The sequence below is a fragment of the Diplotaxodon limnothrissa genome, linkage group LG7, assembly GCF_057381915.1.
Source record: "Diplotaxodon limnothrissa isolate DT_005_m linkage group LG7, D_limnothrissa_male_GT1.1, whole genome shotgun sequence".
NCBI lineage: Eukaryota > Metazoa > Chordata > Actinopteri > Cichliformes > Cichlidae > Diplotaxodon > Diplotaxodon limnothrissa.
In genome coordinates, this window is record NC_140602.1 from 17,854,569 (window position 1) to 17,977,732 (window position 123,164).

Sequence of the window (123,164 nt, forward strand, 5' to 3'; positions counted from 1 at the left end):
ACACAAAAACTGCTATAAATGAAGGATTTTGTGTCAGCCTAAGAAGCCATTTTATCTAAGTCTGTGCATTTAAATGAACCCTCAGTTCTTTTCTCTAAGCCAGAAAGACTAGCAATTAGTTACTGGGCACAGGCTGTATGACGTTAGTGAGCTTTGGGAAACCCTGCAGGCCAGATTACAGCTTTATTATTACTAAAATGGGGGCTTTGGTTTTCAGTTGATTGATCTAGCTGAACAGTTGATTGTAGATTATAAGCTTTGGCAACCTTTTACAAGAACTATGATTTTATCTGTGATGCTGGAAACTCTAATTACCTTTTAAATGCACAGGAATGCCCCGCCTCTGAAGTTCAAAGAAACCTGTTTGTAGATTGCGTTTCCCACTGGATCTCTTTATCTGTTTTCAATGAAACTACAATAACAGCATAGGGAAACACGAGGAGTCAAACATGTTTGAATAATTTAATGAGAGAGAAAAAATTGCACTCTTCTTCCTCTATTTAATAACAAATGTATCTGTCCAGTACAGAGCCAGTAATTACAAATATTATTCATTATAGTAATTATTAGTTGGAAAAAAGTAATTAAAAGGCTAATGGCATTTTTTTTTCTTTGGCAACTGAAAACCAACGTCATGCCAGGCTAATTGCTGAAATATAAACCACTGCGCACTGCAAAGCTGTCCTGTGACCAGTAAGTGTTGTGCAGTGAATAGCGTTTTAGAAGCACGGAATAATTCTGTGGAAACCTTTATAAATTAAAACCGACACATCTGACATAAGCTAGATAAAGCAGACAAGGTACAGTAAGCAGAATAAGACAAAGTTTAAGTCCAAATTCAGAGATCAGGGAGGGAAAAGTGAGAGTCAGAGGGAGCGAGCAGGAGTCTGCCTGAGGAGGAGGGAGGCTGAGAAAGAAAAAGAGGAGAGCAGAGAGGCAGGCTTTGCCTTTTCTGGTAGTTGTAGTCACTGCAAAGACAAGCAGGAATTCTTTTTGCGCTGCAGAAGGACTGAGATATAAACCAGACTGTGGGAGCTGATATATGACAGGAGAGGAGTCTCTGTTGTCCGTGGACTAAACTTTCGCTATTGCTAAGGTATTGTAAACCAGCAGACAGAAGTTTTTATTGATTTTTTCATATGTTAAAAAAAGTTTGGGTGGGCCCTTTGTCATATTGCAATGTGTGTCTGTTAATCTGGACCCTACAAGCTGCTGTTAATTGAGTTTAAACTTTTTTTTTACATGTGCATTAAAAAGTAAATGTCCATTTCATTTAACTTAGGATACTCATGCTGACATTATATTTGTGTCTTTTAGTGAGAAAGCAAGGAGAACCTTTTGGCCACCATGGATGACGACTTTGACCGCCGCATGGAGCTGAGGAGGCAAAGGAGAGAGCAGATGCGCCTTGAAGCTGAAAAGTGAGTAATCCTGTAAAACCTGCGCAAAACAACACATGCACACACACACAAAAGACACAGTCCTGAGCATGCAGACTTAAAATTACAAGTGAAACTCACAAAAAAAGGGTGAATGCACTGTGAATATCAGAACATCTTACACCACATCATCTTAAATTAAAGCCTCATTAGCATTGTTAGCATGCAAAGTATTTGTGTCGGCTCACAAAACAAACCGGATAGATTTTATATTTGATTAGCAGGGCCGACTCACCCACTCCGAAACACACACACACACACACACACACACACACACACACACACACACACACACACACACACTTTTTTTTTTAGTTTTTAAACAGCAGCTGTTTCCCAGTCACATCTGTGGTGACACTTTTAAACCCTTGGGTGCAGTGAGCCATTCTGAAAACATTAAACAAGATGTTCCTCTTCTGATCGGTCTTCTGTGCCCTCCGATGATTGGTTCGTCTCATGGACACATGCTCAGTGAGCAGGCCTTTCTATATATGCATACTATATGTTGTTTGATGTATGGAAGGATGCATGATGGAGTTTTTTGTCTCCACACGGAGCAGAAGGAAGAGCCGATAATGGCCCAATGATCTCCACACTATCCTGAGCTCATTAAGGGGACCGTCATCTGTGCTGCTGTTTGGGTTTACCTTTCATTCTCTGTTGTTTCATTCAGTCTCTTTCATGTGCTCAGTAAATTAAACAATAATGTTTAAAAGATGGTGCTGATATCCACCCCAGTGGTGTAAAGTAGAAGGTTTGTACTTGCTGTGACCTCAGGTGGAGTAGAAACAAAGTGAGAGATGCTGACACTTAAAGATGTCAGAAGTGTTTAATCGCAGAGCTAATTAAACTGATGATCAAACACTGCGGTCACTGCATTTTACTCTCTGAATGGATTTGAAAAGATTATGATCACTTTAATCCTTTATGTGATCATATAATCAAGATGTCCAAACATAGCCCAGCATGTTGTGCTTTTTCCAGTCGGGTGCTGTCATATCAGATGTGCCATCAGTGCCCAAGCAACGAAGAGCATTCCTTGCAATTTTCTCACAGCCGGCCATGCCAAACCAGCCTGCCCTTCCTTTTATGCCTTCCAGTTCCTCTCCAAACGCTGCCGACACTGGAATGTTTTGACTGTCATTTTTATTCCAGTGCATAATAGCCTGCTCCGAGGGCTTCAGACTTACACTGCTTGAGCTGAGCTTTTTAGCCTCTTTCCTTCATTTCACTCAGCACCTCTGTTAGCCAAGTAGCTCCCATCATATTTCCCCTCATTTATTATGCTTCGTGTCCCTCGGGCTGGTTGTCTGGAAATGTAACTGTGACATTTTGACAGCACTCAGTCAGGAAGCTTCAAGCTTTGGCTGGGGTTCTCTCTAATTGGATTGCTTCCTCACTGATTTCTCTAGGTGATCCGTGCCACTTGGAGAAATCTTTGCCTGTGGATTTATTGGCTTTCCGCCTCATTTGGGTCTTTGTTGCTGTTTTAAAGACAGAAAGGATTCTTGCGGTTGCCTTCCACCTCTCGCAACATCTGTAAAAGATTGCCTCGCAGATTCAGGAAGAGCAGAGGGAAATAATACCCATGTGCTATCAATGGACCATTTCAAGCTCCCTCTCTGTCTCATAAAGCCTGGTAATACTTAAAAAGATACTCCCAGGCATGTTGAAAGATTAACTGTGGAAGCATTCAAAGCTGACAGGAGATATGGGGTTGATGGAGAGGAACAGCATTGTTCTGCATCCCTATTCTGTTGCTTTTTCTCCCTTTTTCATATATTACATGTTGTAGTATTAAGTCCCAAGTGAGCCAGTCTTTTGAAGTACACGCATCTTCTTGGATGTGACATTTGCATGTGTAGCACGTGTGTTTATAATTATTTCTTATAGACTATTTTCCTCTCAGTTGTGGTATCTCAAATCTTCATCGTGTCTTTTAAAATCAGCTTTAGATGGTATGGCTTTAGCTTCTCATGTGGTCAACATAAAAATGTCACATATCACATATTTCTTTTGGAGGAAATTGTGTTTTTGATTTATGTGAAGTTTTTTAAATTTTTATCAGGAAAAACACTTGTTTTGTCACTTTAGGTTTCTTAAAAACATAAAATAAAATGTGTATGGGAAACTCCACTCTACACTAAAGCCTTACATAACATGTCATAGTGTGTCACAAGTAAAGTAGGCACAACCACGAGGTCCATGGAGCTCAAAGCATTTACAGTTAGGTCCATAATTTGTTTTCATCTGTTCATCTATACAGCGTCAAAGTGAATTTGCAGTCAGCTTTTAATACTAGTACAAATACTAGAAGAGGAAAGTACCATTGGGAACGATCCAGCATTCTCACGTAGGCAAACGTGTAGTAAAAAGACAGAGACAGGAAGTTAAACTAATAGGCATACACAAGCAAAGTGATAGGCAAAAAACAAAAAACAAAACATGAGCCGAAACTATATCACAAACTCCAAACCAAGGCATTTACAGATTCAATAAAGGACTAGATGTTACAATCTCTGATAATGCATTGCTTCAAATGAAGAAAGTCTTGAGGGATGGCTACTATGAAGAAAGGCAGCCTGAAAGCTTTACCAGCGGGACACATCATCAGTTGTGGCTTAACTTCACAGGGTGTTTCGGGCCTTTTATCACAAATTATACCAATTTTATTTTCTGCTTCTTTTAACTTCCTTGGTTAGGTTTAGGGATTAGAAATCTGATCTAGAGTATAATTTTTAAAGACAGCTCATCAATAGTGGACCTTGGATTCATTGGGTGTTTTAGCCATTAACACTAGACAGTGATATTTTAGCACAAAAGCTGCCATTAAGCCAAAGTAGCTTTCACGTGGATTGACGTGTTTTCATGGTTTAACCCAAAAAACTAAAATGCATTTTAAACAAAAGACTGTAATTCTGCACATGTGCTCTTTCAGAACAGGTAACACCAATGATGATGATGAGGAAGAGGCTCGGGAGCGAAGGAGACGCGCAAGGGAGGAGAGAAAGAAGATGAAAGACTCAGAGGAATCTGGTACGACTGAGGTGATCGACAATAACAGGTAAGATGTGTAGCCATCATCTAGAATGAGGTTAAATAAGTAACTTCCCATTAGGGGTTTTCTTAATGAAAAAAACTTTTTTTTGACGTATGAAAAATAAATTTACACACAAGTTGAATTGTTGTGTATAAAAGCAGCACATTTTATTACCTTGGCCTATTGCACAAATTAACTGTGTCACAAAAAACAAAAAAGTGTTTTTTCATTTAATTTTATTCAAATGCTTTTTTGTTCCTGCGTAAGCGTCACTGAGAGAGAGAAAAAGAAAAACGCAGCAGCTCTACAGCCTATCTAAGTGTTTGGTATTGATAAAGCCCTCCAGCCTTAATATTTGGAAAGCTCCAGCGGTTGTGAGGTTCTTGGATTGATGTTTTCGCTGGTTAGCCACAGGAGAAAATTCCACTCAGAAAGACTTGTGGGTTCATCACACTTGATCAGACCAAAACATTTGATAGCAGCCAAGATTTTGAGGTTCGACTTTGATTGAATTTAATCTTTGGTGTTTTGTTTTTGTTCTTTAATTTTTCAGCGTGACAGAGACAGAGTCCTCCACGGCCGTAAACGAAGGGGCAGATGATGATCAAGCTTTGCTGGAGCGCCTCGCCAGAAGGGAGGAACGCAGGCAAAAGAGGATGAAGGAGGCCATGGAGAGACAGAAGGAGCTCGATCCCACAATTGGCACCACCAATGGCACAGACGTCACATTGGAAGAGCAGACTTTCATCAGCATCAGCAGGCAACAAAATACAGAGGAGGAGGAGGAGGAGGAGAAGGAGGAGGAATCTGCCCAGGAGGAGGTGACGAGAACTGATACTAACTCTTGGAGGAAAGAAGAAGAAGACACAAAGGAGGACGAGAAGGTAAGATGTGTTTCAGCCTTTTTGTTTGTTTTATAAATTATAATGTATTTACTGGGGAAAAAAGTTTTTATATTGTGATTTTTTTTATTGATTAATTGATTTATTTTTGTTGTGATTGTCAGGAATCTGTTGAAGAATCAAGAACACAAACAACAGAAAATGAGGTAGAGTTTTATGTCTTTTTACCTCTTTTAGACTCATTAATCCAACTCCATAAAACTGACGGGAAGTAAATTTAATTTGTTTTTGTAGGAAGAGACTGAGGAGAAGGCTGCAGCAACAGAGGTGGACACTGAGGAGCCAGGTTTAGAAAATAAAGATGCTGAAGATGAGCCTGCGCCTGGTGTTGACAATGAAGAAGAAGAAGAAAAGAAGAGGCAAGAAGAAGAAGAAAAGCATCAAAAGGAAATGGAAGAAAAGCGGAGGATAGAAGAGGAAGAAAGACAAAAAAGGGAAATGGAGGAAAAACTCCAGAAGGAGGAGGAAGAAAAGACACTAAGGGAGGAGGAGGAAAGGAGAAAGAAGGAAGAAGAGGAAAAACAACAGAAGGAAACTGAGGAGAGGCTTAAACAAGAGGAAGAGGAAAAACAAAAACAAGAGATGGAGGAACAAATGAAAAAAGAAGAGGAGGAAAGACAGAAAAGAGAGCTGGAAGAGAGACAAAAGAAAGAAGAGGAAGAGAAGCAGAACACCGAGGTGGAAGAGAGACTGAGAAAAGAGGAAGAGGAAAGGCAAAAAAAGGAGCTGGAGGAAAAGAAGAAGAAAGAGGAAGAGGAAAAACTGAAAAGGGAAATGGAAGAAAAGAAAAAGAAAGCAGAAGAGGAAAAACGAAAGAAGGAAATGGAAGAGAAGAAGAAAAAGGAGGAAGAGGAGAAACAAAGGAAGAAAGAAGAGGAGGAGAGACGAAAAAGGGAAGTGGAAGAGAAGAAGAAAGTAGAGGAGGAAAAAAGGAAAAAGGAGGCTGAAGAGAAGAAGAAAAAAGAGGAAGAGGATAAGCGCAAAAAGAGAGAGATGGAAGAGAAGAAGAAGAAAGAGGAGGTATTGATGGGATTTGTGGGACTTTTGTGTTAATGTAACTATTTGCAAAGTAAAAAAACACTCTTTATTTATGTGGGTTTGTTCTTGCTTTGCTGTGTGATGTGGTTTTGTGGTTTGGTCACAGATCACAGTGCAGTCGCAGTGTTTTGCTGGAGGTGGTGATATCAAGGATGCTGCAGTGTCATAGCTCTTTAGCTTACATCTGCTTTGCATTCACTACCAGTACTCCACTATTGTTTGATGGCCTTTGTCCTGTGTGTGTGTGTGTGTGTGTGTGTGTGTGTGTGTGTGTGTGTGTGTGTGTGTGTGTGTGTGTGTGTGTGTGTAACACTGGATGCTTGCTGATCTTTTCTTTCTCTCTTATTTTCACATCTTCGTGTGAAGGAGGAGAAGCCGAAGAGATTTGGGTTTAAGGAGAAGGTAAAACAATACTAGCTGTCAATATTCAATATGTGTTTATTTTTCTTTTATGGAAGAAAAACTTTTCTTTTCCCGTCTTTTTTGAAAGATTGAACCAACCAAACAGAATGGAGCTGTCATTGAAAGTAAATTAAAGAAAACAGAAAAGACATCAAGGTACATCTTGGCAAACTGTCTCCACAATGTAATGGGACCACTGCTTATAGACAGTCAATGATTTTGATCACTGTTAAGTCTAATCTGCATATTTTAACATGTGAATTAAATAAACTGTGCCTGTTTGCGAGCAGGGACAATCCGCCCTCCACTAAAGCAGAAGACCTGGAGCGACAGGAGGCTGAGCGAAAACTGCAAGAGCTGAAGCGCAGACGAAACAATGCGGAAAGTGAGGAGTTTGAGAAGATGAAGCAGAAGCAGCAGGGTGCCGAGGCAGAGCTGGAGGAGCTGAAGAGGAAGAGAGAGGAGAGGAAGAAGATCCTCGAGGAAGAGGAGAGGCAAAGGAAACAGGCGCTAGAGGAAAAGAAAGCCAAGGAGCAGGCGAGGATGTGTTATTTGACATTCAGGGGTTAAATATACCAATTTAAGACAGTGCATGGGTTTGGATATGTGCTATTTATCATATGTGTGGCTACAGAAATGTGACAGCAAAATGGGGCTTTTGTAACAGGAGGAGAGAAAGAGGATGAAGGAAGAAATAGAGAAAAGGAGGGCGGAGGCTGCAGAGAAGAAGAAACAGATGGAGGAGGGGTCTACAAAACCAACCTTTACTATCAGTCCCAAAGGCTCCTCTAAGGTGAGTGTCTGAGAATTGGTTCGTACGGCTTAGTTGTCACACAAGGTTCACTGAGTTGAGTTTACACACACAGTCTCGGTTGTATTTGCCCAGATCCTGCAAAGCCAGCTAAACATATGGCCACTTATCCACAGTAGAAACAAAAAGTGTCTGTGTATCTTTTTAGAGTAATTTAAATAAATGCTTTATTATACTTTGAGCACTATAATAATAACAAACTTTGAAGTCATAGCCAGATATCTGAAAACCCAGCTGAATAGAGAAAAATGCTTTTATTATAACTTGTGTGAGTAAACTCTTGAAAATAGTGACACTGTAATAGTACAGGCTGTAAAATATAGCTGTCTTGTATAAATAATGTATCTGGTTTTTATAAACTTTTATGTAATTGAAAGAAATTCCTTGAGTTTTTTTTTTTTGTCACCATGAGGTTGGAAGGCAACCAGAGACTCAACGACATGTACTAAGCAAATAACACACTGTTTCATTTTCAAATCTAGGTTTTCTCACATACTGTGAGATGATTTGGAGTGCTGCCTGGTTCATTTTGTTACTTGATGACAGAGCCAGCCAACCTGTTTCCCCCTGTTTCCATGCTTTGTGCGAAGTGGAGCACAGATATTGTTGTTCTCCCTTTATGGTCAAACATTTTTTCCTGACTACTGTTTTTGTTCATTTGGCATTCCCTTATCAAGTTCTGGTTTTAATTCCACTGATATAAGCTGTATGCTATTGATTAAAAAAAATAATGACACCTTGTGGTGCAACGCTACCATAGCTTTTTTTGTAGAGTGTGTCTTTTGTCGTGTCCCCCCACCTCACAGCACTGACCGGTCATGGCAGATTGCTGCCCCTTCCTGACTGTTCTTCTGATTTGGCGCTATATAAATAGAATTGAATTGAGTTGCAGAATGTGATTTGTGGCTTTGAAACGCTACTTGGTGTAAAAATCCACATTGTTTTGTGCAGATTGGGGAGAAGGCAGAATTCCTCAGTAAATCAGCCCAGAAAAGGTAAGCCACAAAAAAGATTTTTTTCCAGTACAAGAGAAAACGATAAATAAGTGGTTGGTGGCTTTTACTAATGCCCAGTGCCTGGTTCATCTGTGCAGCACCACAGCCAGAGTGTCACACACTCCTATTGTCTCCAAGATTGGCAACAGAATGGAACAATACACTTCTGCCATCCAGGTGAGAGCTGATCTCTATGTTAAATATTAATCACCATCCTTAATAAAGGTAGCAGTAATAGTCATGTTTTATTTGAACATATATTCTTTTAAGTTGCAACCAATGCAACAACCTTAAGATGGTCCATTTGAAGTCAGAGTATGATGCATCAGCTACACGAGAAACACATTTTTCTGGTGTAAATGGTTTAAATGGAGCAAGTCTCACATCTTATGTATGGTTAAGTGTCATCGACTCATCTCTATTAATGGGTCAAACCAGGCTGAGAGGTGAAGTGTAGTGTTAGTTCAGTCAGATGACACAGTCAAGCTCAACCCACGGTTCATAATGACTCACATTCAGCACATCCAGTAGACCTATTTCATATGAAATAGAAGGTAAACACAGGTATTATTAATCACACCAATTAAGATTCTCCACCTCCATGCACATAGATGGGTGGGTAGGTCCCAGAACAGAGCAATACTTCCAAATATAGGTTGTAGATGGAAAGAATAATTATTTTTAACTAATGTGAGTCTGACTAAAATGGTAATGGAAAAAAAAGCTGGACAGTAAATATTTGTTAAGACTGAGGAGCCATCAAGATTTAAATTTAGATAAGATTTAAAATCTTATCTAAGTAAATGTAGCAGATAAAATGTTCAATGTTAGCCTGCGAATTTGAAATATACACATATGAAGGGTGTATATTTCAAATTAAATATGTGTAGATTAAATTTTTTTTTTTTTAAAGCTGTATTTTCTTCACTTGGTACTAAATGATTAAAAGTTACAGTTAGTTATATTTGTATTGCAACATGGACCTAATGTCAAAGCTCTGAAAAGTGCCGATCATCATTTTGAGGCTTTTTATCTCAGTAAATAGTAGAATAAAATTGATAAATTGAAATGAAGCACAGTTATCTTAAAATTGTGCTTAAGTACATTAATGTTCTTGGGTAAATTTAAATCTATGTTGTTATTTGTGTCCCTGAGCTTGCTCCTGTGTTTGCCCATGTAAATGTAACTAAATACATCTTTGGGTGCCTAGAAAAGCGCTATATAAATGCAGTCCATTATTATTATTATTATCTTTTTACAGGGAAACAAAGATGTAAAATCTCCCAAGTCTCCAGTGGCAGATATTCCTACGGGGGGAACACGCAGCATCAAAAGTATGTGGGAGAAAGGCAACGTGGGCAGCACCTCTGAAAGTCCCTCACCTGCAAACAAGGTAACGGAGAATGAGACAGAAAGAGGCTTAGTGTGGTTTAGTGTGTGATTGCATATTTAAAGTGTTTCTTCAGCAGGATGTGGCCGGTATCAAAGGAAGTGTGACCGGACGTGTCAACAGTTGGACAGGAAAGCCGGCAGAAGGCGAGAAGACAGTAGCGCCAGCACCTGCAGCAGCAGCACCGGCACCAGCGCCATCAGCAGCTGCAAAGCCAGCACCAGCAGCAGCAGCAAAGCCCGCAGTAAGACCTGATAAATCCTTGCCGTGATCACACATCCACACACTATTGTAAATCAGACGCCAGTCTTCAGCAGAGTAATCCCTTGATATTCTGCACATGCTGATGTGCTCATTTGCACATCAACATGCCTGTCCTTTGTTGGCTGCAGCCTTTGGGTCTGCACTCCAGGGCTGGACGGTGCTGCTGTCTTAAGTCTAGCAGCACCACATGGAGAGTTTACTGAACAGCATATGCTGTCATGGCTTTCTCTGAGTTCTTGTACACATGATGGGAAAAGCTTCAATTAATTTATTTGACCAGGAACCCATGAGAAATCTTTGTACAGAAGCAAAAAAAAGTATTTATCTATTGCAGACAACAGAAGAGCCATGAAACACCTTTCCTTTTAACATAATTTATTTTGTATTTAAATCCTATATTCCAGAAAACTGCAGTATTTTCAAACAGAAATCTCAGTTTGCATTTAACTCTCCCTGAAATGCATGTTTTAGTCCTACTGATGAGTCCATACTTTGAGTGTCCTTTGGAAAAGGAGGAAAGGGTCATATCTATTCATAGCTATCACATATTATGACATGTCACAACAAGTAGATGGAAACTTAATGATTTAATTTGTTCTCTTTATGGTCATATAGCATAAATAAATGTGTACTAGGGTAGTCAGTGAGCACTGTGTCCTCTTCTTAAAGTCAGACACCAGCTGCTAGTAAAAACTGTCTGGAGACACATTCATGGGGAGTAAGGTTGGTAGATGACGTGTGACATTGTTCTTAAGCAAAATTTATGAGCAAGATAACTTTGGTATCAAATATCTTGGCCAGAGAAGTGCTGTAACCTTGCTGTTACTCTTGCAGTAACACTTCCCCCTGATGGGTTGAAGCTGTACCGCAGTCTGGTGCATGTGTGGATATTAGCATTAAATCTTTACTGTGTCTTTACTGTGCTAGTGGTATTTTTCAGCCTTTCTGTCCTCTTTAATTGTGCTCTTTCCTTCAGCTATCCTCACTCAAGCTTTTCCTGCTGCTTTTTGTCTGCTCGTCAAACTGGTAAAGGTTTTGCATATACTTCACCAATATCACCAGTAATAACCAGAAGCCTAATAAATATGTTTGGGAACTGTATTTGCATCCATTGAAGGGAAATCATTTGGTACATTTACTCCCTGGACATTGATGACTTCATACTTCATGTGATGTTAGTTTTTAGTTCTCCTTTGCTTAAATATGTCACTTAAACCCTTTACTAAGGAATCACTGTCTTCTCAGGATGAAAGCAGTTCTATAAAGCCCTTCAAATCTGTTAGAGGACCGATAAGGAAAGCTCTCCAATGTTTTACAGACAGTCCAAGTTATTGCTACTTTTTCTCATTCCTCACCATAAAAATGGTCACACTTTCAGTTATCTGATTTAATTTAAAGTAGGTTGAGGAGAACATTTGAGACAATTTACTCATAGTACCTCTGTGCTTTCTGCTGAGAAATTTCTTTGGATAAAAGCTTCTTCTTTTCTATACTTTTTGCTTAAGTAGCTGATCTAAATATTTCTTCTGGCACTTCCCAGGGCTAACAATCTTTTTGTGCATTTTGTTTGTGACAGGATGTGAAACCAGCTGATGTGGGCAATAAGCGTGGCATGTGGGAAGCAAAGAAGGGCTCTACGCCTGGAAAGGTAAAGACACAGACACTGTTCTTTGAAGGGGCAATGTTAGTGTTTTAAAGGATTTACAATGATGTGGTAATAGTTGTTATTCTTGATGTAGTCTACCTAATACATGAGTGAAAGTGGTCATTTGTGAAAATGTGACTCCAAGCTGATGTTACTTATTTGGAATCTTAAGTAAAAACATAAGATACACGGCTGCTCCAGTAATTCACTCGTTCCACATTTTGTCATGTTATAGTCTTATTTGTGTTTCACCTCAAAGTTCTACACACGATACACCATAATGACGAAGTGAAAAAAGATTGCTTGAAATTCTTGCAAATTTATTACAAAATATAATAAATAAATAAAAATACTCAAAACTGAGCTCAGATGCATCCTGAGCATCTGTCACATCTTTCTACAACTTAACTGGAGTTCACCTGTGGTAGATTCAGTTGATTTGACATGATTTGGAAAGGCACACACTTGTCTATATAAGGTCCCATACTAGACAGTGCACAAACCAAGCCATGAAGTCTAAGGCATTGAGCACAGATCTGGGGAAAAGTGCAGAAATTTCTCTGGCCACTGATGGAGGCCACTGTGCTCCCTGGGAGCACAGTGGCCTCCATCACCTGTAAATGAAGAACTTTGGACTCTTGGTAAAGTTGGCTGCCCGGCCAATCTGAGAAATTAGGGTAGAATGGCCCGAGTCAGCGACTTGACCAAGAACTCGATGGTGACTTTGATAAAGACAGGAGAACCTTCCAGAAGGACAACTATTTCTACAGCACTCCAGCAATCAGGCCTGTATGAGTGGCAAGATGGAAGCCAATCCTCAGCAAAAGGAATATGACAGCCCACCTGGAGTTTGCCATATGCTTACCTGAAGGACTTTCAGACCACAACAAACAAAATTCTCTGTTCTGATGAAACAAAGATCGAACTCTTTGGCCTGAATGCCAAGAGTAATGTCTGGAGGAAACCAGACAGTGCTCATGGCCGGGCCAGTGCCATTCCTATAGTGAAGCATGGTGGTGGCAGCATCATCCTTTTGGATGTTTTTCAGCAGCAGGAACTGGGAGACTAGTCAGGGTCAGAGAAAAGATGAATGCAACAATTTACAGAGATGTACTTGATGATAAGCTGCACAAAAGCACTCTGGACTAGGGCGAAGGTTCATTTTCCACCAGGACTATGACCCAAACCTCTAAGATCATATTGAAAAAGACTTGAAGCTGTAACTGCTGCCAAAGGTGCTTCAATAAAGTGTTGAGCAAAGGCTGTAAATCCTTATGTACATGTTATTTTTTTTATTTTTAATACATGTCAGAGAATGTATCAAGCTTTTTTTTTTCACCTTCACCTTCATTATGGAGCACTGTATGAAGAACTTTGAGGTGAAAAATTAATTTGATCCATCTGGAACAAAATATGGAAAAAAGAAAGCACTGTGAATACTTAGATGATAATTTGCCTGAATACCAGTAGATGATTTGTCTTCCCTCATTTATTTTGTTTCCTTTATTCCTTCTGCTTGCACAGGTGGCTGTGGGAGGCAAGTTTTCTCGTTAATGGTAAGCTTCTGAAGTGACTGTATGCAGTGGTCAAATGTAACTAAGTACCCTTACTCAATACTGAACATTTATCATTGCACAAGTAAAAATAAATAGTCTAACATACAGTAACACTTGTGCATAACTATAATATACCACTAAAAGAGTTTAATAGTTGTTCCTTGTTTAATGTCAGAGAAAAGGTTTAACAAATACTAAACAGATAGACTCTCTTATGGTAGAGTTAATATGAAGTGACACCTAGCTAGCTTACAGAGATGGGAAATTAGGGCAAACAACCGATCATTTAAAAAACAATAGTTCAAAGTTCAAACTTATTTATATAGCAGTTTTAAAACAACAGGTGTTGACCAAAGTACTGTCCAATAACATGGACAAGGCAATAAATATAAAAAAAAAACAGAATAGTATTTTAGAAGAGAATAAAATCATAAAAAGAGAATAAAATCATAAAAAGAGAATAAAATCATAAAAAAGAATAATAGTAACAAACTCATGATGAATCAAAAGCCAGAGAATAAAAACGGGTCTTTAGACGACTTTTAAAAGTATCCAGTGTTGGGGAGGATCTGATAATCAAAGGCAATGTATTCCAAAGTTTGGGGGCAGTCACAGCAAATGCCCGGTCTCCTCTGTGTTTTAATCTGGACCTAGGGATAACCAAAAGCATTTGGTCTGCAGACCTCAAGGATCTTGGGGGAGAATACCAGGTTAGGAGATCAGCAAGATATGTAGGGGCTTTCTTTGCAAGCTCCTTTGACAGCAAGATATGTAGGGGCTAGTCTATGCAACGACTTAAAAACAAGTGTTAAGATCTTAAAGTCAATTCAAAAGCTGACTGGCAGCCAGTGTAGTGATGCAAGTATAGGAGATATATGATCTCGCTTGTGTGTGCCAGTTAGGAGCTAGCTGCAGTCGGCCAGTTGATGAAGAGGTGACACCAGACTAGAGACTATTACAGAAGTCGAGGCGAGATGAGATGAAGGCATGGATCGCTTTCTCAAAATCTCTGAAACAGAGAAAGATAAGATAAGATAAGATAAGATAACCTTTATTAGTCCCACATGTGGGAAATTTGTTTTGTCACAGCAGGAGTGGACAGTGCAAAAGTTATGAGGCAAAAATTAGAATACAATAAGAATAAATACAGTACACAACTGTACAGAATAGAATAAAATAAAATACTATATACAGTAGAATAAAATAAAATAAATATACAATAAGATAAAAATAGAATACAAATACAAATACTATATACAACTGAGTAAAAATACAACGATGACAGAAAGGATTATTGCACTTAGTATTATTGCATATGTATGGATGTGTGTGCTTGATCAGTTAAAGTCTTTATTATGGAGTCTGACAGCAGTGGGGAGGAAAGACCTGCGAAATCTCTCCGTCCCACACCGTGGGTGCCGCAGTCTCCCACTGAAGGAGCTGCTCAGTGCTGTCACAGTCTGCTGCATGGGGTGGGAGATGTTGTCCATCAGGGATGACAGCTTAGCCGCCGTTCTCCTGTCACTCACCACCTCCACTGGGTCCAGAGGGCATCCTAGAACAGAGCTGGCCCTTCGGATCACCCTGTTCAGTCTCTTCCTGTCCCCAGCAGAGATGCTGCCGCCCCAGCAGACCACACCATAAAAGACAGCAGAAGCCACCACAGAGTCATAGAATTTCTTCAGGAGTGGGCCCTCCACTCCAAACGACCTGAGTCTCCGCAGCAGGTACAGCCTGCTCTGCCCTTTCCTGTAGAGGGCGTCTGAGTTATGAGTCCAGTCCAGTCTATTGTTCAGATGAACACCAAGGTACCTGTAGCTGTCCACAGCCTCAATGTCCATACCTTGGATGTTCAGTGGTTGCAGTGGAGAATGCTTGTGCCTGCGGAAGTCTACCACCAGTTCCTTGGTTTTACTGGCGTTGATCTGGAGGTAGTTCAGCTGGCACCAGTCCACAAAGTCTTGGGTCAGACCTCTGTACTCCTTGTCGTCCCCATCAGTGATGAGGCCGACTATTGCAGAGTCATCAGAGAACTTCTGCAGGAAGCACTGGGTGGAATTGTGGGAGAAGTCTGCAGTGTAGATGGTGAAGAGGAACGGAGCCAGAACCGTTCCCTGTGGGGCCCCCGTACTGCAGACGACCCTGTCCGACACACAGCCCTGAGTCCTCACATACTGTGGTCGGTCGGTGAGGTAGTCCAGGATCCAGGTAGTGAGGTGATGGTCCACTCCAGAGTTCACCAGCTTGTCCTTTAGAACCGAGGGAAGAATAGTGTTGAAGGCACTGGAGAAATCAAAGAACATGATTCTCACAGTGCTTCCAGCGGTCTCCAGGTGAGCGAGGGAACGATGTAGGAGGTGAATGACGGCATCATCCGCTCCAATGCCAGGCTGGTAGGCAAACTGAAGTGGGTCCAGTGATGAGCTTATTAGGCGCCGAAGCTGAGCCAGGACCAACCGCTCCAGGGTCTTCATCAGGTGGGATGTCAGAGCCACCGGCCTGTAGCTGTTGAGGTCCTTGGGGCATGAAGTCTTTGGCACTGGTACAACACAGGAGGTTTTCCAGAGCTGTGGGACTCTTCCCAGCCTCAGGCTCAGGTTGAAGAGGTGCTCCATCACCCCACACAGTTGGTCCGCGCAGGACCTGACGACCCTCGAGCTGATGCCATCTGGACCCGCTGCCTTCTTGCCATTAATCCTCCTCAGTTCCCTCCTAACCTGGGTGGTTGAGAGAGACAGGCTGGAGCCTTGTGTTGAGTGTGTATTGGATACTGCAGTTGGGGGTGGGGGGGAGTGAGCAGGGTGAATAGAGGAGGTGTGAAGTGTCTGGGCTTAACTTTTGTAATTAGGTGAAGATGAAGGAAACTGGTTATGACTACATTATTTATCTGTTTATGAAATGTTAAATTGCTGTCAAAAATCACCCCTAAATTTCTTGCAAATGGTTTTTTATCACTTTCTAAGGGGCCATGGTCATAATGGTCAGAAGGACCAAAGACAATGACCTCAGTTTTCTGTTCATTTAGATTTAGAAAATTTAGAGCCATCCATGCCTTGACATCTTCTAGACAATCAAACAGTCCCTTCAGAGGATTCACAGATTTTCATTTTAGTGGAATCTGAGAATCATCTGCGTAACAGTGAAACGAAATTCCATATTTTTTAAAAATAGATCCCAACGGGAGCATATAAATTGAAAAAAGGACTGGACCAAGGATAGAGCCCTGGGGGACCCCGCAAAAAAGGGTCGTCTTTGGAGACAATGTGTCTCTGAATCTAACAGAGAAAGTACGATTAGATAAGTAGGATTTAAACCATTCCAAAGCAAGCCCTTTAATTCCGGCACATTGTTCCAGTCAAGAGATAAGAATCCTGTGATCTACTGTGTCAAAAGCAGCACTGAGGTCTAATAATATTAAAATAACAGAATCTCCCGAGTTGGTAAAAGTTAAAAGGTCATTAGAAACTTTAAAAGAAAATAAATCTGCGTGTGATTTCAAGTGGGTTAAATTCTAGACTATTTGTCTTTATCCAGTGACTTCCTGTTCATGGAGTCTCCAATGACCAGAACCCCTTTGGTAACCAAACCAACTGCTAGCTGTAGCTTTCTTCCTTCCTTTCTTCCTTCACAGACATAGCTGTAGCTTTGTATTTACAAACTTAAGTGTGGTATAGGTCACCACTTCCTTTATCAGAAATAGACAGCCTAGAATAAAGTAAAGGGCGAATGACAACACACATTTCCTAAAATATCAAATTAGTCCTTTTGCTGGAGATATTTTTAGTGTCTCTACATTGGGGTTAGCTCTACTTTCACTCGGGCAAAGTGAATACTTCTTTTAACACTGCAAAGCTGAACATCGTACATGTTAAACCAGGGCTTTATGTTGGTCAGTCCTGGGGGAAGCAAACTTGAGATGAAGTGTGTCTGCTCTTCAAAACATGTACTGGACAAGTACAATAAGCCTTGACTGATTTATAGCCCAGCAGGAGCTCGTAACTACTACTACCCACCAACTTCTCTTTCTACCAGCGTAGCTGCTCACTGTAAATCAAATCTGCTGCTGGAGATTTTTGGGCACGGGCTCAGCTCTGTGGCACTGCGATCTATATTTAAAAAAACCCTCACCCTGACCTTGTTTCCCAGTATAAAGAAAGTTCCAGACTCCTGGGATGACTGTCATGTTTTTGCTGTGGGCTGTTCCCCAAGTTCCACCTGGACTTGGGGAACCGTGCGGAGTGTCAGAGAGCTGTCAGGCATACCAGAGTGCAGCTGCTTGATTGTAACATTACAACTGACTGCTGAAAAGGATTACTAGCCATTTAAGAAGCAAATCGGGCTCGATCACCAGGCTTATTCACTCAGCGCTAATGATAAAAACCTAAGATGAGCTACCACAGCTACATAGGACAAGTTAAAATGTTTGACTTTACAACATAAATCATGAAAAAGATATTGACTTTGGCATAATAAAGCTGCCTTGCTTCTTCGTGTTCAAATATCACGTTTCTTCTGACATGAAGGCATCAGTGCTTGGGCCAAAGTGTGAACAATAGGAGTGGAAAAGTGTTTGTCGAGTGTCAACTTCAACTCTAAATAGCACTCCTTGCTTGTAGCCTTCCAACTTCTTCATCAGAAATAGACGGCTGAGCAATGAAGTAAAGGGCAAATGACCAAGTTACAGCTTTCAGTCACAAAGCAAAGTGTCCTAACTCTGAACAACAACAACAGCGGCACTGAACATGCATTATATTGTATTTATAGAGAACAATGGTCGTGAAAGCATTGATTAATGATGCTGAGGCTAGTGGCTGATGATCTTTATGTTTTAAAGTTGACACACTTGAAGGAAAATATGCACAGTTTTAAGCTGCTTTCCCCTCTTGTATCTGTGGAAGCATTGTCTGTTAAATTGTCTGTTAAAATGTTTGAGGCCCATATCAAACATGGCCAAGTATGTCCTCCTTCATTTCTTAGTTTTTTGCATATTTGGTACACTTTCATGTTTCAGATATTCAAATAAATTTTAACAATAAGCATAAATACAAAATGCAGCTTTTAAATGAAAATTTCATTTATTAAGGGAAAAGGTTAACCAAACCAACCTGGACCTGTGTGAAACAGTAAGTGCTCCCTAAAACTAATGATTGGTTGTGTGACCACTGGCAGCAGGAACTGCAATTAAGTGTTTGTGATACCTGGCAATGAGTCTTTCACATTGCTGTGGAGCAGTTTTGGTTCACTTCTCTTTGCAGAATCGTTTTAGTTCAGCCACACTGGATGGAAACGGCCTGCTTAAGATAATGCCAAAGCATCTCAATCTGATTTAAGTCCAGACTACTCAAAACCTTCATTTTGTTTGTATTTTTATTTTGGGGGGCAATTCAGAGGTGGACTTGGTGGTGTGTTTCTTATCATTGTCTTATTGCATAACTTAAGTGAGCTTGAGCTTCAGGCCATGAACTTATGGCCTGACATTCTCCTTCAGGATTTCTGCTAGACAGCAGAATTTATGGTTCGTCAAGGTCCTGAAGTATGATCCGCTGGTATGATCTGTTTATGAAATGCTGTGTTAGTTTTATGCCAGATGTAATAGGACTCAAACCTTCCAAAAAGTTCAACCTTTGTCTATTCAGTCCACAGAATATTTTCCCAAATGTCATCAAGATGTTTTTTGGCAAATGTGAGGCGAGCTTTTGTGTTCTTTTTGGTCAGCAGTGGTTTTCTCCTTGGAACTCTGTATTGTTGAATCATGACCTTAATCTAACGAGTAAAGTCTTCTGTTCTTTAGATAGTGTTCTGGGTTCTTTTGTGACCTCCTGGATGACTTGTAGATGCATTCTCAGAGTAATTTTCGTGGACGATCACCCCTGGGAAGGTTTATCACTGCTCCAAGGTTTCTCCATTTGTGGATAAAGGCCTTCGTCATGGTTCACTGGAGTCCCAAAGCCTTAGAAATGGCTTTGTAAGCATTTCCAGACTGATAGATGTCAGTGACTTTGTTTCTCATTGTTTTTAAGTTTCTTTCTTTCTTTAAGATCTTTTAGGCTCCTTCATTTTGTGGAAGGTTGTTGACAGGTTCTGTTTGATTGACTTAACAGATCTGCCAAGAATCAGGCCTAAGTGTGGCAAGCTAAAGTGAACACAGCTTTCCAAAAAAAGTGTAAAAAAATTGTTCGATTGAGGATCTGAAAGATGTAAGTGTGACAATATGCAAAAAAGAAAATAAAAGAAAAAAGAAGAAATCTGAAAGGGGCAAATACTTTTTCACAGCATTGTAGAAATTGCTTCAGGTTGCTCTATAAAACACACCACTAAGGCAGAGTATACGAAAATAACGATTATGACCGTGACTCGTGCACCGTTACTTCAGTACAGTGTAAGCATGAAGCGTGGTGTTGGAAACAAGAAAAGCATTTTTTAGTTTTGTAATCTCAATGATTTTACTAAAGTTTGTTTTAATACCATTTAGAGGCTGATATATATAAAATAGTTTATACCTTAAAAACATGGCATTTTTTCTACTTTTCTCTATTTTAAAATATTTTTTTATTCATTAAGGGATAAAAGTAGATTTCCAACATCAAAGAAGATTTTTGTACCAACAAAATAAAATTTACAACATTTGGAATTTATTCATTGTTCAGATTTATGTATTGGTTATTGGTTATTATGCACATTGTTGTCTATTTCGATAAAATTTTAGAAACTTGCAGAAGAAATAGTAAATTTTTGTATGTAATGTAAATAATATTGTGGGATTTTATCAAGGTGATATCTGTTCTGTTTATATTCACATATTCACCTGTGGTGTCTCACCTTACTCTAACAGTGACTTTATCAGCAATGGACACAATGAGAAACTGATCTTTAATGTCTTTCTGTTTCTTTTATAGCAGGAGTGAGACCCTAACCATTGACATCCCAGTTACACCTGTTCAAACTCACACTTCTGCTGCTCTACGTTCACACCTGTTCCTCTTCAGCACGCCCGTATTTTGCATGAGGTTCGCATCACAATGAGGGAGAAGGGAATGACATAATGGGATTCCTGTGTCAAAGTCTTCCAGCTCTAGCTTTACAGTATCAGTACCTTTGCACTGCCACCTATTTTGACTTAGCCATGCTTCAAGAGTTTCATCAAAAATGAAAAGATGATGGCTTGACTTGATATGTGACTATAAGAAATTTAAAAGAATATTACACTTTCTAATTGTTTTTACATGGTTAATACTCAGTAGTAAACTAAAACTGTCCATTAGCTGTTGCTGTCACTATTTTTCATTCAAGCATTCTGCAAGTTATTTTGCTTTCAGCTCTCATTAGCAGGTCTATAATTCATATGGTGCATTTGGGCTTTGACATTATGTCATATAGCTTATACCCAGTAATTAGTATTCTTGCTTTATAGTGATACATGCACACTGCTTTTTGTGATGAAAGTTATGGTTTTGATTCCATAGAAAGTATACTGTACTCCACAGCTGGATATTGGATGAAAAGCTTGTATATAATTTACTTGTTTTGTAGGTTTTAGTTTCTACTAAGGCATCCATCATAAAGGGTTTCTGACGTATTTAATAAGGCCTTTGCATGTACTTAATATAGATCAGTTAGACGTAATTAACAAGTCTGTGGTTGTGAAGCAATAAAGAAATCTCTTTGGCTAATGTTTACAATTTTGATAAAAGTTTTTAATATTTTTTTTAACAATAATAAGTTGTGCACAAACACTCATAAATAAACCATTAAATGAATGACTTTGATGTTCGCAAAGGATGGCAAAACTATCCGAGTGATTCAGCTCTTCAAGAGAGAAATATATCAACATCTATGTAGGGGTGGGGAACGCCAGGCCTCAAGGGCCAGTGTCCTACAGGTTTTCTAAAACCTTCAAGATACCGGCCCTTGAGGCCTGGATTCCCCAACCCCTGGTCTACTGGATGGATTAATCTATTAGACATTCATGTTCTGTTAGTCATTTTTAAATACCTTGTCATGCAAACGTACTCACTAAAAATGGAAGACGTGATAAATATTTTTACCTGCTGAACATTGTAGTTTCTATTCCTATTGTGAGCATGGCATCAGTGTGACTCTTCGGATGTAGTATGAAGAGCACACAGAGAAAACACAGACTATCTGATCACTCACCTCGTGATTAACTTCAAAAGGCAACTGGCTCTTAGTTCATTCACTCGTCATTTAGTCAAATTTACAACTCCAAAATGGATGATGCACGATAATAGTTAGAAAGCCGATAAGCCTTGATAAAGGCGCTCTTATTAAAATTCTAATTAAAAAACACACAAGGATCCACACCTCAAATCATAAGTTAACACTGGCACATCCTGCCTAGGCCTGCTACAGCTGCGTGAAACATTTTCACGAATAACATCCAGCTTTGTTACTGTTATGGCTTTTTTTTTTTTGCAAAAAAAAGTCTATGAATACTTGTGTATGCAAGTATCTACTGTAACAACAGTTCAGTGAACAAATCTTATTGTATTCAACAAACAGGTTATAGTCTGGCTGCTTTGCTTATCTATTGTGCATTTACATGCCACCTACTTCAGCTTTTTATGCGTTGCAGAAACATTAGAGACCTGCAAGACAATCGCAACATGCACTCTGTTTAAAAAAAGCCTGTAATTAACAGTGAATGTAACCCGGTGTTCCTGTCAGCAGTGCACATACGTTCAATTCTGCCTAAATGTATTGTGACACTTTCAGCATTTTTTTTATTGATTGCCTTGTTTGAGTTGTTTACAAATATTGTATGTATGGCTTCAGCAATAAAAAAAAATGGAGGAAAAAAAGTTCTGGTTCTGTTTTAATTTTAACCAATGAAAGGAAATGCTGTCATTTGTAACCATTTGTGAAATTATGGTGTGTTGAAAACACAGTGGAGGGTGACGAGGCAGGAATCTACCTGCAAAACATGTAGCACGTATGAGTGTGTGTGTGTGTGTGTGTGTGTGTGTGTGTGTGTGTGTGTGTGTGTGTGTGTGTGTGTGTTAGTATCTAGTTCCTTGTGTGTCTGTAATGTCCAGCTCTCTAACAATAGACTGATCAGCCATAGGGTGTTGCAATCACATGAGTCAGAAGGGCTGGACTATGTATCCTTGATGCTTAACCTGTTTGTTAAGTTCAAGGAGCTGGAGTCTGTCACTCGCCTCTGAGCTCCTCTGTCTGGGTCACAGGTAAGAGCACGCATGCTCTGTGTGGGGAAATGTTACCAAATAAATCTTGTTTAACCTTAAATATTGAACTGAATTAATCGATCAGTTAGTTTATCACTGAATGAAATCTGGTCTTGGATTGTTTTCGCAGCATGCTGAAATCTCTTTAAGCCACATTACAAATCCAACAAAACTGTCTCCATGGCATCTTTATAACATCTTCTGTGACTGTACAGCAGCTTGAACATGTACGCACACAGACACTATTGATAAATTCATCATTTTTGCTTACTTTTACATTTTGTTATAATAAAAACTTGTTATTGGCAGAATAATAAGCAGATAATAATAAGTAGACAATAACACATTCTATACATGAGTAGAATTTCAATGTTTTACTTCAAACTTAACTGGAGATATTAACTTTACATTTGAAGCCGTTCTGCCTACAGCATCACCATCTGCACAGTAATAAAACACTTTTTTATAGTTGTCGTCAGTAATTTCAAACTTGTGACAGGACTTTGATCACATTTAGTTGAATAACTATGTGTGTACCCTTTAAATACGCATACAGAAGTGTTTTATTTGGGCATATTGAGTAGGAGTGTTTTCCAGTTATTGTGTTGCTGCTGTTGTCCAGTTAAAGATCAGAATAGACATCTTCAACTCTGGCCAGGCTAAGATATCTGATCCAACGCTGACCCTCATTGTAAACTGTGTGAACGGTTGCTATCTCAGGATCTACTATGCTGCTTAATGATCAGAAATAGTTGTTGGTGTAAATATAGGCTAATAGGGTGTCCATTTTGCAGAGCTCACCCTTAACAAAATGTCTGACACAAAAGAAGTCGGGGAGGAAGAAGTTCAGTATGTGATCAATTTTACACTTTTTTTTTATCTTCATGTTATTATGAGTGCAACATTTCTTTATTGTGTAATTAAGAGGACATTTTTAATTGTGGCAATGTTTCTGCTCTCTTCCAGGGAAGAAGATGGTAAGAAAATTGCATCTACCCATTATTTTATACACCTGATTTCATTCCCAGTTTACTAATCATGTGTGCTCCTGGTCATCAGCACAAGATGACTCAAAGACCAAGCCTAAGTACGTTTCTTAACTTCCCTTACGTTGAGCAGTTTAAACCTCACTTAGGACGAATCATTCAACGATAAACTGTTCACACCTGCAGGTTTATGGCAAACATTTCGGCCCCGAAGATCCCTGATGGTGAAAAGGTGGACTTTGATGTGAGTCAGCCTCATCAAACGTCTCTCTGTTTGAAACTGACCAGACACATTTCTCACAATGTTTGGTTTTTTGACGCAGGATATCTACAGGAAACGTCAGGAGAAGGATCTAGCTGAGCTGCAGTCTCTGATCGAGGCTCACTTCGTCCAGAGGAAGAAAGAGGAAGAAGAACTCATTGCCCTCGTTAATAGAATTGTGAGTTGGTTGCAGAGCAGTCACAGTGTCTGTACCCGGCTGAAGTTCACCGTGACTGCGCGCACCTTTGTGTGTTTCTTGGTTGTTGTTTTTTTTTAGGAGAAGCGTCGTTCTGAGAGAGCCGAGCAGCAAAGGATCAGGGCGGAGAGAGAAAAGGAGAGACAGAACAGACTTGCGGTACGGACGTGGATTTACACCTTCAGTCTACTGTTTATTATTCCACCTGCAGCTAAAACAGTATTGAATGATTGGCTTGTGCTGCATGCAGGAGGAGAAGGAGCGTAAGGAGCAGGAGGAACAAAGGAAGAAGATGGATGAGGACGCAAAGAAGAAGAAGGCCCTCTCAAACATGTCTCAGCAGTACGGTGGTGGACAGAAGGTCTCTCAGTTTCCTGTGAATGACAGAATTAGAATAGTATGAAGCAGACATCTGCTTGCTTGACTTAATAAGAATGGATCACTTGAGTGGATAGTCCACTGTGATGCTCCAACTGCAGTAGCTTTGCATGATTTACAGTTAAAAGTACTGGGCCCCTCAGTTTACCCACAAAGCTGGTTTTATCTACTCCACCTTTACGACTCTTCTCCCATTAAGCTCTCTCTTTTGATTGGCTGTCTTTGATAAACAGAAGCCTTGAAGGTGGAAAACAATGTCTGAAACTGAGCATTCCCAGCTCTCTGAAGACTTCAGGATTACTTGTACATATGCTGGAATGCAGTTTAAAATAAGTTAATAATAATAATACATAGAGAATGTTGAGGCGGATTCATGCTCATTCTTTATGTTATGTTAAGCAGAGTGACACCAGAAGAGGCAAGAAAACAACTGAGAGAGAGAAGAAGAAGAAGATACTGGCTGAACGCAAGAAACCTCTTAACGTTGATCACCTGAGCGAGGATAAACTCAAGTATGACAACACTATGCAGGGCTTCTTCAGTATTCATAGTTCATTATGTTTCTAAATATTGGCCACAGATAACTCGTGTTAATACTGCAACATATTTAATAGTAACAGGTAATTTGATAAGTTTTTGGTATGAATTTCTACTTTAGGGATAAAGCCAAAGAACTGTGGGAGTCACTCATGGGGCTGGAGGCTGAGAAGTTCAACCTCAGTGAGAAACTCAAAAGACAGAAATATGATGTAAGTCATGAACTATTAATCCGTTCTGTGATATTACTGTCATTATTTAAAAAGACAAAATAGAACATTGAGTGTATTTATGACCAACAGCACGAGAAACACCTGAAGGCAACCATCCTGCATTTATCATTTATTGATATTTGTTGGTGTGGTTTGCTAGTTTCACGATTCACGTTAGACCCCGTTGTGTAAGATTATCAGCCTTTTTATTTCGAAACACTGAGGAGATGTTTATGTGCCGTTGCAGATCAACCTGCTTCTCTCTCGTGTTCAGGATCACCAGAGGTAAGCACACAGCTCCCCCGCTGGATCTCTTCCTATTTTGATGACCTTCTAAGGTTTCTTGTCTTACATAAAGCTTCTGTTTCTCCATTTCACACTTTTCTAAGATACGATTTCACCACTCACAATCAGAAAATAGATCAGAGACCGCAGTTATGAGTGTATTATGTTCTAAAAAACAGTGTCACTCAGCTCAGCGGATACTCGAGAAATCTATCATCTGTGACATTATTAGAAAAACACATCACGTACCCTGTTCTTATAGTTTGAATTTATTTTCTGTTAAACAAACAGCATGCAGCTTGACAGCATACCCCCATGAAGTCAAAAGCCTTAAATGTTTGCGGTTAAAATTTCTGCACTTAAAATATTACCAACTTAATCATTTCCACATCATCTCATGACTCCCACAGTCTTTGTATTTCCGTCTTTAACATCTGTACCCTGGGTAATGGCATGTCGAATTGCTAAATAATGAAACTATATGATATCCGTGTTTATTAAACTCATTGGTATCCTGAACCTTTTCAGTGCCAAAGGTCGTGGAAAAGGCAAGATGGGCCGTGTGAGATAAAGCTGCTACAAGATAGAGTCGAGGCAAACGGTGACACCAGCGATGGACCCTGGTGTCTATTGTCCATGTGTTCATTCTTCTATTGTGTAAGGTTATGTGTCAGTTGCTATGGTCATAAAAGTACAAAACAAGTGTTTCTGTGTAAATTTGTCCACTATAACAACTCTTACACAAAAATTCACACTGAACAGCAAATGTGTCTAATTTTGCATTGTTCTTGTGTCGCTTTAAAAATAAAGAAATAAAGAAATAATGAATGTATGATGTATTGGTATGGGGTATGTTAACAATTACAAAAAAGTGCATTTCTTTTGCAGTGCACAAATTACTTCAAAATCCAATAAAGAGGGCATATACATGGTGTCACATGAGTTTTCATTTGTAGCTTTAATCAAAATCTACAGTTGGAGCGCATATTCCTCAGCAAGGCCCCACATAGTCGTGATGTATAATATTATTTATGTACTGTTTTACTTACATTAAGAAAAATATAATAATCTAGGACAGAAGTATACGTGATGCCGATGGCGAGTGACTAAAATGTACTTCCCCTGATTATTACTTCCTTGCTGTACATTAAAACTATGTTTCCATATACACATATCCACACCAGTGCATTTCTGAGTTGTCTCTACAGCCTGAGCTGCTGCATGACTCGACAGGGAGGTGGGATGGTCCACATGAAGACAGTGAGGGTCCCCACAAGGATGAAGAGAGCTTGCTGAAGATTGCTCATCCTCACCACAGGTGGGTTTCTCGGATCTCTGCTATCACCTGGCTGGCTTTCTGCAACGCCTAGACACAGAGATGAGAAGACAGATGTAATCTAATAACTGATTTTAATGTCGTCATCACACCGCATTAGGATCATACTGGGATGTACAGTTTCTCCATCAAGTCACACAAGAGAATCATAAGTCTGATTTACTGCGGTAAGTAGAGGGATTTTTATGCTAAAAAGATTTGAAAAATCATCTGCTAGATTGATTCATTTCTCGTGCCTCATATTGGCTTCAAACAAATGTCTAAATGAACGTTTGTACAGAAAGATGCTGTGTTCACAGAACAGTCAGTGCAACAATAACTTCAGAGCACTGAGGAACCATGTATATCTCTAATGTTGCAATAACAAAGCATGCTAAATAGTTAAGGCTTTTCCTAATTCATAAGACATTTCTTTGTCTTTGGAAAAAGAAGTTATATATTGTGGCATGCAGAGGAATCTTCACAAGGAAGCTCCACACACAGATTGAGCTTGCTGTTTGACCCCAAGCTGGTAGGGGGAGCTCTTTATTAAACACTTGCTGGTGCTACACTGTGCTTCGAGGGTCAATAACAGCGTAACAGAACTCATTTATGGTACTGCATTCTTTCTATAAAACAATAACTGTCAGTGACTTTGTACCGCAGTACAAACACAACATTTAAGATAATAGTTAAAAGTAACGTAACCATAAACAATAAAACAAGAACATCTAAACAGCAGCACGTCCTAGGGCATGATGAGAGAGAACTAGCTGCTCCCTCAACACGCCACAATATTATATTTACTGGATAAAATATAACTTTGTATGACATTGGCTCATGCTTTTTTGTGATGAATCTGTCACCTTGAGCATGTCAGCAGCCTCGTTGCGTCTTTGAGCCATGTCCTCGGACTCTGTCAGCAGGTCGCTCAGCAGCGTCGTCTTATATAACTGACCCACCAGCTCACTCTGCAGGCAGTCCTTCACATGGTTCACCAGGAAGTGCATCACTGCCTTTGGTACACTGAGGCCAAACGCAGTAAAACGTATAGTAAGGATTAACGATGTTAACGTTTACTCTGTTGCAGATGAAAAACCGTGAATCCTTACCTGTCTTGGATGTTTTTCCGAACAATGAGGAAATAAGACTTGATGAGTCTCTCGATGACCTCACAGTCTCTCTGCTCCCGAGCAGACAACTTTCTTGATACTGGAACAGGCTGACAATGAAATAAGAGAAACTCTAATAGCTATAATATTCGGCAGATTAGTGCACTTACAATACATCTACAGAACATTTTACCAATACCAGATATTGCCATCGAGCAAAAACAATTTTTTAAACCTGCTTATACAAATGCAGAGTTCTCACCACATCTAATAGGTTGACAGCATAGCCCTTCTGGGGACTTGCAGTGATAAGAGGCTGGGGCATGGCCCTGTCACCAGCTGGAATCTCCTCGCCCTTTCTCACCATGCTCCTCCAGTTGCCCGTGCCACTGTCTGTCTGGTCACTGACAGAAGAGCTCTGAGAAACACTGGCTGCTCCCTACAGAGGGGAGAGATATAAGAGGTAATGAAAACAAGTAAAATCATCAGCTGATCCAACATTAAAAAAAACCCAAAAAAACAGAGCACATCCAGAAGGAATTTCCTGATAATTTTTGACATGCTTCAAATATCAGCATGCCATAGGTCTTCTTTGACTTCAGTACAAAGACGTTCATCCAGATTGGTGCTCATTGTCCTGACTGTGAACTGAGCAAGCAAAGGGAATGTGTGGATAAAATGACAGGCAGTGTGTGACTGGGTGAAGCAATCATGACACAAAGGCTTTTTAAAGTTATTTAACTATATAAAATTTGATATAAATCCTGAGTGTAATGGCTCTTGGCACAAAATGTAACAGATTTACCTAAACCAGATCTTGAATATCTTTCTTTGGAGTGAATATATAATAAAATTACAAAGAGTGTCCATATCATATAGTCTACCAGTGCTAGTAAGGTTTTCTTCAATTCCCCATTAAAAGAAACCCCAAAACAAACAAAAACCTCATGTCATTTCAGTTGAGCTGGGAATTGTGCTTTTTCTATCCGTGCAACCAGCATGCAGAAAATAGGGTTAGATGCAAATCAAAGTGTAAGAGCCAAAGAAACACAGTTTGGCTGATTTTAAAGGAATCAAAGAAAGTCTGGGGGTGGGCAGATGTAGACACAGGCAGGGGAAATGAACAAGACACACCTTAGTGACCTCGCCCTCATGGGCAGAAGTTTCGGTGGGGGAGAGAGACTGCCCCCCAGGACCTCTAAGGGACTAAAGAAAGACATGAGGAAGAAAGGAGAGGAGCATGGACAGGAGCTATAAGCGGAAGGTGTGCATGAGCCTTACATACAGTAAGATAGAAGAAATGCCCGACATACAAGTTGGGCAGCTTCAGGTTAAGCAGACTGAAAGCACATAATTTTTTTATTTGTATATTTTATTATATTCTTATAACTTTATATATGCATGTATACGTGAACAGCTGGTTTTGCCCTGACTAAATAAATCTACATATGCAGGAAAGAAGAAGTTAAAGTGCGTTACCACAAAGCAGTTACTCTCAGACAGACAAACTGTACCTTATCTCTGGGAACGGCAGAGGGCAGATCTCTCAGTCTATTCCGTCTCTGCTCCTACAAAAACAAAATTTTGAAAAATATCACAAGCAGAAGAAGAGAAAATTCTCCCTTTTCTGGAAAAGAAAAATCATAATTAAAAACAATCAGTGTGAGGTGACAAAAGAGGATTACACAAACACTGCATTAAATAAATGTAAATGAAAGTAGTGGCCAATCTCTTACTTCGATGTTGTTGTTCATAAGGCCACTGGCATCAGCAAAGTCGGGGTGTTTGGTGTTGATATACGCCAGCTCAATGGCAACCAAGTTATGTACCTGAAAATCGATTCAGAAAATAGGTTTTTCAGATTAGGGGCTGTTTGTTAACTTCCTTTATAAATACCACAAGTGTGAGGAGTTCCTGACCATTTCATTTGTGACTGGGAGCCTTTTTCTGAGAAGGGATGTGACCACCTCTACTATAGCATCATGAAGCTTTGGAAACCTCAGTAACTCCTGCAGAGATGATGAACAATCAATCAAAATGAAAGCCTAATGTTACAACCTTCGGCAATTACAGCACACCTCTGTGCTTTAGTCGCTGGTGAGGGCGTGTCTGACCTGCGTGCTGTAGTTACTGCAGTGCTGGATGATCCTCTGCATCTCCTCGTGAACGAGCTCCACGCAGCGCAGGCTGGGCTCTTCCAGACGCTTGACCTGCCGCTTCACGAGCAACTCAAACGAAACCTCGGGCACAAACAGAGCCGGCCTCGGGCCCTGACAAAGGCAATTAAAGTGTAAGCTTTGAAAAAAGTGCCTTTTAAGACTATCAAATCAACGGATGTCACAGAAACCAACCGTTGCATTTCTGATTGCAGTGAGCACGTCAATGGTTGTCAGACCACCCAGAGGATCGACTGACTCCAACGTGCGACCGAACGTCTCGTGGAATATATAACAAATCCGTGCTCCACCACACCTGAGGAGGAGAAAGGACCACATTAAAGCACACTCAGATGCAGAATGGGCTTTCATTAAGGAAAGTATGATGCTAGCGCCCCTTGGTGGCATAACAAAGTAAATGCAGTTTAGAGTTGTGTAACTCACAGTTCAGCTGTCTCGATGTACTTGGCCGTGCCCTCTATTGTGTTGCAGTACTCTGCAGCAAACTTGGTGATAATCTGCAGCAACGTGGCACTCTTATCCTCGACAGGTTCACCGTAACTGTTGAGTAAAGACTGATACTGCGCTGCCAGCACATTGATCCTCGTCTTCAGCTCAGGGAGACAGTCTCTGATGTGGTGCATCAGTAACCTGTGGTAATAAGAAAGGAAGTCGGCAGGCTTGTTACGGACTAGTGTAGCCAGTGCTGTTTCATCTTGTCAGGAAGGGACTAAAACTCAAACAATTAGGCTAAAAAAAAGGTCAATATTTCAAATTTAAATACATACATAATGTATCACTTTCATACCTGTTCAATGTTCTAGCCAGATATTTGGTTCCATTTCTGTTTGCGAGGGAGGGGTACTTCTTTTGTAAGAATGCATGTTCATCTCGAATAGAATCTGCCACCAGCTTCTTCTGATTGATATCCAACTGGCTCCTGATCAAGTGCACAAACAAAAATAACTATGAGGCTGAGTTGAACTTAAAAGGCGCAGTTTTGCCTTGTGTGACCACTCACTGCACCGATACCTGTTTACTACTCCAATAATGCCCAGTTTAACAGGGATGACTCTGCCCATCAGGACATCCATGGCGTCCGTACCAGCATCCATCAGGTCAAGCTTGGTTATCACTGCTAGCGTCCTCCTACCTAAACACAGAACGCACAAACCCAATGTTAAAAAAACCACTGCTGAGGAAAGAAAAGCAAAGAGCACGTGTGAGGGAGAAATGAAAATAAATGCTTGTGCTGATTTAACTAAAAACAACCAGGAGAGAAGAGGAAACCAAAGCAAAACAGGGATGCCATTTACCATCAGGGTCAACCTCACGGGCCACCTTGAGAGCCTCTGATGTCGCCATATCTGTGTTGGCAGCAGTCACAGCCAAGATGATTGAATTGGGGTTGGAGATATACTTTAAAATCAGCTCTCTGATCTGGATCTCTATGTCTTTTGGCTGATCGCCCACTGGTACCTGTTTTAACAAATACAAGTAGACTTTATCCATGGCAGATGACCACAGCTGATTAATAAATAGCAGTGGGGTATTAAAGCCTACAACCACATAACTACTCATGTAAGCACATTTATTTAACACTTATCAGTCCTTTCAAGCTACATGTAACTAGCTTTCATCTGAATAATCAATGAATGTGACCTGGACAGAGATACATGAGCAAGGAGAAAGAAAAAATCATTAAATCAGCTAATGTACAATATGGATCAATATGCTTCCTAGTTCCTGTTATAAAACGTACAAATAGCTTAGCAAACTTGTCTTACCTTGGTGATGCCAGGAAGATCCACTAATGTGAGATTCACAACTTGTGGAGAGAAGATTTTTAGGTGAATGGGTTCATCGCTAATTCCCTGCAAACATAATAAAGCACCTTTCAGGTTGGTGTGGACATTTAAAGCTCATCCATTTTCTCCATTCATGTTTGACACTCACTTTGTTACTGCCAGAAATTCGTTCCGTTTCTGTCTCGATTTCGTGTCTGATTTCCTCAAAATCTGCGTAGATCTGAAAAGATGATTTAACCATGAATATTAAGGGGGTAAGAATGAGCAACATTAATTTTAAAAAGCATTTGTTGACACTGAAAAGACAAGGACAGCCGGGAGGAGCAGAAAGTACATGACAGGGAACACTTACAAAGAAATCCTGAGAAAATCCAATTGATATCACGAGGCTCTCAGCACCTCATAAGAGCTTATTTGTTCAAACATGAAGAACTACAGTAAATGAAACTCAGAAAAAGACACAATGTAGCTTTGGAGGACATTAGCCCTGTGGCCAAAAAGATATTTTTAGCAGCTGAAAGGGTGTGTGTGCCTGATCCTGTAACATGTTTTACATTTGAGGCATGCCGCAAAACCAGAAAATGTCGTCCTGTTCAATGCATATGTGTCAAAGTAAATATGGGGCAAAGAACAAAGATGTGTCTTTTTTCACCTTTGTATTTGAAATATTCAGATGTTTCTAATACACAGTACAGCATGGGCATGAGAGTGTTAACCTTGTGGAGAATAGGCTGAAAAGTCTACCTTGTTTTTGGTGTGTAGGAATTTGCCCCATTCTTCTCCATCGATGCCTGCAGAAATACAAAGTCGAGGACAGATGTTTTAGATACAGATTACGTGATAGATGTGGCCTTGAGACAAACGTTACTATTATTACATCCCTGATTTAAATGTGTTTTCTGCCGGCAAGGATGTGAAAGATAAACTCTTCAGAGGAGAAGGCGCCACAGCTGAAGAGCTGTTCTCACATAACAGTAAAGGAAGTAAATAACCTAAAGCAAAAATAAAGTGCATTCTGGAAAGCAGAAACCTAGAAAGGCTATTTAAAAAACAAAACAAATCAAAGTAAGCTGATTTTTGATGCAATAATCAACAGGTTGGGGTCTGTTGTTCATCTGAAGGAAGCTGCTCTATGAGGCCCTTATAATTATTTTCAACACAATTGTATATTTTTTGACCAGAATATGCCAACTCTCTCTAACAAACTTCAAATGACAGACACCAGCCTATTTGGGCGGAAGGGCATGAGATGAAGCCACATGGTTTTGCAGTTTTGGAAAAGCTATACAAATACAAAGCAAGATGGGGACAAATACAGAAAAGAGATGGGTGGTGGGGAGCGTTGGATTCGGTGGGGGGGCTGATTACATAAGATACAAACACAGTGGGATACAGAACATGGGAAAAGGAGACCTTTGTAAAGGCGTCCGTTTTTCTTGGATTCTGCAGTTAAAGAGAGACGACAGGAGAGAAAAGAGTTAACTCGGCAATCTGCAGCCCTTGCATGAGACTCTGCAGTAATGCAGAGTCACTCTGCAGTCATTCCCAGAGGGCAGGACAAACTACACGCAGGATCTTGGCACATTTCAGTTCCTTGTTTTTGTTTTTTACTGAGAAGCGGGTGGCATCTGTTCTCAATCAGAGATAATAACACCATCAATACGAAGTCACTCTAACTGCTCTAACAATAAAAAGCAATTAAGAATCTGTTTAAAGAGCTCCCTTTATTTTACATTTTATTAAAGCTGTAAATTTTGTCAGAAAATTGGAAGCATAGTGGACTAATCCAACTACTAAACAAATGCCAGTCTGAAAAATGCGTTAGAAAACACCAAAGGCTGAAAATGTGTAAAAAGTTGACTTTAAAACTAACTATTTAGAAAAATATAAATGTTCATTTTCGACATAAAAATTAGAAGAGGGGACAGTTATGTTACCATTCTCTTCTGTGGGTTTTCTGCGGTCTTCTTGGTCGATGTGCACTAGCTGGAGGACGAGAGGCCGGCGTGTGACAACACCAGTCCCTCGTGGCAGAATATCCCTGCCAACCAGGCTCTCCAAAACCGAACTCTTCCCGCTGCTCTGTAGAAAGTAACAACAACAAGATCATAAACAACAAAACTCCCCCCAAAGGGCGTAATCTTGACCCGATTTTCACCAAAATTAAATCAGCTCGAGCTTTTATTGGTATCTACCACCATGCAAAATTTAAACACAGTACTTAGAAAACTGGACACCAGACTGGTAACAAACAGTCAAACAAACCCAATTACACACTCCCTCCTTTTGGGTGGAGAACAAAATCACCTCATATAAAAGGCTCAAGTATGAATGACTCATTCATTGGCCAGAAAAAGTTGTTTTCAGCATACAGAAAAAAAACCTCTTAACTGACACAGAGTTTTACGTTCACAGACGAGATTTTGGTGCCCCACACAAAAGAAAAACCTCCCGACCATAATAAATGTATTTTACCGGTGTGGTTAATCAGGGCTTCATTTAATCGAACATCATTTTTAATTACATGGTCAGAAACAGCAAAAAGCATCACTTTGGTCTGATTCTATTTGCTGTACATGAACCAATACTCTCACACAGGAAGCCCCATGAGAGGTTAGCATTACACTATTTTTTAAAGCCCATTTTCGCTGAACAAATGTTTTCAGGCATTAGTAGAGGAACTAGTATTAATTTAGGAACTAAAGTTTGGAGTTCTGACAAACATTCAAGTTTTTTAACCTGTGCACTATTTTTGTCTACACAGGAGGGAAGCGCTATAATGCATTAACACCAGTATAAGGGATGGTGTTTCCATTGATACAGGACTGTGTGAAAGTCTCAAGCCACCCCTCATACATGGAAAGAGGGAAATAAATGCAACGATTATTTAAACCTGCAAAAATATATGGAAACACAGTACATAAGGCAGAAACAGAATTTGTAAAATTCTAATGAGCTTTAAAGTCAAACTTTCATATGACCACCTTTATTCTTCTTCACAGCCTGAACTCTCTAAGGCAAACTTTCTTGCAATTTCTTTAAGTAGTCTTCAGGAGTAGGATTTGAATGATTTGAAATTGAAGACCTGCTGATTTTCAGTTCAGTTTTTGTGTAATGTTGGCATAGCTCAGCCTTTCTACCTTTTTCAGTTCCTTAAGAAATGCTTCTTGACAGCCACCATTTCTGATTGGTGAACACTAGATGTATCAACTGAAGAGCCAGATGCATCTCTCAGGTCACTGCTGGACTTTTACCCTATTTCTTAAGGACATGACTTTCAGATACTGTGCATCTGCTACAGGTAGGTTTTTAGGCCTGTGACGATTTCTTTTATTCTCCACTTGCCCAGATTCTTCAATATTTAAGGAGACACTTGCATAGCGCTGTAGGCTTGATTCAGTTTGTAGTTGAGTCATCTCTAACGAAACTGTGTGTAAAGTGAAATACTTCACATAGCTAGCAAAATGCACATAAACGGCCAGGTAATCTTCCACAGTAGGAGCAGCAGCTGTAGCAGTAAACCTAAAGTTGATCTGACTGCTATAAGTCGGTCTAATGATGGACAAGACACACACACAAAAAACAATTATTAAAACCTTCAGTGTAATCTCTGAGCTGCTCTTAACTGAAGCAGAGCATTGACAAGGACAAAGATTAAAAGAACAGACACAAGCACGTTGCATCCGGTCTTAATGGGTCAAAAACATCCTTTGGCTTGCCTGGTTTTACTCTAACACCCTCACATCCCTGCCAATACGTCTGAGACAGTCACATCCCATTAGCCTTAGGCAAAACCTCCCACTTTAAACCACTTAGGCTTCAATGTCTCACTACTCCACAAGGTAGTGAGAAACTGTATTATAGATGTTGACTTCATGTCAGTAATAGTTTTTGTGGTGCTGCTAAATTGCACTTGGGTACAGTAGGGTGAAAGACGTTTTTAATTAATTGTTCACCGCTGTAATATTAACAAAGATGCGATAAATATAACTAATAGTATATTAAATCTCTAAAGAATTGGCAGATAAAATACTGATGGGATGCACTAGTTGTAGATAGGTGTTCTTCAGAAATTGGCAAACTTAAATTTAGTCTAGGTTATTCATAAAGTCGTAAGTACAAATTGTGTTTTCCATAAAAACGACAGACGGCTGGTCAAATTGTTTATGTAACTAGATTAAGAAAAACAGCACTTGATTTTGTTTTCTGGAGACTAACCACAAGGCTAGAACATGTGGATAAACACTACTGTAAACTGTCAACCGTAACCCTGCTTAGTTTACTATGGCAGTAAACTAAAACAATTAAAAATCCACGTTATGCTTTTATGGACAGTTAATAGTACTGTGTCTGCGTGAAAGTGAAAGAAAAACTGCGGTGAAAACAAAGAGTCAAAACAATAAGTTGCTGCAGGCTAACTAAAAGTTAGCTTTCAAGCAAAGTGACGTCTCTCACCTGTGTTCCCACAACAACTATCTGCGGCAGTTGGATTGTGTCTGCGCCGACAGTTGTAAATACGTCTTGCAGCTTGTTTATGACAGGTATAAGTGCCTCCATTAGCGCCGATTCTAAACCTGTCAAACAGAGAACTTTCTTAACGCACACGGGTACAAAGTCATTCAATGTCCCGCAGCTAAAAGCTACTGGTTTGTCTTCGGATCGGACATCTACGCACGTAGTTAGTCACAGTTGCATTATGGGACTTGACGTTCACGACAGTCAAACGCAGCTACGCCTCTTTCTCGGGATTCGATTGTTGCCGAACTACATTTCCTAGAGGCTACATCGTGAGCCGTACTCCCACAATAATAATTATTTTCCCGCAACGCAACAGTAACCACGGTGAGCGTCAAAATATTTATAGGAACACAGACAAAAATTTTATTCTAATTCAAAGTTTTGTCTGGACATTTTATTATGCCCTGGCTATTGCTTATTTTACTACATTATAGCAGAGTGTCAAGTGCACTTCATACAGGAGTGAACTAATGAGGAATATTAACAGTGTTAAACTCAACCAGCACTGATGCTTGTAGTACACAAGAGGCATTAAAAGCCTATATGCTTCCGAGGTAGTTCAGTTTTAACAGTCCTTCCACAATTTACTTTACACATACCCTAACACAACAACACGTTTTTAATGGAAATAACACAACCAGACTGATGCAACATTGACAATTTATTTTTAAGCAATAAGGAAGCGTTTTAATTTATGACAACTCAAATAAAAAAAAAATGAGTATGTTAAGTTCAGCATACTAGCGTTTGCTGATACTATTGTGCTGACTTCTTTAAATATAAACTTTAGTTATTAATGATTAATGAATATTGGAGGCAATACATTGTTGTGGTATGTTGTGTAATACATGTCAGAAACATTGTGGGTCTCAGTGAATCAGAGAACCACTGCTAGGCCTGCAAAACCTTTGTGAAACATATTTTATTTGAATCAACATAATTTGTATCTGACAAATTATCTTGAGGCTAGATGAAGCAATTTCCACTTAAATCCAAGTCCCAAACAATCCTCTCTTACTTGTATTTTTGGCTTTCCAGCTATCAACCAATTTCTTTCATGTTGAACTGGCTGTAATTTCATGATCATAGTGTTCATAAAAGGTCCAGCATTGTAGAGTACAAGAATATTTTATTATTTCAAGTAAAAACTCCAAAACACAAGTTAGACAAACCAACATGTGGAGGTTTACAAGTTTTTTGTTTCTGCTCATTTGACAGCTGCAAGCAAAACACTGCTGGCTGCCACTGTTTCTGCCAGTATATGTGATTGTGGAGTTAAAATAACAAACCCTTTACAAAGAACCTGTACAAAATAGTGGTAGGCGAACTCGTAACACATACATTTCTGTGCAATATTGAGCAACATATATTTTTTTCTTAAATTTTATGTTATTTATTTTTCCACAATTGTAACAAGATAATGTTTTTAAACTTCATTATCAAAAGAAGGTGCTTGGAAAAAATACTGACAAAACTGCTTACTTCACCACTAAGCAAAAAACTACAACAATCACTCACAAGTGAAAATATGCTGGAAATATGTTGGAAAAAGATAGCTTATTTCATTTTAAAACTAAGCTAAATTGCCTGTTTATTCAGTGCCTGTCATTCCTGAATGTCAGTGCTTAACACAAATGTTCACGCTTCACAGTATTTTGAACCAACTGGCTTTCTTCAACTTGAAAAATACAAATATGTTGTATGCTTTTAAGGCATTTTTTTAAGCCATTTACATTGCACCCTATGATGCAGTGCAGTCTGTGTAAGTAGTTACCATATTACCTCTGCGTTGCGTTACTGTTCTACAGTGCTGTTTCGACGTACCATGAAACCGGTTTTCAGTCTGTTTGGTGTGTCTGTCAAAAGTAAACATTCTCTCAATATCATCAAACATATCATTGATAACCCCGGCTCCAAAACCACCTTGAAAGTGTCTTTTATGTCTGCTGTGGGACCTGGAGTGTTCATCAAAGTGTCTTCGGTGACGGGCGTGTCTGTTCTGGCTGTAGATGTCAAAGTCCTTAAATATGTCATTAAAACTGAAGGTGAAAGGTTGGTGGGCACCTTGTCTGTGTTTGCCTTGCGTCTCCCCATCGAAGTACGCGTCAGTGTCCCCGAACTGATCATACTCGCTTCTTCTTGCCTCATCTGATAAAGTTTCATAAGCTGCACAGAAATACAGAAACACAAAATTCAGTCAAAGTGAGGGAGTTTTATTATCTCAACATTAAAAAAGGTGTGGCTGAAAAAGCCCCGACTAAAGGCATGACTAACCAAACTGTAATATAGGTAATTGGTGATCAATTAAAGGACAAACTTATCCATTGGATCAACATGTGCCACCAAGAAAACCCCAACATGCATCAGTGTTCCTTATCATTAATTATTATTAGTAGTAGTAGTAATATCAGATTCACACATTGTACTGTTCACATTTCATTTGTCACTCATAAATATAAATTTTAACAGTCTAAATATCAATTTTCCTGTTTGATAGTGAATTAAAACGCTACATTACAATAACAATCATATCCAAGACATGCCAGATAACTACTAATTTTCCCAAAATACGCCAAAATAAACAAATCAGCTGTACCTCCAGCAATTTCCCTAAATCTCACTTCAGCATCAGGGCTCTTGTTCTTATCTGGGTGATATTTCTTTGCAAGCTTGTGGAAAGCCTTCTTTATCTGGCGCTCTGTGGCCCCTTTAGGCACTCCCAGTATGTCATAGTAGTCCTTCTTGGCAAGTATCAGCTCTGTTATCACGAGGACGCACACTGCAAACGTTAGCACAGACTGTGCAGCTGCCATGGCTCCAGTGTCCTGTCATTCAAGAGAGAAAAGTACAGCACAAATAGTGAGTTTCAAGCCAGACAGCACGGTGTAACTGGTAGTATCACATGTCCTAGCCTCTGAAGAACCACCGCCTTTTAAACGCAACATCTGTCTTAACCTACATTTGGAGAATGAAAACTTAGCCAATAAGAAAAGAACTGGTACAGGCTACTGCTGTTTGAATTAGAATTTATCTTTTAAAATTTTACATTTTTAAACGGCGGCACCAACCTCTCTTAATACTAGCCTGCCGTGGCTAACACATGCTAGCGGTCCCCATCACAGTCTACTCAGGCTCCGACTCAATCAATTACCTGTCTGGGTGTCGTCTGCCGCTTCCTTTCTACACAAGCGGTCATTAACCGTTTAACCAACACCAAACATCATGGTATTAAGTTGTTATTAGTAGGTGTTATAGACGAGTAGTGTGAAATGAGACTAGTTCCATGTCTTCTTCGCTAGTTTTGCGGTATCTCTTTAGACCTGACGAATTCTATCTTATCTGCCCTCTGTCGGTCAATGCCGTAAATATTCCTTCTTAAAATGTCCATAATTAGTGTTGTGAGTCCCACAGACACTCGCATTAGTTACTAAACTCGCTATAACTATTTGAATACGCACAAGTGGTTTTATTTAATTTTGATGCAAAAGATTTTGCTGTTTATGTGATTGAACTATTTGGGTAGCATCTCTTTAATTCCACCTGCAGCGCTTCAATTTTTAACAGCAAATCCCGAGTTTCAAAAAACGTGTGGGGACAATTTCTTCATAGAAAATGCTGACTCCGCTTCCCCTGGACACATTCGGCATACACCGTAAAGCATATTAAGTGTACCCTATGCAGCCGTCAACGGTGGGGAGAATCTGCTTAACCAATCAACAGAAACTATTTAGAGGACCAAAGGACAACTGGCCAATCGCAGCGAAGATGGAGGATCATGTGACCATTGTTTTTCTTTCGACTGTTGATGTCACATCACTCTAGAAATTAGGTATCGGGTCGAGCAACCTATTACACTCCCGTAAGGTGTTATTCTTTTGTGTTATGGTTAATCAAGGATGACCGTTTAATAGAAGGATTAAGTGAATCTGGTCTCTCGTGAAACAGCAAAACAAAGGACTGGTATGCCTTGTTGTTTTGTGTGCGGCCTGTATAAAAGCTAGCGTTTAGCGGTACTCTGTTAGCTAGTTGCTGATGTTGACATAGTTAACAGTGAACCTGTTGTCCTCTCACCTGTGACAGTTAATGAAATAGTGTGCTTGTTAAAAGTTGAGCGATACTCAAACACCAGATTAACAAGAACTCTTTTGGTATTTTTTTCTGTTATGCAATTGTTAAAAATAATTTTTCTCGTTTTTATTTTTAAATCGATTCATTCCAAAGGGCTTTATTGACTTGCAAATTTAAGTCAACAATTTACCATAAACAGTGTGAGATACAATGATAGATTTGATATAGCATTACGCTCTGTGGTTATTAATTCTATACAGTGTTTCCCTTATTGGGTGTATGTAGTGGTGATGTAAACTTTTTTTTTCATTACCAGGTTAATGAATGGGGAAAGCACGGGTGTACTCTTGATATTTCTTCGAATGGGTTAAACCCTTGTGGACTGAAAGAATATGAATCACAGATGGGCTTCAAATACCTGGGTGAAAATAAGTAGAGCATTGCTTATATGGCAGTCCCATGGTCACAAACCAGCAGCATCATTGCCTTTGTGTGGTGTGTTTCACTGTAAGAGTCATGCACAGCAGCCCGTTTTCCATAAGGAATGCTATCTCAGCTGGAGGCACATTCACCACCTGAGGGCCAAGGGTCGCAAGGTGGGGTTCTTTAAAGGTAACCAAGTTAGACATCGGCTTGGCCTCCACACCAGCACCCTGTATTTGAACACTTCAGCTTCAAAGTGGTCTGCTGGCCTGAGCCGACATATGTCTCGTGTCAGGAACACGCTGGACACAGTTTCCAAAGCTGTGAGTGGGACACATACAGAGCTGATGTCAAAGATCTCCAGACTCAAACCTAATGCTTTAAAGGCTGATAAAAATGCTGAAGCCAGTGTTGAGACAAGGCCCAAACCTGATGAGAATACAGTCACATCCACTTACAATCCTTCTAGTGCTGCTCTCTCTCTAGCATCAACTGCTCAGAAATCTGTTGTTCAGAGATCTTCTGCCAATCCGTCCCTTTCCACTTCTGCCACATGTGATACAAGTTCCATTACCTCCACTCATGCTCAGACTTCTACCCAAGAGACTGTCACTGCTATAGTCCCAACTGTAACGGAACCGAGGGAGAAAAAACTGAGACGTATTGCTCCTGGCGTCAAAGCTACTTGTTCCAGGAGGCAAGAGGAGCTCCAGCCTTCGCTGAATGATTTGGAGAGCAAGAGCACAATGCCCAAACAATCCACAGACCTCTTCCATCCGAGCACCTTTTCAGTGAACCTGGGTGAGACTTACACCTATGTAGCAAATCACGTCAACTCATACTTTGGCAGCAGCATAAACACTCAGGACAAGAAAGAAGAGCATCTTGAAAGCTCTTCCACTTACTCTCAGGATCAACAAACCTCAGACCTCATGCCGGTGTCTAATAAGAAAGACCCTGCTCCCCCAAAGAGGGGTTTAGGACAGTACCTGTCTTATTCAGCTCCAACTGTGCAGGCATTTGTTGGGAACTACATAGCACCTTTTGTTCCTAAGTTCAGAACAGGAGAGTCCACGAGCGCTGTACTGGAGGAAAAGAAATCAGAGGACGTGTCAGTGAAACAGGCTGAGGTTAGTAACGAGCAGAAGGCTGCGGAGGAGAAAGCCAAGAAACTTCTGCACCAAAGGGAAAAGGTAGGGCTTACAGCACAGCAGTATTTCTTTCATAAATTTTTCCTTTTGTAGTAAGCCATATATTTTTAATAACCTGTTCCTTGAGAATCCTACGGGCATGTTATAGGACTTTCTGCTTTCATTCTACTCAATATAAACTTTTTTTCAATAGTCCCAGATTTTGTGGGTTACGCTTTTTGTCTGTGTTTGAGTGAAACATTATATGCATATTAAAATGATCCAGTATAGTATAGTGTAATACAACAGAGTGTCCACAATTAAAACTCAGACCAGCGCACTTGTTATTCTATATGTCTATTGGAAGGATGTTGACTTGCTGTTCTGGGAGTTCTGGGAAGCTACATTCAAAAATAACCCCCTTGAAAAGTTACAGGGCCACAGAGAGAGGGCGCTTTATAGGCTTACGGGGGCCTTTATGTTGTGGAGATCTAAGCAAGTCTGACATCTAGTTTGTGGCAATGCTGGATTGACTTAAATGTGCATAACATACATGGTCTTAGATATTATTATAACATATTAAATAATATATCAAGCACATACATAATATTCACAGCAACCACCATACCTGCCTAGTGAGGAATAAATGTACTGTATTTTTTATTTATTTATTTATTTTTGCTTTTATGTCACAGATTATTGCAAGAGTGAGTGTGGACAATCGAACCCGGGCACTGGTTCAGGCTCTCCACAGGGCATCAGATGTAAAGGTTTATATCAACAGGGTGGAGGACTTAAGTTACCACCTCTTGGAGTTTCCAGAGACTCGTGGCGTTGCAGTGAAGGTGAGAAATGTAGCAGTATGTGGCGAGGTGTGGTCTGTGGCTCAGCTGCAGGGGAGGGGTGGTGCAGTGGGTTTATGGGGCAGTGCCAGGGGAGACTGACCAACACAGCTGGAGATCATGCCTCCCCTATTTGGGCGGCACGCCAGGATCCGAGAGGATGAGGGAACTGAAAGCAGACAGTTGCGGGCGCGCAATTGTCGCAGCAACTGTGCGAACCAGCCAGCAACAACAACCTGAAAAGGCAAAACTGTAAATAAAGAGCTGAAAACACAGAAACACTGTGTGGGTGTGTGCGGCGTACACGAAGCCAATTGCGTTACACAGTAAAGATGGTTTTTCTTGTTCATTTTCCAGCAGATTAACATCCACACGTGGGTGATGTTTTTTTATAGAGAGCTGACGGAGTTGTCAAAACAGTTTTCAGCAGCATGTTTCTTTTTATTTACATGTTAATTTCCACGTTATGTATGTACGGTCTGCATATGCTGTGTGGTCAGTTGCTGAGCTTCTGCAGCATTAGCATGAGAATCATATACATTATGCTTTCTGATTGTATTTGAGAATTCTCCGATGCTTGCAAAATGTCAGTCTGTGAGCTGCGCTCAGCAGGTTACACACAGCTCTAAATGCAGACTGCACACTGTTACATAGATTTATGTCACATCAGTGATACCACAAATACTAATCTAGAGTATTTTAAACCAAGGTTGTTTTTCTCTGTAAATTCAGTTTTTGGTTTCTCATATTGTTGAGAGCCTCACTTTGCAAGTGGCTACAGAAATAAATGTAATGATATTTAAGTTTTCATGCACTCATGCTGTGAGGGGGGGAAAAGAATCTCTTCAGACATCTTCGGCATTTATTTCGGTCACATTGCTCAGTCTGTTTGCAGTACCTTTAGATGTCATATTTTATTTATGATCAAGGTTTTACAGATGTGCAGTGGTCACACCAGTATCGACCCCCATCCATTTTTAACCATGACAACGAAGGTCAACATTAATTTCTCATTGCAAATTGATTGCACTGTGTATTTTTTGCTAAATTCAGTCTGAATAAATAATGACCGGTGAACGAGCGAAACTGGTTTCAGCCTTTTTCATGGAAACCGTGGGGATGACCTCTGATTCAGTAAGCGTCGATAGTTTGTGCCCTGGTTTATGTAACTATGTGCTGACTGATATCAGGCAGCAGAATTAGATGGGATGCAGGGTGAGAAATACAAGGAAAGAGTAAATCTAACAGGAAGTAATCATGATGCATTATCAAAACAAGGAGAATATAATGCACAATCAAAAAGAAGACTGTTTATTCATGCATGCCTGAACTTTGCTTGTTTTCATATTTGTTCACCTGTTATGATGTTGAAGTTTTGGTTTTGAGAGCGCAGCTACGTCTCGTAACAGAGAGACGGTTCACCTCTACATTCCTACTATCTAGTCCACACCACTTCATGGTGGATTGACAGCATTTTCTGTTTCCGGTGCTGACTGTCATGCTATGTTTGTATTTGTCAGGAGAAAGTTATCCCTTGCCTCCTCCGTCTGGAACAGGCTAACGATCCGGGTCTGAGAGCAGCCGTTAGAGAAGCACTCGCTCTGGTGGGCTATCATAAACCTGTCAAAGGTAGAGGAATAAGGATCTTGTCCATAGATGGAGGAGGTTTAAGGTACACGCTCGGCTTCACTCCCCTGCCCCCCACACTCATCTTTACTTTAAGATATGAGTTGATGATATCAAGTTTATAGTGTCAAAGGTTGTACACTTCTTCTATTAGTCTTAAATCTTGTGCTCTTGATGATGAGTTGGTTACTAATGTCTCATGCATGTATCCATGTATTTGTCTGGCTTTCTACTTTCAGGGGAATTGTTGCCCTTCAGACGTTACAGAAGCTAGAAGCCCTGACTGGGAAACCCACTTACAAACTGTTTGATTATATCTGTGGTGTCAGCACAGGTACGCTGTCCTCCTGCCCTACTTCTGTATAGTCAGAGGCATGTATATGGATTATCTGAACAAAGTGCAACACTTAGCAGAGTACAGGCAGCACTGACCTATTTGTTGCTCTGCTCTGAATTTCGACCTCAATTTCACCAGCAGCCCCTTTCCTCTCAGTCTGGGTGAGAACTAATATTGTACAATTGCACAATAAATTTTGCTTTCATTACAGTTGATTTTAAATTCATAAAATGAATTCATAAAATTTACAAGTATTTTACTGTCAAGTACATTAGGTGCTTCCTTGATGTTAAATCACCACAAGGGGGAGCTGTGGACCAACCTCAAACTGATTAAAAATAGATTAAAAGCCTGCTGTTTATTTGCAAAGCACATTGGGCTTTAATCACTGTTAGAAGTTTCTGTGACAACACGCCTCCTAAATCAAATGGTGTTCTCACACATTTAGAAACCTATTGGGGCCACATCTGGCACTTTTGCCCACATTGTGCCATTGTGACTCCCTAATCCTGTTGGCAATACTTGATCAGTCTTCTAACCATGTTATTCCTATTCACATCCTGTAAACTGATCTCCAAAGCATCTGGTTATAACAGATGATCCTTCAGTAAGTTTCCTTCTAGTAAACCTGGTTCATTACTGTATGAACATCATCTTTGAGGACGAGAACAAGCTGTTCCTCGATGCTTTCTCAAAGGATTGTCTGAACCTCCTCTACCTCCTGTTTACAGCAGCTCAATTAACAGTACATCTCAGTCACTCTCATTTGAATGTTTCTGGTTGTTTTAACTCAGGTGCTGTGCTCGGGTTCATGGTAGGAATGTTCCAGATCCCTCTGAAAGAGTGTGATGATCTGTACCGAAAGCTGGGCTCAGATATTTTCAAGCAGAATGTATTTGTCGGCACCATGAAGATGGGCTGGAACCACGCTTTCTATGACAGTGAAGCGTGGGAGAACATCCTCAAGTGAGTTTTGCTGTTATAGTTCATGATCAGTGTCTAGATGAGCACCTTGTCTTTCTCCTTTATTGTGGTGCCATGCAACAACAATGGCTCTTCGACAGCCATGGGAGCAATTAAAATAAAGAAATGCCTAAAAAAAAAAACAACAAAAAAAGCTGCTTGTTGAAAAAGTCTGAAAGCTATATTACAGAATAAAGATTACTGTATGATTAATCACAGTCAGCATTCCTTTGAAGGGAACTCATTTACCTTTAGTCATTATGCTACTCTAAACCCTCTACACTAGAAAATAACATCACCTTTGTGAACCTCCACAGAGAGAAAATGGGCTCTCACCTCATGGTGGAGACTTCAAGAAACCCTGACTGCCCCAAGGTGAGCTTTATGAGATGGTCTGACTCATTATTCCCCCAGCGTGTTTTTTGCCTCACCTTGTTTACTTGTATATTACTCAGAAACCTTCTTTCTCCATTTCCCTCTCTTTACTGTTCTGCTTGACAGATAAAAATAGGCTCTAAAGCCATAAGAAAGTGGGCCTAAAGAAGAGTATATGCTTTTCAGATGTCAGCATGTCTCCTCTGAGGCTCAGAGCTCAGTGATGACATAAAATTGATCTGTCAGAATGTCGACCTAGATATTATGCCTGCATTTCTTGTCTGCTTTTGTTCAACTACAACCTGACACTGAAAAAGAAAGTCACCCTGTATGTTGATGCCCTCACCCACAGGTGGCAGCTGTGAGCACCATTGTGAATCGGGGCACTCCTCTGAAGGCATATGTTTTTAGGAACTACAACCTGCTGCCTGGGATGTGCTCACACTACCTTGGGGGCTGCCAGCATCAGCTTTGGCAGGCCATCCGCGCCACATCAGCAGCCCCCGGGTATTTCCAGGAGTTCCCTTTGGGGAATGATCTCCACCAGGTCAGTCCCATTCACAGCTGTTACGAAGGGAGAAATCCTCCTGATACTGGCTGTACTGACAAATTTCGCCAAACTGACATTTTTATTTATGTCAGTTTTTAATTTAGCTGGTTTTATATCAATGCGAGAATGAGGCAACATAGGATTTTATAATTTATACCTTTGCTGTATCTACTAGAGATGGACCGATCCGATATTACGTATCGGTATCGGTCCGATACTGACCTAAATTACTGGATCGGATATCGGAGAAAAATAAAAAATGTAATCCGATCCATTAAATATCACGAAAGCACCTCACAAAACTTGCAACACGCCGTAACTCACCTCAGAACGTTAGCACGTCGGAGCAGTATGCATCACGTGATAGAGCGGCTGTGGCATGCGGGACCTGTCGGTGGTCTGGATAGCATTTGGAGCTTCGCTAGCAACCCGGCATTTCATCTCTGACAAAGTTATCCCGAGAGAAGTAAAGCAAGTGTGTAAGTCCATCTCTGAATGTTTGTAAAGCATTCCTGCGTTAAGCTTAACAAGCGACTGCCTCTCCTGCTGCTACTTCAATCATGAAACTGCTTAACGATCAGCTGATCGGCTTTTCTGTCGCCAGTCGTGTCTCTAGTTTGCTTTTGGCCCACTTTGCACCAGAAAGAGGAAACCAGCGGCTGAACAACAGCAGCACGTTTAAGCTTGATCAGCTGTTGTTAGAATGTATTTAATATTACTTTCTACTCCAGGATCTTTTTCTACGTAGCTGACGGCTGGTAACTGTGCAGGGGCGGATCTAGCAAAGTTTAGCCAGGGGGGCCGATAGGGCATGAACAGGGAAAAGGGGGCACAAAGACATACTTTTCTTTCTTATTCTCATTTAAAATGTCTAGCTTTTAATAAATAATTATCTGACACCCAAAGTTTTAATTTGATGCAAAATGAATAGAAGTCCATTATTGTATATAGTAACTATTAAGTCTAATATATATATATACCCTAGTAAGCTATAGTACTTTTTCCTTTGGGAAGGTACCATCTGTGCAGTCTGCAATTTTGTTGAAGAAAGATGTTGAATCTATTTAATATTTCTTGAAAAATAATTGATTTCTGTGCATTTTTTTTCACACTTCATCAAATTAAGGTTGATTACGTCGATTAAGCATCATGAGGTGGAGCGTGAGGGGTGGTTCCCTATTTTTTATTTATTTATTTTTGTTGTTGCTGGGAGTTGGAACCCTATTAGTTAGGTTGCTTAATATTTATGCTAAGTACTCTTTAAAATACCAGAATAGGGAGGATGGTGTAGGTTTAAGTTTATTAGATTGATCAGTATTGCTGAACTATGAAATTTTTTTTTTGCATACAGGTATAACAGAATAGCTTTAGTGTAGTTGTTGTTTTAAACTTGAGTATGAACTTATACAAAATGCAGCAAGATATTTAAAAAACAGTTTTGTTGATTAAAAAACACTATATCGGATTCATATCGGTATCGGCAGATATCCAAATTTATGATATCGGTATCGGTATCGGACATAAAAAAGTGGTATCGTGCCATCTCTAGTATCTACTTGGAGGCTGAGGGCCACTGGTGGCCGCCAGTATTTTTGTTTTTATTTTTATTTATTTTATTTTGTTTTAAATGTTCTTTCATATTTAGCTTAGTTTTAGTAGACGAATAGCCTCAGATTTGGCATATAAACTGTACTGTTGGTTCAACATGAATACAGTTTGTATAATTTGACCAATAGTTCAGGGTTTATAGTCATTTTAGGGAAAACAGATTTTTCCAGTAAAGTTTTTCTAGTCCACATCCTATAATTACTTCTGTTCAGCAACATTTTGACAGTCAGAGCGTTACACGTACTTCATGCACTCAGCCAGAAGTCATTGTTGTCACAGCGTGCCATATCGAAAGACCTTTGCTGGCCAGCTGAGAATTGCGCTGATATTTAGTGTTCATGCAAATTCTTTTTTTCAACTGCAGTCCGCTGCTGCAGTATTAAAGCTTTTAGTCTTGGTCTTCTAGATTAACATGCCCCGCACAGTCAGTGTCAATGCTGGAGAGTTTCGAAGGATTTTGAGAATTCTAATGAGAAAAATTCTCTGCAGAGCAAGTGAGAGGGAGGAACTCTATTTCCTTTCTGTTAGTATTTATTTCCAGTCAGCTACATTTTGACAGAAGAATGAGGGGTAGAGTCGTCGTGAGACGCACTTAAATCCATCTCCATTAAACAGGTTCGCATTAGCCATCAGCAACATAACAAACCACCAGTCCATTTTGCCATTTTGCTGATCAATAAATCAGCAGAGGTTGCTCTGTTACGCAAATGGAATGGCAGAAAGCACAGACGATATAAGAAACCTTATGAGGAAAGTCACACCAGAAACTGGGTAAACGTCTTGTTTTATTTTATTTAGAGTAGTCATGCTGCTTATTTTAAAAAGGCAAAAACACAGGTGGGAAAAGGTGGGGAATAATGTTCCACTACAGTCTAAGTATTCAGTTGACGTAGCCTGTGTTTGATTTGCCACATACAAGTGTGGGAATCTCCTTAAATTTACATTAAAAACACAGATGAACAGACTCTGATGAACTTAGTGTAGATCCATCACACGTGAATGAGAGTGTGTTTACATCAAAGGCAATATCCCACACGGGCGAGCTCCGGCACTCCTAATTGGAAGCTGTGTTAGGTGTGCAGGTGAATGAAGTGCAGGGAGAGAGAATGAAAGAGACTGGATGATGAAAACCCACCTGTAGTGGGAGATTTCCCCAGCATGTCGTCTAGCAGGTCTCCCTCTGATGCATAAATTATCCCAATCCAGAGCTTCCCTCATCACACAAAACTGTGTGACTGCTACATCTGCTTCATTGGAAAGAAAATACAGACAATCTAATTATGGAGCTGCTTTTGCAAAATCACTTAGTTGGCGGCCAGCAGGAGGCCTCGTACTTTGAGATGAGACGCCATCAGTAGTTTAATATATTTAACACATCTGACATGAAATCAGTTACAGCTGTTTTATTTTTATTTCAAGTCTGTCAAGAGAAAATTCCAGCTGAAGAACTGAGTAAAATTAGAAAGAGCTCTTGGTAAGAAGAGCTAGGGTTAATTTTAACCTAAAAAATCTCTGAAGAATATTCAAAGGCCTTGACTGAGAATTCATGTGCATGCGGAGCGTTTGCACAGCTCTTGCAGTTTTGGGAGTGTTTTTGCTTGTATTTACTATCCTGAAGATGACTTACATTTGTATGTAACACCAGGATATGTCTGGCTACCAAACGTGTATATTTTAAAGCACACCTTATTTGTGGTTCCTGAGACACTGAGTTCATGCTGTTTAAGCTGACATTTACCTACCCGAATTCCGTGTTTTGATTTCTCATTTCAAATTTTAAGATCTATTGAGATGTAAGAGGATAAAATAACTTGCCTAAATCAGTCAATTTAATTTAATCCTAGTGTATCAAAGGCTTCATGGTATCTTTTTGGTAAATTCGGATTATGTTGATTTTGATATAGGCATCATATGAAGTTAGACTCACAGATAAGGACAAAATTATTAGCAAGGGATTTTCAACATTGCATTTCCCACCATACTAGTTTCTATAGAAAAAATAAATGATATCTGTTTGCACACAATATCAGAAAAAAACTCAATTACCAGGGTCAATATTATTAGCCCCCTGAAAAACAGGAGATGGATATATGAAGTTACAGTCACAGTGTTTCCAAATGTCAACTAGAGTGTGAAGTATCATGAAGAAATTCAAAAGAGAGCTACACAGTACAGAACAAGCCCAGCAGAGGTAGGAAGTGAAAGATTTCAAAGACTCTGTCAAGAAAAACAGTGATAGATGTGTCTAAAGACCCCAGAACAACTGCCAACACACTAGTGAAAGACTTGACCGAGACAGGTGTTGTAGTCTCGAAGATGACAGCCACTAGAATCCTGAATGGGCTTCAAAAACAAAACTCTACATCTGAGAGACACCTTTAAGTCAAACTGAAGTATGCCAAGAACAACCTGGAGAAAGATTATGTAGACTGGTTATATCTGGAGAAAGAAAGGAGAGGGGTACAATCGAAACAACGGCATCCCCACAGTAGTGGGACTATTATGCTGTGGAGATGTTTCAGGGCATCTGGAACCAGGAATCTGCTCAATGAATGAATCAAGAAGAAAGCAGGATATGTGAAGATTTTGAAAGGGAAATCTCCAGCATTCAGCAGCAAAACGCGGTCCAGTTCATCGCTTTGTCTCTTAACACAATGACACAAAATATGTGCCGCTACTGGTGAAGATCTACCTCCAGAAACAAAAGAGAACATTTCTGACTGGCCTGCACAAAGCCCTGACTTGAATGTTAATGAAAATCTGTGGGGTGAACTGAAAACCTGAGGTTCATGCCAGAAGATCAACAAATCTGGAGTAGCTTGAGAGGTTCGCCAAAGAAGAATGGGCTGGGTCACTCAGGTGAAACTTGTTGAAAACTAGTACATAACTGCAGGCTATTATCCATCAAGAAGGGTACAGAATTAACTATTAGCATCTGGGAGGCTAAGAATTTGACCCTGAAATTTTGGATTTTTGTCAAATCAAAAAATTTTGTGTGTGCAAAATAAAAATAATACAAGCATCCAAAATAAAACCAAGATGTTTGGAAAAGTTCTCAAAGCGCTTAACAGCAGTCTGTCCAGGCTGTACCCCGCCTTTTGCCTTATGGGAGCTGGGATGGGCTCCAATCCTGAGAAGGATAAGCAGAAGAGGATCAGCAGATGTTTAACAGCACATTAGAAATACTTTTTAAAAAAATGACTTTTTTATAGAGAGCTAGTAATTCTATCCTCATCTATTTGTCAGTTTTCTTTGCTGAAGCAAAGACTACTTTGCTCAAGCTAATGGAAACCTGAGTGATGATAGTTCAGATGTAATTTTAATGAGTTTCTAATTATGATTACACAGTAAAATCCAAGAGCAGGACCCGTAACAAGCTCCTGTTCATATACGGTTTCTGTTAAGCACTCTAATTTCCATGTGAATGTTTGACCATCTTCAAAATGCCACCCAGTCTGATGACTTATTTGGTGCCTGCTTGAGACCAGTTGTGAACATAACATGCTGTGTGTATGATGTCAGGATTCCCTAGAGAGAGAGTCATCTCACTCTTTTCCACCGACGCCCACAGACTTTCCCACTTAATTCAAGCCCTCAGACAATCAACCTTTTGTGACAGCGAACGCAACAGTTGTAACGGCATGTGCTGAACGAAGGTTGGACTTCTCAAGCAGCTTTCGAAGACAGATGAGTGTTTGTTGATGATTCTGTGAGTCTGCAGGCTGGAATGGAAACCTGATGGAGAAGCACCTAGATTCTATAGATTCTTTCTACTAACACTGGGAAAATTGTAACTTGGAGCGAGACCTTTGAAGCAGAGCCATGGCATTATCAAAGCCTCACACTCGCTACCATAGCCGTGGAGATCATCCTTTAGTGAGGGGGGAACAAGGGAAAAAGAGGTGGGGTGGAGGATAGATGAGATGAAGCGAGAGAGGAGGCGCATGTTCCACATTAAAGCTCGCTCAGTTATCTCGACTCTAAAGAACACAGAAGTAAAAGACTTCAGACATTTCACAGGGGATGCCAGGGCATGCCAGGAATGGTGAGGAGGACCCATTTTTTGTTTGTTTTTTTGGCCTAGTTGCCATGGTGTCTCCTGAGGCGATGGGAAGGAATGGGAGCTTGTTTTGTGCCCACCCCTGCCAGCATTTGATGGGAGACATTGGACTAGTGGACCACCACCCCCAGCGCGACCCCTTGGAGCCCCAACGTGGCACCATGCTCAGCCGAAAGGCTTCACTCAGCCACAAATGAATAGGTCACATCAGCCCTCCCATACGTATTTGTCACTAATGAACGAGGGAGTAGACATAAATTAGTACAGGAAGGCATTAAATGTGGTATCTGTGACTATGAATGACGTGAAAAGCAGAGGGGCTTTCATAATTAAATGGCATTCTAAGGTGTAACTGAAGAGATCCTAACATTTTAATTCTTTTTTTTCTTTTCTTTTTTCCCCTCTTAAAGGCCTCTGGAGATGGAATTATTGGTCATAAATGATATATTTGTATATGGCACTAACTCATATGAAGCAGAGAGGAGAGAGGAGATGTTGTAGATTCAGGGTGTGAATCAGAGCTTTTAAACTCTTCCCATGTTAAGCCCTGGGAACTTGGCCTGCAGACTGTTAGAGGATGGAGCTCACATTTTAGCCATGCTGCAGACAGCTTCCTCTTCTGAGACTGACTCAGGATCTTTGTCCTTTGAGAATAAGTCCCATCTCCCATTTTTAACAGGGGTGGCTTGAGTGGCTCCAAGAATGTACCTACTGTAAGTAGAGCTGCCTTATGAAAACACATACTTAAGCAAAAGTAATCGTTTCAAAAGATGCCAATTGTCTTTAGTTTTTATTTATTTTTTGATATAGCCTTTATTCATGCAGGTAATCCCATTGAGAATCAATGTCTTGTTTACAAAAGAGACCTGTTTCAGACAGCGTAATAAAATTACAACGATAAAAAAGCTAAAATTATCTAACGTTGCATCTCGGCTACTGTAATAAAATACAATATGAAAATAAAGCTTTAAACTAAATGAATCAGTTTGTTATTGTAATAGCAAAAAGGGGTGTGAATAGGTTTCAGCATAACACAGACTGATGCGAGCCACACAGTTCACTTGATTAAAGTACGGCAACTCATAAAACAGACACTAAATAATGGCAATGAGCGCAGCAGTGTGAGGCACAATGAGAGCTGCTTAATTCTGATTTGATAGGCAGGCATATGTGAAAACCTTTCGTAGCTAAATAAGAAAGTAAATCTCACATTTTTGATTGGCGATATTATTTTCTACTGTCTCATTGAGGCTCAATGAGACATAATAAGGTGATATTTCATTGTTAATTTTATTAAACTCTGCAAACAGCATATTTGTCCCTTCACTTCTCACATGCACTGACTTCAGAGCAGCGCTCACTCATTCACTTACTGCACTGCAGTTATCTGTTAATCAGACCTGCCAGTGGTGTTGGATAAATTCAAAAGTGCTATAATTATAATTAAATGGAATTAAATGCAATATTATACAATGTTGTGAATAATTTGGCTGTTATTTTGTTCTGTCATCATTAATAGAAGGGCAGGAGATAAATAGTAAAATTAGTAACATAGTCAAGCATAATAGAGTTGTAGGAGTGATAATTCTGCAACAAATGAGTGAGAGTGAAACCTGTGCTTCTTTAAAACTCCTCTAACAAGTGCATTTTAGTTGAAAGTTACACTTTCTGAGCTATGTGCACTTGAGTAACTTGTTAGCACCCACCTCTGATTGTCACATCACCTCTGTTTGCTCAAATCGCCTTTTCTTTCTTTCTTTTGTTCTATAGAACACACTTTTTCTCACATGCACAAACACTCGATTGAGCTGGCACACTGTGTGGAAGCTTCAGCAAATCTTCCTCGTCTCTGACCTCCCTCGCCTTTTCACAATTGCGCATCACATTCAGATGACTTCTTTACTGCAGACCCTGGAAAGAATTCACGGCTTTAAACCTCGCGTTGCAATATATTGTCACGGAGGTGTGTCTTCCATCATCCTCTTAGCAAAGCAGCAGGGTAATCTAGTCTAAATTGTCCAGGGGATGAGTTTTGAAATCATGCTTTTTAATATGAATCTGTCAAATATGTGCATAAGGCCTAGAGTGACTTTAGGCTGAGTAAATATGGAGGAGAGCTTCTGAAGGCATTTATATTGCTTCATGAATTGTCACAGTTTAATCTCAGCGGCTGCAGTCGACAGGGATGATTCATTGTTTCAATATTCACAGAACGTGTGGGAAAAGGTAACTGTCTGCAGTATATCTCAATTGTTTTGGCTGCCTGGGGGCAAAGCTGGCACCCTTACAGATGAGTCCTTCTTCTGTTTATAGCCTGGGAAGATGATTTGAACGTCACGGTGACCTGAGGGGCCCATAAAGCTATAAGGTCAAGTGAAGAGCTAGTCCATGGAATTACTTAATATGGCATGAAGCCCTTTGACTTGACCTGGCCACCATTTAGGACTGGTGCTCACACCGTTTCAGTTCCATCCTTGCAGATCACAATGATGCTTTTTATGTGTATTGGAAACCATTTGGGGAATTCATTTTGGTCAATGAGCAGATTTATTTCTCTGATTGCACAGGCAGTGACTGGGATGGCTTCATTTTGTGTGCAAATGGTATGAGTTGATTTGGAAGATTCATAGTTGTTTTTTTTTCCTGGCAGCCTAATTATCTGCTTATCAAGTGAACGACCATCTCTGGAAAACATTCTGGTATTGTGACAGACGTAATCGGATGTCCATGACTTATGTAATTCTTCCCTAATTAATCATTTGTGAGAAGGGAGCCTCATTGGCGGGGCGTCATAACAAATTACTACAGAGCTTAGTGCTCCTCAGTCCATCCCTGTCAGAGGAGCAAAAGAAGAAAGTGTAATGACTAAAGCTTCTCCCCAGAGCTGAGATTTGAATGCTACACCAGGCTCTATTTCAAAAGGTTCACCTCATTTAGATTTAAGCTGACGCTCCCTCCTTTTCTGTGTTGTGGTCGTTCATAATGAACCCTTCCACAAATGAGTATTGAAGGTTTACCCACGGGTTAGAGAGGGAGAGGGATGCAGAGGCGCACAGGCTGGATGAATAGGATGAAGTTTGCTGTCCCTGCTAATGGGAGCTGACATACATTGGGGCGTGAAATGACTTTTAGTGATCTCACGATAGCACCTCTTTGCTATTCAAATCAGCTCTTCCCCCTATAATGCAGCTTAAACTGACACAATGAAGATAAGCTCCCAAAAGTTAATGACAGTGGAGACATTTTTTTTAAGCAGCAGTGTAAATAAATCATGCAAATCTCAATATTATTCATTTAACTGAGATAAATTTTTATTCCAGAATATACTGTAAGAACAACATCTTTTTAAAGCCATTCGGTTTTTTGAAAAAATGTCCCCTTGGGTGTGGGAGCCCCAATTAGGTGAAAACTTGGTATATTTGCATACAGACTCATAGAAGTGATGAGCACATTTGTGAATTAGCCATTAGACCCTGAAGGGCAAAGGCGAGGCTAAACGAGCTTTGATCCTCAGAGTAGTAACTAACCCATAACACCGGAAGAAAGACTCAAACACTGTCACAGGAAATCATTAAGCTTCTATGAAAGCCAGAATTCAGAGTTGGCATTCCTCTTTATCTGATAGAGAATTTAACCTCAAAGGGGGTTAAATGATTGCTACTGACAGGGGTGTACTCTCTGAGGACATTAGTCTGTAGACACATGGCATTCCTGTTTACAGTGACATTGAGTCATTTCGAGTATAAGCAGCATTACAGCTCTAAATCCTCGTAAATGGAAGTGACCTTTGCCTCGCGTCATGCTGCGTGTTTGACAGACAGCTTGAGTGGTGCCATTTTGCATGCAGCCTTATTTGCAGTTTGTCCCAAGTGGATCATAGTTTCAGCTTAATTCATCATCCAGATGTGCTCTGGCCTCAAGAATCTTTGTGTGAAAATGTAAAAAGGTAAAGTATTGGTATTTGTATTGGCCAATGAATGAAAATGGAAAAAGTTAAAGAAAAAAAAAAGACTTTTCACCTTTCAACCATGTTATAAGTGTTGATGTTGCACAGTTTGTCCACCAGAGGGTTCTCTGCGATTTTACTGTTGGTTTGGAAAGCTGCAAACACAACAGTCATCTAATCTGAGCAGACTCGGGCAGAGCGTGAACGAGTGAATAAATAATACGTGTAAGAGTTGTTAGGGAAATTCGTGGAAAAAAAAATTGTTGTCCAGTACATTGGAGTATTGAATTTTTAAATTGCCAGATCTCGTTATTAGTATAAAAAGTCCTCTATCGGTTGGACTTTGATAAAAACAGTGTGTAGAGTATCTTAGTCTATCAGGAGTTGCTGCTGTCCTGCAATAGCATGCAACAAATCCCAAGTAATGCTACTTTTTTCTTTTAGCAACACTTTAAAAAAAAAAAAAATGTGTAAAATTATTGTCAAAGCAACTATTGTTTGTGTCTGCCATTGCCTTACAGTACTGTCGTATTCAAATAATCCAACAACCAAACCTTGTGATGATTGTGAAGTTATGCAGTCTCAACTTGCAAACTCACCTGGCCTAGCATTCCAGGAAGCATAAGTACAGGAAGCTTTGCAAGGCTAAAATCAAACTCTAGCTGACTCGCTCATCTTCTGGTTCTAGCTTTTGCCATTCAATTTATCGACTTCCTGCCCTTGACTGTAGGATAAGAGGTCAAAATAGTAGAGCATATAAAAAGGCAACATGATCTCTGGGCAAGTCTGCTCCTCTGGTGTTGGACAGATGGACAATATGTATGATGTCTTGAGAAAATTACATTAGAATGCAACCAGGCAGTAGCTAGTAAGCATGCCAACTTCATTAGATTTTTCTGCAACACACTACATTATAGTCTTTAATATAGTCATGTCTGTTTCTTCTTAACATTCTTTTCACAGTTTCACTTATTTTTAAATGGTTAAAAAGTTGTTTTTGCAGTAATAATGTTAAATAGTGCTCCTGTTGGAAAGTCGGGGTACTACCAGCCTGTTTGGACACCTGCGTAAAAAAGATGACTATACAAATGACTTACAGAAAGAAAGCCTAGCAGTCTTTCAGTGATGCAATAGGTCTTTCTATCAAAAACATATTTTTCATAATTGCCTTGACCTTTTTTACCCGCTCTGGGCTCGTCCAGCAGGTGCACTGAGATGCAGACAAGCTAAAGCATTAAGTCCCTCGCTCAGACAACCATTGCACAGTCTGCTTTTAAAGTTATATGCCCTGGCACTGTGTGCAAGCGCGACCACTGCGCCTCTGAAACTTGCCCCCAGCTATTAAGCACAAAGAAGCCATAACTGGACCCGGACTGTTGCCATCATTGCCGCAGAGTTCAGAAAATGGAGCCTCTCACACTGGGGTGAGTGATAAGAAAACTGCTTAGTTGTTTTGTTACCAGCTGGGTTTGACTGGTGCCCAGTGCAGCAAGTTCCCCTAAGTCTCTATTACGGGCACATCCAATCCAGGCATTTTCCTCTTTTTCTTTTTTTTTTTTTTTTATGTGATTCATTTCTCGGTCTGCCAGACAACCTACTGGTGCATAATGATGTGCTTTGGACAAACGGCCACCTCAGCAGTTCTTCTATGCTCTGTCACAGAGTGAAGCCTTCTTTGTATGACTTCCATCTCAGCCAGTTAAATGGTGCTCTCTGAGGCTCTGGCTCTAATTATTATCTCAGCAACTAACTTTTAGATCATCGTAGTAATGATTGATTACACATTATCATAACAGATTATTAGACACACGTGTCTTTGTAGTTTTTCATGTTAGTTAAATTTTAACCACTGCAGTAGTTTAATGCTTGGCAGTGTCTTTCTATCTTTATGTCTGTCACTCTGTGCATAAATAGCAACAACAAATTCTGGCACAACTTCACCTACTTCCAAGGTGCATGGAGAGGATGCAGGAAGGTAAAGAGGAACAACTTTATTAACTGACCAACGTCTTTCGGCTCGTGGCTTTCATCAGGGTCATAATAACGTATAAATCAATTTGTTTAAATAAAGGGAAAAAAAATCCCCTTCCCCCATTTTTATCGTTAATGGTCTAGTCCAGTATTCACTTGGGCTGCGACTTAACCAGTTAACCTATTAACCAATACTAACCTGTTATACGTCAGCTGGTTTACTTACTCTGTGCATGAAACCATAGAGAACTATTGCAAAGGTTATCCTGCCATTCTTTTGTACAGATGTTATTGACCTCTAATGGCTCTTTGACTGAACATGTGTCACATTTTCTCAGTTATTTCATTCGTCCTTGATAAATACGTCTGTGGTGATGTCTTCAGAATGTATGCTAGGTCCAAGCAGGTATTCAAAACCTGAAAAAGTTTAGTTGACTATCACAGAAAAGTAAGGAGATGAAGCGTGTACATAATAATTTTAGTGATATATAAATCCATTCATATCTCATGAAATTAGTCAGTTTTCTCTTGATCTGCTTATTGGTGTGGTATTAGCCCCCTGCATTGTTTATGAGAGAATGCCTGAAAAAGTGAACTATACAAACTGTTAGAATAAAATGTTAGCAGCATTGTGTAAAGCTTCCTCCTGCAATGGGTTTAACACACTAGTGTCAAATGAAGATGTTTTATTGAATCATGTAGGTAGTCTAAATAAATTTCTTCCCCAGATTGATTTACCAGAGTCAGTACTTCACGCCTACTCGTGGTGTTGCTTCAATGAAGATAAAGTGAACTGAAGTCTGGTGAAACTGAAGAAACTTGCCGAGGAGAGCGGCAACAATTAAGCAAAGAGACAAGTTGAATAATGGAAATAACACACAGAAAAATTGAGAGCATAATATGGTGATTAAATACACAATTTGTGCTTTTTGCAGTTACACTATAGGGAATTTTTTTTTTTCTTGATTTATTTTCTTGATATCAATGCCATCATTAAAAATTGGCGTGCAATATATAAACTACTGTAATAATCATAACAGAATCATAATTATATCAATACTGTGATAGGAATGAAATGTAATGCGAGGTCAGCAAAGTGTTAGTTTCCCCATCTGTGAGTATGCACGGGTCTGCTTGAGCCCAGCTAAGCTCCGTGTGGACGAACAAATGCCTGAACATTTTTTGGGAATCCATGCACTCATCCACGGGACAGTAGAACACAGTAGAAACTACTGTCTTTGCATCCTCCAGGCAGTGTGCAGTACTTGAAATTAGTGTAATAGGAATGACTGCTCATGTCTGCAGCTGTCTTTATCCACCACCTTACTCTGTGATTTGACCTTCCAATGAAGATTTTTTTTACACTTTTTATTTTACGACAATACAACCAGAAGTTATTTATCCATTTGATTCATTATTACAACACCAGCTATAGCCTGTAACTCATGATATCTGTGGTCAATGAATGCCTTTATGATTAATACAAAGGCAGCTGGCTCTTTGTCCAAACTGAACAGATCAATCATAACCTTTGTTTCTACTCAAATATCATTAAAATGTTTTGGGAGGTTTTGTGTGCCTTTCTTTCTTTTTTTTTTAATGGAAAATGTGTCTTTTAAATTGTATTTATTTGCATTTCTCATTATAGTATGAACTGATGACACAGACTTGCTTGATCTGTGTCAGCACAGCTTTTATCAGTGCAAGCGAGCTGCTGACAGTGCAGTTGACGCAGAGAACTCTGTGTCTAAGTAAATCATAGCTGAGCTGCAAGTGTGTCAGTAAACCCTTAAACTTGTTTTACTGTTATCTAATGCCAAATCAATTCTCTTTAGCACTCCAGGTTTTCGTAGAGAACTTGTACATTAAGTTTTTCAGTTGTAACGGGAGCTTTTCCTCCAGTCCAGCTACAATAGCCAGAGCTTTGCAATTTTATGTTGGATTAATGGAACAGTTTTCCATATCGCACTCTCAAATTTATACACGCGAGGTGTTTTCCCCCATTGCTGTGTGTGTGTGTGTGTGTGTACGTATGCCACACGCTATCAGAAATGCACACATTATTGTATGCACTGAGCATGTGCTCTCGATCAAACATGTGTGTACACGGCCATGTAAACAAGCACCATTCGCTCTACTGTGTCCCTAGACATTTGGGGCCCTGCGGCTCCCAACCCCCCCAAGCTCGGCTTCCTTAATGAGAATGGGCCCTTGTGTGTTTGATCCTGGTGCCAGCCCTGCGGCCCCTCAGCCTCATGCCTATTCAACAATTCTGCAGCCTCTCCAGTTACTCCCCCACTGCCTTGGGTACAATATGGATCCAAAGCGAAAGCACTCATGGGCAGTTGTTCAATATCAAAGCAAGTCTGACTGAAACTGTGAGGGGAGGGGAAATGCTGGGACTCTTTGTTTAATAGACTTACAAGCAGCACTAAAGCTGCACATTGATTGATTGATTGATTGATTTTATTTGTCCTCTTCACTTTATCAGATGTTCTTCTGAAATTTTGTCTATTGACTGTTAAAATCCATGAAAGGTTTTAAACCCCAATTATTTGGTTTCACTGACTTTGGTGTTGGCATGAAACACCAAACCTAGCCTGTAAACAGGTTGCCTAACAGCACTTTTGGGTTTTTTGTTGTTGTTTTTTCACAGGATGGAGGTCTACTGATTAACAACCCCACAGCACTTGCTATACATGAGTGCCAGTGCTTGTGGCCTGACACGCCTCTGGAGTGTGTGGTCTCGCTCGGTACGGGTCGCTTTGAATCTACTGGCAAAAGCAACGCTGCATATACAAGCCTCAAAACAAAACTCACCAACGTCATCAGCAGTGCGACAGACACTGAAGGTAAGGATGCACCGCAAAATGATGGCGACCTATTGTGATCGCCAGTGTTTCACAGCTTTGACAGCTGCTAAATGTACAACTAAATTCTAAAGCACACCTGTGTCAACCAAGGAGTGATGAAAGCCTGAAACTTGCCGTGACAGGATCAAGTCATAGTGTAAAGATGGCTGCAGTACAAAAAACTGTGAACTGAACTGCCTTTGTTTGCAGTGTTGTTTCAGGTCTGTTTATAGTATTTCCTCTACACAAGAAGATTAAATAAATGTACATTAGCAGTGATCATTCCCTGTTTCTGTTTCTTTTCTAAGGGGGAGATTTAGGATTTTTGATGGTATCTTTTTAGAAAACACTGCACCGCAGGTCGACTTTGTTCTAGATAAATCCCACTGTGGCCCTTTGTAGCGGCAACCTCTTTGTCTCCTTATCACCTCTAGACATGGGCACTTCTGCTGTGCCTAAATTTGGCTTGTTCCCCTCCCTGTTGCTGCTGTGGTGCAGTGTGTGTGTGACCTAGATGCTTCTCTGCACTTGTTCGTCCTGTATTTTGGGATTAATCCCTTTCCTAGCTCTCTTGCGGGCTTTTGTTATTTAGAAACAGCAGATTAGAAAGAGTGTTTATCACAGATTTCCTCTTTTTCAAAAGCTTTAGTGCTCGCAAGCCTCCTAGTTTGTCTTTGGTGTATCAAGCTTAGCTGTGTTTGTTGTTGCGGATAGATAAAGCAGATCTAATAGGGTTTCAGTGACAAAGATGGAGAATATTACTTTTTATATATCTTCAGACGTGTTTTGGAAAAATGACCTTGGGCCACTCGTTCTTGAAACAGCTGTTCCTTTTATAAAGACCTTGTACATCCAATATACGTGCAAACTGTTTGCTTAAACACAGTATCCTGATTTAACCACATGCATTATCTCTTGTGAGTAAGCTGTTCTTGTCTCTGTGTATAACTTTTCAGCACACAATAGTCTAACACTGATTTGCTCTATAAAAACTCTCCAGATCACCTCCAGATAAGTTACTCCTTGTAGAGTTTTGCAGAGCCTTGGAGACGGTTGGTTTTAATACTGTGGGAACTCAGACAGAAACCTTTTTGGGTGCTTCAGGCCTGTTTTGTTACCCGCTGCCTGTTTGTTTGCATTTGTAGGATGTTGATTTTAAACTGCTCATGCAAGGCAGATGAAAACAGCCATGATAGACAGGCTAGACATTTTCACTTGGTGTTACCTCACACTCTAGCCCTGAGCGCTTACTCAGTGACACTTGTAATCCTATAACAGCGCTGATAGATAAGGTTTGACTTTGCTAGCCCCTAGTAAGGCAGTATGAAGTGAATTGTGTTTTAATTTTTTTTATTCTCTCTTATATGACCTCACTCTTACTTCTCCTTCCCCCTCCAGAGGTTCACGCCATGCTCGACGCCTTCCTTCCTCCAAACACTTACTTTCGCTTCAACCCCTACATGAGCGAAGATTTCTCCTTAGACGAGAACCGCCAAGAGAAGCTCAACGCGCTGCAGGCTGAGGGCTTGCGTTACCTAGAGAGGAATGAGGACAAGCTGAAGAAGGCAGCTCGTTTCCTGACCCGAGAGAAAAGCTCCACCCAGAAGATGACTGACTGGGCCAGGCTCAGGGTTGATATGTATAATGGTCTGCCCTTTTACTCGTCCAAGTTTTAGATTCCACTCGAGCCACGTTTTTCTGGTCCACACGAACCTGGAAACTTACCGAGGTCCAAGTGTCATTTTTATTGCCCTGTAGCTCTGAAGAACATTATGTATGTGCACAAGTAGATAATGTATACAACATGCCAAATGCCACCTCCTCACTCTCACTTGACACTGTGATGTGATTTTAGTTTAAATGTGCTAACATCTGTGGCAATGAAGATTTATCCGATGTATAACACTTGACTTAGCATAGCATTTAAAGAAGATCTTTTAAATGGCTTGTCGATTTAGAAGCTCCGTGAGTAGAGATTCTACAGCAGCTGATGGCAGTAGTTTAACATTTAAATGACTTCTTTGCCAAAATGAATGCCGATTTTGTGTTGCAGATGCTCAGTTATCTCCAGCCGACAATTGGCTTAGGTTAAAGACTGAACTAAAGACTGAAATTTGTCTGGATTCTTCAAAAGGTAATAAAATCCAGAATCTGCCTGGGAAAAAAAACTACCTGTTCTCAATTTAAGACTTAAAGCTAACGTTAGCTAACTAGCTGCTGGGACTTGATAAATATTGGTAAAAGTGGTGTCGATGTTCTAACTTAACATTCTGATAACTTTATCTCCTTTGATGTTCCTTTCAAACATAGAACACAAAGACTTTATTTCGCAGATAAGCTAGTAATGGTGGCATTAACAATGATCTTCCCACCATGTGGATATTTACTGATCATTTACTTTTGTTTAAAATACTGAAAACCAGTACATCCTCACAAACCAGTATTTATATTCTCACATAAAAAGAATATATATATATATAGATGGACTTCATGTGTTGTTGAGTAAATGTATAACTTGTAAAACTGCATTGTTAAGAAAAAAAGTCTAAAATTAATAACTAAAATTTGCACAACAAATACAGCTACTGCTAAACTGTGTAATTGTATTTTGATAAGAGTAACACTGATACACGAGGGGCCCACATGAAGCGTTACAGAGCTATAAAGTATGTCAGTACAATTTACATATGATGATAAAAAATAAAGATGTCTATGGGGAAAACACCTCAGTGTGTTAGTAAGGTGCTAGGCTACCACAGCAGCTTCAGTGGGCTTTGGGATTAATTGTACATGTCACTCAGTTGGTATTTTGTTGATGAAGTGCTGTTTAAGACTCCAAAATGTCCTCTGGCTGTTAAGGAATATTTTCTACAGTTTTTCATTCTTATCATAGATAACTTGCATCCGCACAGCCATCTTCATCATCTCAAAGTCTCTGCAGTATGTTTAACCTGCAAAAAAACCAACACAGCCTAACAGAGAGGCCCTAGGGGTCAAGGGTTTTTTATGTTGTTTTTTTTGTCACGTGTATGTAAATTGTGATAAGGATCCAGCTAGAGCCTCACTGTCACAAAGCGTGAATTTTTATGTGTTATTTAAACTGCAGAGTATTTTTAGTTCAGTTGTTTCAAGCGCTTTTATCATTGTGTGCTTTTATTGTTCAGTTTTCTGGAATCCCTGCAGGCTACTCACATTTTCTCCTCTGTCTTTAGTGTGCCCTCTTTCCCTTTGATGACTGTTCTCAAAAGCCGCTTTCACCCTTTCCACCTTGAAGTGCTGTGTTTTAGTCCCGACTCTACTGCACTGTACCGTTTGTTGAAATCACACAGGGTTTATCGGATGGGCTGGATTAAAACAGATGGCTGCTTATTGATTGGCTGGGATGTAAAATGATTTTCGTACGCTGCTACTTTTGCTGCACATAAATGCATTGCAGGCGTCCATTTCGGCGCCTAACCTGGTCACGTACCGTATTACTGATACGACATTGTGTCGGTTACTCCCAGAGGGCTTGCAGCCAACACAGATATAACCCAGATTAATATAATTCCACTCATCTCTTGTTGGTCCCGTGTAAAGAATGTTTGAGAGTGTAATTAAAACCCACTACTGAACTGCGCTGCATTCTGCCTCCTAATTGTATGAAGATTAGATTATTGTGATCGGAGGAAAGCCGCAGCTTCTCTTTACTTCATCCCAGGAAGTGAGGAGGTGGAGGGAAGAGGCTATCAAGTACTCAACGACTGCGTAATTACGACTGCAGAGATCTGAAGTGATATTCACCCCCCACTTTCTTGGCTCACTGTCCAGGGTGCTTGGCTTGATTAGCTCATTCTGATTTGAAAAATTGTTACTTGGGCACATAATACAGTATCTCTCAAAGGTTTCAGGTCACAAACAGAAAATTTCACATTTTCCATGGAAACACGTGAACAGGATATATATTTTAATATAGGAGTAGTTTATTTCTTTACATGTAACTTAAAGAATTGTTCTAACACAATTCTGCACTCCCATCCTAGCTGTGAGTTTGGTGAGGAGATCTGGAGACATTTAAACCCTCGATCATGTAAGTGCATCCCACAAGCTGTTCCCTGGTTTCAGATCCCTTTTATCCCGCACAGATTTCACACATTACTGCAGCCAAATTGTTGCATTTCCTCCACCATGCTTGAAAGATGAACTCAAGTAACCCTAAAGCATCTTTTCCTTTGTTCTGCATCTCACAGATGGTGTTTTGTTTGGCCCAAATGCCTCTAACTTAGATCTGTGTGTGTAAGTAACACTTTCTTCCCAGTATCTGGACTTGCTGGCCGGCCTTAATCACTTCTCTCAGTGGCCGGTCGCTGATATGGCTTTTTCTTTCCAATCCTGCCTAAAGGACCAGCATCGTCTGAGGTTCCCGTTCCTTGTCTATTTTTGCCCAGTTGTGCACCGAGGCCTCCCCATTCTTTTTCTATTCGTGTCATTCTGTTCTAGCCAATTGGCACAGCTCAGTGAAGAGCACACATTGTATGAAATCTTCAGTTTGATGTCAATTTCCTGCATGGATTAGCCTTCATTTCCCCAAGAATACTTAACAGGAATATTGTGATGGCTTTCAAACGCAAAGTCTTTTTGTGTTTTGGCATTTCAAGATTACAGTCATAACTTAGAAATACTGATGCTCAGCCAAGAGTTTGCAGTTGTTCCAGTATAACTGGATTTTTTTTTTTTTTTTTTAATGATCCACTAGTATTTTAGCATGATAAACTTGAATTAGGAAAAACATCTTGGCTTTGTGAACTAACCATTTAATTCAATGCAATTTAATGTTCTTTCATGGTAAAACAAACACACTTTCATTTCAAGAATGAGGACATTTCTATGTGACCCCAAACTTCTGAGCAGCAGTGCGAGGAGAGATATACGTGTGGTCAGTGTGAGTGTGCGCTTTTTTCTCTCAAATATATGTTGTTGTTTTTTAAAAAATAGGGGTGTATTTTCCATGGGAATATAATTTGAAGGCCTTTCCCTGAGCTGCCTGTCATAACAGAGAAGAAGGTGAGACGAGATGACTGTACAAGGCTGTGCTCAGGCACCTGGGTAAAAGCTCTGGCCAGATGGATGGCATTTCCCTGCAGCATAAACACAGTGCTCTGGCACAGCTCTCCACCAACTGCTTACACGCATGAAAACATATCCGTGGCCAAAGACAGTAGAGGACACAACAAACAGCGTCACTGGTAGTCTGAAATGGTACACCTTATAGGTCATTCAAATATGTTGTTTTATCTAGAATTTAGCAAAAGGGCAGAGCAAATAAAAGCAATATGGTGGCGCTGAATGAATATAGCATAAAAACAGTTTCATAAACATTTTTCACTGCAAGTAGAAATGAGACAATCATGAAAATCACTATGTAAATCATCTCTGGCTTCCTGGATTAAATAGTTAAAGTAATTTCAGCCTTTTGCTTGTAGTGTTGGGAGCGAGCTATTCTGCAGTATCTGAGTCTGAGGAAAAGGCACGAGTTCTTTCCTGTGTACAAAAACAGCCTTTTGCTGCTTATTCCACCTATACCAGCTGCTGATGTTTTGTTTACTTTCGCCTTATGCAGATTCTACCGAAAGCAAGGATTTTGTGTTACGTCTAGTATGTAAACAAGAAGACTCGTACAAGTAAATCCCATTCTAGAAGTTTAGAGTGCATCTAAATTCCTGAAAGGCAAAAGCAGTAGATTTGTTTTTGTTTTGGGGTATTTTTTGGGGGGTGTAAATTCACAAGGCAGGTCTTTTCACATCAAGTCTGGTATAGAGCTCATACAGCAACCCATCGTTCAAGGTTCAAGGTTCAAGGTTCTTTATTTGTCACATTCATAGTTATACAAGTATAACACACAGTGAAATGTAGCCTGACACGCTCCTCGACATGTGCAAAACAGGATAGACAATATAAACATATTTAAAATTAAAGGAATTGAAATGTACATTGTGCCTTGGTTTAGTGTCTGGAAGAGTCCTGACTCAGTCAATTATAGATGATGTGAGAGGGCGGGTGTGTGTGTTTAGGGCACGGATGGCTTGGGGATAGAAGCTCCTCTTGAGTCTCTCTGTCCTTGCCCGGAAGATGCGGAACCTTCTACCAGATTGCAGAAGTTGGAACAGTTTGTTGCCAGGATGGGACGGGTCCTTCAGTATCTGCGCTGCTCTAGTCCGGCATCTCCTGGTGTAGGTGTCCTGAAGCGGGGGGAGAGCAATCCTGCAGCAGCATTCTGCTGTACGGATCACTCTCTGGAGAGCTTTTTGGTCCTTCACACAGCTGTTCCCAAACCACGATGTCATGTTCTGTGTGAGGATGCTCTCCACAGCGCCTGTATAGAAAATCCTGAGGATCTTTGGAGAGACCCTGAACTTCCTCAGTTGTCGTAGGTGATACAGGCGCTGCCTAGCCTTTTTGGTCTGGACCTGAATGTGGGCAGCCCATGTCAGGTCTGAGGAGATGTGGACACCAAGATACTTGAAGGTACGTTAAAGCTAAGCATGCCTTTTATACTCTAGTTGTTTTTATTAAAGTACTGAATCTGGTAAAAATTGACTACTTATGCTTTTACTATTGTCTGCCATATACAGTTATGCTCAGACGTTTACATACACTCATCACAAGCTTTGGGAATTGGGAGAACAATTTGAGTGTATTCCACACAGGCCAGACGTGTATATATACAGACTTATTAATAAGTGTTGCTGAAGGTTCTACATTGTCTTAACTTGACAAGATCACTTCACCTCGAATCAGCTACATGGTTGAAACTTGAACCCAACTGGGTGTTCCAGTAGCACAATGATACCAAACACACATTCCGAACTGGTTTGGAAACGGATAAAGCAGGCTAGCATTAAGCTGCTGGGATTGCCTTCCCAACAGTCTGACCTCAGCCCTGTTGACATTATGTAGATGTGCTTAAAAGCCAGATCTTTATCAGAAAACCAAACACTTTAAATACACTCAGCCAATTCTGCCCAGAAGAGTGCTCAAGTATGCAACCAGAATTATGCCAGAAGCTTATTGATGGCAACCAAAAGTCTTCTGTCAAGGTGCAACCTGCTAAGGGACATTTAACCAAATATCGGTGTGTGTGTGTGTGTGTGTGTGTGTGTGTGTGTGTGTGTGTGTGTGTGTGTGTGTGTGTGTGTGTGTGTACCTTTGACCCTGAGTGGATTAGGGAATATCGAGAATAAATTCAAATTTGTGCACCCAATTCTTCTTTTTAAAGGTCATTAAATATGTAATTAAGGATGTGGTATCCTATCCTGAAAAAAAAAATAACAATTTAAACAGTTTAAAGAAATCATTAAAAGCCTTTTACCATGACATTCATGCCATGATTCCCATGAGTGTATGAAAACTACTGACCATAACTGTATACTGTTAAAGTGGTGGATGCTTCAGATAATAAGTTTCAGATAATAAGATCAGTGTATGCACAAGTCATTTCTGTAAAAAGAAAGAAAAAAAAAAGAAGAAGCTTAGGCTGCTCAAAACTCAGTTTCTGAAACTCAGGGTTTTTTGTACTCTTGGCTCTTTGTGTGATATCAATGAGAGGGGAAGTAAAGAAGGTGGCCTTAAACAGGAAAAAGGATAAAAAAGGATGAGCAGAGCTGCACGTAGGCACAGTAAAACATAAATAAGGATTAAACGCCCAGAATAAGAATTTTAAGTTTACGTTTAATTTTATGATTGTTATTATTATTAGGGATTTTTTAAAAACCATTTTAAGTCCTCTTTAGCCTTTAAGATAGTTTAAAAAAACCCATTCCTGTGGCTGAAATGAGTCACCACAACAAAGAGAATTATTTTTCTTTTATTTCAGCAGCAACTTATTTTACTAATTTTACAAGGAGCATAGTGATAAATGAGCAAAGGTAGCTTTCTAATGGGAAATCCAGAACACCATATTGAATGGCCATGAAGTCACATGAAGACTAACATCCACAGGTTGTCCCTATGTTGTATTTGTGAATTCCCATCAGGTTTTTGCCCCCTGTGTATTAACATGGTTAGACAGGCTTTAAAGGCTGCTCCCTCTCAATACAGAGAAGTCATGTAATGTAATTACACAGCAGACAGAGAGGAAATGCATCCTCCCCTGATGTAAACAGCTCTGACTCATGAACTTGTCCCGCAGCTCTAATTACATCAGTAATTTGATTTCTTTTGCACCTTTGGCCAAACCTCCAGACTGTAAATATGAATATGTTTCTTTGGTCTATACCCGAAATGGATCCTGAGGAGATTTCGACAGATACTGCCTTCTCTCATCTTTGCTTTCATGTAACAACAGTTTATCCTCCAAGTGGCTGCTGCTCAATTACACCTCACATTTATCTGTAGCTAATAAACCCAGCTCATTAGTACTTAATTAGTTTTGGAGCTGACGAATGATGTTAAGATAAGATTTAAGCTGCTCAATTGCAAAAACATGATAGCAATGTTTTGAAAGGGAAAAAAAGCAACTGATAGAGTGATGCACAGCCAATACACCGAGCAGAGGAACAGTGTTAGGGGTTCATCGGCTCTTTATATGATGGTCAACAACTTACTTGAAATTTAAAATAAAAATATCCAGTGGAAATAAATGAATAAGTAACATTTATTTCAGCAATAACAAATCATATAAATTTCCCCGTTCATTCCCAGATAAGGACCAATCACATAATATATTAATATCCCAGCTTTAACCTGAGAACAACCAAACCAGTGCAAACAAATGCCACTGCACTGCATTCAGTCACACCCTATTTGAAGCACTGGCACTGACTACACTTACAAATTGTGAATAAGTTCGAAAACTTTGGAAAAAATGGAGCATCTGATGTCTGATGCTGTTTTTTAAACTGCTGTGTTTTCCTATAGGATTTGGGCTGCTGACCTGTGTTCAAGCTGTGTGAGTTAATAATTACCTCTGATGTGGACAACATCGTTTCATGGTTGGCTTGTTGGTGCCGTGCACGGTTTGTTCTGTACAGAATAAAGAATAATAGTGGCGTAAACACGGAGAGAGATGACTTTCTCTCCCGCACAGTATCTGTGCCGTAAAGTTTTGCATCTGAGTGAGCAGAGGACTTCAAGTATCCACTGTAGTAAAAGGCACCGTAATTGGCGATGCCAGTGAGGCAGACACAGCGTCTCCTCTAATGGGTTTTGCTTTTCAACACAAAGCCTTGACGGCGTTCACTTTGCAACTTTCAAAGTGTTATATACTCTGCCTCTGTGGTGCTGTATCCTTGAACTTGTGAAAATCCCTTTGAGTATTTCACAGATAATGTGCATGGGGGAAATTAAGAGAATATTTTAATGAGATTCAAGACGTATGCAGACATGTCTGGAGGCAGTTTTAAATAAGAGGCAATGACAATTACAGTATTTTCCCCGTGTGGGGAGGCAAATGTTGGTGAGAATTCCCTGGCCCCCTTAAGATGATGACGGGGAGGATATTGGAGCGTTTCCCACTGGGGAATCACGCCTCAGTTTTCTGTCTTTTTCTAACACTATATAAGCAAATCAAAGAAACTCTTCGCATATAACTAAAGAGGGGATGCTGGCTAAGTTGGAAAATAGTGTACTGCGGTGAGGGACTTGCGCTTTTCAAGCTTAAAGGTGATTCTGTAGCTCTTTAAGCTTTTTACGATCATAATTGGAGGTTTTTCCCTCAGGTGATTTCACATATACGTTATAAACCCGTTTTCATCTTATGCCACAACCTAATTTTAGCTAATCTCAGTCAACCGGCTCCTGCATGGCAGACCACAAACTGTCTCTTTGCCAAAACCGGGCTTATCCGCGTAAAAACTACGTCACTTACTCTTTGTGTGATTCCACGGCTGCAGATGGATACCATTGCTAAGCCTCGGATAATGCATGTGTGTAATGTGCAGTGATAGAAGAGAGCAGTCTGAGATAAAAGTGTGCCTTTTAACGTCACATGACCTCATCCGGCAAAGGTCTCAGTTGATCCCACGGGCTGCTGCTATATGGTTATGAGCGCAAACCTGCCTGCAGGAAAAACTGTCATGCTTCAGAACATGCAACTGTCTTTAAGCAATTAGTTTCCAGAACAGCTGGAATTCCCTGAAAGGTGAAAGCACTTATATTTGACTAATATGTGAATCAGACTTTAGTTTTTTTTTTAATTTATTTAAACGTAATCTTTTATTTTTTTCAGCCCGATTAATGGAAAAAATGTACGTATTTCAGTGTTGAGCTTTTCTTGTACTTGGCGCCTTTTTAAAGCAAACAGCGAGAAAACAGTTAAATGAAAAAGCCACTCCCCGCTGTTAGATAATAATAAAAAGGATCATCGTTTGGCCTTTAAAATATACAGTCTGGCTTTTTTTTATATTAAAAGAAAAACTTAAAAAAAGAAGCTTGTCCAGATGTTGTCCATCTGTGATTTTGAGGCTTCAGGGGGGGTAAAGCACTATTGTATGTATTTGTATGACAGTTTTCTGGAATGGTTCACTGCCTTTAGGCCACCATACATCAGCAGCGGCGCTGCAGTGCGCGCAATGGGCGTGCGCACGCCTCCGGGTGCTGATGCGCGCCCCCGCCTGTGTGTGTGTTTGTATGTCGGTGAACTGGTGGGAGAGAGAGAGGAGGGGACCGGTGGCTGAGAGAGGCATCGGAGGCAAGTGCAAGAGGTTCGGCGCTCTGAGCGGGGACTCCACGTGAATAACCGCAGCTCACGGCTTCGCTCTGTCGCGGGAGGCTGAAGACACCCGCGGTGTTTTGTGTTTCTCACCGCCCAGGGAGGAGGTAAGGTGAGCTAAATTAGACCATTCATAATAAGCACGTGTCGTGTGGCTTACAGTTCACTGACAGGAGTTTTGTGGCACGTTGGAAGGATGCCGATAGAAAAACTGCCCCTCTTTTAGCTCCTTCTCGGGGGGTGGGAGTGTGCAGGAGTGGTTTATTTTAAATAACACGCCGCGCTGTTCTGGGTGATATTTTACGTGTTAGGTGATCGTCGGAGAGAGCGAAAAGGTGTGGGACATATTCCGGTGAACGACTGTCAAATCAAAGGGTTGACACGTACCGTGACGCGTTAAAGATGCTGAGGGGAAAAACACAAAAAACAAATCATTGGCACTTATTTGCGAATATTGTCTTTGGACTTGATCTTTTTTGCTTCGATCATCACATATCACATGGTGTAGATACAGTGGATATCCCCACAGATAGATAGACAGCTCTACTGTACTTGACAGCTGCTTTTTATTGTCCTGTGTTGATGAAATCGCTGTCTGGATACACGCACAATCCCTCATAAGCTGATTTGCTTCCCACATGTTTGATTCCCCTCATATTTATGTCACAACTCTGTGTTGTTTTGACTGACCAGTCACTTTGCTGAGTCTAATTTCCCTTCATGGGACTGAATCTGATTATGATAGGGCCCCCCCTGAGATTTCACAGAATTCATCTCACACCATTTTTCCACCAGTCAAAACAATTCATTTGCTGGAAAAAACCCCAAACATATTTTCACACAATCCTGTCTTCCCACTCCACCTCCTCCTCCCCCGTCTGTCTGCCCCTTGGTCAAAGCTTCAGTAAAGGGGGAACTCACCATCATGCAACAACACCCCTCCTCCTCCTCCTCCTCATCCCCTCCTCTGCTCATCCCCAGACACTCTCACTCATACATACACCCAGACACACATGCCTTGACTGCACACTTTCGCTGCCTGCTCAGTTGGCCAAATTAATGCAATGCTAATGACCCCTGTGTTATTGTCTGAAGCTCTTGCCTTGCGCTTACTGCTCTGAAAAGCCTGACACACTTTCTAGTAATGTTTATTCACTCCAAGCAGACTATAGTTAATCTGGTTAAGACGATAACAATATCCCTCTATCCTTGCCTTATGTCTAGTTTACATTAATTTATAAAACTGGCGGCAAAAATGTACGTCCCAGACAGTTTGTGTGCTTTGTGGTAGTCTCTTGATCAGGTTGTAGTTTGAGCTCAGAGAGGCTTTAATCCACAGCTACTGGAGTGCTGCTAACATAACATTTCAGCCTCATTTGACAAATGTGGAGAAATCGGGACAAGATAGCGACCTACATTGTGCTGCCTTCTTTACTTTCAAACTCATCACAAATGACTCTAGACGGGGAGATTTGCATAACTAAGGGATTATCATGACACACGTTGGCCAGAGTTATTGTGAGAGCACCAGTCAGTCACACTGCACGCTGACCTAAAACCAGCGACGGGCAACTTTGCTCCGGGGGCTATGGGAAAAGCTTGGGTGTTGGAGGGAAAATGCCACCAATTTCTCTCTGTGGGCTGCAGAAAAACGCAGGCTATTCTGTGAGAAGTGATCAACGCGCCTTCTCTAAGCAGCCGTCCGTGGACATTCACAGGCCAGAACAAAGTGCCTCATAGAAAGGAAGATTTGTTCTGTGTCACTTGTTGTAATGATGACATAATTTCTTTCAGGAACTGGTCTGAACCTGAGAGACTGCCATTTCATCAAGGGTACATTTGAGTCATGTCAGAGTAATGCTTGTTTAGGGAAGCAGCACATATTCCGAGATGAAACAATAACACGATTCCGGCAAAGTGAAGCTGAAGTCAGGGTGGGAGATGGCTAGTCTCAGTAGACGTTTAGTAAGAGGGACCTGTCAGTGTAAAGATCGCTTCTGGTTAATCACAAGTGTCTCTTTTTTCTAAGTCTTGACAATCATTTATGTGACATTTCATAGTTTCTATGTTCTGAATTAACTAAGTGCTAAAATCTGGAAATGGGAATATGAAGGCATTACAACAATTAAGGCCAACCTAGGCATTAGAACCAGGAGTAAATGATTCAGTAATCCATCAGTGAGTTGATATTTGATACAAATCTGGCATGCTTAGCAACTTTAGATCTTACAACGTTAGCAACAGTTTTCTGGGTGCAGTTTCTCAAATGAAATATTTTATGCTATATGATGGTGAACAGAAGATATTTTAGACCTCGGTCTGAGCGCTGAAAACATAAAGGAACAAGAAATCATCTCAAGTTTCTTTGACATTTGTTTAAAAAAAAAAGAATTCACTGATTAATTGAGGAATACAATAATAAATTAATTGGCAATTCATCTATTTCAGTTTTTACCTAAAATCTGGTATCTGCACATGCTACACACACACACACACACACACACACACACACACACACACACACACACACACACACACACATTATGTGTATATATATATATATATATATATATATATATATACCCAGATCTCAGCGAATATCTTGATATTGATTCCAGTTCCTGTAGAAATTATGACTGATGCGCTGAAACCAACCATAAATACCCCCTGCAATAATTTCTTTTTCATGCAAAAGTGCACACGCACTAATCAATAATTTACCATCATAAGTCACTCCAGCTGATTGACTGAATGATTGAGTGAGTTCTGGCAACACGTGTTCTCGTGTCCCGAGTGAAGAGGATCCAGCAGCCATTGTGAATAGAAACGCCGTGCTGCTCGGCTGTGATGAGGCTAAATTCCCTGGGGAATGATGGAGGCCCATGCCTACCCATTAGTGTCACTGCGGTCTGGGTGTTTCATCCCAGTGGAGCTATCACGCACAGCAGCGCAGCACACTGACATCATTTGGACCTCCTTGTCATAGGCATGTTCGTCTCATTTTGGGACTGATGAGTGCCTCATTATCACACCACAGAGGGAACGGTGCTCTGCCTGCTTCACAGCTGCCTGATCACTTTCACTGTTTGTAATTTGGACAAACGTATGCAGAAGCAAAGAAAGGCATTCATACATGTTCATTACATGTGCCCATGTTTTACTTTCCTTCTCTCTCTGTCTCTCTCTGTGAGTCGGGCCTGCTTGGTTGCAAGCTGGTGGGTACAATTAGAGTTTCACAGTCAGTTAAGCAGCAGCTCTAATGGGAATTGACACATTCCTGTAAATCCCTCCACACAGCTGCAACTGTTGGTGTTTACACCGTAGACTTGTATTTTATTATCGGGAGTAAATGGCAAGAGATGACTAAGAAAAATGGGTAAACAAAGTAAGTAAAAAGTACAAAGTGAACCTCGATTAGATAGATGTCTTGGTTTCGGCTTCTCCTTTTACTTCTTGCTGTTATGGATATTGACAAGAATTTATTAACACCAGTGCCACTGCTGAGTTTTCCTATAGGTCAGATTTGTTTTTATTGATCCCCATGTTGTTTACTGATTGGATTTACATGTGAGGAAAAAAAGTAAGCTTGCACAGGTTTGTATCATCAATTCAAATACCTGGACCTGACTCTAATTACTGTACAAAAACAGACTTGGATGTGACTTTGGTGTGCAAAAGCTTTCACGCATTTAACTCATAATGGATTGGTTCCGGGTTTTAACTGGAACCAGTAGTTGATTCCTTTCATTGCTTGTAACAGCACATTAAATAGCTGACACAAGGGTCTGATGATTTGATCGATTGGTGCACAGACAGAAAATTCATCATCAGCTGTTTGGACATGTTTCTAATAATTTTAATAAAAGTAAAATTATAAAAATGCTTTGATTCAAGCTTCGCACGTGTTAAGGTTTTCTCACACTAATATCTGAAACAGAGCAGTCTAAAGCCTGAGCTTTTGGCAAGTAGGGATTACTTGGCACATACTGGCCATCTGCCTTTGCAACAGTATATGACAGAAAACAATGAGCATCCTTTAAGCGTGTTTGTTTTTGAGTAAATTCAAGCTTTTCAAATGTGAGGAATTATTATTTAGTCATCTTTTGAAATAAACTAAATACCATTGGCTATGGTTTGGATAAAAGAAAAGCGAGCTGTATGTTAATAATTATGTTGGATTAAGCTCTGGAAACAACAAAAAAGAGGCATTATTGTTACTTTAAGTGATGGAAAAGCTGTTAGTCATAGCCCCGACTCGGAAGCCCTGCTGATCAGAGATGCTGTGCTCAGTTGATTTACTGTTAAATTCGGCTATAGATTTTGGACAGCAGGTAGTTGGACAGATGTTGGATGGATGGAGGTCAGTGAAGACCTCCTTGGATGGCCCCCTGTGACCAAATCATTACGTTGGAGCTTCACACCATGACGGTCATCAAGCCCAGTCACTCAAGGTTGCCAAGGGAACCCTAATATTACTCATGTCAGGTTATCAACCCCCTTTAGTAAGTACAAAGCATTTAAGGATGTTCTTTTCCGTCCTAAGTAAGTGCCAGGGGGGTGACAGCAATAGACCCTTTTGAAATGGGACATTGAGATAATGGAACGTAATGTTGCAGGTTTTATGCTCTCTCTCTGTCCCCTTTAGACCTCCTTGTTAACTAGGTGATCTGAACCACTCAACCTCGAATTTAGAGATCCAATGGGAACAAATGGAAATTCAACTCGATGTTTGCTCCAGGAGTGCATTTTCTGAGATCTCATCAGATGCGCTGCTTCGTTGCTACTGGCTAGGGGAGGAGGAGGGAGGAAAAGGAAGAAGTGGGAGTGTTTTCAAGCTTTTGGGGTTCCAAGGGGGAGGGAGGAGGGGTGGATCATGTACCTCCATGGACGCTGAGAATGGGCAGGGGGGAACAAAGGGGGTCTGTTTTCTCTTTCTCTACTGGCAGGGAGGCTTTTATTGCCTCTTGCCTTGCAGTATGTGTGTGGGTGGGTGGGGGTGGTGATAATGCTGGGGAGGGGTGATGCAGGGGTTATCCTGAAGGAGATCCACAATAGAAACTGTGGTGTTGGAGCCTCTCTTTGAACAGCTGAAGAGGGCTGGAGAGGCAGTCCTTGCTGGAGCGACAGCCTCGGGCCTGTTGAAGCTCTGGCCAACTTTGGATGGGCAGCAGATGTTGGAGAGGTAGCTGGTGGCCGAGTGGCAGCACATAACAACAACCGGTGCTTCCCTTTCCTGTCCTGAAAACAACAGGAGGTGGGCATTGCTCCACTGGCAGGGTGCAGGCTGGCCAAAATTGCAGGGAATACAGGAACAGTGTGCACTTGAAAGCTTTTCTGCTCCATTCTCAAGCTTCCATCTTCTTCCTATTTGCATAGAGCTTAAGGAGAAAAAAAACAAAACCGCGTTGCACATCCCACTCTTTGTTGGCACTGCGATGCAGCCCACTTGTGTAGACTAATAGCTCAGAAAATACATCACCACAGCTCTTTCTCTGCTTATAAAATTGGCCTGTACCGTGCCAAAAATCCAACGCAATCCCCAAGCCTCCACAGCCTTACTAGTCTCTTGTTGAACACCACATCCAACAAAACTTGCAGAAGTGGGGGTCTGCAGAGATAAGCGGAGCAAAGGCTTAGATTATCTTTGTTGCCCCAGCGCATGATGCAACAGCGAATCAACAGGAAAAGAAGGAGACACTTCGCTGTCAGCTCATGAATAAAGTTGACATGGAAACACAAAGTGGCTTTGCCATGGTTCAGGACTTGCTGACCTCGAGGTCTTATTTAGGCCAGGCGCTCTAATGCCCTTACCCTCTGCTCCACCCCTCTACCCCCTCCCACACCCTGGCTGAGGGTAAGATACCATGTTAGAAGCTCAGCAGCCACCACTGAAGGGCCCTTAATCCAAGTGGGATGACAGTTTGGCTCTGGATGCCGTTTCTGCAGTGCTGAGACCAATGAGCTTTTCTTCCCCTCTTTTTCATCCCTTAAACCTCCCAAATACAACCACAGGAATCCTGGGAAAAAAAGCAGTTCTCGGGGAGACAGAGGAATAGGATGGCAAACAAATCAAAGGGAGGATCTCTGATTCCTCCTTTGTAGAGCAGATAAATGTGCACATTCACAGAGATATCAAAAGCACACAGTGTTGACTTCAGCTGCTATTTTTTTTGTCCACATGTAGTGTAAAAAACATAATCTATAACCAGATAATCTTTGTCCAGGCTTCAGAATGATTAGGGAAGATTGAGGTCAGAAAACCATTAGACTCATCAAATTTAGTGATGCTGCCACATCAAATCCCTTTTCCTGCCTTTAAACCAATCGGCAGAGCGATCCGCGGACCACATGTTAACAGAGGTTCAAATGGGCCATCCATTATCTGAAACAATAACGAGCATCATGCATGTTTGCCATTACTGTTACTCACTCTGCATTGCAGCTGCAGCTGATTCTGCTTTTCCACACCGGTCACAGTCCCACTGTGATGTGCAATAATCTCTGGGAAGTTGACTTTGTTAAGTTTTTATAAAATTTAGTTTGGAAATTTGTCAGCTGATCCCTTGACACAATATGATCACATAAAAACGTCAAATATTTGTTTTATGCAGAACCTCGAATGTTAAAATGTGCCGAATGCAGTATGTATTTCTGCCCCTTTACTCTAAAAATGTTAACACCATCAATACAGAAAATCATCATTTAATCTTGGACTAGAATATGATGGTGAATAGCAGCACTTGTGTCCCCTGATGGACCCAAGTGCAGGAAGAAGGAGCCTGGAAATATTTCCTCTGCACTGAAAATTTTTAAATCAGTTTAAATTCAAATTAAATCTCAAGCTGCTATTACTCAGTATATTCAAGTAGATTCAAGCATTTTAAAATTCCTGTTATATCAAAAGCACAATTTTTTCAACTATGGGAAGCCTGTGAATTTGATTTATTAACTAAAACCCAAGGTCATCCTCTCTGGTGTTCGAGGGTATTATGCCAGAGCAATTTAGAATCAAACGTGAGCAATGGAATAGCAATCAGTATAATCTCTGTGTGTTCAGTCCTGTGCTGGATTCTCAGCGCTGTGCATCTTCAGGAACTGGAGGAATGTAATTGTCAGTAAGATCATTCCTTTCTGTGGGCTAGTTCGGCCCATCTGTGAGGAAGGGAGAATGGGCATGGCAACTTCATTTATCAGGATCTCCGCTGTGGCTGGCTGGCCTGATAACCCAATCAAGTGTCTAGTGTGACTAAGAGCCGTCTGGGCGAACACTAGGCTTTTTTCAGTTCTCCATGTGGAAATATCAGTGAGGCTTTGTCAATGTGCCATTGTTGACAGCCAGAGCCCTGTGGTGTTAAAAACCTAATGCAGACTCTCAAAGAAAGAAAAAGTCTCAATAATAATCTTTGTTTACTATTTTCTTTACATTTTCACACTATATTTGGACCTTGGCATTGAATGGCAGTCCTGGTGTTGGTGTTAGTCGGCATTGTGCCGGTACAAGCTGAAAAGATTCTGGTTTGAGGCAGACCTAATGTTCGGGTCTTCAAGGTTGGCTGGTTTTTGGGCCTCTCAGGGGCTCAAGGCACAATGACCACATCTCTCAATGAGTGGAGCCACAGTGGACATGTTACTCAAAGGGCTTACTGCATGACAGGGAGCACGCCTCCACAGATACAAGAGAAAAATAGCACACTTTCACTCTGAGGTGGATTTCATATAGCTCACAGTTCTGCTGTCAATATCTTGATTGTAGTTGACATTTAAGGGAATGCATAAGGCAAAGGGCATTCTTTAGATGTTCTCTGCTGCTTTCATGAAATGTGTTTGGTTTGGAATAATGGATTAAATTGTTAATGTAGTCAGAGGGAGGTGAGGGTCGGATCATTCTGAAGTATTCCTAGATTTCTCTATACATTTATTTTTTACATAAGCTGTGCACATCTGAGGCTTTTACACAATCAGTCAAGCTGCTATCTGAGTTAAAATCTCAGTTTTCCCCGATTGAAGGATCATGATTAAAACTGTAGGTTTCCAAAGCCTGTGCCTGAGATCATGATATGCACAGTGCTTATGGAATTATTTAGACCTGTTTTATAATCCGTGATTGTAGGTATGGGGTTTAAAAATAAAAAGGAGCAGTCGTGCCCTGAGAGCAGATTATGCACGGATCTCCACCACTCTGGCTTGGTTTCTGCCTCTGTTTTTTTTTCTTTGTTTATTTCATTTCCTTTTTAAGTCTTTTCTATATGACTTTTCATAGATTTCGTTTCTCCATTTGGTAACCTTTACTTTTGTTTGTCAGTATTCACACATTAGATGAGACCATTAATGATATCCCAGAAATGTCTGGGTTAGGTTTGCGTGTATCTCAAGAGCTTACAAGTTTATACAATGATACCCAGTGGTACAGCCCAGTAGCGTTCATTATATGCTTGCAGATTTTATGAATTTAGATTTTCTTCTTCCACTGCTGCCTTTTAAAATCAGGCGTTGTTCGCTGATGTAGCGCTTAATCCGTCCACAATAGGGCAACTACATGGAGGTCAACTTGATTGGATTCTCCACAGTCATCTGCAGTGAAAAAAAATCTAATTAAGCTTCAGGCACCTAAGTCAAACTCCGTAGGATTACCCTGGCCCTGCACCCAAAACCTGGTCCTGGGAGATTGTGATAACTCTACTCCCATAATCTGAAGCCGGGGAAGCCTAGAGGGGGGTGTTGGCAATGAAATCCATACAAACCGAATCTACTCACCCACTCAACTGCGTGGATAGCTGAGTCACGTAAAAAATATATGGTGTAAATTAAGTTAAAATCAAAAATCGCAGTGCGAGATTTACCAAAGTCGAGTTTGTGTTAACATTCAAAGCCACAGCAGGACACAGTGCAAATAGCTACAGTGTGTTTCGAAGAGATAATGATAGAAAAAAAACTGATTTCATGCAGAGTTTCATCCGTATCGTTCACAATCCCCTGAGCTTTGAAGTCAAATTGGAAGTGTGTCTGTATGGGTGGAAACGACAGACAGATTAGAGAACAGAAAACATGCTTTGAAAGAGCTTTTAACCCCCCACCCCCACCCCCCTCCTACTCAAATCTGTCTTTTTCAGAGACAAATAAAACCCACCAAAGTATCTTCTCTTTTGTCCCAACTTTAAGATGTGGGTTGGATGTAGATTTTCCACTGAGCAAAAAGTCCATGTTTGTTGTGGTCACCACAGTGCTCGAAACAGCTTTTTTGTTCGGAAGATAACTCACAACGGGAGACCGCTATTGACCAGTTGTTCCCCTAAAGGAAATGGGCATGAAGGGGGAAAGAGTGGAGGACAGTGAGGGGGTCAAGATGGGGTAAAAGACACGGATGTGCAAGTGACCAGGACATGGTCTCCATCTCACCAGGATGCAGCTAAAATATGGCTCTCTTCTTTTGATCCTGGAGACAGTGCACCTGCTGGAGGTCTAAGGATTTGTCCTTTTCCCGTCTATCATCAAGGTATCACTTTATGTATGCGAGTACAGCTCTTGGTATTCCACTATCATTACATTTTCCTTCTTGTACTCATAGCCACAAAATTAAAAGGCTGCAAGAGCTTGTCATCTCTTCCCGCCTTCTCGCGGGAGTTGATTGTGATTGGGGTTTTTTTCTCCCCTCAGTCTCGCATCAAAATGCAGCCAGACTGAAAGCTAAAAATGCTCTTTTGGCCCCAAAACAAAAGCCTCTGAATTAGTTTCACTCAGCCTGTTTATCTGAGCTGTGATTCAGCTGAAATGGGACTTTGGATATGAATTTTGAGTGGAAGCAAAGCGCTGGCAGAAGTGGCAGAGCCTTGTCCTTGACAGCCTTGTTGAATTAATTCCTTCCAAATGGCTGGTTTAAAGGATGAAAAGAAGAGTGTTGAATACAAGCTAATACTGATCTGATGCTATCTACGGCACAGGTTCAATTTTTAACCGTAGTGTCTTTGTGAAACCATCCATTTTTACCCACGTGACTCATATTGTGTGCGGAGTTAAAGGATAATGGAATAGGTGGCCACCCAGGACAGCTTGTCATAGCACTTCAGTTTGATTGACATGCCACTTCTTTTTTCACACCAGACATGGTAAAATTGTATAAAAGTGACTCTTTAGCATAACACCAGACGTTCAACCTGTCTGCCTACAGGAGAGAGGTTGAACGTCTGGTGTCCTGGTGCAGCCACAACAACCTGGTGCTGAATGCCCAGAAGACAGTGGAGATTATTGTGGACTTCAGGAAGCACACAGCCCCACTTCTCCCCATCATCCTGACTGACACCCCCATCACCTCTGTGGACTCATTCCGCTTCCTGGGTACCACCATCACCCAGGACCTGAAGTGGGAGCCCACCATCACCTCCGTCATCAAGAAAGCCCAGCAGAGGATGTACTTCCTGAGGCAGCTGAAGAAATTCAACCTGCCAACACGGACGATGATGCAATTCTACACTGCAATCATCGAGTCCATCCTCACCTCCTCCATCACCGTGTGGTACGCTGGAGCCACTATCAGGGACAAACAGAGACTGCAGCGTGTTGTGCGCTCTGCTGAGAAGGTGATTGGCTGCAGACTCCCATCTCTGCAGGACCTGTACACCTCCAGGACACTGCGGCGTGCAGCCCGGATCTCAGCTGACCCTTCTCACCCTGGACACAGTCTGTTTGACCTGCTCCCCTCAGGCAGGAGGCTCCAGTCCATTCGCACCAGAACCTCTCGCCACAAGAACAGTTTCTTCCCCTCTGCTGTTGGACACATGAACAATAACCACATGACTGTCCCCGCCACTAACACATGACCCTACGCTGTGTCACTGCATCATTTCATGTCTGGCACTGATCACCATCTGCACTCATGTACATATCTTTCTACGTAGCACTCATAATTCTTATTCTCATGTATATATCTCATGTATATCTCATGCACATATCTTTCTTTCTACATAGCACTTTAATTCTTATTGTCTGCACTGAAGCACCGCAGCAATTTCCTAATGTTGTAAACCTCAACATCTGGCAATAAACCCATTCTGATTCTGATTCTGATTCTGATTCTGAAAACATTGGACAATTGCATGCTTAACCTCCTTCATTCTCCTCTGGGGCTCGATTAATTCAAACCGGAGCAACTTCAACATATCTGTGTTGTAATGCTAAAATTAGCAGGATCTGAGGCATGTGCTTGATATGGTAATAGGGGAGGTGAATTTGTTGCTGTGGGCTACGTGGATGTGTACGTCATTGTATATAAATATCTTGTGATATATTACATTTTCTTTAAAAAATCAGGTGAGAAGCTGGAGTTTGAAGTTTCACTCCTGACCTCGGGAATAACAGCATCCATTCAATGTTTTTTCCAGCTTTCATCGACATCCTCGCTCCCTTCACATGCAGGTTATTTAGTTTTTATGAAACAGTTATTACCCTATACATTGGGTAGAATATTCTAATAGGAAATAATGAAAAAAAAATTAACTGCTGTGGTGGTTAGCCCTGTTACCTCACATCAAGAAGGCCAAATCCACCATCTGTCCAGGGCCTTTCTAGGTGGAGCAGAAGTTTTCTTTGAGTATTCTGGTTTCCTCCCGCGGTCCAAAAACATGCAGTTAGTGAGGTTAAGATTATTGGTTATTGCGCGCAATGCGATTGCGTATCTGTTTCTGTGTTAGCTGCGTGACATGTTTTCAGCCACATCCTTCCAGAGTACACCTTGCCTCTCATTTGATGGTAGCCGGGATAAACTACAGCACCCATCGCAACTCTGAATTAGATAAACAACATATTTCTGGGTGTCAGAGATTTACAGTTAACAAACAGTCAGGTGAATAAACAACACTGAGACACTTGTGTAGGTTAACGTGCTGCACGGGTGAAAAGCTCAGAGCAAATCACACCGAACTGCAGTATTCGTTTATTTTTATAGGTTACATCGTCAATATGCAAATATAATCACATTTCCTGTTACGCAGGTCCTGATGCTGTCTGTGTGTAAGCTGTGTGTGTGTGTCACAAAGTATGTGTGTCGCAAGTCAATTTCTAAGAATAATATAATGCAAGTCAACTTCTGCGGATATGTATTTCTGTACTGGTCTCTTTTCAGTGTCACAGGGTCAGCTTCCTGTTTCTACAGAAAACTGTGTCTGGTGAAATATGTATAACATAACTTTTGAAGCATAAGCAAATAAAACAATAAAAACTCCCTGACACTGGGTTTTAGACTGGTGGTGAAAAGAAACCTGTCAACATGCAGACTCGGACCTGAAAAACTGCTGAGAGTCATTTAATTTAACAATTTAGTGAGTATCGCATCAGATTAAATGGCCTGGTAAATGGCCATTTAATCTGATGTATTTATCATAAATAAATGAATCATTAGCAGCAACTCTAATAGACGTTGTTCAGTAAACACTGTATGTGTCTTCATATTGTTCAGCTTTAATGGGAATGTTTTGCGTTGGCTTCCAGAGTATCACTTCAGTCCTGAATACTCATTTGCTGAGTTTTAAACATGAATTGCTATGATTAGTTTATTCCCTTTGATCCCAAGCATGGCAGTGTGTGGATTAAATATAACTCAAGATAACATCAGATTAATCTGCAAAGGCTAATTTCAGTAAGTTCTGTCGTTGTACTACATCTACCTTTTTCCCTCCTCTCCTCCATAACCTCATCTCCTACACAGAACTAACCCATCTTAGAGGAAATACTGAATGCATTATGTGGTATAAACAGCTCCACGTAAAGATGCATTTATTGGATCGTTTATGATAGCGGGATATGAAGAAGTTTTCCCACATTTCACACAGTGGCTGATCTCAGTGGTTCCAAGTGCAAGAGTGCCGCTCTAAATGTTTAATGGCGAGTTAAAGGATAAGGGCCATCTTCTGTCTCTTTCTGCATAGTGTCTCATTCCAGTCTGGCTGAGCTCCAGTGCTCACTGCAGCATTCTGACTCACTATGTTGCTGCATTGAGCCTAGATACAAAGCATCTCTGGAGACCTTTTAGCTCTGCTGGAGTTATGCAGTATATTGAGTAGGACAGTTTTCAAACTTGGCCAGACGACTAGGATCATTTGTCACTCTAGTCGCGTGCACCTATATTTTATTTTTATGGCCTGACCTTCGGCTTCACAACCTCAGTGCACAAATGGTGCAGACCACCAGCCACTAGTCCGCGTCACGGTCAAAGCGTCAGCGTTTCGGTGAAGCCCTGGCTGCTCTTCAATGGCCCTTTCACTGCCACTTGGTGACAATGCATTTTTTCCATGCCATAAAGCAGATGCTGTATTCTAGCAGTACAATACAGGGCCCATCTGAAACTGTTTACCATGTGAAAGGCACACCGGGATCAGGATGCCTACCACTGTGTGGGGCTTTTTGACTTGCCACTCTATAATGAGTGCACGCTGGAAGGAAAAGGAGCGCGCAGCTTTAACTGGCATTGTAATCACTGCATGGAGAGAGGAAATGCAGTATAAAGTGCTGATCCAGCCTATTCTTCCCAGGCCAGGGCTTTTTAGACTTATCTGAATACAGAGATTACTGTGACACCATATGAGCTTGTCAGCAGTTGCACCCATAGCAGATAAATAGGGAGGAAACTCGCAGTTTACGTACCCACCTAAAACAGATCATTTAATCTCTTATTCCATCGGGCCCTGATCTTTGATACAGCTGTGGCAAGTTTTCTCTAAGATGAGGTCTCTGATCTTTTCCGACCTCTTTCTCTGGAAGTCAAAAATCAAGAACTAACAAGTGGAAACATCTCAACTGCAGAGGCTTATCCGGTGTAACAGAAACCCCCTGCAGTTAAATCATTATCTTTGTGCGACTAGTACCTGTCTTCTCTTGTGTTGCTGTTTGTTGTCGACAAGTTGATGACGCTCAGCTTGTTCCAAGTTGTCTGCCCTCAGGCCTCGCTTTGTTATGAAGTCTTACTGCTCCACCTCTTATGGAAAAACAACTAAGACAGCGTTAAACCAGCCCTAATGGTGGACTTAGTGGTGGCCTGACAGCAAGAGGTGTAGTGAGTAATTAAGCACTCAAGCAGTGAGGGACCCTGAAAGGCCAGAGGTACCCAACCTCACAGACTGGTCACAGTCAGATTCCTCTCCACCCATACAAGGGGTGTCAGAGACAGGGAAGCTACTCCTGAAGCTAAGGTCTCTTTGGCCCTTCGGCACCACTTAGAGGGCTTATCCTCCTAGCCAAGAGCTCTCTAAGGCCTCCAGCTGGTCATCAGTCATGTCAAGGACACACATCATGCATGTCAAGAGCCTGAAGAAATAACAGCGGTGCCACAGACACAGGAGTGCAGATGGGGATGTTTTTAAGTATATTTAAATGACACCTTGGAGGAAGAATGGCACTGTGGGAAATACCTGCAGTGGTTGCAGCTGGCTGAGTGTTAAGATGAACTCACTCGCACATTCCTGCTGTTTATAGTTAATTTTGAGCAGCATTCTGGATCAAGTTAATGCATGCATTGCAATAAGTTTGCAGAGAGATTTCTGGTTCACATAGGAAGGTGTTTTGAATGTTTTGCTTCTTGTGGGTATTATGAGGTTAGTATTGCAGAGTTTTAGCAAATACTCAACAATTTACTGTGACATTTAGTCCTGAATAGTGCCCCCAGTAATGCTTTTAGTGCCTTATTTTTTATAGAAGTCTAGACTTGCAGAAGGCTTCAGTTTGTTAAACCTGCAAAACCTGCTGTAGACTTTCTAATAACATCCTCGTTTTCAGTGTATGTGTGTTGTGTTTTCTTTAATTGCTATTGAGCAAATTTTGGCTTTTTAAAACACTTGTCTATCTTGATAATTGCACACATTAAACCTGATAAACATCAGTATACTGGCATTGGCGTTGTGGGCATGTTTGGGCATGCTGATTGGCGTTTAGCTCAGAGCATCACTGTGCACAGAGCTGCACAGTGTCGTGGTCCCCCTGAGCAGCTTTTCTAAAGAGTATATCCATTTAATAAACTGTTTTAAAGACATTGTTGTTCAATGGGATGCAGACACAGGCAAATATGCACCATTAATCAACAGACAACATGCCAGTTTAGCTCCAGACAACTCCAGAATATCTTTGATTTTCTTATTTTTTGTGTTTATACACCAGTTTGCATGTAATCATTAGTTATTATTAATTTCTAGGTCAAAGGCGTGTCTTTTGTCCTGTCTCCCTCCCCTGACCCCCAAGCTCAACAGATGGCTGCCCCTCCCTGAACTGGAGGTTTCTTTCAGTTAAAAGGGAGTTTTTCCTTCCCACTGTCGCCAAAGTGCTTGCCAATAGGGGGTCTGATTGTATGCCATCAACACTTACACAAATACAAGAAAACAGCCATTGCATAGCTGTCCACTGCAGTGACCACTATGTGTGAAAGGGTTAGAGTTGTACTTTATTTAAAAATTGCATCCTACTTCATTTTATGTGCTATAAAGCAGTTGTTTACCAGTTTATTTTTCCACCCCAGGAAGAGACTTGGTGTGAGTAAGTAAGGGAAGAGCACTTTTAAGTGTGTTGTCAACACTTTCACATTTTTTGAATCGGAAAAATTGCCATCTATTCACCTAAAACGCATTCCATCACTTTTTCTTCTTATGCTGCTGTCTGTGCTGTCATCTAAGTTATTTTAGCGGGGAGCATCTGTCCCATTTTGTTGTATCATTTCCCTGAAGAGTACACGGCATCTTGTCACAACCGGAGGAATGTTAGTTTTCCTTATCAAGAATGAAGCCGAGGGAACGCAGACCACAGAGACTAACCCATATACAGCGGAGGCTGTGTAAAATCCCTCCAGTTGCGAATAACTGAGCATGTCGCACAGATACCAGAGAAACCGTATCACTGATCAAACGCGGGCCTGTAAAATACAAAGCTTGTCTCCAGCAAATCAAGTGACGGCGTTTTTTTTTGTCTTATGCTTGGAGCCAGTGTCTCTGACATTGTGCATTCAGGCAGAGCTTGTCTTTTAGCTTCGTTGTGTCACTAATTTATTCATTTAAGCGGTTGCAGCCATATTCAAAAACAATGGCGCACAAGCTGTGAGTTGAATTAACCTCAATAATTATGCAGTTCTGAGGAAATAAAAGCCCAATTGTTAGATACTCCTCAAGATTCCTGCCCCCTTCTGTGCTTAACATCCAACTGAATAGATTAATAACCCCCAGAAAAATCCAACCTTTCCCTTTAAAGTGTCCTCTCGGATCAACAGGACAGTGCACTTTCACATTTGTTTTCGTGGTATTTGCATCGCATCCTCCAAGGTCAAGCTTTCTGTTTATGTTTGCACTACTGATGATTTTCATATTAAGCCTAATGGAAGCATCTATCCACTGTGAATGCATTTGCAAGGGATCCATTTTCTCAAAACACCATACAGGAATGCACTTTTAAGTGATTCCAATAAAAGCATGGTTCAAAGTGCTAATGGCACATGTGATCAATACGCAAGCTTTTTTACGGCATTTGAATCCATCAGATGTACACATCAATCCAAAGGCCATTTGGGTTGCAACAATAAGTTTATGAATATTCTATTGTGTATCGCATTACTTTGATTTATTCCTTCTAAAGGAGCTCATACTGTTAAAACAGCGCATTATAATCCTGTAGCTTTAAGTCGATGTGAGGCCAAACATTTGGCTAGCACAACAAGCATTGAAATACATTTCATTGAAGTGGATTTATAAGAAAAAGAAATACATCAGTTTATAGAAAACATCAGCCCTCCAGGGTTTACACGCTAAACAAAAAATCTGTCTGCACTTGGCGCAGATGAGTGCTAACAGATTTCTTCTTTCTGCTAAAAACCTTAAGTCAGTAGATCATTTCAAAGTTTTGATATATAATTAGTCTTTTATCTGAAAAGTGCCTGGCGTGTGTTTCTCACAGCTCCTCAAATTTGAGAATTTGAATAATCTCTGTCTGATCTAAATTTCAGTACATTTAGTGCTGCGCAGTCTGCAATCTGGGAACATGAACCTGGGCCTTGAGAAGCTGGGATCGTCTTCCCTGTGTTCAGGCTGTTATAACACCTGGCCACAGCTGGCAACAATAGAGACGTTGTGAAGTGTTGGCTGGATGTGAAAAACATCAGACAAACACAACAATAACAGAAGCCCATTTGCATCCTCCACTCCGCTGCTAAAGTAAGGGCAGCCAAGATTCTGGCTAATGCATAAGACGTTGTTGGAGATGAAAGTCTCACTGTGACAGTGTTCCTTGTGCTCAGCCTGCTTCAGATGAGATGCGGTGATGGATCTTGAGAATAGCAAGCCCGAGGATGTGGTTTTTAGTCATGCATTTCTAAGAATAGAAACACCAAAAAAAAAGAAGCTCTCGTGCTTGGTTTAAAAACTGAGGTAATTTGTGCTTTAATGATTCAGGATCAGTGGCTGTGATATGTGTTATCCTCTAACTACATGGTCATTGCCACATTCAAACACAGTTTTGGTACTGCAGGTTTTGGCCAGTACCTTCTCTCTAGACGGCCTGCATTCAGTGTGCTTGCATGTGTGCGTTTGGGTGTGTTTGGGGATATATGTGAGGGTGAATTATTGATGCAGTGTAAATCCAATCTGCCTCGTGGCAGGTGTGCTGCGTTCTGTTTGCTCTGTGTGTGTCTCTGTGTGTGTGTTTATGTGTGTGAGACATTGTCAGAAAGGAGGAAGGAGCTGTGCTGCAATTAAAAGGCAGCACAGTCTGCAGTCCTGCCCACACAGATACAGCTGTAGGCATAGAGGCTATAGGCTCAGTGTACCTTGCATCCATGCATGACCACTAGAGTGTTCACGAACATGGAAAACACAGTCCTTCTCACTCTCCCTCCTCCCTCCACTCCTTTTCTCGATCTGTTGAGCGGTACAGTTTGCTCTTTTTTCCCTTCTTTGCTTCCCCTGCCACCCTTCCTTCTCTCACCCTCTGTCTCCTGTGCTTTTTCTACTCTTTTCTCTCTCACACATAAACTTTACAGTGTGCCACACTTGAGCTGCAGCAGTCTGTTATTGTGCAGCATGCACAAGCTGCTAAGAGTCGAGTGGTGATATCATCCCATTGTCCCTGTGCTGTCACCTGCACCAAAGAGCATGGAGGCGAAAGAGAAAAAAACAAAGATGAGAGGAAAAGAGAAGTGGATGTAGGAGAAAGGTGGAGAAGGAATGAGATTAGAGTGCGAGAGAGGGATGGAAACATCCCGATAGGCATGGAGGGCTGCTTTGTCTTCCTCCACTGGGGCCAGTTAGGGAACACCAACCGCTGCAAAGACGTGTTTTTCAGGGCAAACAGAGACGGCCAGGCTTTGAGTACACAAATATTGGTTTGGATATGTATTTACCTCAGATATTTGTAGAAGCAAGACAGGGAAGAGAAGGTTGAAGGAAGAGAATGTTGATTATTTTTTCCTATAATTTAAAAACAAAAAAAGTCTCCTAAATTTTGTCCCAGGCTTATAAATTGTTGCAGTAACTTTGCTATTAAAGATGTGAGGATCCTGGTACCTGACACAACAGAAATAAACTGATACTATCAGACACAGGAATATTATTGATGAGTATGACAATTAAAATGCGAATACTAATAGTCACGTTCCTATATAGGATTTTAAAAGTTTCCCAGCTTTACAGAAAGAAAAACTCTTATTGCAGACTGATTAGACTGTTCTAGCAATACTCCATTAGATTTAGCAGTATGTGAAGGTTGTTGGAAACTGCCCGTCAAGACTGCAGCCTTTTTGTCTCTGCCCCCTGCTGCTGTGGCCGCCTGCTCTTGCCTCCTTTCCAAGCTCACCAACAATGAGTCTATTAACAGCCCAAGGCAATGCTTTTAATGTGAAATGTACAGGAAGTGTTATGATTTAATCACCAGAACAAAACATTTTGGATAATCTCCCTCTCTCGCCAAGATCTGGATTTGGAGTTTGTTACAACTTTCACGTCTGTAAATCAGCGGCTCAAGTTACAGATGTCTTACCTGAAATGGTGGATACTGTCTTTAGCAGTAAAGAGGAAAAGGCAGAGGAATGATTAACATGAAATTACAAGTGAAAACAGCCAAGGCAATACAGAGGTAATTTCACCATCCCCTCAGTGTTTTCCTTGACCTTTAGTTATGTTTACCAGCCATTAGCCCAGTGGTAACACACACTGTGCACACGACAGGGGATTCATGTTTTCATTGACATAGTCACACATACAAAAACAAACATTTGTGGATTCAACCCACTATATTTGAGGTGTAATTTGGAAGGGATACATGTAGGCTTCAATATCCAAAAAACTCTCTTTTCAAAATAAAATTAAAATACCTGTATTTTCACAGTAAGGTTAGGTTACAAAAACTCCAACACGTTTCAGTCCATGGACACACCGAATCCTTCTACATATGGTGTTCAACCAGTAACAAGCTTCCACCTAACCCAGTAAGTGTGAGTGCAATATTCCACTACTAAAGCTCCACCAATAGGAGAAGTCATATAATATATCAGCATCAAGCCCAGCCTTACACCCAAATTCAGTTCAGATCAGACAAGAACAAGAACACATGAAGGAGAACACATAACAACATCAAACATAGGTGACACAAAATGCATCTTTAAAGGCACATAGTGGTTATAAGAAAGAAGTAAAATGTGTAGAATGTGTGGAATCGTGTTGGAATCTCAGGTATGAATAGCCAGCACCTCTGCACCTTTGCGGTCCTTTGCACATCTGCACCTTTCATTTGTCTGTTCTCCTAACAGACACATCTGTCTCCCTCCCTCCCCTCCCCCTCAGCAGCAATATCATGTGTGCGTGCACGTCTCTGTGTGTGTGTGTGTGTGTGTGTGTGTGTGTGTGTGTGTGTGTGTGTGTGTGTGTGTGTGTGTGTGTGTGTGTGGCAGCCTCAGTCTGTTGTAGACAGCCTGATTATACCCTTCAGCACAGTCTCCTTCACCGCTCCACTCATGACGACTGATGTCACTGACACTCCCCCCCATCCATCTTTTTTTCTCTCAGGAGTTTTTGCATTAAAGACTGAGCAGAAACTTTCATTTCCTTGTTTCTGCTCTTGAGCCACTGCACGTGATATAGACTTTATATTAGGGCGTCACTCGGAAGCTGGTAATTTCACCTCTCTGCTTATGGAAAAGAGAGGTAGAGAGCAGGGCTAGACTTGTTTTCCCTGGATTTGGCTTTTCCGTCTGCTCTCAGTCCAAGTGTGTAGTTGTTTGTTTGAGGGGAAGCTTTGATTGTGCTCAGAGAAAGCAAAGACTGTCTGAACTTTATCTCCTCATTCATTGCAGCCTCCTATACCGGCTGTGTGTTTTTTGCTTTAGAATTCTTAGTATGTTACATTTGGTATGTAACATGAACCTATTTAAACTGAAATAATAGCTGTGTTTGTTGACATCCCTGACTGCTTCTGTATAGTCTTGAGAGATTGCGGTTGCGTTGAGGAGACAGGTGGTATGAGAGCTGGAAAGAGGGCTCAGATGAGGATGAAGATGAAGAAGGGAGCAAACTCTCCTTTGTCTTGCTGCTGCCACAAACATGCACTTCAAAGATTCCTTCTGGAGACACTCAGGCAGCAAAGTTAAGTGAAATTCCTTTAGCTGCTCGTAAAGTAATAGGTTAATGCTTAATGCACAGCTTTAAATTAAACTTCCGTCCATTCATCCGTCTCTAGCTGGTGTGCAATGCATCAGAGGGGCAGGTTGTTTGTGCTTATGGTCACAGAGTTGCCAACGGTAATGAACAGCCGGGATGACGCGCCCCGTGCAGCATCGATCGCACACTCTCACAGACGGTGGATGGAAATTGGTCCTGGTGGGGAAGCAAAGGAGGTGCACACATGCCTGCGCCTTCTGTGGACACATATGGACGCGGGGATCAGTGCACATGCACATACTGAGAGAGAGAGTGAGGGTGAGTGTGTGTGTGTGTTGGGGAGTGGGTGTATTGACATCTATGGATGCTTACTGCTCACTGGGCCGAAGATGATCTTCTTATGGGTGACAGTATGGAGCATATAGAGGGGGAGATCTGCTTGGGGGGCTTTTCTGTGTTGGTGCAGAAAAACTCTTGGATGTCTGCCACCTCCCCTCATGTCCTCAGCTGGTGCTCTCTGCAGTTGGAGACAAGCCCCATGCACACACCATATCAGACCTGGCTGCAGCACTTCCTCTCTTGCTTCATTATCACATGGATGGTTGCCATATTGCTATATACTGTATGGCTATGGTTGGCAAGTCAGTCAAAGTCTTTGGCTTGAACATGGTGAGCTAACAATAGCCACAGGAGCAGGAATTTCTGTTTTAGTGGCTGAAAAAGCAGTTAAGGTGTTCCACATCCTCAAAGCTAAATCTTAGTGCTGGGATTATTATTGCAGTGTCAGTTGTTATTCATTTAATTTCTAATGCGATTGCACTCACCAAGTCGAGTGTTGAAATCGGGAAACACAATAACATCGCTTTAAAAACGCTCACATGATCAGAATGATTGCAGACTATTACAGTTTGGCCATATTATCTGGACTGCTTGAGAGTTAACCCTGTCAGGCTCAAATTAAGTTTTTTGTTGCTTATGCACAACCAAGTCCTGCAGTGGTACTTCTGAGTAAAAAAAAACTCATAAAATATGTATGTGGGGTAATCAGGTTGTTAGTTTTTAACTGTTGCAAATCGGCAACGCCTGCCTCGAGAGGGTTAAAACTGAAAATAAGCACTGCGGAAATATCCATATAATCCTTTATTGCAGAGGAAAGTTGAGCAACTTAACAAACAAGAAGGTAGAAAGGCTGTACAAACAAACATAAAGATGCCTCTGACAATATTACAGGTAAGTCAGCAAGTACATTGTTTGTATTGACAGTTGTAAGTTTGTACTTCTTCTGAGGCCTGTGATGTTGATTGTGTGGGATTACCGGGTCCTAATGGAAAATTGTGGTTTATTACACCATAGGTTTTGTTTTTCTGACCCTTTTGTGCTGCCTGTTATTATAACACGGGAATCCCCAAAGAGCTAGAATCAAATGCCTTTGTATATGAACAATAAGACCATCAGACAGGTTGTACAAGTCCATGTTAGCCTTGTTATTTGGGAGAGAAAAGAAGTGGACAATAAAACCCACAAAGTCTTTGTTGTTGTTGTGTTCACTCACAGCTGTTCTGAGTAATGAGGGAACTTTAGTGACCTTACAGATGTACTAACTGTACGGTTTAAGTTCTAATTAGTAAGCTCCTCTAATCTAAGCTGTTTAAAACTGGTATGATTGTCTTATTGTTGTTTCTTTTGCTCCATATTATTGCTCAGTAGATTGCTATGATTCATATCATTGATGGTACCATTCCATATTTCTTCCCACTACAACAGATTCCATGCAAACAGAAAGTTATGGTAAAATCACAAACTGTATATCAAAGATGTTAGCCACTGTCACATCAGCCACAGTTTAGTGAGGTCCTGTTGTGAAACTCTGAGACAAACCTTTGAGAACATCCTGCAACATGCCTTTGTTTTGAAACAACAATTTTTGTTTTGCCCCACCTGATGAGCCAGGTGGGGCAAAGGTAGCAAGTTAGGGCCATCCTACAGCTTATCTTGCTTTATCCTTCTTGTGGACACTGTAAGTTATATAATAAGCACATTGATAAGCTGTTAAATTACCATTTCACAGCATCAAGCCATCAAGAAAAAATATACTCAAGTCACAAATGAAGTGAAACAAACCTTTTACACACACAATTTTGCTTATTTTGTCAGTCTCCCCCTGCTGGCCATTAGAAGGACTGCAGAAACCAAATTAAAAGTAAGCACACACTTTATATGAAAAGAAATCTTTAATCTTTAAAGTAATTTATTTGCCTTCATTTAGAAATTGTTTCAAAAGCTTAGACCATAGCAATATTGGCCTTTCTGCCCTTTTTTATGACTGACTTTTTACAACGTTGATCTTAAACTGTTAGTACAGTGTTATTATAACTACTACAATATGTGCTCTATATTGAAGTAAAATTAAACAGAATTGTCCCCGAACAATTTAGAGCAGCGGTCCCCAACCCCCGGGCCTCGGACCGGTCCGTGAGTCGTTTGGTACCGGCTCAGTTGAGGCTCAGGTGTGAAATGTATGTTTTTCAGGATTTTTATCGGTTTTCAGCGTTATTTTGTTATCGTTTTTATCGTTTACTCGGTTTTCCTGGGTCTTTTCACGTGTGTTATGAGTAAATCTTCTTTTTTTCGGTACCGGTACTAGTTTTATTTTGTTGTATTTATCCGCGACACCTTAAAGGCCGGTCCGTGAAAATATTGTCGGGCATAAACCGGTCCGTGGCGCAAAAAAGGTTGGGGACCGCTGATTTAGAGTACATAAATTGAACTGATGTTATAAACAGTTAGTAGCACGAAGGAAATAAAGAGACGCTGCTGCTCTGGCTTTTGTTAAGTTGAACTATTGTGTATTTTGAATTGTGTCAGGGTCTTTGAGTAGAAAAAAAGAAATACGATACAGAGCACTACAGGTCCTTAACCTCAGGGATGGCCTCTGTGTGGTAAATCTCTCCCTTTCTACACACGCTTTGTTTTTTTTTGTTTATTGTTTTTTACTGTGCTCTCTCTGCCTCTCTCTCCCTCCGTCCTTTTCTTTTCCCCACCATCATCCTCCCTGTTGTCTTTGAGCATGTTAACACTCCAGCCCTGTCAGTGAGCCTCATGGCACCATGGAAACCAGTCACACCATTCTCTGCTGGTGTGTTCCTGTGCGCGTGCGTGGCCGTGTGTGTTTGTGCGCCGATAGGCGGGATCGGGGTCTTGGTTACGTTTTTTTTTTTTTTTTTTTAAAAGCTGAGGAGAGGTCGCGGCCGTCCCTAGGGCCGTCTTTCTGTAATTCATGTAAATTCCCTTAAGACGCCGGCAGCTTTGTTTTCCTCATTGTTGCAGCTGAATCCGATGCCTCTGTCATCAGCGCGGCTTGTTGTGAAATGCTTTCTGTTTCCCCGTGAAATTCCTACACCTTCATTTAGCTCCTTTGATACTTTACCAGTTACCCCACGTTATCTCGTGATAGTCTTGGTACATGATACCTCAGACACCTGATCTCCTCGGTGTTATTGTGTCCTAATGAGTTCAGGCAGAGTTAACAAGACTAAATTTGATGCAGGCATGGACGAGGACGGTTCTGCAGTGTCCTGTCAGACCATTTTCATGCTTTTATTGCTTTATACAAAGCACATTTAAACAGTTTAATAACTGAAATTTGACCTGAAAACAAGACATAAAACATTACTGTGCGATATACTTGGGCAAACAAGTGTGGGAATGATGTATTAGGAGCAAACTTTAGAAGGCTAAATCATCCATGCTTGTCTTTTCTTTCTGTTTCTGACAGGCAATGAAGTATTTCAAGTGTCCCCCGCCCGCCCGCCCAGCCTCGATAGCCTTGTGAACCCAGCCTCTTATTCTCTCTCCAGGCCAATCATATTTCACTCCCATTCACATTTCTGAATAGGAAGCTCAAAAGAGTCCCCGCCAGAGACAAATGAATTTATGAGTGTGCACAAACAGTCACATGCACACTGTGCGCAGCTCCGGTTACGAGGGCCAGGTCTAGACGGCAACATGAAAGTTTTTTTATTTATTTATTTTTTCTGTTAAAAGTTTCTATTGAAATATGCAGTTGCCATTGAAATATCGTTCTTCTATTGGTGTCTTGACAAAGACCGGGGAGGGCGCCGGTCCTATCTCAGTGTGAGACTGAAAGAGCAAATGGGCCGGCAGGGATCGCCCAGTGTCTCTGCACTACGGAGTCAGTGTGCAGAAATAATGCCCATTAGACTTGGTCAATCACGCCCCTCGCTCAGTGAAATATGGCCCTTTCACTCATTTCATACCACAATACGTACACCTCACTGCTATCCATCATCTCCCTGAAAGACGTCCGCTACAATGAATGCTTTTATTTATGATACATTTTTTTGTTTAAGTTAATGGCTTCTCATGCAGAGACGGTAGATGCTGAGAAAGCTCAACGCGCTGAGTTATGTTTACACAAAAGGACGACCGAAGCTGTTCATTAGCAGATTAAGCTGGAATTGCAGTGCAAAAGTTTCGAGCCTCCCGACCACCAGTGACACTCTGATGGTCTGTGGGCTGATGTTTTCATCATTGTGAGTGGGTGGACGTTATGTACTCACAGCGATTTGCAACAATGACCATGTTGTGAAGCCATTCAGCTTTTCCCACTGGAGCAGACAGATGTCATATGCCATGGAGTATTATGAAGTGGGTATTCCCAAAAGCGCAACCAGTGAATGGAGACCCTCTCTTTTTTTATGCAAGCATTTGAACAATGAAAAAATACTTCAGTAAAAGTAAAGAAGAACTATTAACAATGTATAGTAATTAATAATAGCTTAAAGATGAAATATCTACAAGTGCAATCCCTCTTTGAACAAATGTGATTGGTCAATAGACCTTAAGCTATGAACGGAAACCAAAAATGTGATAAACATTGTGCCAATGGTGTCAAAACTCATGTCCTTTGCCTACAAGTTCTGCATATTAATTTCCTGATATCTGTCTTTAGAGAGATATGTTCCATTGTACCATGTCCACTTACTGTATGCCTATTTTTAAGCTATTATACATCTGTGTGCATGTATGGAAGTGTGCCTTTTGGAATTAATGTGTGATGCTGTTTTCTGACAATTACAAGTCACAGATCAACAAAAACTGTGAACGGCTAGTTTAATCTCTTGTAAATGTTTTGCACTTTTAAAATCATAATTCGAATAGTTACTTGCAACAAAAAAAAAACAATTTTAAAAATTACTCTGTGGAGCAAATGTAAGCATAAAGACATAAAAACTCTGGAGTAAATACGTGTGCTTTTTGAATACCAGGGTTGAGGTCCTTGTTCAGCCGGAGCGAGAATCCTCTTTGATGCAGATAAAGTTACATTTTCAGTGCTTTTGTAGCGAGGGGGTGTTATTTAAGGCTGGGCCCAGAGAAAAGTGACTCTTTCAAACCATTGTTACCCTCTGCAACCATAGCTAACGGACGTCAAAAGACTTTTCACATCTATTCTCTTAAAATGGGTTGCAATAATGCTGGCGAGGAGTCGGCAATAAATAAGCTTCCTCTCACTGTGTCAGCTAGATTAGATTGCATGGGGACATCTGTTGACTGTAGGTGAGTACTTTCTCTGGTGTCTAACTGTATGGGAAAGGAAGTCCTTCGGATGTGCCTTGAGGCTTTTTACTCTTTTTTTCTTTTCTTACGTTGCTGTTCAGCCTCCACCCTCTATTGAACGCCTCGAAGGCCGCATTGATTCGAGCACAATCAGTGCAGCTGACAATTATTTTACTGTAGACTGGGTGCAGTTTGATTTAACATGCAATTATAGTGCCACTGTTGCTTTTATGCTCTGCCAGATTCATATAGCAGGATGTTGCGCTTCTGTCATTGCCTCATTTCGCAGACTGTTACGTCTTATAAAAACAAATAACTTTAAAAATATTTCATGTTCTTGCATAAAATACTAGAAATTGCCACCCAGTAACTATGTGGATTCTGCGAGCAGTTCATGTGATACCAGGAAATGTTTAACCTCTATTGTAGAGACACAAAAGGTTGTTTTAATCCCACTGTGAGAGGGGAGGGAGGGTCAGGGGAGGTTTTTGTTTTTTGGAGGAGGGGTTTTGGGTGTGCGAGGGAACCAACCCCTCTCTCTTTGCTGTCAGTCAGTTACAGCAGACACGTCGAGAAGTAAACAACCACCGGGATTATGACAGTTGAACTGGCTTCATGCAATGAATGCACAAACTGAGGCGACTTATCCTTACTGACACACACGGAGATAAAGGTGATGTATCAGCTTTGTGGTTAAATGGCATTTAGGGGCACAGTGTCTCTGTTTTGCTCTGTAAGATCTGCATAAGTCATCTTCTTAAGTTTTGAATGTTTTTGGGAGAACTGATGAAATGTCCTGGATGATTAAACCGCTTCAGCAATTATTTGATTTTAAAAAAGGAACCATTATTATTATTGTTGGGTTCAGTTCGTTGGTAATATTAATTATTAATCAGGACAAATATCAAATAATTGCTGCTTTAAACTTCTCAGTGATGACTGTGTGTTGGTCTTCTCTCTTTTATACGATTTAAAATTAAGTATTTGGGGGGTTTGAACTATTAATCAGCCAAGAAATTACATTTGATGGTGTTGCTTTTTGCTTTTTAGAGCTCATGCTGGTTGTTTTATCACATGTTGGTGTTGATTGACAATTATTTTTGAAAATTAGAACTACAAACACATATTAAATTGACAGAATTGTTCAGTGTTTTCACCCTTTTTTTAAGCAAAATATTATCTTTTAAAGTTTTTGTGATAGTAAATTGAATATCTTTGGGTTTTTAACTTGACTGGGCAGCAAAAGGCTTCTGAAGATTATTTAGACAAAACGAACGACGGTCAGTTTCTTCACCACATTACCAAATGAATATAAACTAACTAGTTGATACAGAAAGTAGTCATCAGTTGCATGAGTCTGAAAATGTTCACTAAAACATTTTGAGACTTGGTTTCGTCGTGTACTTGTAGCCTGTCACTCTTTGAAGCTGTGGGTGTTTTCCTTGTGGTAAAACCTACAGACTGGTTTTGCAGCTCAGGTTTGATATTAACACGTTCATAGAGATTTTGCACCTTTCCAGCGCTTGCACAATCAACAAATCCTCTTCATTTTGTTGAGCCTGCTTGCTTTAAAATGTAATTTAAACAAAAAAAAAAAAAAAAACCAGAACCTTTCTATCTGCAAGCCATGTCCTCTAATTTAAATTCAATATTTCTTCCCTCTTTGGCAGTAATGACACTTCATCGGGAGAACGGTATCATCTATAGCCACACTGCCTCTCATTAGGCGATAGTCTAAAATTAAACCAACAGGCTTCCGTGCCAACGCTGAGCCCCCTTCCCCTGTTTATGGACACAGGAGCACACGCACAAACGTACAGCTAAGAACAACACAGCCTGGAAGAGAAAGCCAACCAGACCCTCATTAGAAGAATGACACTGTGCTAATTAGCATTTCTACAGTGAGCCATGCTTGTTTCGCCTGTTGACATTTCACCGGACATGCCGAATATGCAGTATATGCGTCTCTGCTCTATTTTGCATGAGATGACAAATGAAAAACAATGTCCTTAGAAGCAGGTATTCAGCGGTGTACTAACAATGCCGTCTTTGCTTTGTGACATCAATTAATGTCCATTAATTAACAACCAGAGTTTAGTCAGCGTGTTCTGTTTATAGAATACAAAGTCTTACACATTTAGATAGCTCAAAAAAGATGTGAACACCATCTCAAGATTACTTATTTTTGATGCATTTTAATAAATTTACTTTTGGCCTCTTTGAAGCGCCATAAGATATACATACTGTTTGCTTATTATGAGTGTGTAAAGCTGAAATTATTAGCAATCTGTTATTTCTTGCACATTGTTCAAATACGGATTAACATGATATATTTGGTTTTGATCTGCTTGATGACTCTATTTCACACAGATATCTGCTCTCTTTGTAGCTCTGGTTTGGTCTCCACCGACTCCTGATGACAATATCAGTATATCTCTATCTATTCCTAACTGCTAAATGCTTCACAGTGTTAAGCAGCTATCCTAAAACTTTGTTTGTGGGTTGTTGATTTGGCAGGGTGTGTGCAGTTTGCTGGTACGCTGTTAACAAAAGGATATAACCCAGACAATAAGCAGAATGAGCACCGATGTGTTCATTATTATTTTGGGCCGTCTTTTTCCACAAAGCATCAGTGTTATTGTGAGTTTTAGAAGATTCAGATGTTTGCTTTGTTTGGCAGGTCTCATGGCACGAGAGTGCTCCCTAAGGTTTTGAGGGTACTGTTGGTCTCTTGCTGTGAGGTGCTTTGTAGTCCTGCTCGCTGCCCAAACTCAGCATCCCGTCTCAAGCTATTTTCAGTTTCGGTCCTCGGTCCTCTTTCTTATCACCATGGCAGCTGAGCTGGACGAGAGCGCTGCACGACTCTGTAGTGTCTAAGGGCAGAGGTGGGGTGGTGAGACGGCTGACTCGATTACATAGTGGGAGGTTTCTTTTGATGGGATCAGAAGGCAGCCCTTTCAAACAGGATGTGGAAAGGTCACTTTGTTGCTTTGTTTTATTCTAAAAAGTCGCAGCTGTAATCAGCTGTTTGATCCTGCAAACCCACAGAGAAGAAGAAAACTGTAAAATCGGTTGCACATTCACCAAAAGCAAAAGGTGAAGAAGGCAGCAGCTGAACTGTAGCGCTGCTCTCAGGTACAGAGTCAGCTCAGGTGTCAGCATTATTACAGTGTGATGCTGTGAGAGAATAGTATGCGTGTCAGTGTTTTTTAAAATCTGGGTCAGAAACCTTTAAATTCAGGGCTGTTGGATGATCAGATTTTCTGTTGTAATATTCTGTAAGAAGTAATGAAGTGACTGTGCGAGCTGGTAAGGCTTTTGAAACGTCGAGCTGTGCGGAAGGTTGCGGTAAATAATGCAGGTTTTGGGGGAACATGGCTAGAAAACAATTCATATGATTGTAAACAAGCGTGCAGCACAGGGTGCACACATTTAAATTTTGGTTAGTGGGGTTAAAGAGCGATATTGAGACAAAACATATGCCATTTGTGTTAAGCAGAATTAATGTCAAATAACTGTTGACAGTTGTGAAAAGCAGTGTTCGTATTTAGCCAAGTGGAAACGGCTGCTTCTCTCAGTGGGACTTCGAGTCATACGAAGAGCAGGAGACTGAAGTCGATAAGCCTTTGCTCGAAGTAAATTGGATCTGCTTCTTCAATCATTCTGCAATCGATTCCGTTAGGTGTGTCCGTGTTGACTGTGACACAGTTTAAGGAAAAGAGAAGACAGATTTTGCTACAGCACCAATCGCAACAGAAGCTGGATAAACCGAACAGAAGTTATTAGAAAAATGACAAGGTCAGCATAGGTTAGGACAGAAAATCAAAGCCTTTTCCAGCCTCTGACCCAATGTAAAGTTCATATTTTTATAGCAGGAGAGTCATGAGAGAAGTAATTCAGTGTGAAACATTGACTGGGTTTGAAGATTTATGTCAAAATATATATTTATTTAATTTCAAATCTGTCAAGACACATCTGTATATTATCTCCCAGGTCCATGTGCGGGATCTTTAGTTTAGGTCATGATAGGAGGAAGAAGATGAATGGAGAGAGCCTTCTTGGCCACGTGATAAGTCCAGTGTGTTTCCTACTTTACATCCTATGACAGCTGAGATAGGCCGTGACCCTAATTTAGATAGGAAAGTTAGGAAAATGGATGGTTGGAGGATGAAGGCATGATGATCACATTTGACTCGATTTGTTGTCCCACAAATTCCCCAAGCTGTCATGTGAAACCTTTTTCTTTTCTTATTGATTTTTAAAAATATAGTTACCGGTAAGTGTGCGTTAAGGCAAACATTTCTATTTTTTATCAAGTGTGAGATAATAAGACAGGAAGGCTGAAAGTGGAGGCTGTGTGAGGAAAAGGTGATATAACCAAAAAGGAGATGAGGTCAGAGGAAAGAGGGCACGAGCAGAAGATAGGTGAGGACGACAGGCGTAGAAGAAGAGGAAGAGCAAGTATAGAGAATACACACAGAGTTAAGATGGGATAAGAGAAGAGGAGCTGAAGGAGATGAAACAAGACAAGACGAGAGATGAAGGGAGGAGATGTCTCTCCTCCAGCTCTTAGCCACGGGCCTCAGCTTGGATTGCACACTGTTGCCTCTCAAAGTCTCTGGTTTACACAGCTTGACTGTTTAGGTGCTTTTTACCTCCAAAACTTCACAGTTGGAAGCGTTTTAAGTGCATTTCCAGCCAGTCGACACACCCATGCATGATTACATATATTTAAAAAGAGAAGTGGTCTTTTTTCATAAGAGATTGATCTGAAAGAGAGAATTATCTCTCTCTATCTAAATATCCTGGTCTAATCTGTGCTGTGACTGTGACGGAGCATTAGACATGCACTACGAAAAAGAAGTGTTTTTAGCAGAGTATAAAAAACAAAGCACAGATTAGTGAAGCCATTCTGAAATCAAACAGATGTTGGGAAAAGCCGTTTAGGAAAGACTAGATGTTCCTTTCAAGCTGGTTTAAAATGCTGGTTGTTTCAGAGAGAAGTCTACATGGTGTGCGCTAAATTTGTTATTCCCTGCTGTCCCTTTTTAACCAGACTGAATTCAGCCAGACAGCGGGCGAAGCAGGCCAGGGAGGAGGAGAGAGGGGATTTGGGCTTCTCTGGTAAGTCAGAAACTCCACGGATATCAAAACTTTTCCAAAACAGTGTGAACTTCCGGCCTTTTCGCAATCAAACGTTCTCGTTCTTCTCAGAGCCATTTCCCCTCCCACTGGATGTGAACACACACAGATGTCAGTCTGTTGCCTTTCCTGGCAAATGTCCCCAGTCTAAATATCTTCGTCTATGATGCTGCCAGAATGTGAATTTATTAACATTAACACTCCCTAACCAACTCCCCAATCTTTCCACAGCTACACGTCTTTCTCTTTCACTCTTTGTAGCGGTGCCTACTCTTTTGTTCTAGCTGAAAGGTAGAAGGTCAGCACTTGTTTGATTTCCAATTCTCTAGTGGCAAAGTGTGTGTGTGTGTGTGTGTGTGTGTGTGTGTGTGTGTGTGTGTGTGTGTGTGTGTGTTTGTGTGTGTGTGTGTGTGTGTGTGTGTGTGTGTGTGCCCACAATCATTTTGGCAGTGAGGTTGGGCAGCCAATAAAAACAAAACACTGTTGTCTGCTTTATGCCTATGGTTGTCACGGTAGCACACCCTCTCATCCTCGCCCACTGCTGTGAAAGTGGGCGTCAATACTTAAAAATCACAAAATAGCACTCAGTGCCTAAATTGCGCCTGCTGCCTTATTGACAGATAATGTGTTATAATGGAAATTGCAGAGGTAGAAAAGTTCCCTAATGGCAGCAGTAAAGTAGCTCTCTTGAGTGTGAGGTCTCTGGATGCATTAGAGTCCAGAGAATTGGCTCTCCGCTAGCACAGTGGTTTTTAAGTGACCCTCCGTAACCTTTGGCTCATCCCCTCATTCTGCCCTGCTGAAAGTGTGCCTGTGATTCAGCAGGGAGTTGATCTAATGCACTGTGAGCTGAGGTGACACGGTGTGATGTGTGTCCACCGCCCAGTGGAGTGTGAAGGAAGGATCCCACCTCGCCCTTGCAGCACGCCGTGCCAAGCGGGGAGGCTGGGAGTTAAGGGACTCTGACAGCTTGGAGCTCATCTGCCTCAGCTGTTGGTGCTATGGTTCTTTTACTTTTGCCATTGGGGGGCGAGGGGGCTCCCCCTCTCTTCCAGTTTATCCATTTATGTTCCTGTTTGAATCTCTCTCTTTGCCTCGACTTTTCTCTCTGTCTGTGTCTGAATTTGTAATTCTTTCTGCTTCATGCTCAGCAATCAGTTATTGTGTTGTGAATGTGTGCTGCAAGCCAGAGAGGATGAATGTACACTTTTCAATGGCCGCGTCATAGAGGGCAACACCGAGGAGTAGCAGTTTGAAGCACAGTGAGGCGTGAAGTGTGTATTGTGAAGAAACAGCTTTTAGGTCCCAGGCTTTCAATAGAGGCTAGAGAGGTTTCTGTTTACCTCCATGCTGCTGTCTTTCACCGCTTTCAATCACGTGTCCAATCAGAGCGTGTTGTATTAATGTTTTTTTGATAACAAATAGAGGTGAGTAGGAAACAGATCAAAGATCAGAGCTGTGCATCTATCTATCCATCTGTCTGTCTGAATTCAATTCAATTCAATTTTATTTATATAGCGCTAAATCACAACATAAGTCGCCTCAATGCGCTTCATAGATACAGAGAAAAACCCAACAATCATATGACCCCCTATGAGCAAGCACTTTGGCAACAGTGGGAAGGAAAAACTCCCTTTTAACAGGAAGAAACCTCCGGCAGAACCAGGCTCAGGGAGGGGCGGCCATCTGCTGCGACCTGTTGGGGTGAGAGAAGGAAGACAGGATAAACGACATGCTGTGGAAGAGAGACAGAGGTTAATAACAGATATGATTCAATGCAGAGAAGTCTATTAACACATAGTGAGTGAGAAAGGTGACTGGAAAGGAAAAACTCAATGCATCATGGGAATCCCCGGCAGCCTATGTCTATTGCAGCATAACTAAGGGAGGATTCAGGGTCACCTGGTCCAGCCCTAACTATATGCTTTAGCAAAAAGGAAAGTTTTAAGCCTAATCTTAAAAGTAGAGATAGTGTCTGTCTCCCGAATCCAAACTGGAAGCTGGTTCCACAGAAGAGGGGCCTGAAAACTGAAGGCTCTCCCTCCCATTCTACTTTTAAATACTCTAGGAACAACAAGTAGGCCTGCAGAGCGAGAGCGAAGTGCTCTAATAGGGTGATATGGTACTACAAGGTCATTAAGATAAGATGGGGCCTGATTATTTAAGACCTTGTATGTGAGGAGCAGGATTTTGAATTCAATTCTGGATTTAACAGGAAGCCAATGAAAGGAAGCCAAAACAGGAGAAATATGCTCTCTCTTTCTAGTCCCTGTCAGTACTCTTGCTGCAGCATTTTGGATTAGCTGAAGGCTTTTCAGTGAGTTTTTTGGACATCCTGATAATAATGAATTGCAGTAGTCCAGCCTGGAAGTAATAAATCCATGAACTAGTTTTTCAGCGTCACTCTGAGACAGGATATTTCTAATTTTAGAGATGTTGCGCAAATGGAAGAACGCAGTCTTACATATTTGTTTAATATGTGCGTTGAAGGACATGTCCTGGTCAAAAATGACTCCAAGGTTCCTCACAGCGTTACTGAAGGCCAAGGTAATGCCATCCAGAGTAAGAATCTGGTTAGATACCATATATCTAGGCTTTTCAGGGCCGAGTACAATAACCTCAGTTTTATCTGAATTAAGAAGCAGAAAGTTGGCAGAAAGGCCATCCAGGTCTTTATGTCTTTAAGACATTCCTGCAGTTTAACTAATTGGTGTGTGTTATCTGGCTTCATAGATAGATAGAGCTGGGTGTCATCTGCATAGCAGTGAAAATGTATGCTATGTCTTCTAATGATGCTACCTAAGGGAAGCATGTATAATGTAAACAGAATTGGTCCTAGCACCGAACCCTGTGGAACTCCATAATTAACCTCAGTGTGTGAAGAGGACTCTCCATTTACATGCACAAATTGGAGTCTATTAGATAGATATGATACAAACCACTGCAGTGCAGTACCTGTAATACCTACAGCATGTTCTAATCGCTCTAATAGGATATTATGGTCAACAGTATCGAACGCTGCACTGAGGTCTAGCAGGACAAGCACAGAGATGAGTCCACTGTCAGAGGCCATAAGAAGATCATTTGTAACCTTCACTAAAGCTGTTTCTGTGCTGTGATGAGCTCTGAAACCTGACTGAAACTCTTCAAATAAACCATTCCTCTGCAGATGATCTGTTAGCTGTTTGACAACTACTCTTTCAAGGATTTTTGATATGAAAGGAAGGTTGGAGATTGGCCTATAATTAGCTAAGACTGCTGGGTCTAGAGATGGCTTTTTGAGTAAAGGTTTAACTACAGCTAGCTTGAAGGCCTGTAGTACATAGCCGATCATTAGAGATAGGTTGATCATATTTAAGATCGAAGAATTAATTAATGGCAGGACTTCTTTGAGCAGTTTTATAGGAATGGGGTCTAAAAGACACGTTGATGGTTTGGAGGAAGTAATTATTGAAATTAACTCAGAAAGATCAATTAGAGAAAAAGAGTCAAATTAGAATGAAGGGTAAATTTAACCGGGAAAGAATAAGATAAAATATATAAATTAAAGTTGAAAATAAAATAACTGTACAACAAAATACACAATATAGAACTATATCTAACTTAACATCAATGGTACTAAGAGTAGCTGTAGATAATATTACATCTGTGGGATGATTGTTGGTAATTTTTTCTCTAATGATAAAAATTTTATTTGTGAAGAAGTTCATGAAGTCATTACTAGTTAACGTTAAAGGGATTGTTGGCTCAAAAGAGCTCTGACTTTTTGTCAGCCTGGCTACAGTGCTGAAGAGAAACCTGGGGTTGTTCTGTTCTGACTGAGCAAGTATAGTAAACTGAGTGCATTCCTAAAATGTAAAATAAAATAGTAATTATAATAAGAAGAAACACAACCATAGGATTTTATGGCCATAGCTTTGATTTTTCCAAATGTCTGACCTTGCTACAACTGATTACGTGTTTCACTTGCTAAAGGCACAAAATTTCCTAAAACAAGCAACAAGTGCAGATGGCTGCAGCGCAGGGCTGGCAGAGCAAAGGGAAGAAAGGCGCCAACAATCCACTAGTGTCTGTGGGTCATAGCCAGTTATTTTCTGCAGCCAAAGATTGAAGGATTTATTTATTTTTAAAAAATGGTTTAAAATATCTTGATTCTGCTCTTTGGTTTTACCTAAAACTGAAACTGCATATTACGCATTCCCTTCGGTTGCCAGGTTTTATTTACCCAAACTTCATTTTCATTTTATTTTACATTGCTAGCTAGGGAGCTGGCTGGTGTTTTTTTTGTACTTGTGCAGTCCATCTATTTTTACTTGTGATATTACTACATTGCTGAATCTCAAAAAACAGTGGGCGAGGTGAGTGCAGTTTTGTTCAGAATGACTGGAGGGTTTTCAGTAACCTTTGATTCTTGGCATTCTTCCTCTCCCCTAATTTTGTGTCATGTCTCCTCTGCCCACAATCAAAGAGTTAGAAAGTGACCCTGCAAAACAGAAAGGGCAAAGTTGCAAAAAAGGTTGTATGAACCCAGACTTTGCTTTTTTTGCCCAGTGATACTTTGGATAGAAGGAGTGTATGTGTGTATTTTATATATGTATATTTATTCCCCACTCGCGCTGTGGACATTCCTTGTCCTTCAAGCTCAGGTCCTCTACCGGAGGCCTGAGAGTTTGAGGGTCCTGTGGAGTATCTTTGCTGTTTTTAGGACTGCCTTCTTCTGGACAGATATCTCAGATGTCGTTCCTGGGATCTGGGAGCCGTTCCCCCAATTTAGGAGATAGTGGGAACACTACTGGTCTTCAGAAGAGAGGCTTGGGGGTTTGAATCCCAACCAGTTTATGCATCCATACTCAGGGTAGGCCCACATGCTCCCTAAGCCTACTTTGGAATGTGAGTGAGAGACACATAATTGGAGAATTATCCTGTTACAAAAGTCAAAAATTCAGGTGACTCAGGTGGTATTTACACTTTCATTTATAAACTCATGTGGAGTAAAATGCAGCAACTTTGTGATTGGATGACAAAAAGAAAGAAGATAAAGAGAGATTTTTTTTATTCATGGATATTTGCTGAGCAATGACTGTAATTTTGAATGTGGAGTTGACGCACAATCCTCGGATCGCGATGTGAATGGCTTCACTGGAAAAAGGTTTTCTCTAAAACTACATATGTGCGTCAGCACCTCTGAATTTATATGTGACTGTTCAGACTGAGGTCACGTTCAAAAAATAAGATGTGTCTGATTGAAGGCCGCAGATGAGCATCAGTTTGAAAATTGAACAAATCAGACTCAGTGGGATTTGCCGTGGCTGCGTGTTATGAAAAGAATAGATGCGAGAGATTAGTGGTATTTTAGCCTGCAGTGGTAACACGGCCTAATTAGAGCGAACATAGTTCCTGTTGTTTTTCAGGTTCACTGCAGAACCAAAAAAAGCCTAAAAGTTGCATTGAAAAGGCTGAACACCGAACACTAATTTCAGTTTTAGAATTTCCCAGCTCAGTGTAACTGAACAGTTTGCTGTGAGTAGAACAGCAGTTTTCTTGCATGTGGTTAGAAAGCAGTGATATTACTCAGCGGCAGCTCAGAGATCAGACACACTGCGGATAAGTAGCGGGATACACGCTTTCGCAGAGGGCCTCTGGGCTGCTCCCAGCGCACACTGTTTCAGATGAATGCATCAAGACGTTTCTCCGGTGTCTCTTCATTATACGCCTGACAATTCTCTTACGGTTCTCTGTGTCAACACTTATGTCTGTGCGTGTAATGTCTCCTGTTTGTGGGAAAGAAGCTGCGTATAGACGCATTGTTTTAGTGTCTCTACTCTAATAGATGAAGGAGAAAAAATGAGATGTCTCATGTCTATTATGATGATTTACTTTTAAGAGTACTTGTACTTCAGCATTTTCTCATTAGATATAACCTTAACTTCATGACCACTTTTATGCAGAAATCATAGTGTATAAGTGTATGACATATACATGTAATCCAAAGATTTACTGTAAGGTTTTCTGCTTTTTTCCCAGTGAGACTGGTTTTGTGAGAAGCAGACACAAACAGGGAGATACCCAGAGACCCAGCTAGTTTTGGGAAGCACATGAAAAAATAAGCAGATGAATAGATGGGCACAAAGACAGTGAGGGCCAGAAAGAGGCTGGTGAGGCCCTTCACGGGGGACTTCTGCTTGTCTTTGCCGTCTTCCAGGGCAGTGGAAAAAGTTGGCTTCATGCACAGCTGCTTCACAAACAGCTCAGCAGAGAGCCTGGAGAATCTGCTCTGTGTCTGGTGTTGCATCTCCATCTTTATTTTCCCTGATTGCACTCTCCTCTCACCTGCACAGCCTTGCCCCAGGCCTCGCTCCACCTTCGCTGCTCTTCCTGTCTGTCCAATTATCGGGGAATCAAAAGTTGTGTATTTCACACAGTTATGTGCTAGGCCTGTTTCTTGGAGCCAGCCAAGCTAGCTGATCCTCCCTTTCTCCCAGTCTTTATGCTTTGTTAAGCTAATTGACTGCTGGCTTCGCTTCATATTTAGAGCACGGACACAGGGTTTATGCCAGTTGCAAGCCCATCGGCATGCCGGGCCTGAGTTTGGCGTTCCGCTTTTATAGATACAACAACAACTTGAAGTGAAGATCTAAGGTTATATGATTTTATAACTTAATACCATCAAACTTCAGTTCAGTTGATACATGTGTTCTTTTGCAATGCCACTCTTACTCACAAAGCCATCAATGCTCAGATACTCAGGCAGACTATTCGTCTGGCTTAAGAAGGAGCATTTTTCAAAAGGAAGGCCCTAATTCACTTTACCATTATTTTTGCCAGAGAAGGATCAGGCTCCGGCCCATCAAGGTTTCAAATCCTTTGTTGGTGCTGCGTGATTAGTGATTTTTGTATACATTTTTTTTCAGTGCGAAATGTCTAGGATAGAATTTCAATGTGGCTTCAGGACTGAGAAGACGAGAAGACTGTCCTTATACTGTCGAAACTGGTGGGATCTATCAGTGTTGGAATAGCCTCTGAGAAACCGAACGATTTATGTGCCTGCTAGCTGTGGGTCCTGGTTCAAGGCCGAGCCTATCTGCTCATCACTACAAACAGCGTGCTCCCTGGGTGTCGTGCTGGAATACAAATGCTTGAATTTAGATGTGACCCCTGGCTCACCTGCATCTCAGCCAATTCTAATGAGAAATCTCTGTCTGTGTACCTGCTGTGAGAGGGAGAGTAAAGGAATGAGTGCGTATGAAACATAGAGGCACACTGAAATAGCAAGCGATTCAGACTTTTATTTATGGCTGTATATTGGAATACTTTTTGCTGTTACTATTTTGACTGTATTCATTTTAAATGAGCACATTAATAGGCGTTGCTATAAACACGGAGTAAATAATAACCCCAAAATATTAGCATACCTAAACAGAGACATGGATTTTATTAGGCATAGGACAACATTATTTTAGTTTGTGGTGCTTTTTTAACATGTTGGTCCCAAATGTTCAATAGGTTCTTCAAAATAGGTTAGCTAGTGACTCAGAAGGCTATTAATCATTTTTATACTCGTTGCAGTTTCAGTGACCTCTTTTGATGGGAGCATTGCCCCTCCCAGCAGGAAAGAAATATTTCTTCATGCGATAAAATCAATTGCTCAGAATGAGCAGATGCATTTGCAGCTCTGTTGTACTACAGGTCAAGGCTACGGGTTTTGCCTTTAATTGTTTTACATATGTGATAAGCATGGATGCCCATGTCAGCTATATTTACTTGGTGAAGTGGTATAATGTCAATGCATTAATGTTGTCCGGTAAAACACCAGCTATTCAACTGAGACATCTATAGAAAACATGTGGAAACTTTTAAATCAAGCCTGAGATGGACATTGAAAAACACAATTTTCTGGTTGCAGATAGTTGAGGTTTACATTGTATCGTTGACACATCACAAAATTCTGTCGTGCTGAGTACTGAAAACCATCATCTTCACTTGAAATAGTTTGTGAATCACATTAAATATTCTGTAATTTTATCCTACACTTTATTCAGCCGTGTTTGGCTGTGGCTGCTTGTGTAATAACACCATTTAATGCTGAATAACTTTACCTTCATTAGCTGAGGATGAAAATGAATATGCAAAGAATATTTTCTTGTGTTTATGTACTGAGAAAAGTATTTTTTTTAGAGAAACCCCCCCAGAAATTGCTATAATAACTCAACTTATGAATAACTGTGTTTGAAGTGCACTGTTTAATGTAAATGCGACGACCAGTAAAATCCTCTTATTTATTTTTCGTGTGTTGACAGAGGAGGTGGGTGAGGTGTTTCCTGTGGAGATACTGTACTGTATCATTATGTGTTAGGTTGGTAATTCATTATTCTGTCATGTTAAACCCCCCCCCCGGAAAAAACTGAAACACCTCTGGGTGCAAGTGACGCACGCTTTGTCCTACAGCGATGTTTGACCTCACTGCCTCATCCTTTTTCCTCTACCTGTACTGAGTGATAGATGCAGCCAGATAAACGCCACAGGCTCCACCAAAGCCTCACACAGCCATTATCCAACACTCAGCAGACACTTCTCATGCATTAGCGACCGGTCTCATCCTGTCAAAGGCAGACGCAGGACAGAGACTGTTAGCGGATGCTTGCGGACTGTTAGTGTTAAATGGGAGCAGTGTTTCCTCCGGAATCACCGGTTGACAAATGAGGGCTGATGGAGCAGTTCTTGTCGGAGGCCATTATTTTTGATGGGACCAGATGATCTGTAAGGATGGAGCACTGTTTGTCTGAGCTGCGGCGCCTTCTGGGCAAAATATCAGACCTACTCGAAACCACTCAGACTCTTCAAATGATGGATGTAAAAGGGAAAATTGCTAAGCTGTAACACCAAGAATTTTTTTGTTGAGTCTCTGGCGTATTGTTACGACTCAGCATCAGCCGCACATCCAAGGAAAGTTGTGAAGAACATAAAGAGACTCCCTTTATGAGAAGGCTAAGTCTTTCATTATTGTCATTAATACTCATTAGCTAACGTTTCAGTCATCCAGACCCATGAGAGAGATAGAAGCATGTTCACACTAAGCCTTGGTAAGGCACCAAGAGTCCTGATCAGTCACTCAACCTCCAGGGGTTTTATTTTCATTGTATTCTTTAAACTCACTCTTTAATTTTATCAAATCCAATGCTTCAGTTAAAATTAGGTCATTCAATTACATACTGACAAAAAAATAGTTCCATCAGCTTAAGGGAGATGTTATCGCTCTCCCTGTTATTTCACTTTTGGTAAAATAAAACATACACAAGTTCTCGGCCTCAGAGCTTAATTAGATCAAATTCCATCTGAAATCCTTGGATGGGAAATTCAGACTGAAAATTCCCAGCATCTCTGCCTTCATTTCAAAGAAATGTTGGAGGAGTTTGCACAGGGATATCTTTGATGAATTGTTCACTTCCCCTGGAGGCGAGTTTAGCATATGAAAACCTGACTACAGAAACAGAGTGCCCATACATTTTGCCAAAGTAAGCAAAGCTCATTCAGACTCGACCCAAAGTGAATGTTTGGATCAGCGTTGCAGACACACTGCTGTCACATTAAGCAGCACTTCTATATGCGCTGCGGTGTATTTTGGTGAATAATGTGAGTTGTGTGGGTTGGTTAATGGTTCTGTTTTTTGTTTTTCACTGAGTGTAAATAAGAGGAAAAAGTATATGACTGGGAAAGTGAGTTAACTCATAATTATTCCGCCTTCTGACAGCTAGAGAACCAAATTTTTGTATTCAGTTTAATGTTCAAGTCTTCCCCCCCCCCCCCCCCCCCTCTGTCTTGAACAATGTTTGGTAGAGTATTAAAGAAAGACTGCAACTAAAAATAGTAATGAGTGAAAACGGAAACAGTTGAAAGTTTAATAGCAAAAGTAAAATAAAGTAACCAGAAAGATGATTACAGAACTCCATGTAACGACTAAGTACACCCCATGATTCAGTCAGGATTCAGGTGGCAGGACCTTCAGCAGCAATAATATGAAGTAATCCATTTTCGTAAGACTTTATCAGTGTCTCAAATTATTGTGGAAGAATTTTGGCCTACTCTTCTTTCTTTGTGCACAGGTCTCTGAAATGCCACCACAGCATTTCAGTCAGTTTGAGGTCTGGATTTTTCAGTGAAGCTTTTTCTGTTGTAGATGCGCTGCTGAGCTTGGGATCATTGCCCTGTTGCATGACCCAGTTTGGGCCAAGCTTTAGCTGTCACAGCTGGCCTCGTGTTTAACTCTAAAAACTTTGGTGCACAGAAGAGTTCATAAGCAGTGACTCCAAGGTGCAGAGGCCCTGTGATTGTACCCGTCCAGTTGTATGAGATGTTTGTGCTAATATGCTCTGTTTTCTTTTTGCCATTGTGCATCATGGTCAAACATTTGGTCTTGTTTGTGCAAAGGCAATTGTTGCAGAAGTCTTGTAGTTTGTTCAGGTGCAACTTTGCAAACTTCAGCTATGCTGGCGTGTTTTGCATTTTTTAGAGAAAAGAAGCTTTCTTCTGGACACAACCTGTCCAAACAAGCCATATTTGTTCACTCTTTTTCTAATGATACTGTTATAAACGTTAACATTTAACATGCTTACCATTACTTACCCTCTTAATTCCTAAGGAAGCAGTGGGTGTATTTACTTTTTCACACAACTGTGTTCAGTCTTTTGAACTGATTTAATTTTTTTATTACTGTACGAATTGCTTTAGTCATTTATTGATCTGACATGTAAATATATAATTTTTTAAAAACTTATTTAACTCACAGATGCTTTGATTCAGTTCTGTTTTTCTGAGCTGGTTCTGCACAAGAGGAAGGGTAACCTCCTAATAGTGTCTTTTAATAAGAAAAGACCATGATTTGATTTTCTCACACTTTGAAAGGACCATTGTTTGTGTCCTCTGTGTCTGAAATTGGATGGTGAGTCCTTTTGGAGAGCAGCGGAGGGGAAATGATTTGTATTCACCTGCCGTATCTGAAAGGGGCTGAGGAGGGGCTGGGAGAGAGAGAGAGTGAGCGAGAGGGGGCAGTTACATAGTGCTTTCTTCATATGATAATGGATTGCGCTGACATTCACACACATTGTTGTGCGGCGTGTCAGTTAATACTCTTAACTCGCGGGATGAATGGCAAATTTTAAACAGATACCATTAAAGTACTGTCTCGCACTGGCACAGGTCACAGATTTATGTATAATGTGTCTTTTTTATGAAAAAAACACCAACATGGCACCTTTATGCACGTGCAACATATTTGTCACGTCATCATTCACTCCTGCAAATGAATTACTTTTCTGAATTTCTTTTTTTTCTCTCGTTTTTTTTATGTAACCTCACTCTCTTTTATTGGCCCAGCTGGGCAACTAGATTCTTGTGTCAGCTGCACAAAAGAAACAAAGTGAAGCTGGGGACAGGCAGTAATGAGCAACTCCTCTTACAGTGTTACATATAGACCTGCTGCAGTGTTTGGAAGCCTTATGGAGACAATGGATGGTTTTGAGAGGTCTGGAGCTCTCTGAAGCCCTTCTTTGATTGAGTTTCCTGGCTCTAGGCTCCAGCGTTGAGGATGATTGTGGAGTGGGATCTGTAGGTCCAGGAAGGGGAGGACGGTGGGGGCCTGAGGACCCTCCTCTGTGCTGACCTTTTACAAACAGGTGGGGTGGAGTGGAAGGGGCTGACAGTGGAGGAGGAGAAGCGGGAGAAGCCTATTGTGGCGCTCTGTGAATGCAGAGGTGGCACTCAATAACAACACTCACTGCCTCCTTCCACCTGCCGCAGATTTTCTCACAGCTTACTTTTCCCACTTTTAAATTAAATATTCTGGTAAAACACTGTGATAACATATTGTTCCAGCACAGAGCCAGTGTTCACACTTTGTTTGCCAGCAGAACTTTCTCTCTAGTCGCATTGCTGGCAGCAAGTCTTTAGGGATTGTGTCCGTTTGTTGTGACGGTAGGTGCACTGGAACACTTTGGGTTGGAGATGGCCACAGTTTCCTCCAAGGATAAATGTGAGTGACTTTGGCGATTTCCCTGACTACTTTTTGTATCACAAATACAATTTTGTAGAAAAAAGCCCCAGGACAAAAAACATGCAAAAAATATTTTTACTACAGTGCTGAACACTTGAGCAGATAATAACAAAAAAATAACTTTATTTTTCTGGTGTTTTTGAGTTCTCTCATTATCTTAATGATCTTTAAATATTACAACTTTCACCACACTTTTACTGAGCCTTAACAGATCTAGATATTTTCCAAACTGTTCTACTGGAATTTTCTGACACAGCCATCTCTAGGGTTTATAGAAAATGTGCTGAAAATTATATGATAATACGTTAGTCATGCCTGAGTTCAAAGGAGAATGGAGAGACCTCATCAAGCTGACAAGAAGGCAAAAGTAACTCAAATAAACCACTTATTACAACTAAGGTATACAGGAGTGCACAAAGGTCAAACCTTGAAGCAAAGTGGCTACAGCAGCAGAAGACCACACCAATCCCCATGAGTATCACTGTAGAGAAAGATGGCAGTATCATGATGCAGATGTTTTTATTCAGGTTTGCGATCTTGGTTTCATAATTGTTACATCCCTATTACTCAATAGGCACTACTATGTTAAATTTGAAAGTACAGCTATACTGTAAGCAATACTGCAAGCGACGTTAGCAAGCTAATAGCATGCTAACATTGTGCTAACGTTTAGCTTAGAGCTCACCTCAGAAGTTCCACTAAAATAACTTATTTCAGTAAATTATATGTATATTTCTGTTTACAAGCATTCTCTTAAGGATTTTGCATGAATAAAAAACCATTTTATTTCTTCCTTTATAGTCCTGTGAATCAATATAAGCGTGCTGTTTATTCTAATTATGTGCAGAGAAATGGCCACAGGATACAGATTGTATTCAATATAAGCCTCAGCCTCACCGCCTCTGTCCACCTGCTCCTTTCTCACTTTTGAATTACATGTTCTGGTAACACGCAGCGGTAACAGATTGTTCCAGCTCACAGTCAGTGTTCATGCTTTGTTATCTGATGTTGCCGACAGATTTTACTGGAGTGAATGGTACCCGCACAAAGTGCAGACAGCTCCAAATGACCAGTTGCTCCCTGCCTGCCTACATACTGTATCAGCACAATTCAAATTCCAGCAGAAGAGCGTTCATTATACAGTCATGCTTTTCTAGAAAGCCCTAGTTGCAACTGTTGACTCACAGCAATCATATATAAACACTGTTTCTTTGTGCTACCATGGCTGACTTAGCCCGCTGGAATTCATTTGCTACATCAGAGCTTTTTTGAGTCAGAGGTGATCATTTCCTGCACACAGACTCTCTTTATGGCACCCCTAAGCTTAATGTAAACTTCTCATATTGGCACCATCTTGAGAGACCCTTCACACGTGTAGTAAGCCATCCGGTGTGGACATAGTAGCAAACTGAGATTCTAATCACATCTCTTTTGTTGAGCTCAGAGGAGGCTGAGACTGTTTTTTTGGACCAAACAGATGTCAAATGTGCAGGTTTTCTCTAAGGTTACTTTTGGGATGATAAATGGGCCTGGGCCTTTTTCTCCTGTTTTCTTTTTTCGTCTGTATTTGGTGAGAGAATTGACTTTTTTTTTGTTGGCATGGAAATCTAAAAGTATTGAGGGGATTGCCATGGATACAGAATGCCCTTTTGGAGTGCAGTTTTGAGTGGCTGTACTCTGCTGGAAAGTGTACAGACAGTCCCTATATTTAGCTTGAAACCATTTTACTATCTTTGCTGAGATTTAAATTGCTTAACTCCTAAAGCACTATTTGAGTTTACAAATGCACAGATATTTCTATCTGCTGGCTCACAGGATTTGTTCCCAGAGGAGATTGGGTTTTGTTGATTACTTTTTTTGTTCAAACCTGCCATGTCTCTGTGGCTGAAGTTTGTCTTTTGGTGTCGTATGAGGATTTTAACAGTTTCTTTAGCTATTCAGGAAGCAGGTCGGCATGCATTCCTCCCACTCCTCTTGCATTTGCTCATGACAATGAACGTCTGCTCAGCATATGAATGGCTTCACCCATAACGCTCTCATGTGGTAGGGCAGGCATACTCGAGCTCCGTGCTTTGCACTGCTCCGGTGTTTATCTGCCCCCTTCTGCACAAGCAGAAATGTTCTCATACATAAGTAATTATAGTGTAGTGATCAGCTATTGCATAAAGGTCAAGTTCAGATACACATTTGTTCATTCAGTCGTGTCCTGCTTTGCCACCTGTTCTCAATTCATCTATGTTTTTTAAAAGTGGCACTAGTAATTATTTCAGATGTCATAAAAAGACTTTTAAGTCCAACCTTACTGTTTTTTTTTTTAAAGAATAATTAGTTTTTGCTAGATTGTGAAGCAGTGAAACGATTCCCCACTAATACTTTTCCTAAGGAGAGGGATTTATACACAAACCCCAAGAACGAGAGACCTAATTGAGGAAACACAGCCATAATGTGAGGACATGACGTAGCAACTAAATGTATTAAATAAAAGAAATATGTATTTTTATTGCACTTGGATTCCTTATCGATAATGTATTCGTTATCAGTGATATCCCTAATTCTAAGTCTAGCCCCAGGCAATCAGAATATGCAATTTTGTTTTTCTCCCAAGTCTTGGCAATGAGGGATCAAAGAAAAATAATGATTGTAACGCAAATCAAAATCTGTTTTCATTTCCACCTGCCCAAAAAAAAAAGGAAAGAAAAGAGAGTTTTACCTTTTCCTAAAATGTAGGGCATGGGTAAGGTTAGCGTTATCATCTCTGATAACTTAGACCTCCAAGGCGTTAAGAGCACCATCCCATCTAGTGGTGCTGCTTCCATCTGCATGTTAAAGAGGCCGTCTTCCTCAGAAGTGCCGGCGCCGTTTCTGATTAGCATTTAGGCAGAGGGAACAGCGAGCGAATCCTGAAGTGTTTTTGGCATGTATGGCGAGCAAGCTTTGTGAATGTCAATGTGTGGCGCTCTGAAAGAAGGTAAACTAGACAAATTGCCGGACATGTTGCATTAGCAGCAGATGCCAATTAGAATTAAGACTTGTTTTATGTCGATAGCCAGGGGAGTTTCAAAAACAAAGCCTTGTAACTTTAAAGGCCTACCCCCAAAGATGTAATGGAGCTTTTCCATGAAGTGTGACGACTTGCCTAAAACAGTTTTTCAAAAAGCAAGAACTCATGACGTAGTCGACAAAACATAAAGGTCAAACTATCTGGAAAATCCAAGAGCCTACACATCCCATAATTACACACCCCATGCACATGTTTTTTTTCTTTGAGTGATTTTTTGCCTGGTGCAAAGTCAGTGGAGTTCACATCGTATAAAGTGGTTAATATTACTAATGAAAATACTGAAGCCTATTTACTCATGTGTTTGGGAGGCCTATGCATCAAAACCACTACAGCTCTGGTCAGAAAGCTGAATTTAAATAGCATCTTTATAGTGAATCAGATGATTGAAGATCTTTTATTGTCTTGCATTGTACAGTTCAGATCAAGGGCTCTGGTGTGTTCTTTGGGCTATGGGGTCTCGTTGAACAACAGGACCCCAATTCATATGTTAACCACACCAATTATTTGCATACGCTGCCTCATTTACAAAAGCTAATGAGAAGATTATGGGAAACATACACTGAAGCCGGCCCATGGAATGTGTGTTGTGGTCCTGTGGCTGCTAATAAGAGGCCCGTGAGAGGTATTAGTCAAAGCCACTGAACATTCAACCTCATGTATCATTGCTGTAAATTGTATCACCGCTTACCCCTGTTTAGCACATTAGCTGTGAATCCACAGCTTAAAAAGACAAATGATTAAACTGTATTATTATATTATATTATATTATATTATATTATATTATAATCTACAGTGATGTTTTTAGCTAAACTGTAATAACCTTACTATTTGTTTAACTTCTTTGACCTCAACTTTGAGATCCATGGAAGATACACACACATACACAACCACCCACACACACACACACACACACACACACACACACACACACACACACACACACACACACACACACACACACACACACACACACTCCTGATATCTAATAGCACAGAGAAATACATGCAGCCCAAGGCATGAATAGCAGGCACCGAGAGCACCCGGCAATCTCAGAAAAATAAACGCTTCCAACCGAATCAGTTTCCTCATCACCTCCTTCCTGAGCGTGGAGTCATTCTCATCATAATACCCCTCCACCCCCATCCATTCAGGCATCTGTGGGGGATCCCTGCTGCTCCATTAAGGCCATACCGAGGCTCACAAACCCCTGATTGCATGAGCCATCAATAGCACTGATTATGGAAGTTAATTAGGGTGCTTGGTGCAGGAGAAAGGCTTGTTTTTCATCATAGATGTTAAAAGTGTAGAGTTCTGATGCAATAGCTGTGATTCTGTCAGGGTTGCAGTGTTGCATCACTAATGTTTGGCACATACAATGACAAGATCTGTGCAAGTGATGAGCATATGAGGCATATAGCGTTATCCGTTGCTGTGAGGGGAATTCAACTGGGATTTTTTCTATACTGACTGCAATTCATTTACACTGCAGTCTACTTCCATTGTCAGTCCTTGTGCCCCTGTCACCTCTATCTGTGTGCTCAGACACGTCCTGACCCTCACATTCTGTTGACAGCCTCTGTAAATGTGCTTTATCCTGGGTGTGTATGTGCTGTTGCGTGTGCTATGTCCCTGACATGTGCACAAAACCAATTAGTTTTGGGATGGTGAAGTAGCTGGGTATGGGAAAATGACAATGGAGTAATTGAAGAGGCTGGATGAATGAGAGGCAGACAGCTCAATGCAGCTTTTACAGAGCAGAGTGTTGACAAAATGAAAAGCAAGACGTGAGCGAAGGTGGTCTTATGTAGTCGGAGACAGTAATTAACATTGCAGCCTTTCACTTTGCTGACATTAACTTAGCTTGTTCGGTATTTAAACGCTAGCTTTGCTCATTCATTTTTTTTCTACAATCAGATAACAAAGCTGGCCATTTGTAAACCACATGTTTGTTTGTGTTGGCTTTTCTTTGTAACCATTTCAGGCACGATTTTCAACAACTTTAACCTCATATTAAGCTGAAAATGTCTGGCTGAGTAAAACAGTTCCAAAAAAACTTGCTTTTCCATATTTGATGTTCACTTGTCATTGAATGTAAATGTTTCAAGAGATGCAAGAAATGTACAGAAAACCCATAAAACAATAACTTCAAAGTATTTTGTAAAAATTCAAAATATTAATATTACTTCATCACAAGTAGTTTAAGATGCCACAAGCAACAAATGTACCAAATGTCTGCAGGATTATTATTCGAGTTACCACGTCCTCTTAGCTCACTGATACATATCTTTCAGTGTTTTTGTTTTACACCCTGCAGCCTTGTTTTTGGTTTACTGTGGCAGCTGTCACGGTGTTCAGATGATGGACTCTGTCTGCAAGGAGAGAGCTGAGACTGAAATATGTTTTCAGTGCCGCCTGCTTGTCTGCAGGCCTGTTTGCATCAAAAAAACGACCTTTCTGAATTCTGTGAAACTTGATTGATAAGGTGAAGCACAGGCAAGGGAACAATGGAAAATATGGCATTGACCTCGGATGAGCTCTCCCACTTGTCTCTTGTTTTTTAGATGCAGCTGGCAGCAGTTGTGAATAAGCACTGTACTTGTCAAATCTACAAGTTTAAAGACATGGTTCACTCCCAAATCTAACTTGGTGTTATTTTTCAATCTAAATCGTTTTCATGTAAGTTGCCAAATTTTTGAGATATCGGCTGTAGAAATGTCGGCTTTCTTTTGAATAGAATGGAATAAATTGGCACTTGCCGTGTAGTACTCAAAGTGCCACTTTGAAAAACTCACCAGAAATATATTTTCTTGTTGGCCAATATATTTGGTTCTGAAATCACCAAATATTGGTATCGGCTGTAAAAACGATGTCATCACGAGGTAGTGCCACGAACAGTTATCACGTTTCAAAGTGAGACACCAGCTTAGTTTTCTTTCTCAGCTTTATCTATATGAAAAAGAGTGAAAATCATTTCTGGAAGTGCCCTTACCAATCTGTTGTGTTTTTGTCTAAGAGACAATTTCCTGTTCGATATTATCAGCCATCTGACTGCTTTTGGCACAGCACTCCAAACGGGACTGGGGTTTTATCTGAGCTCCAGCAAGAGAGATATGTTGACTTTGGGCTTCCATCTTCTGTCAGCACAGGATGCATAGGATGGTCCGGCAATAGAGAAATATATTTTGCGATTAAGGTTCACCTTGAATAATTGTATATTGAAATAAAAAATTGGTTTTGAACTCTAGTTTCTTTTCTTTTTTTTCAAGATTCAGGCCCAGCTTGGATTACGCTCAAAATATACTGAACGACATGAGTCGACTGAGTTTCCACCGTCACTCAACTGTTAGACGGATATGAGGTTTGGCCTCATATCACTGAAACTTACAGGGGTGACTGTAGCAAACAGACATATACTGTACACACATACACACAAGTAAACACAGGCCCACACGTGTACGGTGTGAACAAAGGAAACACACTGGCTGGCTGGAGCTGAGTTGCTACACCTCATTAAATTGGGAAATGAATCTAGGATGAATCCCTGGCTCCATTCCAGATAAGAATCTCAAAGCTTATTGGGGATCCACCATAAAATGTATAATTAACACATTTATTCTGTTGCTGTCACACGCTGGCCATTTTTACTTCACCCTTTTTTTCACTCTCAGTTCGGGCTGTAATTTATGATTTAGAAAAAAAAACCCAAAAGTAGTGACGGTGACATTAATGCCTTAATGCCTAATACCAAGCAAAATGAATTGGTGCTAGAAAATCACTGCGCTGCAACACCTTACTCATAATCGTGAATGGATTTTGCATAAACAATATGTGATTGTAAATTTCCAGCAGAAGCTGAAAATATACTGAAGGAAAGGAAATGTACAGTTTCAGCACCGATGCCTGCAGCCTGCAAATTATCTTGATGAAATGACCCTCTGGATCTTTTCATGTCAAATCCCAAGCCAGAGCTGCCTGAGGTGTCCACAGCAGTGTGATTGGCTGTCCTGGGTGAATAATACAGGCCTTCCCAGGAGAGGTATAGTTGAAGCTGGGGGCAGTAGACATTAGCCTTGGTCTCTTCCCATGCTACTAGACACCGGCTCTGAGGATGGTTCTGAATCATGACTTTAGGGCAGCACTAACAAATACCTCAGTTCCCCTAGGAAGACCAGGTCTTACCGCATGGCTGTCTAGCCTCTGGTACCAGACATCGCTTTTACAACCTCATCTGCAGCCCTGACCTGCCCCACGCCCTAAGCAGGCATGCAGTACGCATGTGTAACTCCAGCTTTAGAGTGCTCCACGTGATTTTTTTCATTCTGAATTTGTTAGTGTGCTTATGCGATAATGTAGCAAATTAATCTGCCTGAGCTCTAAATTAAGCTGTGACATTTTTAATATGGTGCCAGTGGATGAAGAAGCGAGATAAAAACAGGTCAGACTACAGTTATTAAAACGACTCCTCCTAAGTTCATTTTCTTCATTCTTTTGACTCGGCAGCACTGAATTATGCAGATTAATATGAATTCAAATGAGCAGTCAATTTAACCTTGTGCTTTTTTAGATTTCTCTGAAGTTTGAGCCACATTCTGATCTTTTATAACTTCAATATTATATTCTATGATCTTTTGCCTGGATTAAGGTGTAATGTGGTAGCTGCGAGCTGTGTGGCAACAAGTGAACATTTTTGTTCTGTGGTTTTGTGACGTGACTACATTTTGCTTTGCTTTTTACTCAGTTCATTTAACGCTTGTGTTGTGATCAATGACTGTAGAGCAATGACTGCAGTCATTGGTTGTGATGGAGACACAATTTGATAAAACTACTTAACAAAAAAAAATCCC

General features: G+C 40.8%; 5 protein-coding genes across 8 annotated transcripts; 3 read left to right on the forward strand and 2 right to left on the reverse strand.

The window, feature by feature from the left end:
* Nucleotides 1-1,347: 1,347 nt before the first annotated feature.
* On the forward strand, nt 1,348-20,584 carry cald1b (caldesmon 1b). Its single transcript, XM_085357605.1, has 16 exons — nt 1,348-1,421; nt 4,378-4,503; nt 5,033-5,363; nt 5,486-5,527; nt 5,616-6,401; nt 6,786-6,821; nt 6,910-6,977; nt 7,112-7,358; nt 7,489-7,614; nt 8,584-8,627; nt 8,726-8,804; nt 9,889-10,020; nt 10,094-10,261; nt 11,858-11,929; nt 13,451-13,482; nt 20,379-20,584. Exons 1-15 carry the CDS (start codon nt 1,348-1,350, stop codon nt 13,478-13,480), a joined length of 2,361 nt encoding a protein of 786 aa, XP_085213731.1. The 3' UTR covers nt 13,481-13,482; nt 20,379-20,584.
* Nucleotides 20,585-23,725: 3,141 nt separating this feature from the next.
* On the forward strand, nt 23,726-26,486 carry tnnt2d (troponin T2d, cardiac). 2 transcript variants are annotated; one of them, XM_085359376.1, is made up of 9 exons: nt 23,726-23,772; nt 23,858-23,915; nt 23,995-24,111; nt 24,211-24,288; nt 24,380-24,490; nt 24,907-25,019; nt 25,166-25,256; nt 25,504-25,541; nt 26,070-26,486. In XM_085359376.1, the coding sequence occupies exons 2-9, from the start codon at nt 23,862-23,864 to the stop codon at nt 26,110-26,112; spliced, it is 645 nt and encodes a 214-aa protein (XP_085215502.1). In that variant the 5' UTR covers nt 23,726-23,772; nt 23,858-23,861; the 3' UTR covers nt 26,113-26,486. The 2 variants fall into 2 exon arrangements, with proteins under 2 accessions (XP_085215502.1, XP_085215503.1); XM_085359377.1 differs by having other exon boundaries at nt 23,750-23,772; nt 24,910-25,019.
* Nucleotides 25,951-36,583, reverse strand: dnm1l (dynamin 1-like). 2 transcript variants are annotated; one of them, XM_085359374.1, is made up of 19 exons: nt 36,388-36,583; nt 33,870-34,014; nt 32,677-32,723; nt 32,081-32,152; nt 31,912-31,998; nt 31,441-31,603; nt 31,157-31,277; nt 30,933-31,064; nt 30,569-30,775; nt 30,320-30,440; nt 30,083-30,238; nt 29,888-29,977; nt 29,705-29,797; nt 29,483-29,536; nt 29,103-29,174; nt 28,231-28,407; nt 27,969-28,078; nt 27,723-27,882; nt 25,951-26,907 (listed from the first exon to the last, which is right to left on the reverse strand). In XM_085359374.1, the coding sequence occupies exons 1-19, from the start codon at nt 36,487-36,489 to the stop codon at nt 26,851-26,853; spliced, it is 2,166 nt and encodes a 721-aa protein (XP_085215500.1). In that variant the 5' UTR covers nt 36,490-36,583; the 3' UTR covers nt 25,951-26,850. The 2 variants fall into 2 exon arrangements, with proteins under 2 accessions (XP_085215500.1, XP_085215501.1); XM_085359375.1 differs by lacking the exon at nt 29,103-29,174.
* A 1,574-nt stretch (nt 36,584-38,157) lies between these two features.
* Nucleotides 38,158-39,730, reverse strand: dnajb9a (DnaJ heat shock protein family (Hsp40) member B9a). Its single transcript, XM_085357606.1, has 3 exons — nt 39,602-39,730; nt 39,047-39,275; nt 38,158-38,616 (listed from the first exon to the last, which is right to left on the reverse strand). The coding sequence occupies exons 1-3, from the start codon at nt 39,644-39,646 to the stop codon at nt 38,192-38,194; spliced, it is 699 nt and encodes a 232-aa protein (XP_085213732.1). The 5' UTR covers nt 39,647-39,730; the 3' UTR covers nt 38,158-38,191.
* A 521-nt stretch (nt 39,731-40,251) lies between these two features.
* Nucleotides 40,252-63,163, forward strand: LOC146628143 (calcium-independent phospholipase A2-gamma). Of its 2 annotated transcripts, none has more exons than XM_085357608.1 (10): nt 40,252-40,309; nt 40,835-42,134; nt 42,767-42,916; nt 44,434-44,585; nt 44,779-44,873; nt 45,671-45,842; nt 46,157-46,214; nt 46,567-46,761; nt 61,006-61,201; nt 62,600-63,163. In XM_085357608.1, exons 2-10 carry the CDS (start codon nt 40,911-40,913, stop codon nt 62,875-62,877), a joined length of 2,520 nt encoding a protein of 839 aa, XP_085213734.1. In that variant the 5' UTR covers nt 40,252-40,309; nt 40,835-40,910; the 3' UTR covers nt 62,878-63,163. The 2 variants fall into 2 exon arrangements, with proteins under 2 accessions (XP_085213734.1, XP_085213733.1); XM_085357607.1 differs by having other exon boundaries at nt 40,258-40,410.
* Nucleotides 63,164-123,164: the final 60,001 nt, after the last annotated feature.

Excerpts from the sequence above, each read along its gene's own strand:
- dnm1l (XM_085359374.1), bottom strand. The coding sequence starts at position 36,489 with ATGGAGGCACTTATACCTGTCATAAACAAGCTGCAAGACGTATTTACA. Across the intron at positions 32,153-32,676 it reads TCCTACACACCAAAAACAAG|ATCTACGCAGATTTTGAGGA; the intron begins GTAGACTTTTCA and ends TCATCTTTTCAG. Across the intron at positions 27,883-27,968 it reads CGGAAAAACATCCAAGACAG|TGTACCAAAGGCAGTGATGC; the intron begins GTAAGGATTCAC and ends GTTTGGCCTCAG.
- dnajb9a (XM_085357606.1), bottom strand. The coding sequence starts at position 39,646 with ATGACCGCTTGTGTAGAAAGGAAGCGGCAGACGACACCCAGACAG. Across the intron at positions 39,276-39,601 it reads GGCAGACGACACCCAGACAG|GACACTGGAGCCATGGCAGC; the intron begins GTAATTGATTGA and ends CTTGAATGACAG. Across the intron at positions 38,617-39,046 it reads ATTTAGGGAAATTGCTGGAG|CTTATGAAACTTTATCAGAT; the intron begins GTACAGCTGATT and ends ATTTCTGTGCAG.
- tnnt2d (XM_085359376.1), top strand. The coding sequence starts at position 23,862 with ATGGCAAACATTTCGGCCCCGAAGATCCCTGATGGTGAAAAGGTGGAC. Across the intron at positions 23,916-23,994 it reads GTGAAAAGGTGGACTTTGAT|GATATCTACAGGAAACGTCA; the intron begins GTGAGTCAGCCT and ends TTTTTGACGCAG. Across the intron at positions 25,542-26,069 it reads CGTGTTCAGGATCACCAGAG|TGCCAAAGGTCGTGGAAAAG; the intron begins GTAAGCACACAG and ends GAACCTTTTCAG.
- LOC146628143 (XM_085357608.1), top strand. The coding sequence starts at position 40,911 with ATGAATCACAGATGGGCTTCAAATACCTGGGTGAAAATAAGTAGAGCA. Across the intron at positions 42,135-42,766 it reads TTCTGCACCAAAGGGAAAAG|ATTATTGCAAGAGTGAGTGT; the intron begins GTAGGGCTTACA and ends TTTATGTCACAG. Across the intron at positions 42,917-44,433 it reads CTCGTGGCGTTGCAGTGAAG|GAGAAAGTTATCCCTTGCCT; the intron begins GTGAGAAATGTA and ends TGTATTTGTCAG.
- cald1b (XM_085357605.1), top strand. The coding sequence starts at position 1,348 with ATGGATGACGACTTTGACCGCCGCATGGAGCTGAGGAGGCAAAGGAGA. Across the intron at positions 4,504-5,032 it reads GAGGTGATCGACAATAACAG|CGTGACAGAGACAGAGTCCT; the intron begins GTAAGATGTGTA and ends TTAATTTTTCAG. Across the intron at positions 6,978-7,111 it reads AAAACAGAAAAGACATCAAG|GGACAATCCGCCCTCCACTA; the intron begins GTACATCTTGGC and ends GTTTGCGAGCAG.